The sequence below is a fragment of the Accipiter gentilis genome, chromosome 7 (genome assembly GCF_929443795.1).
Source record: "Accipiter gentilis chromosome 7, bAccGen1.1, whole genome shotgun sequence".
Classification (NCBI taxonomy): domain Eukaryota; kingdom Metazoa; phylum Chordata; class Aves; order Accipitriformes; family Accipitridae; genus Astur; species Astur gentilis.
This window is the reverse complement of record NC_064886.1, coordinates 16,036,610-16,138,925: the sequence shown is the minus strand read 5'-3', so window position 1 is coordinate 16,138,925 and position 102,316 is coordinate 16,036,610. Positions and strand designations below refer to the sequence as shown.

Sequence of the window (102,316 nt, the reverse complement as noted above, 5' to 3'; positions counted from 1 at the left end):
TCCAAGGATGGGCTGGGGAGGACCCTTCCCCAGCCAGCAGCAGGATGGAATAGATTCTCCACCTGCCCTATGGGGAAAGCTCTCCTGGCATATTTCATACTGGGCTCCAGAAGTCAGAGAAACCAAAGGACACAAAGAAATTCAGAAAAAAAAGCAGAGGACCATGTAGGACCTGGTTGACTTCCAGTCCTGGGTGTGTGTCGTCTTCTGCCAGCTTGGATTCGTGCCTTGACCTGTTGGGATGGATAAGGAGGTGTTTTGTCCCACGGCGCAAGACTCAACGCTGGCTGGTTGGTGTTCTGCATGTCTGATTTATTTCACTGCAAAGGCACATAATGATGCAGATAAAAGTTATTGATCTGTCGGTGCTGGCAGCAGCTGCTGAGCTCAGCCGTGCCACTCAGTCCTGCCTGTCCCCTGTGCCACCCCAGGGTGCTGGGACACGGTGATAGGAAGTGGCGCAGGGTGCTGGGGCCCCACTGAGCCCTCAGGAGAGGACAAGGAAAAGCGATGCTGCCAAAGCAAAGGTTGAATTCATCAAGACACCCAGATCCGATCCTCTGAACTGCAAATCATGGTCAGATTTTGCATGGAAATTCAGGTGAGGTTTTGTAAGTACATTTGCGGGTGCAGTCCCATGGACTCAGGCTGTAGTGGGGGGTGTCCGGGGGCATAAGCTCATCCTGGGTTATTTTAAGGTCTATTTTCCTGCTGTCTTAAAAGGAGGCAGCTCTGGGACAGGCTGGTTCTGTTCATGTGTGGTCTCTGCCCAAGGGATGCTGGCTGGAGCTGTGAGCCCGGCGGCATTGTGGCATGTGCCACGGTGATGCGGTTACGGTCACCCTTCCTACCCTCACTTGGACCTCGGGGGCAGCCAGGCACGGGCACAGGACCTGGCACCAGGGACGCTTTTGCCAAAGCTCCGAGGCTCTGGGGAATGTGTGTGTCCTCAATTGGGTCACCTCCTGCCCACGGCCAGGGATATGCTGGAGCCAGAGGAGGACGTGGCGAGAGATTTAGGCCACTCATCAGGATGCACCGTCCACCGTGTGTCAAAGCTGTGGCTGAGCTGTCCCTGAGATGTCATTGGGACACCAGGGCTGCGGTACGGCCACAGATTTACCGCTTTTGGCTGAAGACAGATTAAGGAGGATATGTAACTCCCTTTGCTTCCTAAGCGGGGAAGAGGCCGCTCAGCTCTTGCTCTGGTGATTGCAGGCAAGAGGTGGCCGCATCCAGCTATAACCAGGAATCCCGCTCTTCCTTCTGCCAATGCTTTCAGACCGGCTGTGGGGACAAGCAGAGGAGAGGAGGGGGCTGCAGGGCAGCAGGACATGGCCAGCAGTGGCTGAGCAGACCACAGTTGTGTGGACGAGGAGCTCAGGAAATAATTAATAGCAGAGTCCGTTCCATGGATGCAGGTGTGTCTGAGCAGTCTTGGAAATCAGGTCACTTTAATCTGTTCCTGGAAGAAAAAATAGATTTAACAAATGTTTCTGAGATTAGTAGCTGTGAGGGCACTCGGAGCAGCCAGAGGCAGCTCCCGGCTGGCACCCAAGGGAGCTGAAGCTGCAGATGTAGACAGGCCCTATTTTGGGTGGGCTTTGCAGGAGGATGGGACAAATGATGGAGCATGTTGCAATGTGCACATTTGCCTCTGTTAATTTAGTGCGGGGCTGGTCCTGATTGTCACTTCTCCGGTGGCGGTGTGGGGAGGCACCTCAGAAGAGCCTCCTGGCCTTGGCGATGCTTCTGGGGGTAGTCCGGGCATGGGGACTGGGGCCAGCCAGCCCCACAGCTGCATCCAGCTCCCCTGCCCCACTTCCTGAGCTCTCAGCAGTGCTGGCCAGATGGCCAGTTCCTGACCAGTGGAGATGCCTTCTCCATCCTGCTCCGTGCAAGCCTGGATGGTATCTTGCTGTGCTCAAGGCTGACTTTCTGTAAGGAGAAAATAATCAGGATGGAGGTAGTTTTTCTTGCAATAAGCCCAATCCATGCCATCCTTTCACTGGTGCCAACCTTTGGTGTGTTGGCACCGAGGTTCTCGCTGGAAGTGCTGCATGCTAAACCCCAGGCAGCTGCTCCTCACAGCTGAATTTCTTCCTTCCTGCCCTATCTCCCACTTCCCATGCAGGGATGTAGAGATGGGTCAGCTTCTTACCTGGAAGCACTGATTTGTGAATGTCCACTGACCTCCGTGGATGTGTGGATATTTATAGCCACAGGGCTCTGGGCTGTCATTCCTAATCTGTCAGCCAGCGCGGTGCTGGCACTAACAGGGTGCCTCCTCCCAGCTCCAGGGACCTTGTGCTGTCTCTGGCCAAATCTCTGTGGCTGGATGTGGGCTGTAGCTATTGCCAAGTCACTTGCTCTTCTTTAGTTATCTCTTGGTCCAAATAGAATGTATTTATTTTATCTTAAAATTTCCCAATGCAATAGTTTGAGGGAAGCATCCGTCTCTGACTTTGGCTGCATCTGCTGAAGAAAGTTCAAATACACCCAAACACCCAGATCTAATCCTCCGGGAAAGAACTGGAAATTGCGGTCAGGTTTTGCATGGAAATTCAGGTCAGGCTTTGCAGGTGCATTTGTGGGCCCATTGGAGCGTAGGGTGGAAAGGTGCTGCCCGTGACCCTGAGGCCAATGGCCAGCCCAGCACCAGTGGCATCATCCTGGAGCATCCTTTGGGGACTGGGATCGAATGAGATCTGTCAAACCAAGCACTCAGCTCAAGCTGTCTGTGTCCTGCCTTAACCCTTTTGCCTGCAATCGTCCCCACTGCCGGGGAGCCTGGAAAATCTGCGTTTGCAGCATTATAGCAGGAGCAGCCACTCGGTCGAGGAGATGCTGCCCAGAGTCAGGGCGAAGCCTGAAAATCCCCACATGGGAGGTGGTTCTTGGGCAGCAATGCAAAAATTAATCACTTCCTGTTATGTCCAGGAGCGATGTTGACTGTGTGTGTCTGTCCATCAGGCAAACGCCCAGCAATACATTTTATGATGTGGCTTCTATGCTGCACACCTTTCTTGGGTCACAAGTCCAGTCACAGCATTTTATCTTCAGCAGGAAACCTCAGAGCTATAGATCTCCACTAACTGACTGCAGTTTGCCCAGCGATGGGTAACTTGTATTTATTGGTCTCATCTGGGTGACTTTCTCTGACCTTCTGCACGTTTCTCCTGGAAGAAGAATCGTACAAGTACCCTCCTGTGAGGATGCTCAGGTCGGACCTGGGTTTTTTCACTAGGGCCCTCTTTATCCAGGTTAACGGAATTGAGCATGAATACATGTTAACTACTAAGGAGCAGTTTCTCAGCCTGCTGTTTTCTCCAAGTGTTTGTGTATTCAAGAATATCAAAGCACTCAGAGGCTGTTTTTCCTTTAAACAGCAGCAGTAAGACTCCACAGCACTAAAGATCAAAGCACCTAGCTCTGGCATATCTCAAAAACTCTCCTCTCCCTTACATGCAGATGAGATGCAGGTGTTGGTGAGAATATTCATGCAAAGATATTCCAGGTTTAACCCTTCCCAGGTGCTGGGAGATTTGCAGAGGCTCCAGCTTGCTCTGAGGCCGGCTATGAGGAGCTCCTTGTCCTCGCTGGGTGAGTGGAGCATCTCAGCAGGCTGCTCTTAGCACAGTTTGCTGTCTGGCTTGTGCATGGGATGAGGGATATCTCCTGGGTTTCCTCCCAAAGCAAGGCATGCTGGTGGCAAGGGCAGCTGTAAATACACCATCCGCACGTCCTGGGAGCTCCAACCAGCCAGTTTTCAGCTCTGGAATTAAAGCCTTGAGCTACCGGCCAAGAAAGCTTTCCATTTGCAGCCTCGTCTCCCAGTCGCGTGAGAAACTCAGCTGCTGCTGCTTTAATTTTTCAAAGCAAATCGTTACCCTCAAGGCAGCGGCCTGAGCAGCAATCGATATCCTGCAGGTTTTGCTGGGAAATAAAACAAGCTGGAAATCAGCCCTTTGTATAAGACGGTTGCTGGTGGCTTTGTGCTGAGCGTGGCCCGTGGGCGCGAGGGGATGCTGAGCTGGTGCTCCCCGGGGACCCAAATTGCAACCCCTGCACCCTCCGCCTCCCACGGGGCTGCCTGTCTGGGCTGGGATTTGCCCCTGGGATCGGCCCCAGCAAATCATTCCATGCAGGGAAGACTCAACAGCCAAATCCCTTTGCAGCGGTGTCTCGCTCATGCTGTCGTTTGGGTAGGACTTGACGACAGTATTGATTTCTAAGCTTGTTAAACAAGCTGCACGTGCTGGAAAATGTCCCCTCTTGCTCAGTCCCCATGTGAGTAGAACGCGTGCTGATTTAACCTCTTGATCACCATGTGAAGAATAGAGATTTTTGGGGCAATCAGACTGGTCAAGACTTTTGCTGTGGATTCATATGGAAAAGGGAGCATGTGTGGCACGGAGACGGGTCCCCACAAAAACCTGCTGTCCTACAGCCCTGCACAGCCACGTCCCCAGTGCCAGTGCCGGGAAGGGACCTCAGCCCCCGGACACGGCGGGTCCGGTGGGGCAGGGGCTGATGCTCAGTCCCGGAGCATTACAGGAATGTCTCCCTGAGGCTCCTTGTGGGTTTTAAATATTATTGGTTTCCTTTCCTGTAAGAGGGAACCTTCTGCCTGCATTGACATCTTGAATCAAGGGGCAGAGCAGCATACCCAGGGTGCAGGAAAAGGATCCCGCTAAAAATGAGAGAGAGGAGAAATAATAACAAATGAACGCAAAAGGGTAAGACCCATCGTGCCCTGCGAGAGAGTCCTTGGACAGGATAACGACCAGTGGTCGTGGTCACCGCTACTTGAAAAGACCAAGAAATTATTTTGTCGGTCTGGCTCAGGGACAGCCATGGCGTCTCCGGTGTCTCGGTGAGAAGTGCCGTGGTGACCCAGCGCTGCCATCCCTGCCACCTGAGCAGCCTTTCTACTTCCATCCTGCGGGTCTGTGTGCGATTCCCGGGCTGGGGAGGGATGGGGGAGCCGCCAGCTGAAATCTGCCTGCGTATTTTGGCAGAATGGGAAGATATTCTGGGAGTTGGGCTGGGGAGTGAGCGGACACCTGCATGCTGCCGCTTGCTGCTGGGCTGGGCTTTTCTCTCCCGGTGTAAAATTTCCATTTGGAAGCTGCTGGAGAGTGAGATAAGAGCGGGGTGATGCTTCTCTGCTTCAAAGTGGAGCAGCCCACCTCTCTACGGGAGAGTGTTTCCAGGTTTCTGTGCCTGGCTGGGAATGTGGCCGCCTGCCTGGATGTCGCTATTCGCTGTGAGTTAATGATTGCAGATTGAACAAAAATCGCTGCTGGAGGCTGCACCTCCCAGGCTGAGCTGGGGTTTGGTGTCTGTTATCTCTTCATATAAAATCTGGTGTGGGGCCGTTATCCTCAGTCACCAGCTGGAGGTAAGACCCAGTGCCACTGAGCTGGGCCAGGCACCGCGTCCCTGTTGGTCCCTGTTCAGGCTTCCCGACCCATGCACGGGCACATTTTGCTGCACCCACCCCAAATGCCCTTGGAGTTGCTTATTTTGGGGGTGCAGGATTGCCTCCCCCAGCCCGCCCCGTGCATTGCTGTGGGTGCCCGAAGGAGCGAGTACGGGGCATGCACAGACCCCGGGGTTTGCAGGCACCCTCTCGCACCTCTTCCCCTTTGGCTGGCAGCTGCGACAGCCCAGGCATCTCAGCCTACGGCCGTGGGAAATGGGAAGTGGAGAGACTCTATTTTAATACGCCGCTGTGGGTTGGTGACCTAGAAAAGCAGCTCGGAGAGCAAGAGTGTGAAGTCCAACCTCCCCCGCTGCAAGCGTGGCTGCTGTGCCGCTGAGCACAGGGTGACCTATATAAAGCGATGGAAAAGGTGTCGGGGGGTACTTGTCCCCCAGCCCCGGGGCTGCAGCTCGGGACCCTTCTGTGGGCACTCCGAGCACCATTGCCCTGGGCTTCAGAGGGGATGAGAGACGGATAAATGAATAAAACCCCTAGTTTGGCAAGGATGCGGCATAGCCAGGCATGCAGGGATGCAGCGGGTGGGATGCAGGCAGGTCCCTCCGACTGCCGTGAGATGGAGTGGGTCCGTCCCAGCACTGGAGGGTGTTACCAGCAGTGACAACTGTTGTTATCGAATATATATTGGCAGTGGTGTAGTACAGCTGAAGCTCCGCGTTCATGGTTGGAAGGGGAGATAAAGCTCCTTCCTGCCCTCTTTTTAATGCATCCTATCGGAAATAATTTAAATAATTTAAAGCTTACAGGCACATGCTCTTTGCAGTCTCTAAAATAAAATGAAGCCCAGTCATTTTCAGTCCAAACCAGTAAGTTTCTGAAACGCTGTATTCAGCTGAGTGGAAGACATGCCAATTAATTAAATCAGTAAATAAGTTACACTAATCCCATTAACAAAAGACGAGCTGGAGATTAAATCTTTTATGGCACTTACTGAAAAATTAATGCAGGCAGTCTTTTAGGAAATATATTCTTTCCCTCACCTCTCCAAGGATAATAGTGCAGTTATATAGGACAGAATGTTATCAGAAATGAAAAATGAATGTAAAACTAGCACATATCATATTAAAAGAGTGTAATGAGCTGCCTACAAGATTGAGCTAGGCCTGCTGAGCTTGGAGCTGTGCATCGCTGCTGGGACCACGGGCTGAGCCCCCAGGCTGGGCTGGGGGTCTGTGTCCTGCCCGTGCCACCGCGGGGGCTGCAGGAAGGGGAGATGAGGGTGCTGGCAAGGGATTTGGGGTCCCTGTGGTTTTCCTTGGGACTTGGTGGTTCCGGGGTGAGGTGGTAAGCAGGCTGGGGAGGGGGATTTTTCTCCTGGGGTTGCCAGCACCTGGGATAGGTGGGCTGCTGAAGTCCCCTCACTACAGACACTTTCCTGTGTTCCCAGTAGGGATGGGGCCGGCGAGGGCTGGTGTGCTGCGGAGATGCGCGGGGGATGGTAAAGGGCATGCCAGCATCCGCACAAGGTGCTTTTCCTCCTCTGTTTCTCCAGCCACTGCTTCTGCAGAAGATGAGAATCCCTTGTTACCAGTTCTCAGTGCAGCTGGGTGTCCCTGTGACACCCTGGCATCCAAATCAAGCGGCAAGGGGGAAAACTTGCTTTCCTTTCCCTTTTAATTTTTATTTATTTTTATTATGGCACTTTAATCAAGGGGAAGAGCATCCCCAGGGGCTTGGCAGACCCAAAAACTCTGCTTTCTCAGGCTGCCCCAGACCAGCTTTTGGGAGCCCTAAAACACATCCTCTCCTCCCCAACAGAGACTTGGTGGGAGCGTGACCCATGGAGGTGTCATCACTGTGGCACAATGATCCCCTCCTGAGGGATTTGGTGCTCCTGGAGCTGCCTGAAGGTTTTATAACGTTGTCACAATGCGTTGATGGTGTTAGGGGTGGCGATGCCCTTCCCTGGGTCTGCGGCATGTGGCTGTAACAACCGTCACCTCTCTGCATGGAAAGCTGCTGAGAACCGGGATGCACCCATGGGTGCATGGGGAGAGGGGCTTGGCTGTGGCACACACTGTTCTTTGAAAGCTGAGCCTGCACCTCCCGGATGCCTTGACCTGCTGTTACGGTTGTTTTTTGTGTTTATGTATTTAGCGTAAACATCCCACCCAGTGCTGAGTTTAATGAGAAGAGAAGCTGCCCCATGCTTTGTTTGGTGGGATTTTATCTCCTCTGGCTTGTGCCTTGCTCGTTATTTTCTGAGCCAGCAGGAGCTTGGGCTGGAGGGGGACAAAGTTGTTAATTAAATAGTGCGGATCCGACTGCATACTGTGGAGGTCCCAAGGGAGGATCTGATGACTGGTTTTCTCCTGCTCTGGCCTAAGTCTTGGCTTGGCATTTTGTCCTCTTGAAAAAGTAGGTGCAAACTCTCTGGTCTGCAAAGTGCCGGGCACAACTGCCCCGGTTTTGGCTGCCAGGGTCTGTCCTGCTGCTCAGAGAGCTCGAGCTGGTACCCATCGCCCTCTTCTCCATCCTCCTCTCCCTCTTTTCTCCTCCACCTCTTTTTCCAAAACATAATTTACCAGTGAGGAGCTGTGCCGGGCAGCTGGTTGTGGATTTCAGGTGTCGGGCAGTGGGTCCTTTCCCATCTCTCTTGCATGTCAAATAATTAAGTCAGCACTAAAGCACTTGGGTTGAGTGCGGTGGAGAGCACGTGCTAAGGTGGTTGGCGGTGAGTTACGATGCAGCCGGCACGTGTTTCTTGCTGTCATGTCCCAGGGAGCTCCTGGGGGCATCCTTTGGGATCTGCGGCCAGGCAGGCTTGCGGGGGGAGTAGTTCGGCTTTTAGTGATTTACAGAAGCGAAAAATGCTCTCTTGGGCACCCGAGCTGCCATCAATCATTTTAATTTAACTCATGCAACCGTGCTTGGAGCTGTGGCTGCGAGGGGAGGGCTTGACGTGCTCCTGGTTTATTTTTCCTGGTATTAGAGTCAGCAACAGCAGCTGTTACTCAGCCCTGAGCTTTCGAGTGCTTGAGCTCTGAGAGTTTATAGATTTCCACTGGAATGCTTTTAATCCCAATTAAAAATGTTGAAGAAAAATTGTTTTATAAAGCTCATATTCCTTTTTCCATGGTACTGCCTGACTATGCAGATACCAGAGGGATAACCCTGGTGCTGGCTCATCGCTGCCTATCTTCTGTCCAGCACTTCAATTACGTGCAACTAATTGGGCTATAAAACAAGGGGAGAGGTTTCCTCCCAGAACAAGCAGTGGTGCAAGGGTGGCAACAGCTGAGTCAGCAGTATGGCACGTGCAGTGCTTTTGATGCTTTAATTTGCCTTTTGCAGCCGTGTTTTCAGTGCACTGCCATCAGGCTGTGCTTGTGTGGCCACGCTGCCCTGGGGGAAAGCGATCCATCCCCAGCTCCATCCCAGGCTCCATCCCTGGCACCGGCTGCAGCCAAGGACAGGAGACAGCTGAGGTGAAGCTTCTCCACCACCTCCAGGTCTGGTTCTGGTGCTGATTTGATGCCTGGAGCTGTCTGTAGCCATGAACTTGGTTTTATTCCTCAATTATTCCCATTGAAATCAGTGGGGCTGCCGATGGTAATAAACCCAAGACTGTAGATAGTGCAGGATGGAGGCTCGCTTGATGCAGCGGTGCCCCGGATGCATCCAGCCTGAGCTTCTCTGACCTTGAGCAGGGAAACGCTGCGCTACCCTAATAACCTCTGGGATTTTTGCCTCTGCACTTGAACTTGAGAGTGTGGGCAGGAGCTGCCGGTGCATGGTGCTGCAGCCGAGCGCTGTGGCCGGGCTCCATCCGAGCCTCTGGGCAGGATGGCTCTGGGGTTGAACCAAGCATTTTGCTGCATGCTGAGTTGGATCACAAGGGGAAATATAACAAATCCTTGAGAATTAGAGGGCTGGCAAATGTAAAAATAAACCTGAGAGGAAATAAATAAATAAAACTCCTGTGCTTTGATCTGCTGCAGATGTCAGACAGCCAAAATGTATTTATAATTCAACAAAAATCAAACTGCCTCTTTTATTTTAGAAGATGGGGTAAAAAAGGGGAGTGAGTACCAGGTATTCAGAACAGAGAATTGCAGGTATTGCTTTTTTTCTTTCTGGAAAGCAAGTTTTAGATCTGATTTTCAAATTTCTGCACATGCTGCTTCTTTTTGTGAATCTCCAAGGAAGGTGTCAAGACATATCAGCTTGAAAGTACTGTGCTCATCTCTCCAACTACTTTGCATAAGCGAGGCATTCTTTCACTAAATAAAAATACATAGTTGAGCCTGGAAGAGAAGATGTCCATCAAGCATCTAGATGAATGCCAATCAACATTCAACCTTGAGTGGTGGAATACTTTCGTTGCTGAAGGCAGGAACACATTCCATCCTTCAAGGATTCCTGTCTCTTCAGGGATTTCTTTTTAAATCAGAAAAAAAAGAGTAGGATTTTCATGAAAGGCTTACTTGCAACTGGTTAAAAATCTTTTATATAAAGAAATCCAGCTACAGGATTGAGAAACTTTCCTTCCCCCCTGACTCAGGCATCACATCCTTGGCTATGGCTGAGTGTTGCTCAAAGCCTGTTGGTCTCCTCCTGCTCGCAGAGGCAGCCCAGAGCCATGTCTCACCCCCTGGGCTTCATCTCGCAGCATCCTTTTTTCAAACTTTTTAATTAACTTTCTCTCCTCGGCCGCTTGTGCCAAGGTGTCAGGCCAGCTCTGATTTCCGTCCCTTCCATCCACCTCACTTCACCTGGAGAGAGATGAGGCAGGAGCAGCCGGTAGGAGAACTTCTGGAAAGTCACGAAAGCCCGAGGGTGCTGTGGTTTCCCACTGGAATATCGAGAGTAGGTAAAACCGGGCTGCTGGACCTGAGGAACTTGGCATGAAAGCACGTTGGTGAGCTGGGCTCCATCCCAGCCTGGCTCTAGCTCGCTCCCGGCTGTGAGCTGAGTACCCCACCCTCCACACGGTCCCTGCCGCAGGGGAAGGGAGGTCGGAGATGTCCGGCCAGGGGGTGGGTTCAGGCTCCTGCTCCTTTCAGTTTATGAAGCCATGGGTTCCTCAGCTCAGGAACGGGGTTCCCCCTGTGCTCTAAATCACCTGCTTTCCCAATTCCCTGCAGTAAGAGACCTGTGCTGAGCTGTGCTAAAGTCACTGTAGAGCTTGGCCGGAGGCAGCACGTTCCCCGCTTGTGCACGGGCCTCAGGTTGGTCTTGAGGCTTAATCTGGGCAAGAGCTAGCAGGTTGTAGGATCCCCTGTGCTGCTTAAACCCGAGTACAGGGTGCTGAAACCCCAGTGATGGGGAGCCCGGATGGGCAGGCAGCTCCCACAGCTTTTGGCTGATGCTGCAGGCGCTGCGTGGGGGAAGCGCCTGCCCCACTTTGGCCCCCCAAGCCGAAGGTGGGGAGATACTGGTGCAGGCAGCTGGGGGGGGGGGGGGTGGAGGGGGGCTGCGGGCAGGGCTAGGGGAGATGTCCAAAGCCCAGTATCACCCAGGTGATGTGTGTGTGTGTGTGTACAAAAACCTGTGTCCCCCAGGGCTGGGGTGGGAGAGGGTTTGGGGAGGACAAGGGATGGGACAGGGGAGAGGATGGGCAGAGGGGGAGTGCCGCTGCCTCTAACCGCCCCCCTCCCAGAAGCTCCCTGCGGGACCCGGGGGGAACCCGCCCCCCTTTGCAAAGGGGCTGCGCCCCGGGGCGGGGGCGGCTCCCCGGGGCGGGCAAGGGAGCGGGGCCGGTCCCGGCCGTGTCCCCTCCCCGCGCCGCCCCCGCACCGCTCCGCAGTGCTGCCGGCGGAGCCGCGCTGCGCCGAGCCCAGCCCAGCCCAGCCCAGCCCAGCTGAGCCCAGCCTAGCCCGCGGGGAGAGGCTGGCGGTGCCGTGGCCCCCGGCCCGGCGGGACCTCGGCCCAGGTAAGGGCGGGCGGGGGGTGTCGGGGTCTCCCACGGGGCTGGAGCCGGGCGTGGGAGCGGGGAGAGCGGCAGCCGGGGGGTGGGTGGTGATGGTGATGGTGGGGGTGTCTCGTCGCTCGTCTCCCCCGGGCTGGAGCTCCGGGGTGGGCTGGGGGGGAGTGGGGGCTGCGCTGGGGGTCCCCGCTCCGGGGGTCCCCGCTCCGGGTGGGCAAGGGTCGGGGCGGAGATCCGGGGATGCTCGGCTCAGCCAAAGGTAATTCCCCTGCTCGCCTTCCTGCGGGGAGAAGCCGGCCGGGAAAAGTTGCAGCGTCCTGGAGCTGTGCGGGTGGTGGGTGACCTCCCCACGGCCGCGTGTCCCGTGGGAAGCCAGTGGCAGTGGCCGGAGTTGGTTCCCGAGTGGCTCGGGTATGGAGCTGGCATCGCCCCATCGGCGCGTTGTGGTGGGCGGAAGGTTGCTCTGGTCGTTGCTTTTGGACTTTGCCACGTACGGGCAACTTTGGAGCGTGTTGGGCATTTTGGGGGGGGGGGGGGGGTGCTGAACCCCTAAAATTGGCTCTTGACCCTTTTCCCAGAGTGTGAACAGGGAGAGCTGCGATAGCAGCGGGAGCTGAGCCCCTTCCCTGGGCATCTGGCAGAGGTGGGATGCAGAGACCGTCCTGGCCCCGGAGTGAAAAGCGTGCTGCGAGGGTGCTTTGGGTTTTCTGCTCCCTGTTAGGGCTCTGAAAGAGCATCGCTGCCCAGCTCAGGGGCTTGAGCAGGTGTCTTCTCCGCTCCTTTTCCAGGACAGACTAAAGTGTTGCAAAAAGCATTTAAAGCTATTCAGAATCATAGCCTGAAACCTCCTGGAAGCAAAACCAGCCACCTCGGAAAATAGGCTGAGGCTGCTAATGCTGCTGTTCCCAGGGACAGGTTGTTTCAGAGAGGGGACCTGATTATCTTTCTTGCTGGTGTCTTTCTATTAATTCTGATTTTGGGTATAAACTGGAGCAGCAATTTGTCTTTGAGTGATTAACGCTTCTTCATCTCGCTGCTAAAAAGCTTTAAGCAAGGCGGCTGCCCTGAACATGGCTCTGCTTTGGGCTTGGTCTATGCTACATGGCTCCTGGGATCTAAAAAGTGTGTGTCGATCAGCCTGATACTCCCCCCTTCTCAGGAGGCTGCAATAAAAAAAAGATAATACAGGGCTTCAAAACATGGACAGTTGGCTCCAGGGATGCAAAGATGATAACAGATGAACCATTTGCTTTAATTACTGGTATCAAAAGCCCAGGCTGCATCTTAGCCTGAAAATAAATATTGTTAATGTTGTGATACTGGGCTTTATTTGATGATGCATCATTCGTGTGGTAGGGATTTAGTGAGCTGCTCGCTTTTGCTGTAGGGGCTGACTCAGGAGATCTGCATTCAACCCTTCCATGGGGATCAGCCTGGGGTCCGTGGAGCCATGGGTCTGAGCCCTGCATGCTGAACTGGGGATTGCCCTAGAATCCTGTGGACACTTTACTGGGTATCCCCCTGGAGAGTAGTGTTGGGTGGGCGATGCTTGACCGCAGGAGCCCTGCAGCCGAGCGGGCGCCAGCCGCCTCTGGCAGAACTGTGCTGTATCCAGGCGATGCGGTGGGAGCTGTTTGCCATCACCTGTGTGCATGGTTTGCGGGATGGGCTTCCAGTGAAGCCCCCCCTGCATCAGACCCACCAACCCTGTTAGGAGCAACCCACCTGGGTGCAAATACCATCCCCTGCTTGGCCCTGGCTCCAGCCTGCTGATCTTCTTTCTCCTTCTTCATGGTCTTGCTTTTGCACTGCCCTGACTCCCAAGGAGAGTCAAAAAGCATGCTGAATGTAGAAAAAGCATATTTTTTGTGTGTGGAGCACTCCTTGCAGTGAGAGTGAAACCCGGGAGCGCATTGTGGGACTATGTTGTATCTCCGTGGCCGCGTGGGTACGTGTGTGCTGGTGTTAAATGCTCCCTGGTATCGGAAAGGGCAAGGGGAGGAAAACTGCTGAGGAAGGGTGAGGGGACTTGCAGCTCCGGAGTCTCTCTTTGTGCTTAAGTTTTGAGGGGCTTTCTCTGGAATCTGAAAACAAGGTGGCCCTCTTTATCTGCCACAGGTCTTGGGGGCTGTGCTGGCAGTGGTGACCCCCTCTGCCTGCTTGCCAGAGCTCTGGTGGCCCTGGCCCCATGCCCTCCTCCTGCCTGCAGACAGGTGACCATGTCACTGCAGTCATTGCCAATTAGTGATAATGAATCACTCCAGGTGGTCCCAGGTGAGCACTCAAGGTCTGGGTAGGGTGGAAGGCTCTGCTCCCCAAGGCGGTGACCTCAAGGCCAGCCTGATTAATTCCCCCATCCTCATTAAGCTGGAGACTGGGGAGTGGCTGAGGGTAACGACCGTGATGATTTATAACATTCATGTGCTGGAAGATGCCCTGGCTCTGTCCCTGTCCGTACCTGCACAGGTCTGAGCAGCATCGCTCTCCTCTGGCCCCGGGACGTGGGTATGGGCTCTCCTGTTTGGGTCTGATGTGTTGGTGATGTGGGGGCAGGTCCAGCTGCATGAAACCAGACGCTTAATGTGGGGGTGTGGGAAGAGAAAGGAGCTGCATATGGTGACTGGGGAAGCTAGGAGCCCAGCATCTCCCAGGGTGGTGCAGATGCCGAGCTGGGCGGCTGCGTGCTCCTCTCTGCTGGTGGCTGGGCTCCCCGTGGCTCTCAGGCTGCGGTGCCGGGGGGACCCCCTCTGCACAGACCTGTCATGGGGTCCCTGGCTCCGTGTGGCTCCTCTGCCCCAGCCTGTCCGTGGCTGGGCATCCCTGCTGCCCCGAGGAGGGCGGATTTGCAGCCCTGAGCATCCTTCACCCAGGGTCGTGGTCTGGGGATGGGGTGTGTGTCACCTCCAGCTATCGCTCCCACGGCACAGCGCAACACTGTGGTCCTTGACCACCACTGGCACATCTTGTGGGGACTGCCTTTGGGAAACCACCCCCGGACAGCGAGCAGGACCTGCACCCCTGAGCATGCTTTCCATCGCTGGGCCGGCAGCTACTTCCCAGCCTTTTCACATCGCTAAACTTCCCTCAGCTATTGCCGCTCTTGTTGTGTGGGGGTCCCTGCGCTGGCATCCCTGATGAGGCTGGTTCATCCTGGCATCTCCAGCCATGTGCCCCATCCCTGGCAGTGCCCGCATCGAGGGTGGCGTGCCGGATCGGTGTGCCAGAGCGGTGCAGCGATCTGTTGCTAAGCAGCCTTTGGAGCAGCTCTGCCGCGGCAAGAGGAGTGATGGCAACGCCGCCGCTGCATTTAATAGCACTGGGTAGGTTTGGGGTGTGCTTGGGCATCACCTGGCTGGAGACCCCCAGCTCCAGCAGCCATGGGTAAGTCATATAAACCCAGAAGTGATTTTTCTTTTTTCCACCATTGTCTTTCTGGCAATTAATCAATGGGAGTAAATCCTCATGACAGCATCGTAACAGTGTTTGGTTTGTGAAGGAACTGCTGGAGGAAATGTCAAGGTGCTGCTTAAATAAAATTGACTGTGCGCTGCTGCTCAGCTGCCTTGGGATGGATCTTTGTCTGGAGGAGGACAATGAGCTGGGAATTAAGGGGAAGGGGGAAAAAAGGCATCTCTTGACACCTTATGTGAATTTAAAGGCAGCAGAGGCATTGGCCAAACCAAAGGCATTGGCATTCAGGAGCTCTGCTGGCCCTCTTGCTCTGGACTGGGCTGTGGTGGGGTCCTGCATGCCGCATGGGTGAATGCCCCATGCCGTCAAGCAGCGTGCCAGGTCGTGGCAGTCCCGTCCTGGTGTGCCGTGGGGCTGGGGCTGGGTGGATGGATGCTGCGGGCAGGTTGCTGCTGGGTGGGCTCATTGGGGCACCAGAGGATAGCCGGGACTTTCATTGCATTTCTTGTACGCCTCTGATCTGTGGATCACTGTCACCCATGGACTGCAGCAATGACCATCGGTTACCTGCGGGGCCACGTTTAGCCTTAATTAACATGTGCCAAGCTGGCCCAGGAAGTGGTGGGGCCTCGCTTCCCTGTAAGGGTCTTGCGTGGGGCCAAAGGATGCAATGACCCCGGTTTTAGGACTCACTGGTTCTGGGTCTTTCCCGAAAGCTGAATTTCCAGGACTCCTGGCCCTCACTTTGCTTCAGCATGGGTCAGAGGGCTCTGCACCTCACGGTCTGATCCCATCTCACACCGGAGCAGCGTTGCCAGGTGGTTGGGTTGCGGGGGTCCCCATGGGAGCACAGGCAGCTCATGCTGCTGCGGCTGTGGGTCGCTCGGTGCTTTGCCTGGAGTCACAGGGTGACTGTCCTGCTGTCCTGTGCCCCAGTGCCAGACCTGTCCAGGTTTCCGTGGGCGGCTCCAGGCCAAGCAGCTTCAGTTTGCCACTTACACGTGTTTCTGCCAGCTGAGATCTGCCTCTCTTCCTTCTTTTTTTAAAGGAAGGTCTCAAACATAGGCTGTTTCCTGAAGCGCCATCCATAAAGCAGCTTGCTCAATTTTGCCTGAACTTTCTAAACCGATTTGTATCCGAGATGAGACAAAGCGCGGATGCTGGCTGCCCGGGGATGATGGGATTTGAGGGAGTTTCGGTCCGTGGGACCCTACGGGGCTGGGCTGCCCTCCTGCCCCTCCATCTGGTCTGCTGATTATTTTGCAGCATTGTACAGCTGGTTCAGCAGCTGTTTTGGGGCTATTTACACCTTTTTCCCCCCCTCTGCAGGTAAATCCAGTAGTACCAAATCCTGCCTAACCCTGGGAGAGTAGTGAGCACACCGCTGCCTACTCAGGTGGCTCTCTGTGGCCCCTATAGCTGTGCACATATGCCATAGGGGATGCCGTGGGGTGTGCATGGCTCCTGCATTGGGCAAACTCTTTTTCCTGGGAGAGGAAGAGCCCAGGTGTTGCGAGATGCTCGGGGCACAGCCGGATTCAGGGTGCACAGTGTCTGTACCAGGTCTCCGGTTGGGATCTGGGATCCCCTGTGGTTTGCACAGCTCTTCTGGGTGCCAGGCACTGGCCCTGGTACTGGGGCATGGAGAAGGGCAGGATCTGGCCCTGATGGACTTGTAGGATGGCGACAAATGTCACTGCTAACTGGGAGAGAGCTCCAGCTAAAAACAGTGTTTGGGGACACATGTGCAAGCTGAGCAATGGGGAGGCACGATTCCTGTCCTGGGGCTGCTGGTGCATTTCAGCTTCTGCATTTTCTCTTCTGACCGCTCAGCTTGGGGGGTTCCTAGTGGGTCCTTGTCACCCAAAAATGCTCACCCCTTCTACTTGGGCATGGGGCTGGGGAGCCCCATCAGGGAATTGCATGTCATACACTATTTTTCCCTCCCAATGCCCAGCTCCACCATCCAGCTGGGGAGCATAAATCAGCTCCTGTACCTGGGCTCGCCTCAGAGTTGGCATGAAAACCCTGTCAGCCTGACGGAGGACGGTGTTTGGATCCGTTTTAGTTCAAAACCTCCTGTTTGGTGATGACACGCAGAAATAATCTCTCACTTGGCATCCGGGCAGCAGTTTGGGTTATTCGTTTGGGGTCTGGCTGCTGGCGGTGAATAACAAGCCGCTGCCGATGCTCTGTCTGCAAGTGTGTTTCACCGAGTGAATGGACTGGCTCTAAAACCTGCCCTTTCAAACCAGATTAATCGCATTAGGCTTTGTCAATGCAAAAATTACCTCATCATTGGCACTGGCAGGTGGTGTAGAGCAGCAGACTTATTCAATATTTAAGAAAGCTGCATTGCAGAGCTGAGAAGGCTGGAGAAATAGGTTGCCTGTGTCAGTGTCTTTGCTGGTGGAGATGATCGCTGCAGGCACTGCCAAGTGTGAAATGTTGAGCTCACTGTAAAAACCTGATTATTGCACTGGGAGTCTTTAAAATACCGAATTTTCTGTGTTCTACCCCAGTACGTTATTTCCAGATGGCTAAACCAGTGTGTTTGGGCAGCCCTGTAATGGTCTCTCTTTGCAGATGCCCAGTTGGTGGTGGCAGTGTGGGTACCTCCGCTGGCTTCGGGTCCTGCCCAGGGCACCAGCAGCCCCGTGTCCCTCCTGGTGCCCACGGAGCACCCATGGGGCTCTTGCTGCCTTTCCCTGCCTACCCAGGGCTGCTGGAGGGTGAGGGGGACCTGCCGGTTGCTGACACTGCATCTGCTGGATTTTGGGTGCTGGCGGTGGGCCCATGAACGGGCACCTCTTGGCTCAGAGTGACCAGCGTCTGCGCGCGGGATGACAGCGCCAGCGGCTTGAGGAGAGGCAGAGTGATTCACGGAAGGCGTTCAATCCCTTTTTATTAAGGCATGATCAAATTCATGGGCTCCATCATACAGAAGTAATGGAGCGGCGTGATTAGAGTCATGTGGCTCTTCCTTAAGGCCAGAAATTAAGACCTCGCTTCTATTCCTGGCTCTGCCTAGGACGTGCCACGTTTGTGCCGGCGGGCGCTGCCGCCTCGCTCCTCCCGACCTCTGCTTGCAATCGGGGAATCTCGAGCAGCTGGCGCCACGCGGGGACGAGGGGGCTCCTCCCATCCCCCTTGATGGCAGACCCGGGGGGAGCAGGTCCCAGGACCCTTTGGGGACAGCCAAACCCTGGAAGGTCTTGGCATCATCCTAGGATGGGATATTTCCATTTCATTAACTAAATGCTGCTGCATCCTATTGATCATGACTTGGATTGCCACATCCTTTTGTTTGTGAGCAAGGATTTGGTGGGGGGAAAAAACCACCGTAAGCTGTTATTTTGTTCTTTACTGCGCACTAAAAATGCAGAACCAAGCGTTAGGACAAGCAAGAGTAGTTGCTGGAAGTAATGCAAAGTAGATCTTCAAAATCTATTATTTATAGGCAGAGGGAAAGGCTTGTGTATTCCTCCAGGAGCTGTCCCCTGGCTCTTCTCCATCCTCAACAAAGCGAAACACCCGTGGCCTCTCTATTATTAGCAGAAAGTTCTAGTTGGGGGAAGGAGTTCTCCCTCCCTGCCAATTGAAGTGCTGGTTCTTGCTCTACCCTCTTTGCTAGGAAAAAACAGATTTTCCCCTATTCTTTGTGGGGCCGGGGCAGCCGCTCCTGCTCCGTGTGACCTTGGGCAAATCCCTTACCCACCCACCTCTCCCCCAGAATGGGTGCCAGCAGCACGGTGCTGTCCTTCCTCCTGTGGCACCCCATTAAATCTGTGTCCAGCCCTGCGAGAACCCCCACCCCGCTCCCGGCTGTGATGGGACCCTACATCCCTGGCAGGAGTTTGCTGCTGCAGTGCAGATTGTGGAGCTGGCAGTGGGGACTTAAATGAACAATTTGCTTATTTAACTGACCTTGTCAATCAGAGCCTTCTGGTTTGGCACAGGAATGGTCGCTGTATGAAACCAGTGGAGCACTAATTACCCCATGTGCTTAATTTCTTTTTTTTTTTTTTTTTTTTTTTATGTTTGTGTGTATTTTTGGAAGGTATCAGTGAAGCAAAGGTGAGCCTCAAATCTCTGCTGACTCTTCAGGGAGTGAGGGAGAAATGCCTGTAATATTGCAGAGCGGAAAGTGGAGGATAGGAATTATGTTTGTCCCCCTTTCTGGGAAAGTTGCACATTTTTTCATGGCTCAGAGTTTGTGATTTTTAGTAGGGTAGTTTTGCAAGCTCCTGTTTTCCATCTTCTCCTTGGGACAATCTCCCCAGTGCCTCTGTCGGAGTTTGGCTGAGAGCTGGAGTTGCTTTGTGCCCTGCAAAAGTGCATTTGCTGGGTTTGGGCTGAGTTCTGGTCCTGCTGGGGCCCCCTGGCAGCTCTGGGATGCTGGCTTCCGTGCTGGGACCCTGCAGGATGTGGGTGGTTGAACGGTCCCTTCCAGCCAGGGAGGAATCTGGGACAGTATCTTCCCAGGGCAGCAGGTTTGGGAGGATGAACAGTCCACGGACTGGGAGTAGTCTCGTTGCCCGTGGGCCGGGCTCTGCAAAGGGGTTTGGGGTTTTGTGGAGGGTTTTTTTTTTTTTTTTTTTTTTTTTTTTTTTTTTTTTTTTTTGTTGGTCTGCTGCAGACAGGAGGAAGCAAATTCAAATGCAGGTGCTGCGAGCAATGCAGGTGGGAGGCTGCTGCCGTGGGGGGATCCCAGTGGGTACTCCATGCCGGCTCTGCTTCCAGAGAGGAGATGGGCAGGGGAGAAAAACCTGCGGATAGGAAAAAGTTGAGCTAACAGAAACTTTCCCCATTGGCAGGGGGTCCTAACAAAGTGGGGATTTGTATCCTTGGTGCCTTGCGCTTTCATTAGCGCTGCAGCAAAGCCAAGCCCTTCGTGGATGGATTGCCTTCTCTTTTATTTCCACCTTAGTGACTGTAAAGGGAGGCTCAACCCGAGTTTTTCCCTTTGCAAGCGATATCTCGTGGGCGATGCCATCCACAGACCCATGAGCTGCACCCTTTGCTCTTGGGGACCATCCCAAGAGTGGTCCAGGTGTGGTAGTGGCTCCCAGCGTAATCACAGCATCCCACAGGCTGGGCAGGGGGATGGATCCTGCCCTGCCCTTGGCTGGGGGACACTGCTCTGCCTGTGGTGTTCATCCTGTGTAAAAGCACTGTTTTTCCCCCAGAAGAGACAATGGGATGGATGGGTCTGTCCCTGTGCCGTGGATGATGTGGGTTGGTGTCAGCTTGGGCTTTGCCATCCGGTCCCTGTCACCACGCAGTGAGTAGGGGCAGTGGGTGGAGGGTAAAACACTCCCAGAAAATGGCAATAAACTAGCACTCAGGCTCTGAATTTTACATCAAATTGTTTTTTGATAAAAGCTGTCAGTTTTGCTGAAAGGAGAAAGGTTTGAAGAGGTCCCTTTCATGATGAATCTTTTGGAGATGAGTAGACAGAATATTGTGTTCGGGTCCTGCTGCCACATCCTCCTTCAGTGCCTCTCCCAGTTTCATTTGGCAAAAAACTTTAGTAAATAAAAATGCAAAAGGAGGAGTTTTGTCCAGGGGGAATGTGGTTTGGGGGAGGACAGCGAGACATGCTGAGGATTGGGGAGAAAATTTCCTAGTTTGTAGATTTTTCTCTGAAACGGAAACATCCCCTTCCCTCCCGGCTCTGAAGCCTCATAATTAATGTGAGGTCGGGTATCTCATTAATTACATCCGCGCCGAGCGTGGCTGCATTGCCCTCCTGGGAGGGTGGTGGTTATAGGCTCCTGCATCTCGTGCGTGATATTGAGGCAGTGACTGAAGTGACATTCCTGTTCCTCTCCCTGCTCTCACTCCTTCCTCTTAATGCCAAAAATAAAGCCCTGCCTGGTGTGATTTTGTGGGTTTTTTTTTTTTTTTTGGTGTTTCTCTCCCCCCCCCCCCCCCCCTCCCCCCCCCGCAGCCTGGCTGAAAGCACCGGGTTACCTTTGTTGACATCGCTGCTACCTGAGAGCACAGGCAGACGAGCAAAGTGATTGAATTCCCCGGCGTGCCGCGTCGGCGCTCATCGGCGGAGCACTGGTGTGCCCAAACTCGCTCCGCTTGTCCTCGCGTCCTCTCGGCAGCCAGCAATGACTGACGCGGTGGTGGGTGGCAGCTCTGACCGGTGGATGTGCCCCGGCGACAGGACCATGTCTCTCCGGGCCAGGTATGAGAAGGGGTCTGGGGTCCCTGGGGGGTGGGAGGCGATGCGGGTGCAGTCGCCCCAGTTCTTTCTCTGGGGGGCATTGGGAATTGGGTTTGCGCCGGTTGGCTGGGAATGTTTTGCCACGTTGCCTCCTAAACCCCCTGAGAAAGGTGGTGGGGACAGACCCATGGGTGTGCACTCACCCCGGTGCCCATGAGGAGCCCTGTCTGTCTGTCCTGATGCCCTCCAATGCTACTGCCGTGTAGGGTGATGCTGCATCCCACCGCATGGCAGATCTCCATCCCGGCTGGATGGTTGGTGGCAGCACCCATGGATGGGTGCTGGTTTTGGGTGCCCGGACGATGTAGGGGCTGGGCAAAGCTTGTGTTTGGAGCTGCTCCGCATTGCTTTGGAGGAGCAGCAGGGGTCCATGGAGAGAGACAAGCTGTCAGGGACCGTCACCCCCAAGGCAGGGAGAGTGCTGGCTGTGCCTGGGCTGAGCTGTCCTCATCCCTTCTCTCACCTAATCCTTGTTCCCTCTCTTTCTCTGTCCCTCCTAGCAGCGAGAAGGAGCAGTAAGTATTTCACTTGCTTTTTTTGGCCTGTTGCTCTTTACCTGCTACTCTGATGGTCTTGAGAGAACAGGAAGAACCTTGGTCTGGATGCAAGAAAAAAGGCAAATAATTTTGGGAAGCACTGCAGATGATTTTAATGAATTTAAGGTTTAAGACTGTGCGGGTCTGCTCAGCCCAGGGGCAAAAGACCCAAGATGAGCAGGAAGATGAGGGGAGGAGGGACATTTGCCTTTTGCATCCTTCGTTAGTGTTACCCCTCTGCCACCTGCTAATTTGCAAGGCTGAGTGGCAGATGTTACTGTGTCATCAGGTTAGAGCTGCCTGATGCCCAGGCTATGCTTGCTGTGCGAAAGGATCTTTGGAAATGAGGTTAGGAGAGGAGAAACTCCCATATCTGATAAAATGTACCCAAAACCCACCTACTCCTGCAGCCATCACACCGGTACCACAACTCGCTGGCAAACCTGGTGTTACATGGCGGAGGGTGCAAAATTAACTGTGTCGGTTGATGCTTAACGTGGAAATAATATTTTTGAAAAGGCAATCAGTTTTCTCCCTAGGAAACAAGTGTTTCCATATGACCCCTGCCCCCCCCCCCCCAAATGGAAATAAGAGCTTCCACCTGGAGGGTGGGGGCTATTTGCAGGCTTCCTGCTAGAAGAGAGCTTGGAGGATGGGGAGGTCTCGTACTCCTCCTTCCTGTGCTTGGGAATTGGTGCCTGGCTGTTGCCTCCACACACGTGTGGTTGCACGCACGCATGTGCACGCACATGCATGATCTCTGGACGAAGCCCTGGCCTGCCCCTCTCCCCACAGGCTCCCCGCTGGCTGGGCAGCACGGGGCGGCCAGCCTGACCGGCAGCGCAAGAGCGAGGAACTGACAGACGAGGAGAAGGAGATCATCAACCGAGTCATCGCCCGGGCCGAGAAGATGGAGGAGATGGAGCAGGAGCGCATCGGGTAAGGCGGTGGTGGCGGCGGCGGCATGGGCACCACCGCGCCAGCGGGATGGGAGGGACCCCGAGCCTTGCCAGTGCCCGTGGTGGGAAAGCGCTCGCTTGGCTGCTTTCCTGGCCAGCAGCTACTGCACTGCAGTGTTTCTCCTGAAAGGGAGCCTGTGGGGGATCTTTTTGAGCTGGCGTTGGTCCTTGGCCAGGAGGAACCTGTAAGCAGGGGAGGGAGCTGCTTGGTGTGCTGTTGTCGCTCAGCGTGCTGCTGCGTTCTGGACCAAGACTTTATAGTCTCATCAATTTTATTTTATTTCTTTTTTTCCTTCCAGAAGGGATTATTAATAACATCTCATTTTGGGGGAGTGAAGCTGCTGCTGCTGCTCGCCCAGTCCCGAGCACCCGTGAGCGCGGGCAGAGCCATGGCTCACCAAAAGGTGTTTTGTCTTGTTTCGGGAACACGGATGGATCCATCATCCCCTCCAGCTGCGTGTCCCGGTGGTTAATCCCTCCTGCTACCCAGAAATGAGATGTCTGTGAAGCTGAATAGGTCTGAGTGATGCCCAGCCATGGGGCTGGCCATGTGTTGGGACCAGCTCCTGGGGGGACTGGGGTGACTGGCGCTGCCCTGACTGAATCTGTGGTGGGGTCCCCACAATCGCTGGTGGGTGCTGGGAGCATCCCTGGTGCCAGTGCACCCGGTGTGGAGCAGAGGGCCAGAAGTGCCTGTGTTGGCTTTTACTGCATCTCTACCCTGCCTGGGCAAAGGTGCCAGGCGAAATAATTCTTATAATTAGGTATTGACTTCCTCGCCTGGGGATGGTTTTCCAGAGGGGATCTCCAAAATTCCGTTTGTCAGGCGTCATGCCTTTTTTCATTACAGAGGAGCATTTTATTCTTGCTGAGCTTAAGCATCGACTGTCCTTTTTTTTTTTTTTTTACTTTTTTTTTTTTTTTTTTTTCCTTGCAGGGAACGTACTCAGGCCCAGGCAGGAACTGTGCTCTCCGCTGCCTCGGAGAGTGTCGAAGCCCCACTCGTAGCTCGGGGACAGCTTTGCTCAGCAAACAGGCGCATGGCTCTGCGGGGCAGCTGCTTGGTGAAATGCGGAGAGGACCTGTCTGTGCCCGCAGAGACTCATGTTGCAACCGGAGCTTTAATCCATCACCCCAGCTGCTTAATAATGCTTAAATATTGAGTGTTCATTTGCAATGCAGTCATGGGGGCTCCGGCTGCAGCACGCAGCCTTCCTCAGTGGTTGCAGCCCGTGGCCTCCGAAGTGGTGGATTTATTTACTTGTTTTTAGAAATACTTTGTTAGGAATGGGTCTGTGAACAGTTTAGGCAGGTGTTGCCTCTCCCTGGCTGGTGTTGCCTGGCGTTACAGTGTGCAACACTTTCCTCTCCCTGCTTTCTGGCAGAAACCAGGTGAAAGTAGCTATGAATGGTGGGGGATTCATTCCCCCAAATTGCTGGCAAACAGCATTTCCCCAGCTTTGCCCATTTGCAGCCTAGTAAGAATTACCCCCAAACATGATGCTCTTCGCTTTGTGCTTAAATCAACTTTAGCAGTGGGGGAGGTGTGGGGTTTGTTTTTGGTTTGTTTTTTTTTTTTCAATCGTGCATTCCTGCAGCTGTTTGCAACCCTGCAGAAACTCTCCCTTTTAGCTTCGTTAGTCGAGCCAGAGGAGGTTTTCTCATCCTCATTCATGAAAAAAGCCGGGCAGAGGACTTTGTGCCGTACTCGGAGTAGAGCAGGAGAAGGCTGGCGGATGTGCAGTCACAGCTGATTTGCCTCCTGCGTGTAGGCGTAGCAGGAGCCTTGCCAGCTCCTTTGTGTTTGTTGGCTTGCACAACAAGAGCTGTAGGATGTGCAGCTACAGAAATATGGGACAGTGTCTATATCAGTCTTGTACACAATCACCCGTTCAGGAGCTGCTCGGACGTTATCCAGAATAGCTCCTTATATTACAAAATAATCCGGGTTTGCCAGGCTGGCCTTTGGCAGGGATGCAGCAGTTGTGACTGTGTCCCTTGGTGGGACAAGCTGCTCTAGGGAGATGCCTCTGGAAAGCCTGATTTTCCGTGGTTTTCTGGGATTTTCTATTCCTGGAAGGGGCAAAAAAAAGGAAGATCCATTAGAAACCTGGCTTTGGTTAAGTAAGGAATAGCTTACATGAATGAATGTGCCTTCCAAAGAGGAAACATGTAGTAAATACTTGGAGCTGTCTTCATGAGCAGATGTGTTTGAGGGTGTGCGTTTGAATTTATATATAATACCTGAGCAATCATGACATCTACGGCTGGGTGCTGGCTGCAAACGAACATCCTTGTGCCTTAAGTCCCTCCTGATTTAGTGCCATCCATCTCCTCCATCTCCTGCTCTCTTGTGTCCCTTCTCCTGTATCTGCCAACCCATGAGCCCCTTACCTTGGCCAGCCAGGGCAGGGTGGGAACAAATCGATGCTGCTTGTTGAGAAGATGTTTGTGGAATTGGACTTCATGTCAAACCCAGCTCAAATTAATCTAGTGAAAGAGTATTTTTAGCACCGGGGGTGGATAGAGGCCCACAAGATATGTGATCTGGATGCTGATGAGGATTGTAGGACAGGGACACTTTGGTGTGTGGCTTTTTTTGGCTGGGTCATTGTCTCATAGCACAGAGAAGGACAATAGGAGCTGAAATCACCTTAAACAGCTATACAGTGAGAGCGCATCAAGCGTGAGTTGATGAAGGACTTTACAACTGCCTGGGGATTAGGATAATCCTTTGGGCCAGTTTAGGGGCACAGGGGCTGAAAGCCAGTGGGGCAGAGGGATCAGAGGGCAAAGTGGACCTGTGGCAGGGACAGATCTGTTCTGATCCCTTCTCCCTCCCTGCTTGGTCTGGGCTCATGCTTGGGGGGTCCCTGCAGTGGCTCTGTGCCGCGGTGGTGGTGGTGGTGGTGGTGGTGATGCTCCAGCTGCAGTTCATGAGGAGCCTGTTCCTCCTAGCTGATGTGGGAGCACCTGCAGGCACTAATTGGCTCTGTTATGCACCTATAATTGGGTGCCATCAATAACCCACCGAGTCTGCTCCGCTGCTTAATGAGGTCCGTCATGCTCTCAGCATCGAAGAAAATATCTTAAACTGTACAAAGTTAGAAACTGCTGTTTCTGGAGAGCACCTCACAGCATGGAGCCAGTTCTCCTAGGGGTGATGTGACACACTGCTCCTGGATTTGGCTGTGCCCCTGCCTGGGAGCAGCTATTCCCTTCCCTCTAAAAGTGCGATGGTTTGACTCTCTTGCTGTGGGTCACAGCCTCTCACCTTCCCTCTGAGAGAACCAGCTATCAAGCAGAATTGCATTTTAATTTGGCTGCTTATTGCTGGCATAACACATGCATAACACTGGAGCAGATGGCTGAAGTCACAGGGGATTAAGTCATTAACCACGGTGACCAGCAGCAGAGATGCTCTCTGGGGACCACAGTCTCGTATTTTCTTCCTCGTGTTCAGACAACACAAAAATAAAAATAGGGGCCAGGAAGGGCAGGGTAGTTGCTGGAGGCACACAGAAATGTCTCCTGAGATGCCAGCTTCTAGAAGAGATGAGGTTAATTCGTGGCCAGAAGACAGCTCACATGCTTCTTGAATTTTTGTTCGGGTTATTTCTGAGACTGGGATGAGCCTGCAAAATAACAACCCTTCTGTAACACATCGCAGGAGGCAGCAAGCACCTGGAGTGGTGCACTAGCATGAAATGGGACCCTCTGAGATGCATGAATTCCCCTGGCCTCCTTGGGCATCTTCCCTCCGTAGTGAGGGCTCTCAGCACACGATGAGCTTTGAAAGTCGACCTGTAAAAGCTCAAATGATGATTTACCTTTAGTTACCTGTGCGCTTGTAAGGGAAGAAAATTGCTTCTAATTTTTTATCCTGATTTTAATTATGTTTTCTTTAATTTGTAGCTTGGCTTCTTTTCTTGTCTCTCTTATACCATTAAAATTAGCCTTAATTTAATATTCAGCCCTTTAAGGCACATGATTTCCCCATGGAGGAAAGTCAGTGCTTAATTCTGGAGGCACTTTGTGACCTCCTTTGTGTTTTACTTGAATTTCTTTTTGCCACATAAGTGGTGACTAAGTCAGGCCCTGCACGGGGCTGGGGAGCACCCAGCTCGTGGTGCCCTGGATCAGGTCCTTCCTCGCAGGTCTGGTCCTTCTCCCACCCCTATGCAGCAATTTGTTGTCTGCTGCATTAAGTGTCCTCCCTGACATGATTTAAAACCCATTAGACACGTCTTTAGCCATTCATTTCTGCAGAGTGGCAATGAATATTTAAACGCAACAAACTCTTGCGTGCCTGCCCCGCTGTTAAGCCTTGTTTCCCGAGATCATCAGCACTTAATGCCAGAGACTCTCTGTCCCTCTCCGGATCGCTTTGGTCCTAGCGCAAGAGATGAAACCCGCACTGCTACGGCGTTTTATCCTATCTAGGATTCAGCCTAGCCTGAGATGGTCCCTCAGCCCAGTGAGCAGCCTTTGCTGCATCCCTGTGGGACCCTTCATCCGCCTGAAAACGGTGGGAGATGTTTGAAGGTCTTGCTGAGAATGCAAGCCCTTCACCTGCCTGCGCTGGGGCTCCGTGGTCTCTCCTGGGCAGGGGAGGTCTCCCACCAGCCCTTGCTGCCCCGGATCTGCTCACCTTTCTCTTCCAAACCGGATTTATGGGGCCAGGCAACTATTTTATTGTCAGGGGACTGTTCTATTGCTGTTGTCATCTCAGGTGCATGTTAAGCATTTCAGATATAGCCCGGTTCTTATATCTTGCTCCCATCAGTGACTAATATGTATTTCTTTAGCAGATGACGGATGCTCTCCCTCTCTGCAGGGCTGTCTCCCGGTGAGGTGAGGCTCCTGGGTGCCGGCCTTAGCCAGCTGCCCCATTTCAGCAATTTGAAGCATATTTTCTCCTCTTTGAAGTTAGTCTTACAGAGGCCAGAGGGATGGGCACTTTGAAGTGTGTATAATGGTAAGGAAGATGTTGCTGTAGTCTTAGAGACATGCAAGGGAAGGTGATGATCTGGATGGCTGTTTTACGTGCAATAAAAATAAGAAACAAATGATATCTAGGGGAGAGGGAGAGAAAAACTTTGGGAAGGCAGAAAGCTTGTTCCTAGCTGCTGCTGGGGCAAGAGCAGAGCATCCCTCCAGTTATCAGTGGGAGAACAGCATGTGCATGGGGCTCTGGCATGCGTGTAGGGTGGTGCTGGATGGAGTCGAAGAGAAACTTGGGCTTTTTCTTCCCAGTTATCACCTTAACCAGGAGCTTCTCTGGTCTCAGTGCAATACCCCCTTTCCCAGGTCCTGCCCTCTTTCTGCCAGGTTCATGCCAGGACTTAAATTTTAACTTTTTCTACAGTCCTCTTATGGCCATGTTTGAACTGGGGGAAAAAAAAGCCTAATTTCTCTGGCTTGAATGGATGTTTTAATTAGGCAAATGTGCTTCATTTGAAAGCAGTGCCACAGGTGTGTGTACTGGCTGTTGAAGCTCTTTCACTGGTTAAAAAACCCCCAACGTCTTAAAGAGCTGCTTCTGGTAAATGAGAGACTGGGAAAGATTTTACAGCTAAATAATGAATCTCTTGAAATGCAAAGGCTTGCTTTTTTTTTTTTTCTTTTCTTCTTTGATTGTGCCATTTGTTCTAGTTTCTATAATAAGTTTGTTTGGGCTTGCAGATTTCCAACTGGAAGCTGCTTCTCTTGGAGCAGAGCTCCTGCAGCACAGCGGGGGGAGTGGTGGGGGGGTGTGGAATTGCAGAAGATACGGGGCTTGTACATGTGATTTGCTGCTAGGAAGAGAAAGGTTTTGCCCCAGCAATGTTTCCCCTGTCGAGGTGGGAGCAATGTGCTGTGACAGAAGCTGAATGTTGTTGGTTATTTGCTGTTTGGGGGCTCTTCATGGGGACCCTGCGTTACATAGGGTGGGTTGTGGGCTGGGAACAACTGTGGTGTGATTAATTTCATTTAAATGTTTGGGGGAACAGCCAGTTTCTAGGTTTTAATTAGAAATACCGCTCGTCGCTGGCCGGGTGTTTTATGGGATGATGTAGCTCTCTTGAAATCACTGGGACCTCCGTGTTTGCAGCAGGGTGTATCAGCCGCGGAGCTTGGGAGGGCGCCAAGGGTGGACGGTGGCTGTAGGAGCTGACTTGTTCTGGAGGAAGAAATCACCTACGGATCATCTGCAAAGCAGATACTGAAGGACAGGGATAGAGAGCCGCATCTCTTGGGAAGAACACCGGAGCAGGGAGTTAGGCTAGCAGATAGCTTTCACGTTAAGAGCAAAGTGGAAAGACATTAAAGCACCTTGCTGCGGTCTGAGGATGTTATTTTTTTTAACAAAAGGATGAGAAGCAGAATTGCTCTATTTAGAGATCCCGCGGTCATGTCGCTGCCGAAACTTGAGGCGAAGAAGACTGAAGGAACTTGCAAGCTCGCCCATCTGCTGTCTGGTGACACCGTAGCTCTGAAAATAGCGATTTCTCCTGACTGCTGGCTCCGTCTGGCTCCACTGGCTGCCCAGACGAGCTTTCCTGTCTCCTCGCTGGGAGTGGGCTGCAGATTCATTAATAACTGTCAGGAGGCACCTCCACATCAGCAGCCCTGAGCGCACTTGCGTCCAGGGAGATCAGCCCCTGCGTGGGGAGGAGTGGGAAATCCTCCAGTGGGTTTTAGCATAGCCGATGTCTTCCATCTAAATGAGATGTCGTAATAACCTGGCTTTGATCGGATAATGTGCGCTGAGTCACAGAGTCGCGTCCCTGCTTTGGGCTTGACTCAGTGGCTGATGCTTCAAGATGCTCCCGTTGACTGCAGTGAGATTCCATCGGGGCATTTTACGAACTGTAATAGGTTGTGCGTTCCATGATGCTTTATTTTTTCCCTTCTTGCTGCTATTCCTTTATTAAGCACCCATGTACAATAATGCTATTCCTTTTCTATGTGCAGTCCACAGGATGCTGGCTGTCCTGTGAGCAGCTGGAGACCAACCGCAGAAGCGCCCGATGTAAAGGGCAGATCATATATTGTTTATGAGCGATTCAGAGGTGTTGGCAGACGAGCTGCCATAAATCTGAAGCTGTCATCAGATATGTGGGAAAATGTCTTTTAAACATTGAGTGTTTTACATGGCATGCTGTGTTAGTGGCTTTGTCAGATTTGGGTCAGGCTGCCATGGGAGAGGATGGCAGCCCGCAGGCAAGGGGGCCTGCTGCTTTCTCTGGTGGGCTTGGGTCTCCTCCTCCCATTCTTCATTCCTTCTCTTTCCTTGTTGAATGGCATAAATAACGCATCCTTTTTCCCTTCTAGTGCTATTTTTAGGGCCAGGATTCTGGGTTAACTGAGCGTACAACTCGCCGCCAGCTCTCGGGTGCTCGGCAGGCAGCTCATTCCTGCTCCTGTGTTGCAAACTGCTTTTGCCAGTGCTGGGTTTTTTGGGGTTTTTTTTGGTTTTTTTTTTTTTTTTTTTTTTTTTTTCAGAAGTTGCTTAACTAGTTTTTTTTACCTTTGCAGTAAACAGATGTGTTTTTATAGCCTGTTCTCCAGTGGGCTTTTTACATTTTACTCAAAGGGCTAAGAATTTCCATAAAGTAAATCACACGCAATTTTTTCCTTAGAAAATGAGAAAGCTAATTCAATCATTCAGTCCTCCTGCCAGAGCCCTTCCAAGATCTCCTCTTGCATCTCTTCTGTGGGCAGTCACTGGGACTGGGTGGAGAGGTTTCCATTTGGGGGAAGATGCTGCTTCACTGATGCCAAACCGCTTTGTGCAAAGGTGCTGATTGGGATGGATTTTATGCACGTGTGTGTATGTGGGAGCTGGGGCCGGTATCTGCTTTCTGGCAGTGTCAATGGAAGTTAACAGTCATGCAATATAAAGCTGTAGGGGAATATAATACTCCGACATGTCCCCTGGGGTGTGTCTTTTCCCCCGGTTGCATTCCTGTAGCTGGAAGAGGAGAGGCTCTGCTGGAACCAGCACCAGGAAAAGGAGCAGCTGGACCAAAGGCAGCAGCCGCCCCTTGGGAGCGGGACTCCCGCATCCCGGCCGCGTGGTTCCTTTCCCGACAGTCCCTGTCCCCTTTCTGCCAGGCGACTCATGACCCGGCTGGAGGACATGCGCCGGAGCGTGCTGGGGGACGGGGTGAACCGCTGCATCCTCTGCGGGGAGCAGCTGGGGCCGCGGGGATCCGCCTGCGTTGTCTGCGAGGACTGCAAGAAGGTGAGGTATCTCCCTGCACCCTGCTGCTGGCTGCGGCCCTCCAGAACCAAACAGCACCCACCACCCTCCCCTGGTGCAAAAATGGGCCCCTCTGTCTTTCAGTGCACGTTTCGATTGCCCAGCATCTCTCCGCACATGGCACAAGGGGACATCCCCAGGGGTTTCTGCAATCACTGGTGTTCGGGCTGGGAGAGCTTTCGTTTAACCATCTCTCGTAAACCTCACGCTTCCGAGGGGTGGTGCTGGTGCGGTGGGACCTTTGGGTGGCCGCGGCGTCCCCGCTGCCACCCGGTGCTTTGCTTTCTCTGCAGAATGTCTGCACCAAGTGCGGGGTGGAGACCACCAACAGCCGGCCCCATGCCATCTGGCTCTGCAAGATCTGCAGTGAGCAGCGGGAGGTGAGCATGGCAGCCCAGGTGCTTCCCCTGCTCCGGGTGTTTTCACCACAGTGGGGACACGGTCTTTGCCCTTGGTTTCATCCTGTGCTCTGTTCCCACCCCAAACCTCCGAGACGGCACCAGCTCCAGACTGGGGGATGCTCCCAGGGACCTTCAGCCTGTTGCCCAGCACCACTAAACCTTGCCAAGCTACTTGAGTCTGGTTCTTATAGGATGATCTTGTTCTCTCTATAAAATGCCATTTCTTTTTTTTGAAAACAAAGTCTTGGGGCTGAAGAGGCTATTGTGGCCAGAGATCGGCTCCCTGCCACCTACAGTGTGCAAAAGCTGAAGACTTAATTAGCAGGAGGGGATGCGGGATCGCTGCAGGGTACTGGGGTGCGTGTCCTCGGTGTTGCCTGCTGGAGGCAAGACCCTGGTGATGCAGGGGGTTGAAGACTGCCAGGTCCGCACCCAGTATCCCCCTGAGACGTGGGTGCCACCTCGCTGCCTGCACCCCCCAGGTGTGGAAGCGCTCCGGTGCCTGGTTCTTCAAGGGTTTGCCCAAGCAAGTGCTGCCCCAGCCGATGCCCGTCAGCAAGAACAAGGGACCCCAAGCCCCGAGTGAGCCCAGCCCGTTGGAGCCACCCACCCAGGACCCAAAGCTCCTCTCCCGTGCACCCACCCGAGGTAGGTGACAGCGGGTGCTGACTCCTTCCCTCATTGCAAGGGGCAGGGGTCCTGCCAGCAAGGTGTTGGGTGTCCCCCCCTGTCGTTTGCAAGGGTGAGCCCTAGCAAAAAGCATCCAGAGCAGTTGCATAGCTGCTGCCTGTTTTCAAAAGGGTGCAGAAATTGCCCTGCTGCCCTCCCTGCCTGCTGAGGCTTTCTCCGGGCTGTCCAAGTTGGGATGGCTGGGTTTGCAGGGACATCCTCAAGCCAAGCAGCCCTCGGTGGGGATCTGGGGTGCCCGGCTGGGGGTTTGTGCATCACCTGGGTATGAATATGGCAATGCAGAAGCCTAGAAAAAATAAGAATAAAAGAGGAAAAGTGGGAAAGAGTGACAGAACATCCCGGGTTGGTGTTGGCGGGGCGGGCAGGCTGCAGCTTCACCGCTTCTTGCTCTGTTTGTGCTCTCAAGGCCAGGCAGACGCCAGGCCCCCGGCCGAGCAGGACTCCGATGGTAAGCACCGGCGTTTGCACCCTCCCCTGTGCCGTGCCGCCTGTGCTGAGCCCCCTCTTTCCCTCCCTCCTTGCCCTGTGGTGTTTTCCTGCAGGGTTTCCCGTGGGAGGCTGCAGCGGCAGCAGCAGGACCTCTCCTTGCTGCTGCCACCCACCGCACAGGGACTGAGTTATTCTGGGGCTTTCCCCACCTACTGCACACGCCTGGGCTGAAACACTGCATCTGAAAGCGCTGAGCAGAATTGCCTCTGTAGGTGTCGTTTCCTGCTGCTGATTGGCAGGTGTTTTTCTGGTTATTTAATGACAGTCCTTAGAAAACCTCCTGTGGAAACTTTAGGAGGCTTGTGGGGGGCTTGTGCATGTCTGCGAGGGATGGAGCAGCCGAGCTGCTCTGCTCTGGCCACACCAGGTTTCCTCCACCAAAGCTCTTGGAGCTGGTGCCTTGCGCTCAGGCTTGTGCTGTGCATGGGTACCCAAGCAAGGTGAGGATGCAGCCGTCTTTTTCTTATGGTTATACATTGCTCCCTCCAGCACTCACAGCCCCCCAAGGCTCTGCCTGCATCATTGTGTTTAATAGCGATGCCAGCTGAGGGCGTTGCGTTAAGCGGCCGCAATCAGTGCCTCCTGCTTACAGGCATGAAGCCATGTTCCTCGCCAGGGCTCACCAATTTCTAACCTCGTATATGCCCTGTGCTGCTGCGGACCCGCATCCCCCAGATGCTGCTGCTGGCACTGGCAGGAGCTGGGGTCAGGGGTCCTGCTGCTCCCTGGCTGGTCGTGCTGCTGGGAGACAATTTTGAATGAACAGCCCCCCATTTTCAGAGTTTGGCATTGGAGTGCCAAGGTGATGAGATTACCTGACCCTTCCTCCAGCCCCGGCTGCTCCTGGATGGGCAATGATTAGGCTGGAAACAGCCCAGTGGCTGCAAACCCTCCTCTTCCTCTCCCCTTCCTCAGCTGCGTGGAGGAGGCAGCAGCGGGGGGCTGAGGGGACAACCCCCCACCGGAGTGGTCCCCTCCATCCCACCCTTCCTTTAGCCCACGGTCTGTTTTGGCAGCCATAACCCAGCTGGCAGATGGCCTTCGACGTGCAGGAGGTTTTAACGGCTGGTTCCCGGGGCCGTGTTGCGTTTCCCAGTTGTGGCTGCCTGCGGCTTTGCTCCGTGTTGGGTGGGCTGTGGGCAGGCACCATCTCAGCGGGCAGGGTGGGTGGCACAGCCTTGTGCCGAGACGTGCTCCCTCCACCCTGCAGCATTGCTTGCAATGGGGACGTGTCCTGCGTGTCTGGGTGGTGGTCTCGGGGCGAGCTCTAGGTAAGGGGTACCAATGGAGGGGTACCCGTGCTCAGCCGCAGCCCGCGCTATCCCTCCCAGTACCGGCGGGAGGCTCCAGCTAAGCCTCGGCATGGCTGTGCCCAGCCTGGTTGTGCCGAGTGATGATCTTCATCTTCCCACGCAGCAGCAGTTGGGGAAACCACTTAATTAAGGCTATTTAATTGCGATGGTAACTAGTGCTGTTAAGCTTCCCGGCCCAACAACAGGCTGCTTTTATTAAGCCGCTGGCTTGCCTGCTAGTCGGGGAGGGTTTGTCAGGCTCTGTAGCTCCCTCCTGATGATCAGCATGCTCATGACATGCCCATGATTTTCCTAAAGCTCCCTGGGAAAATTATTTATCGCACTGCTATTTCTGCACTGTGGGGCTCCTGATTGTGGATGCTCATTTCCCCTCCTCCCTCCTCTTCAGCATCACAGCAGTTTTACTCCCCCCCCCCCCCCCCCCCCCGCAATCTGTTGCGTTTTGCTTTCTCCTTGTGCCTGGCGACCCTGACAGCCCAGCCAAGGATAAACATCCCATTTATGTCACAGCAAAGATTTATACCTGGCATCTGCAGCACAAGCCAGGTGAGCACCAAGAACTTTTCCATCACATCCGTGGGTTGCAATTTATCACCACAAAGAGGTCTCGGCACCCTGGCACATGCGGCTGGGATTTATCCACTGGGACGGCTGCTGCTGGGTGGATGGAAGTGGGAGGCAAAGGCAGCTGTCACCTTTGTCTTGCTAATAAATGGAAGATGATCAGCAAAAAGAAAATATGATCCCCCTGTCCTGGGGACCGTGGACCTGTAACGCCATTAGGAGTTTGATGGGTGCTGAGGACCAGCTGATGGATGCCTCTGGTCTTGTTTTCCCATGGGGCTCTCACCCCGTGGTGTCCCCGTGGTTTGCTGTGTCCCAACCACTGTGTGCCAGTTTGATGGTGCAGAGCCCTCCTGCCACCCCACAGGTTCTGGATGGCTGGCAGTCCCCGATGCTCTGGGGATGATGCTGCAGCAACCATACCCATCCTCCTCCTCCTCCTGCTTGTGCCCAGGCTGGGCATCACCCAAGCGGCTCCTCTCAGGGCTGGCTTTGAGGATGGATGGGTGGTTGGGGCGCGAGTCTCACTGCTGCCTTGATCCCTCTCCCTGCAGGCAGTGATCCGACGGCGGCTGCCCGGGGGAACTACATGGCGCCTGGCCGCAAGCCAGCCGAGGGCAGGCTGGGCCCGGGTGGCAGTGAGTACGCCGGCGGGGACACCGACGGCCGTGACCATGCTGCTGAGAGTGGAGTCAGCAGGAGCCCTGGTGAGAGCTGCGCTTCCACATGCTCATGCACGCTTCTGCATGCGTGGAAGGAGAGGGTTGGGGGGCACAAAGCCGGCAGCCGTACGAGGGTTATCTCTGCGTGGTGTGCAGTGCTAAACGATGCTGAGGGATTTCATGCCGCAGAGCACCGGTGCCTGCTTCCTGTGCCGCTCGTCTGCTGTTTTATACTGCTTTGTGGGGTTTGCTGATAGGGAGGTCCAGGGTGTTAGTGGGATCCCTGGAGGGGGATCCCTGTCCCTTCCCTTGCGTGCAGGGAGGGGAGGCAGGACCTGCCGTGCTTTTCCCTGCAAAGGGGCATCTTATGGCTCATGGAAGGACGTGAATTTGAAAAGCCCCATGCATGATGCAAGGGCTGGAAGTGAAGAAAGGAGTGGGCTTGGTGCTTACCAGGCTAATTTTAAGCAGAGATGCAATTCAGCTGAGTTGGGATCCTAAGCAGAAGCATTTTTCATGTTGCTGTGCCCCCTGCCAGTGCCAGGGCAGGCACATGCCCTGCAAGGTGTTGCTGAAAGGAGCAGGCATGGGCCAGCCCTGCCTGCGGGAGCCTGTGTTTCGCTGGCAGGGGATATCGTTTCTTGTTTCACAAAAATCTGATGTGCTCCAAGCTATTGTAAATGGCCATGATACAAATGGGTGGCTGACAGTGTTCGGTGGGGCCTGGATATTCCCTAGGTGTCTCCAGAAGGGGAAAGGTACTTGCAGACACCACTTTTCATCTAGGAGCTGAGCTTGCGAATTTAACTGGTGAAGCTTAAAAATGGCTGGAAAATGTCCAAATCCTTTGTAATTCCTTGGGAAAGAAAGGAATATTGAATGGCAGGATAGTCGGGTAGTAACTAGAGAGAGGGCTGCCTGTGCTTCTGCTGTAGGGAGCCGATGTTTTAATTCATTTTTGGGTAGATAACCCTTGTGAGGGTGTACCTGTGCCCCATCACTGCCTCTGGATGTGCGTGCACCCCTGGGGGGACACTGTGCAGTGGTGGTCCTGGGGCGTTGCTGCCGGTCGGGCATGCGGGGGGATGGGGCTGTGATGGGCATCGCAGCGATCCACCTTCCAGCTCAGAACAGTGCCTGGCTGCAACCACATCCATCCTCCTTGTTCCACCTTTCCTGCATGTCCCTCTTCTCCAGATGGATCGGTACAGCACGGGGTCCCCACTAGTGAAGTGCTCCCTGCTCCAGTCCAGGCTGCACCTGCTCCCCACAGCACTGGCCCCAAAATTGTGTGGGGCTGAGCCGTTATCCCAACACCTCCGTCCATCAGCCAAACCTCTCTCTTCTCTACTGACTCTGGCTGCCCTTCCCTGGCCAATTCCAGCTGTAACCCCCTCTGCAACACAGGCAAAACCCCTGGGGCCTGAAACGCCGTTGTTGATCCTCCCCTCTCCTTGCAGGTGTGAAGCGGACCAACTCCCTGCAAGCCCCACGGCCACCTCCGCCAGCTGCTGCTGGCCCCACTCCTGCTCCTGGTCCAGCAGCACCCCCAGGTAGGATGTGATGGGGATACAGCCAGGATGCTCCGTCCCTGGGGGGAGTTGCCCAATGCCCTGCCATGGGGTGGGACCCTCCTCCTTGGGCCAGCGCTGGGGTGGGAGAGGGATGGAGAGCATCACCCAGGTGAACGCCCCAGTAATGGTGCATCTGTCCCCAGCGCCGCCAGCAGCGGGAAGACCGGGTCCTGGGGCGGCTGGCCGGTTCCCAGAGAGACAAGGTAAAATTCGGCTGCCTGAGAGGGACTGGGGGGCAGAGCATGCCAGGGGATAACAGGGTCCCTCCCACAGAGAGCCCACCACTGGGACCCCCGGAGCCAGCCCGTCCTGCCACCAGGGAGGAGCGAGGAGGGGGCTACACCGTGCCCCCCGCCAGAGAGGAGAGGCCAGCCCGTCAGCCCCCCACCTTCCCACAGCCCCCTGCCATCCCCCCGGTGCCTGCTGCACCGCTGCGGCAGCCGCCCCAGGAGGAGGAGGAGGAGGATGCCAACAGCTACGACTCTGATGAAGGCAGTACGTACATGGGGTGCCCGGGCAGAGGGGAGGGAGCGATTTCTTTGGGAAACCTGGGATTTTGAGGAGGTGGTTGCTGTAGGACTGGGACTCACACTGTAAGGTCATTGGCCTCTGGCAGGGAGAATCCTTGGGGAACGCTGCTTCCCCGTGGGGCTCGGAGCTGGGGCAGGGTCTCACAGGCTCTCCCTGCTTGGTTAGTTCAGCACACCTTGTGGGATCTTCAGTTGGTTTTGCACCAAATTACTTGAGCCCTGATGAGTGCTGGTTTAGGCTCTGTGCTTACATGACCTTCCCATTTCCAAAGTTGAGCCCTGAAGGCAGCTGCCTCTTTCCACCAGAGCATCCTTTGCTGTGAGAAATGCCACTGGACCTGTCTGTAGGAAAGACTTGGTGGCCTTTATGCCATGAGATCTCAGTGTTCAGTCATTTGGTCCCCTAAAAGAGGATTTGCTGCATGAGGGTGAGTATCTGTGGCAGGGCAGTGCTTTGCCTGTCCAGCCTGTTCCCACCCAGGATGGGAAGAGCTGCTCTGGATATCTATGCTGGGATAGGAGCAGATGGACCCAGCGGAGGTTCTGCGCTAACCCTTCCTCTCTGTGACCTTCTCCCAGTGAGCATGTGAAGATGAGCATGAGCTGGTTTCCAACAAGTCAAAACAGGGGCCAAACGCCGAGCCCCAAGCCTTAGGAGGACATGCTGGCCACCTGAGCTGAAACACCTTCTCAGGGTGGTCCTGGGGTGGCATTGTCCTGAGAAGGGTTACACTGTCCTTTGCTTGGTGAATATTAAAGATGGCTCAAAAGCTTCAAACCGCCTTCTCTGGGCAGTTCCAGCTTTGTAAAGCTTTGATGACCAGAGCTCATGAATCTGGCTGGATTTGTGTGTGGCAGTTTGGCTGATGCCAGCGGAGTCTCACATGCATTAATTGGCTTTTACATTTGAGCCACAAACCTTTCTAATTATTACTAATCAGGGCTGATTAAACACAGTTATTGGCTAGGGTTTTAACGAGGTTCTGTTTCCAACTCCTCTCTCTTGCTGTCAGCTACGCTGGGAGCGCTGGAGTTCAGCCTGCTCTACGACCAGGAGAACAGCTCCCTGCACTGCACCCTCATCAAGGCCAAAGTAAGTGGTCCCCTTCTTTCACCAATTTAAGCCTGTCTGGCTCCCAGCTCCCCCAGTGCGACGGGATGGAAGCAGCGTGACTGCTGGCTAGGTCTGTTTCCCTGGGAGAGCCAGCCCAGCCCTGCTGGCACTGCTGCTCCTGGCTGGGAAGGAGAGGTCTGTAGGGCTTTTCCTTGGATGGATCCAAGATGTTTGTGGGGCTTTTCCTTGAGTGGGTCTAATTTTCAGCACATCGTGGCACCCACACCTACTCGGGGCAGAGAATGAGGCTCTTGGCTTGCTGAAAACATTTTCTCTGTACTGAGTTGCTTGATGGGTAGCTTTTTCTCTTCTCTGGCTGTGCTTAAGGAGGATTCATGCACCATGTTTTCTTTATTATCTTTTAGGGTTTAAAACCAATGGACTCAAATGGCCTGGCAGATCCCTATGTCAAACTGCACCTCTTGCCTGGAGCCAGCAAGGTGAGGCTTTGCCTGGTTTGGGTGTGGTTTTGGTCTGGCGATGGAGCAGAGGTTTCTCAAAGCCCCCTGAAGTCCCTTCCTCGCATCTGACATCCTCCCCTTGATTTCTCCGTGCAGTTGCTCACTGCTGCTATTTTACCCTGGAGGTATCTCTGAAAAGTGATGATGCTTGCAGATGCTCTCCCATACCCAAGGAACAGCTCATCCTGTAGACAGGGTTCTTCTTAGGGATGGAGGGGAGCTCCAGAGGAGGTGACACTCTTAATGCACCACAAAACATCTGACACAAAATCTAATTATTACCTGAGTTTGAAAAATCCATTTGCTTTGAAGCTGCAGCATGTTCTCGTTAAAGCTGTGAAGAAATAACCATTGAGTAAACTCTGACTCTGTCCCATCAAAGAGAGTCCTGGAAATCTCACTCTCTAGCCCAGCTAAGCTGATCTTGGTGGGGAAACTTTTGAGGAAGGGATGACTACCGCTGACCCAGTGCCCAAGGGGTGCTGGAGCCTTGCCTGAGGGCTGCAAAGCTTTTTCCTGCAGCTGAATTTTGCTCAGAAGAAGCTAAGTGTAAAACAAGGGGGAATACTGATAATAAAACCATTGGATTGATATTTACAGGTTTATTTTATGTGTGGGGACTTTCTGGTCTTGTGCAGAGTAAATCAAGGTGTTGTGATTGGGAATTGCTTTGATTTCTATTGCTCTCTTGTTTGCTGATCTTTATTTTATTTTTTATTTATTTTGCATGTCTGTTTGTGAAAGACCCATGAAAAAGTGACAGGGCTCCTTGTTTCCCAAGCTGTCATGTCCTTTAGACCACAAGAGCCCCAAGCCCCACGCAGCCTGCCCTGCGCAACTTTTTCTTGTACAAGGGTTCTTGAGGGAGTAGACCCCAGACAATGAAAAAACCTGGGCAGTGAATGCTGCCCTGGCCACTACGGGCAACTGGGTCCCTGGTGCTGGCATAAAGGTCCACCTTGTAAGGTTGGTGATGCTCACCTGGAGTTGATGGCTCACCGGTGCGACAGCCTCAGCAGGCAGTGATGACATCCTGCAGAGCCCGGTCAAACCACCTCTTGTGAACCAGAGGTGATGGAGCATCTAATTTACACTCCTCTGCCAGGAGCTGAAATTTAGGTGGGGAGGACTTCAGGGGTGTCATTGTGCCGTGTTTTGTTTTGATGCTGTAGTCAAATAAGCTGAGGACGAAGACGCTGCGCAACACCCGTAACCCTGTGTGGAATGAGACCCTGGTGTACCACGGCATCACAGATGAGGACATGCAAAGGAAAACCCTCAGGCAAGCAGAGGAGCTGGGGCATCCTGGGGTGTGGTGGGATGGGGACTGTGGGTCTCCTTGCATGGAGCATTGCAAGCCAGCCTTCCTTAGGGTAGTGAAGTGCAGGTGTTGATAGAGCACGTGGAAATCCAGAGGTTTTGGTCAAAATCGACATGCTTCACATGAACATGCTGATTTAGATGGTCCTTTTTTAAAAGAGAAAGGAAGGCATTTTGACCCTGTCATTTAATATTAAATTATTGGCATTACTATTATTTTTACCAGCATAGAGATTGCTATATTGCATATCTGTGTGTGATTTGACAGTGTCCCAGCAAAATATTTAGATGTCTCTAAAAATTTTTGGCATTTCCTTCCTACAGGAAACTTCCACCTTTTGATTTCTTGCCCCATCGCAGAGCACATATTAAAAATGTTGATTTTTCTGGCAGAACAGAAGTTTGGTTTTCTAACTGCTTTTGGTCAGAGGAGAACCCAGATGGGTGGAGGCTTTGGTGGTGCTTTGCTTTGTCCACCCCCGAGCAGTGCCCTTGCAGGAGTGGTTTTGTGCTTCAGAGTCCGTTTCTGCTTCAGCCTGGTTGATGTTCACCTTTCCTCTTCCCTTCAGGATCTCTGTGTGTGATGAAGACAAATTTGGCCACAATGAGTTTATTGGAGAAACTAGAGTTTCCTTGAAAAAACTCAAAGCCAATCAGAAAAAGAACTTCAACATCTGCTTGGAGAGAGTAATACCAGTGAGTTTCTGGGAAATGTCTTTCTGCTACCGTTAATGTTGAGGTTGCTAATAAATGGCATTTGAGGGAGTTAGTGGTGAGCTTGGAGCTGGAACCAGCCAAGAGCTGTAGGTGCCTGACTTCACTGGCATCTTTAGGAGTTGGATTCCCACCCATGTCTGGGCTGATGTGACACATCAAGGCCAGGAGATAAGAGCATGGTGGGAATCCAGGGGAAGTGACTCCAGGGACCTCTCCAGTGGCCACAGATCTGCTGGCGTTGCCAGCCTATGCTGTTGTATGTCACTGTGAAGGAGAGGGCAGGTTGCTTCATCCCCAAGCTCTGCTACCCAGAGCTGTGTCTGCTGAGGTGGAGTTTGATGGAGCAGGTCATAGAATCATTTAGGTTGGAAAAGACCTTTAAGGTCATCAAGTCCAACCATTAACCTAACACTGCCAAGTCTACCACTAAACCATGTCCCTAAAATGCACGTACCTGAGCTCTCTTCCACTTCTGATGCCAGCAAAAGGGCTGGGCTGGGCTTCTGGGGATGTGTTTGCTGTAGGACGGTGCCTCTCCCAGCTGCGGTCCCTCATGGCAGTCTCTCTTTTTCCCTTCCCCATCCAAGATGAAGCGTGCTGGAACGACTGGCTCATCCCGTGGGATGGCACTGTATGAAGAGGAGGTAAGAGTCCTTGGAGGACAACATGCCTTGTGCATGTTTCACCCATTGTCTTTCATGTACGGGCCCCTTTTTTCCACTTCTCCCCCACCCACACCCCCCCATGGGGATACAAGTTTCCCTTGTGTCCATCTTGTCTCATCTGCTCTGCAGTTGACCGGCTTCCTCGCTCAGCCCCTGTGTCCCCATCTCTGGTTGCTTCCTTTTGCAGGTAGATCGTGGCGGGGATGTGGAGGAGCGTGGGAAGATCCTCGTTTCCCTTATGTACAGCACCCAGCAGGGCGGCCTGATTGTCGGCATCGTACGCTGCGTGCATTTAGCAGCCATGGACGCCAACGGATACTCAGACCCTTTTGTTAAACTGTAAGTGGGAGCTGGGGCTGCTGTAGTGCGGTAACACGTGGTCATGGAGCCATTCGCTGTCCTTGGGCAGTAGCTGATGGGCTGAGAGCTCCTTCCAAAACCACTGGAGAGAGGAAAGTGTTTCCCGAGCACTTTGAGACCTCATGCAGGAGTAAGCTGCCCACCAGCGATGCCTATAGAAGGTGGTAATGCCCCCGCCATGGCTGAAGCTAGGTGAGACTGACCCAGCCTTTAGGTCCATCCACTCCCTGTAGGTTCCCAAACTCACAGACCCAACGGCCACCTCATAGCTGCAAAGATGGAGGACAAGAGGTCCTTCTACCCAGCTCTGACCCACCAGGCCTGCAGGGCACGGGTGGCTTGACTTCCCTCTGTGCACGATGAGAAGCACGTGCCCCACTTGCTGCCCCATAAGCCCACATGCTCGTTGTAGCCGGGAGTCCAGGGATTGCCCTGCCATGGCTGTCTCTCTCCTGTGCCATGTCTCTGCTGCGAACAAATTGGCTTAATTCATACAGAGAGTGGCGTTCGCTGCGGTTGATGCTGGCGATGCCTTGCTGTGACACGGAGCAGGTCTCCTTGAGCAGCAGTGCACCCATCAGTGCTCTCGGCTGCGGAGGCAGGTGATGGGGGAGCAGTGCTTGTCGAGTGGCTCCTGCGAACATGGGGGAATAATGTAACTTTAACTCAAACCTCATAAACTGCAACACAGAGAGGACCCTGCAGTCATTCCTGCCTGCGGTTTTCATTGCTGTTTTCTCTTTGCCTTCAGAAAAAACCTCTGTTCTCCCTAAAACTCATTCAATAACTCTCGTGTTGAACATTTTGCACATCTTTTTGTAGCTGAGTTGAACTGAGTAGTTTTCCTTCTTAGCCTGACTCTTGTTTTTTTTATATTTTCCATTCCCATAAACAGAAGATGGTACCTTTCCATTTTTAAATCAACTTCCAACACAGGTCTAATTAACGCCAACTCTACAATTTAATTCTGGGTCTGCAGCCAGGCTGCAAAGCCCAAACCCTGCTTTTCCTCTGCATTCTCTAGGCAAACCTACCTTGGCTGAGTATACCAGCCTGAGTGGTATTAAACACTGATGGACTATTTTTAGCCTCCCCCCCCCCCGCCCCCCATATTTCTTCCCACCTTTATATGTCTTCACACTTCTCCAGTGGTCAGGCTCAGTGACCGGCCATGCGATTGTCCTTGTCTGCTGGTGACCAGCCTGGCTGCTCATTTTCCATGTTCCCTGACTGTTTCAGCCACTCCCTCGTCGGTCTCGGCAGGTTCCTCCCCAGTGAAATGCAGAGTTCATCCACTTTTGCTCCATAAAACACCTACAAGCATTTCTTTTAGCATGGCTTGGAGGAAAAAAAGACTTGGGACCAATGTGTGGTTTGGAAGGACATCAAGAGTGTGTGTGCAGGCTCACTGCTTTCTAGTGTCTGAATGTTACCCAGCTGCTCTGAGCAAGAGATGCTCCCCCAGAAAGGTTTCTGCTGAGCTCTGTGCAAAGCAGGTCTTTATGGTTTCCCATGTCTCATCTGGCAATCTGGGGGGGGGGAGTAATTGTGATTTTACTCATCTTACATTTATTTTAGAATATTTTAGAAGGTGGGAAGGGAGACCTATTTCTTTGCCTTAAATAAATATCTTCAGCTGCTTTTTTTTTCTAGCCCCAAAACTCACTTTTTTTAGCTTATGGGCTCACACTGTTCTTGCACTGTTTTCTGTTGCCCCCAGTTGGCTGAAACCTGACATGGGAAAAAAGGCCAAGCACAAGACACAGATTAAGAAGAAGACATTGAATCCTGAGTTTAATGAGGTAAGGAAAGATGTGATTTTTTTTATATTATTAAATCAACTTAGATAATTACTACGTTGTGCGGAGGAAGTAGAAGACAAGCTCACCGAGGTTTGGTTCCTCGCCTGGGCTCCTTTCCCCTTTCTGCACCCAGGAGTATTTTAGGAAGGACTTTGCCACTGGAGATCTCACCAGTTCAGTGCTGGGCAGCACTGGTACACTGAAACCTCCCTGCTGCCAGCACTGCTGATTCTGTGTCACCCTGGCTGGGGGTGTGGGTGGGACGAGCATCCCTGGGGGTCCTGTGGCTGGTGCTGCTTTGATGGGACACCTGCAAAGTGCTCACTTAGATACGCGGGGTCAGCTCAGCTTCTGGGTTTGTGCGGCATGTTGTGATCCTGGGAGGAGAGATGCCACAGGGAAGGAACGTTTGCTCTTCATTAGTGTATTCTAAATACTCTCTCGCTGGATTTTGAATTCAGGCTGTACAGAGAGATCACTTGCAATTCCTTAACTGCAGTTTACTGGGTGTGTTTTCCTGGGATGCTTGGGGTGACGTGGCTGTTCTCCTTCCCTTCTGCAGGAGTTCTTCTATGATATAAAACACAGCGATCTGGCCAAGAAGTCACTGGACATTTCTGTCTGGGATTATGACATTGGAAAATCAAATGATTACATTGGTGAGCTGCAAGTCTCTGTGCTCTGGGGTGTGGTTTTGAAGCCTGATATACTGCTAGCTGTACAGGAGGGATGCATAGGTCATCTGAGGGCTGAGCTTTGAGGTGGGACCATGCAGGTTGGTTGGGCACTTGTATCAGGCCATCAGATACAACATATAGGATCATAGGATCATCTAGGTTGGAAAAGACCTTCAGGATCATCAAGTCCTACCATCATCCATGCCCACTAAACCATGTTCTGGAGTGCCTTGTCTAAGTGCTTTTTGGATATCTCCAGGGATGGTCACTCCACCACTTCCCTGGGCAGCCTATTCCAATGTCTGACAACCCTCTCAGTAACGAATTTTTTCCTAATATCCAACCTAAACCTCCCTTGCTGCAACTTGAGGCCATTTCCTCTCGTCCTATCACCAGCCACCTGACAGAAGAGACCAGCACCCACCTCACTACAACCCCCCTTCAGGTAGTTGTAGAGAGTGATAAGGTCTCCCCTCAGCCTCCTCTTCTCCAGACTAAACAGCCCCAGCTCCCTCAGCCGCTCCTCGTAACACTTGGGCTGCAGGCCCCTCACCAGCTTGGTGCCCTTCTCTGGACACGCTCAAGCACCTCAATGTCCACTGTACTGCCCCATCTCCAGCATCCCACGGGGTCTTCTGCACAGGCAGAGCATCTCTAGTTTTTCCATGAGATTTGAAATCCAGAAGGTGGAAAGAAATGCTGCAAACGTGGGCTCTGTCCTCATGCAAGTGATATACTGGAACATCAGCATCATCTCTGAATATGATGTCTCTTCTCCTTCCTTTCTTCCAGGAGGCTGTCAGCTCGGCATTACAGCTAAGGGGGAGCGCTTGAAACACTGGTATGAGTGTTTGAAGAATAAGGACAAGAAGATTGAACGCTGGCACACCCTCCAAAATGAGAATCACGTTGCCAGTGATTAAAGGGAGCTGCTGCCCAAACCTCCCCAAACGGCCCATCCTCTGCCAAGCCCCCTGTAGATCTCTGATGTCCGTCTTCCAGCACAGTCATGCCTTGCTACACGCCTCTGGTCCCAGGGCAACAACACTCTTCTGCCTCCTCCAAGCATCCTCTGTGCCCTGTCCTCACTTCCACCTGAAAACTAACCCAGATCTTTTATATTCACTCCTTTTTTTTTCTTTTTTTTTTTTTTTGGGGGTGGGGTGGGGTGCTGGTTGTGTCATTGAGGTATCCTGGTGTGTAATTTTGTCAAGCAATAGTTACCCTCTGACTGTTCCTCTTTCTCACTAGTCTCACGCACACCGTGATTGCGTTCCTGTTGTGTGTGTGATGCTCTGTGTTCCTCCAACCTCCGCTCGCGTGCCTCGTCCCATCGCCACCAGCTCGTGGCTCCTTTATCTCTGTGGGATGTGTGGCCACCAGGCCGGCCGTGCTCTCCTCCGGTGTGGTGGTGGGGGGCTGAGCGCTGGTGTCGGAGCATCGGCCTGTTCCGCTTGTGTGATATCGATACCTCAGTTGCAATAATGAAAAAGCTGTTTGGCTTTGGTGTGGGTTGTAACTGTAGCCTGGTATTTGTGTTGTGATTAGGCTAAAGCCTGTGTCACTGATGTAATCCTACGAGTCCTGCTTGAGCTTTAGTTCTGATTTGGTACACTTGAGTAATATTGTGGTACATCCTTTGCTGAGAAGATCCACCAGTAAAACAGTAACAATAACCAGAAATAAGGAGCCACTCTGTGCTCGCAGGGAAACAGAGATTTGGGTTGGTTTGTGTTTGTTTCCAGCCTCCATGTGCGGTTCCTTTTACCTGAGGAACTCGCATGCTCCGTTGCTGTAGGAGCACACCCGTGTTTCAAGCTTGTGACTACCTCCTCTTCCCGTTCTACCTGTGTAGTAGTGACTAGCTGACCCCCAAGGGCAGTCCCTGGGCCTTCCTCAGACTATCCCTTCTGTTGCCAACTGTTTGCCATGCCACATGCAGGAGGGAAGCCGAGGGAGAAGATACTTCCCACCAACTAGCTGATGTGTGTAAGGATTATTGCTTTAAAATACCACAAATACTGAGATTAGCTGGAACAGTTAGAGGTCTTCCAAACTTTGGGTTTGGTGGCTTTTTTGGTGTTTTTTTTTTGTTTTGGGTTTTTTTGTTTTGGGGTTTTTTTGTTTGTTTTTGTTTGTTTGTTTGGTTTTGGTTTGTTTGGTTTTTTTAGGAATCTGCACAAGAACCACTGGTTTCAGCCTGAGCTTTAATGATTGTCTGGAGGTGTTTGATTTGTCCTCAATAGCAGGAGAGTCAAGATGCTCTCAGACTGATGCTGATCGGGTTTGGTACCATTTTCTGTCTCTGGACAACCTCAAGCATAGCAATGTCGATAGCAGCACACTAAGCACTACTGGAATATATTATCAGTCAGCTACACACTGTGCATGTTGTATGAAACCTGAACCCCAGCCCCTTCGGTTCACACTGTCGTCCCATGACTTCCCTTGCAACCCACTGCCGTAGTCTGCTGGCGTGCTGTCTTGTGGCGTGTTCTCAATTCAGCTGTACCGCAGAGCTGTTTCTTTTGAATTGGATGAGTTATTTTCCTGTTCTTGATTATTTATTTATTTATTTATTTCCCCAACCTTCCCCCAGCAGAATTTGCTCTGAGTGCTGACTTGCAACGAGCATCGCTGCAGGACTGACTTCTGCAGCTGGTGGGGGCTGCGTGCTGAGCGATGCCAACGTCGCTGCGTGATGCTAACCTCTCTGCATGCTGAGCGATGGTGCTGGTGTGGAGCAGACCTTCCCCAGCTCAGGGCTTGCATGTTGGAAGAGGTCTGCTTCCCCCCCACCCACCCCCCCCCCTCCAGCCCTGGCTGCGTGCTGCCAGCTCCTTGTAGCCAGTTCTCCACCAGGAGACACCCTTGGACCACAGATGGGGAAAGCAAACCTAAACCAGTGTGGGCATCCTCTGTGCTGTTGAGCCAGAGCTGGGGTATGTCTCCATCACCCCAGCCTCTGTCCAGTGGCATGGCCACTGAGATGGGAGCTGCTTGGGGCATGATGCACAGAAGAGCGCAATGGGAAGAGGGCACTCTGAAAATGGCTTTCCTCTCCCTTTCATGAAGTTCTTGACTCTGCACCAGTAAGTGCAACGTCCTGGAGCCTCTGAGCCACACTGCCCTCGGTGCAGGCTGTACAGAAGACCTAGAATGAAGCAACCTGGTTCTTTTGGATTGTTTCCCTCTGTGTCCCATGCTGCCCTGTGCAACCATGACTGAAAACTTGCTGCTCGGGGCAGAGGTGGTTTGGCTCTAGGATGTTGCCGTGATCCCTGCCAGAGTGATGGACCGGCCCAAAACCTTTGCACGGCCCTTGCCTATACCTCTCAGAGCAGTAGATGGGCACAGTGTACTTCTGAGCTGTGCTGGGGAAGTAAGTGTCTGGGTATGCAATTACGTTCAAGAGAAAAAAAAATATCTGAGCAATTCCTTAATTTATTCCAGACCTGTAGCAGTCCAGCCTCCTTTGTGTGTGCAGAACAATTAAATTACAGTTGCCTTTACCCATGTCCTCTATTGACATTCTCTGCTCAGCCTGCTTTCCCTTCAGACAAATGATACTTAAATAATCTCTTTGCACCCATAAAAATAAAGTGCAACTTGCCAATCTCCCTTTTGCTATTGTGCAAACCACAGTCCTGTCTCTGTTTGCTACCCTCTTCTCAGTTTTTCTGATGGTAATTTCTGCCCTGAATGACTTCTTTTTGTTGTAAATAAAGCATGCACATATGGATTGGGAATGGTGGAAAAAAAAAAGCCTCTTCTACTGCTGTTTGCATTCAAACTTGCATGCAGTGATTTTACAGCAAAATATCAGTTTACAACTATTAAGAGAAAAAGAAAATGTTACACAGGAACTAGAAATACTCCAGTCTTCCGCTGCATGCAGCACAACATCCTCTCTTGATGTGGTATCTAATAAAGTGAGACTATTGGAAAAGAAAAAACCCAACAAAACAAAACATGATGTTTTTTGGCTTCTTTCATTCCCTGTGGGAATATGAACCCTGGTGTGGGCAGTTGTCCTGGTTGTGGGAATTTGCGGTGCCTCAGGGGTGCTGGAAGATTATGTTGGGTGGGAGGTGTTGAGGAATTTGGGATGGTAGCCTGCAGCCCCTTCCCTGTGGGGAGAGGTCCCAGCTCTGCAGAGCTTGGCTTGGCTCTTGTGCACCTCTGGGGGTAATGGGGGTGACATGAGTATTGGGGAACAGTCTGGGTTAAAATCCTTCATGCACAAGCAAGACATCCATGGGGTTCCCCTCACTTCATGCCTTGCCGAGTGCAGACACAATGGGCGCACGCCGCTGGGGAAGGCTGTAGCACATGCGGAGGTAGTTGCTGCTTTTCTCTGGTGCTTCTGTGTAACCCCTTGAAAAGCAAACCTAACCTATGAGAAATGACCCTCCTGGTGCCCTTCATGCCCTGGCCCTTTTCCCCAGGTTGGGGGAGAAGGAGCTGTTCCCCCGTGTAGCTGCAGCTCCTGTTGCACTGCTGCAGGAAAACACCCCCTCCAGCTGCTGCATCACCCAAGCCAAATTATTCTCCCCCCCCCCTTTTTTTTTTTTTTCAATTTTGGCATTTTTAGGCTCCATTTCCAGCATATCAAGTGCAGGCCCCAGGGTGGGGCACGCCAGGATGGGGAGGGCCCCTGGGATGGCAGCGGGTGGTGGGTCCGTGGGAGCCGTGCCCCAGCCCTGGGCAGGGGGACACGGGTTGTGGGGTGGCCTGGCCTCTCCGGGGCCACCCGCCCCCCCCCCCCCCCCGGTGTATCCAGAAAGGGCCCGTGGGGACGGAGCTGAGCCGTGGAGCCGGTCCAGCGCCGATGCCCAGAGACAGCAGCAGATGTCAGTGATGCTCCAGGTATGGCATGGGAAGGACGGGCAGGAGGTGCCGGAAGGCTGCCCAAAAGCAGGCCTGGTGTCCCCTCAGCACCCTCCGTCCTGGGAGTGGGATCCCCTCGTTATCACCCACTCTGGTGGTGGGATCCCCTCAGTGTCACCCATCCTGGTGGTGGGACACCTCACCACTTCAGCAGCACCCATTGTGGTGGTGGCCCCCCCAAAATGCAGTTTTCGTGCAAGCTGTTGCTGAGCCTTGAGAGATGATGGCCGTGGGGGGTGTGTGTGTGTGTGTGTGGAGCTGCCCCATCCCCATGGCTGCTCCCACACACCACAGGTTTAACCCATGGTTTCCCTGAGGCCTGGCCAGTGGCAGTTCTTCAAGAGAGGGCAGTTAAAGCCTCTTGAGGTGTCTCCGGTGATGAGATGCCATCACAGTACATTGCAGTTGGCTTGGGAATAATTGCCCAGGAGAGACCAGGGACTACCTTCCCCAGAACCACTCACTGGTGGTCAGCTGGACTCATCTTGGAGCAAAAAGGTCAAAATGGCAAGTTAGATACCACTTTGGTGTCATCAGGGAGTTTGTGTAAGAGCCAGCAGCAATGACTGGTATTGAAAATCTCCAAGATATTTAAAATTGTCATGTAGTGCCGTCTGTATGTACTGCTCTTAATGAGGACCCTGAGCTGTCCCACCAGTCAGGAGAAGACCTTATGTTCTCACGCACAGTGGCAGGAAAACAAACAGAGGTTAAACATACACAGAAGTGACTGAACTCTCCGAGGTGATCTCCTCTTTGGGGGCAAACTCCAAGGAAAAAGGGAAAAATCAGGCTCACTCCTAGTGAGCTGCAGCATGCATTGGCTCCAGAGGACAAGGAGAGGGATGGCTTGTGAGGACAATGAGCATGAAGAAGCTCTTTGACCATGTCATGCTGTATGCCAAGACGTTTGAGCAGAGAAAACGGGTCATTTTCCAGAAAGGGTGGAGCTGTATACATGCTTGCTCCCAGTGGTAGTATTTTAGGTGGGGTGAGTGGAAGAAAGAGCAACCGACCATCCCCGTAATTACCAGGTGTGCTGAGAACAGCGGGGCAAATTGCATCCCCCTTTTTCTGCTGATAAAGCTTGCTCTCTTCCAAACCTTTCATGGCAGGAAATAGTTAGGTCTTTGTCCTCTGAAAAAATAGTTCCCAGAGACGTCTAGCAGCCTTAAAATTGAGCTTTAACTTCCTTTTATTAGTGTTTTTCAGCATGAGAGCGTCCCACTGATTTTTCCTCTCTGCTGCTGCCTGGTATTGGTGTGGCAAGTGGGCAGCAGAGGGGTCCCAGCAGAGGGGGCCCAGCCAAGAGGTCCCAACGGATTGGCCACCCAGCTCCAGCCAAGCACCAGAGTGAGCATACCCGATGCCCCCTGTGATTAAGATGAAGTCTTGATTAATTGCAGGCGAGGCAGCGCCAGCTGTGGTTGGCTATGAAGTCCTGAAAGGAAAGTGCTTCAAAAGAGAGAAAGAGGCATTTTGAGTGAACCCATGCGGATAAGAGAGGGTCCTTTGTTCCCCTGATTGATATTTCTGCTCCTATTTTCTTCTCAGTCTTTCTGAAAAGGAAGGCCTTGGATTGCAAATTGCGCTTGATCAGGACCATTATTTGCATGTTCTGCTTTTGTAGGTAGCTTTACAGTTTTAATTACATCTCAGAACATCTGAATCGTTCTGCTGTGCCAACCAGTTTCCTCTCGAGCTAATTAGATTTAGACCTTCCAACCAGTTTCCTCCCATGCTAATTAGATTTAGACCTTCGGTGCAATCAATAGATTCTTATCTCAGTACTGACCAAGCCAGTCATGACCAGTAATTTACAGCTCTAGTTGTTCTGAAATCAATACAGATTTGCTCTTCATTGAGAGGGCTGTAAAACATGGGTGACATCAGGCACCCATTGACATGGGAGCAGGTCTCTTGCTGGTCTTGGAGAGTGGCCAGTACAATCAGAGAGGAAAAGCTACAGGACCAGTGAGTGGAGCAGACCTCTCCCACTGAACGAGCACTGGGCTGAAGATGTTGATGAAGAGTTGGGCTCTTGCTCCGGTCCTGGAGCGGGAGATACAAAATGTGGCCAAACAGCTCCTCTCCAAGATGCACATTGCTCCAGCAGGTCATGGCAGCACCCAATGACCAATTCATGCCAGCATCCTATAGTGCTCTCTTCTAAACTATCTCCTTGGGGTATAATTCATAAAAAGAACATGTTATGGAGCTCTCATAATGTCTGATGTGATCCTGGGGCATCAGGAGGGCACTGAGGCTCTCTTGCTGCACTGAGCAGAAGAGAAACCTTCCATGGCTTTCCATCTTCTGGGGAAAAAAAGAAAATAAATACAAGCAAACTTTTACTATTTAACATTTAACTTAAAAAATAGAGAAGCTCAACTAAATAAATCCCTTTTCTATCCGCTTTGAAGCCCAGCTTTTCAAAAAGCCTGCAGCTAGAAATCTCTTTATCTCGTAGGGCACAGATAACGATGTAATTATGAGCTCAGATCAATGGCTTTCATCTGTCGGTGCTCAGCCTAAAAATAAACTGTTATTCTTTCACTCAGATGCACAGAGCTCGGGCTAGCATCTCCTGTGGACTACTGGCCCACTGCAGAGACATGTAAGAGTGGCTATGGGGCTGAAGACAGTCTGCGGTGGGGTCTGGAGAGTCCACAAAGCCTTTCCCTGGGGGAAACTGAGGTTTTGGGTTGTCTCATTTCTGCAGGGTGGCATTGGGTCCCTAGCCAGAAAGGCCAGCGAAGACACCTGGGTGATGGTCACCTCCTCCTAACCACCTTATGAAGCCATCCCCACATCCCTGCTGTGCCGGTGGCTGCAGTAACATCACCTGTGAAATACAGAGCCACATTTTAGTGGTTGTGTGAGTTTCAGTGACTTTCTTGGGAAAGAAGAATCCAAAGAATAAATATCAGCCTTTTTTATTATGTACTGCATAATAGGAATATAACTTATTGACGCTGGAGAGCGGAGTGGTTGGCAGCTACCATAAATCCCCAATTCCAATAGACTCTGCTTGCACTTAAACAAAACTAACAACGGATGTACAGGCAAACAGTGAGCATAATTGGAACAGGGAGTGGAGTATTTTGATTAATCACAGCTTGAATGTTAACTGGGCATAATGCTGATTTTCTTGTATAGGCAGAGGCCCCAGAAAGCATACCTGTCTCCAGCTGACAGCGTCGGAACAACGAATGTACTAAATGTTGTGGTATTTCTGCTAGTCTGGGATGGGGTAGTCTGACACGGCACCCATACCACCCCCGGCACATGGGAACTGGATTGATGCCAGGCTCAACCGTAATCAAATTGTGTACCTGCTAATTGCACACCCCACCTGCCTGCCCACACCGGCCAACGGCATCCAGTTGAGAGGGGAAAGCGGTATTTCATTAGAAACACGCAGGTCTGATCTTCACTGCACTCCTGCCGTCCCATGGCTTCAGGTCAACGGCTTTGCAGTTTTCCAACCAGCACTATTTGATCAAAGCTTGATTGTCACACCGAGCTCATCCCAGCTACTGGGAGCCACAGCTTTCCCCTGGGGACTGCATTTCTAATGAGCAGTGTTTGCTGTGTGCTCACACAGGTGTTTGGGATGGATCTCCTCCAGGTGGGATGCAGCCCGGTGTGACAGCCAGGCATTGGAGGGGGGGCGGTGCTGGGTACCTGTACCAGGCTGTAACAGCCCCTGCAGTGATGCTGGAAATGAGACAACTGCTTGCAGCTCGTATTTCCTAAAAACATCTGTCTGCAAAGGTTGAGGTGGGCTGTCCTCACTCTGTCTTTTCCTTGGCGACACCTTCATTAATCTAATTGGTCCAGATTAAATTATATGACAGCTCAGATTAAAAAAACCTCAAAACTGGGACCAGATTTGGGGTAAAACATACAGCTGCAAGTAGGCATGGCTTGGCAGAAAGCAGGCAAGCAAAGAAGGGAAAATTTTAACTGAGCACCTTTTGCAAGACTAAAATCGATGCTGTGGCACTGGAGCAGCCCACGGTCCCCATAGGGGTGGGAAGGGGCTCACCCCCACCCGTTGGTCCCTGCTGTGCTGATACAGCCCCTTGCATCATGCTGCCGCACTGAGTCAGAGGTGGAAAATTGTATTTTAGTGTAATCCAGGTGGAGTTAATATTAGCTGGGAACAGTTTATTGCAGAATGTGAGCCCAGCAGGAAAGGTGATGGGAGCTAAGAAGCAGCGGGATGTCATGGAGGCTTTGCCAAGGTGTCGCTGCTATGGAGAGTCATGCAAACCCATTTTTGCATCCTCACCCCACAACATAGGTAGCATGCAGAGGGCACCTTTTGGGTATGTTTCGGGGATGTTAGGCAATGAATCAATGACGTAAGGTCATGGGCAGAGCTGGCTGCCCACGGTGCTGCCCTCTCCTCCAGCAGCAGCCAGGCAGGGAATGGGCAGGCTGCTGTGCTGCCCTGGGCAGGTCAGACGGTGGGACCCTGGTGTCTGCCTTTGGACCTGAATTAAGTAGCTGGAGTCAAGATGGAAACTGAAGTTATCTGCTTTTAGAGAGGGGAGCAGGTTCTCTGAATCCATTAGTGTTGCAGAGATAACTGATTTCTCAGGTTTTCTGGCAGAGCTGTGAAAAAACCAAACTAGCTCCTTCCAAAAACTGTCAAAGCAAAAAAGACTCATCTTGAGCAGGTCAAAACCGGAAAATAAAAGCGCTGGCACATGAAAAGGAAAAAAAAAAGATTTACTGTTTGGTCAAAGGGAATTGCCGTTGAGAAGCTTTCAGGGTGTTTGTAACCAGGATGGGCTGAATTTGAGAGAGAAGGAGTCTAAGAAATTCATGGGTGTCTCTATCACTCCTCTTTGTTCCCAGACTGAGGGTCAGCATTATTAATTAAGGGCCGGATAGGTAGAGCTGAATAGCTGATTGTTATCTACCTGATAAGAGCCTTGCCATGGAAACCCTGAGTGGTACAGCCAAGATCTCAAGAGCCACAGCAAATCAGGGTTTTATTCAGCCTGCTAACAAAGAGTATTTTCCTTTTAAAATCCAAATTATTCAGATATGCATGACTCCTACTCAGTTGTGAAAAGCAGGTGGGATCTCCAGGGGCTGAATTCAGCATATCTCGGCTATGTGCCTTATCTCCAAAGCTTTGCCCATCCCCAAGGACAGGGTGTTAATGAATGCCCAGCTCTGCCCTCACCTTGCTGGAGTTCATGCGCAGGCATTGCTTTCATCCCCAGCTGTGCTCTGCACTCCGTGTGTATTTAATGGCCTGCCTTTGCAGACTTGCTGTGATGGAGTAGCTGGAAAGTTTTCAGAGAAATAAGCCTTTTGAGACAGCTAAGCAGAAAAACTAGACTGGAAAACCTGCCTAAGTGAAAGCTATTCTGCCAGTCCAGAGGAAAGTAGATCAAAACATGCTATATATATTGTATATATAGTACTTATACCTGAGGCCCCTGAATCCAGCCTGCTCCATGCAGCAGTTTCTAGCAAGTCCTGGACCACCAGCCTTTTTTCCACCCATATCCATACTTGCAGCAGTTTTAATGTATGAGATGCTGCATCCCGGAAGGAGGCTCAGGGTTACCCCAAAGTAATCCTTTCCTCACGAGCTATTGGGAAACATCCTGCCACCCTGCCGCAAAGGTTCTGCTCCCCAAATACATCACTTCTTGGTGGAGATACTATGCTGAGTGACACGGGAGTGGGGGATGCTCAGCAAAGCATGGGCAGCAGAGGGAGCAGGGGCTCCTCTCAGGAGGGGGGTCCTCTCCTCTCAGGGTGGGGAGAAGCTGGGACCCCTGGCTTGTGTCTTCCCTTCCCAGGAAACCTGGGAGGCTGGACTCTTGGCCTTGCTGTCTTCCCAAAGACCAGGATTTCTCTCCAGGCTTGGCCTGTAGACAGGCTTGAAATGATTCCAGGATCTGGGGACCTTATTCCTGCTCCCCGCCCCATTTTGCATGACAAGACCTGGATCCATCTTCCTTTTAAGGCTGGCCTGGAGGGCAGGTTTTGCAAGGCTGAGGTTGCAGGGTGATGCTCTTGCTCACCGGACCTGCTGTGTTGGTCAGTGCTGTGGGGTTCTGGTGTACCCCGAGCTGGTCCTCACCTCCCCCCTATGCCAACCAGGAGAGAAGACCTGTTGGTCAGGACAAAGACAAGTGATGGAGGTGGCAGTGGCCCAGGACACACTTCCCATGCAGTGGACCTGCGCTGTCCATCGTGTGTGTGACCTGCATGCACAAGGAGAAAGGGCTTGCCATGCCCTGGGCTCCCTTCCTTAGCCCTCCTTTTCCTCTCCCCCTCCCTTTTTGCTGCTTGGACATGGAGAACAGAAATACTGAGCCCCAGCTTGCTCTTCGATGAAGGGCTTGAGCAGAACCATCTGGAACAATGTCTGGGAAAAAAAGGAACAACGTTTCCCACAACAGCAGCTTTTTAATATTAGCGAAAACAGAGCCAAGTGTGAATAATTCAGAGAGAGACATGAGCTCAGTTTTTGTATGCAATGGGAAAACAGTTCCATTTTTATGGCTGTGTTTGCTCAAAGCAGCAAGAGGGTGTGATGCAGGCTTGCACAGGTCCCAAGTGCCTGGCACGGGCTCACCTCTGCTTGCTGTTGGCTGGACCACCCAAATGATGGCTTCTCCTCCCTGCCTAGGGAAATACCTTTCCTCCTGGCCACAGAAACACGTGCAAACTTCTAAACACCCAGTGGGCTCCCTATCATTAATCATCTTGACCCATGGACTGCTCTGGGCTGCAGCCATGCTGGGTGCAGCTCTCATTAGAAAGCAGAAGCACGAAGCAAAGCACAGTAACTGTCTGCCAAATTAAAAGACCAGCAAAAGGGAAAACAAAACCCAGAAGGTCCCTGCTGCAGGGGTGCACAGCAAAGCTCCGGTGCTGCGACGGCAGGCACAGGTAGCTTGTCCCAGTGCACGTGAAGCTAATCCTGTGCTGGAGTGGCTCTCCTAGATATATAACGTTATCGATTGCTTTTGTTTTACAAGCAGCGTCGACATGATAATATTTGGCAGCAACATTAACACTGAAATATGAGCTGCACTTGAGTCTTTTTATATTTAATCGTTTGAAAAATGACACGGGGAATGTATTTGTGCCCTGGCAATCTGCATACCTGTCTGATGGTGCTGCCGGTGGTGCAGAGAGATGCTGATCAACAGGCTGCGGACCTTCACGGTGCTGCAGGGACACTGCTGGCACCGCAGAGCCCGTGTGCCGTGGGGGATGGTGTGGGGGAAGGCCACCCCACGCCTTCCCAGTCCTGGGCATATCATGGTCCTGCAGCAGCCATGGAGTGAACAAGGGTGCTGCAAAGTTTCCTGGGCTCGTGGAAGTGGTCGCTGGCCGATGGGGCTTTGGCTGCCGTCCCTGGGGCAGAGCGTGACAGGGACGATGTGTGGAGGTGGGGGGCAGCGGGTGCATTGGGGCCACCCATCGGTAGGAATAGCCGCTGGCAGTGGCGGTGCAAAGTTTATTCATCCCAGTTTATCTCCTGTGTTCTCTTTTCCTAATCAACTTGAAACACTTGTCAATGTCCTACGCAAGGAGCTCGGGAGAAAGGCAGCGTGCAGAGGGAGGTGGAGTGTGCTGACATTTAATTCAGACAAGGACTTATGCCAAAATAGAGTTAAAAATTACTGTCCTGGTGTCAATGAGCTGCAGTCAAGAGCATGGGAGAGTTGCGGTCGGGGGGATGCTGGTCTGTCCCTGGGGTGGGACATTCACCCCGGAGGTATGGTATGCCCATCCTTCCCCTGACTGAACTGAAATGGCCCATCTTGCACCATCTTTGCTTTCTCCACTGCTTGCCTCCAGCTTTGCCCCAGCAGTGCGGGGAGGATGCCACCATCACCCCTACTTATACCCCCCAACCTGACAGCTCTCCTTAGCCTCAGCTGCTGCCAGCACTTGAAGAGCAGCGCTCTCCCTCCACTTCATCCTTTTTTTTTTTTTGACCCTGAGACATCCAATTCACAGTGGTTTTATTACACTTGTTCGAAAAAGCCTTGCGGCGTAAATCAGAAACCACTGGTTGCTTTACTGCTCCCTGCTGACCTCCCTGTGCTCACTCAGCCCTGTCCGGATAGCAGGAGGTCTGCAAAGGTGAAGACTAAAACCAGCAAGTGCAGTTGGTGCCCCCTGAGTTTTGGCAGATATTTGGAGGTGCAGTTTCCCTGGCATCGCCTGTGGTTTGGGGAGCAGCCCTGGCAGGCTGTCCCCATCTGCATATTGTCCCCAGGGGAGGGGACGGCATCCCCAGCATGACAGCAGAGGTGACAACAGCTGAACCACAAACTTGGACCCTCCACAAGTGCAAACCCAGGAGCTCTCAACCCAATTTCCAGAGTAAATCAAGGTGAGCCAAGAGCATTGCTGTGGGCTTCTCCTGGGAACAACGGGAAAGGCCTGGGGACACGTCCTTGCACAGAGGGACTGTCTTCATCAGCAAGCCAGGGCTCACCAGCCACCTCTAGGGATTTGGGAACCATCATGTGCCCTGATGGAGAGCACCAGCAGACAGGGCTGGGCTCGGCCGCTGCTGTCCCTTCCCTTCCCTGGCACCTTAATAGCATTAGGCTGACAAAAATGGTTTTAAAAACTGCTCTTCCCAGCTACAGCATTTCCAGCTCCATCAGGCCAGAGTGACATTCGCCTGGCACTTAAGCAATTGGGTGAATTAGCAGCTCAGGCTGGATGCTGGCAGATGCCTGGATTGATTTTCAGCCCTGTCGTGCCATCCGTCATGGGCACATCCCAACAAATCCCAGGGGATGGCTGAGAGCGTCTCTAGCAGTGTTGGGGCTTGGCAACCTGGTACGTGCCAAGATGCCACCAAGGCCACCTTGAACTTCATGGTTGCCACTTGAAATGTCACAGCGGTGGCAGGGAGCCAGCACTGGTCCCTCTCCTCTGGGGAGCAGCAGGTCTGGGCTGTTGGGATGAAGATGCTTGGCGTGGGGTTTGGTTCGTGGCTGCTGCTTATTCCCCTGGGGACCCAGGCACGGGGCCTTGTGTCAGTCCCTGGATGCTGCAACCCTGGGACTGGTCAGTGATGCTGCTGTCAGCAGCGCTGGTGACAGACCCACACCTTGTCTGGAGGCTGGGTGAGACACAAGACCTCTTAGACCCCCTCCCAGATGCAGAGGACAGAGGTTTTCTAGAGATCAAGGGGCAAGACCTATGGTGGGGTGGAAACCCCTCACTCTGCTTTAGCTCATGAAAGGTCAGTTCTTGCCTGATTGGGAATGTGATGACCTAAATCTGCACCTCCTTAAACGCTGATGAATTTGTGAACGGGAAGAAGGCACATATCTGCACCAGTGTAGGGGGAGGGAACACTTTTAAAAAGTGCTTAAAGCATTAGCGTGGAAAGGGGTATTTTTAAACGTGGCAACTTATTTATGCCCTTTTTCCTCAGCATGGAAAGGGACATTTTTAAACAGCAATTTATTTATGTTTTTTTTTTCCCCCAGCTTTTTATTTATATTTTTTAGGCAGATACAAGGTGTCACTGGTGCCCTGGATCTATTGCTGCTGAGATCACGACAGCAGCATCCAGCCAGGGTTTCTCCCACATCGTGCCAGTGCCACAGACCAGCTCAGAGGCCAGGGACTGGGATGTGTGCCAGTCCAGCACGGCACAGGGACGGAGGGAGGCAGGGCACTGCTGCAGGAGCTCGCCCAAGGAACAGCTTCCCGACACAGCCGAGCACTCGGTCCTGCTCACAAGTCCTCGCTTGCTCCATCAGCAAATGGGCCTTGCTTGAGCTGAATAATTCAGGTTCTGCAGCGGCTGCTGGTCCCGCCAGGCAGGCAGCACCACCGGAGAATGCCAACGAGGCTGGTGCTGCAGAGCAGCAACAGCAGCCGCCATTTGGGCCCAGAAAGCTGAACAATGAATCCTTCTCCCCTGCCCAGTTGATGACACCCCAACCCCCAGGGCACGTCCTCCTCCCAGAAGAACCAAACTGCATTTTGAAGCCCTAGGAGCCAAGTTGCACGGTCCAGGATGCGGTGCTGGCACAGCAAATCCGCTCCTGGCTGCCTACTATGAGATGCAATCGATGTTGTGGCCTTGGTGACATGAGTGATGACACAAGGTGGTTTCAGGACAAGGAGCACCCAGGGACCTGGTGGGCAAATAGACCTTGTCCCCAGGTCCTGGTCACTGCGGTGCCTCATATGCTGAAGGAGAGCTGAGCCGCCCTGGGTTGTCCTTGCAGCATTCCTGCCCTTCACCTCCTCCTGCTCTCCCTGGGCTCCTCCCAGGCCAGGGCTTTGCCAGGGGGATGCTCCTGTCCCACATATTGCCTTGCCCCCCTGCCCCCCCCAATGTTGCAATGCTCCTATGAAGCTGCAGGGGTGGGGGGGTTCACAAACCCCTGCAGTCAGCTCCAGCCATCCCTGCGGCATCAATCAGAGCCGGATGCTTCCGAGCCTGATGAATAAGCCTTGTGCCAGAATAAAATGCCCAGTGCCAGACTGGGATGGAGGGAGACAGAAACCATCCCTGCTCCTCGGTGGGTCTGTTTCTGCAGGGCAAAGATGTGCTGATGGGGCCGGGATCGGGGTCCTGAGCAGCACCGGGCACGTTGGACATCGCAGGGTATCAAATGGGGGTGTAATGGTGCCGAGCACCCCACGGCTCAGGCAGCTGTCCCTCCTGCAGCTGATCGAGCTGTCAACATTGCTGCTCCATTTTCTGGATGAACCAGGCTGTGTATGAAATAATTTGCTGAGAAACATTAACCTAATGACGTAGGCTTTCAATAAACGGCTTAGCCTGGCTGTGGGGAAAATGGGCTTCATAATAGCTCTGGAGAGAGACACAAAAAAAGAAGGTGGAAGGAGTGGTGGTGGGCTTGGGGGACACACCGAGGGCAGTGTGGGGGTCTGCTACCAGCCCGCCGAGCCCAGTGGCTCTCACTCCCATCCCACCCCTCTCCTTCATCCCGGTGCCAGGAGAGGAACAGGAACGGGATGTGAGCACCAGAATCCTGCCCAGCCAAGGGGTTCATGGATAAAACCCCAGGACCATGTCCCAGCACTGCTCTGGGACAAAAGGGGAAACTAAAAAGCAGCTTTGGGACTACAAATATTGGAGTTTGGGGAAAACATTGTACCAAAGAAAATGCAGAAGGTGTTTTTGGCAGGGCTGAGTGGTTTTTACCAGGCAAGCTTCATCTTGCCCTGAAAGAAAGGCTTGCGTGCTCCTGGGATGGAGCAGCTCCAAAAAGACTGAATCACCCCAAAAAACAGTGCTGGGGTTTGGGTCAGGCCCTTCTTCTTCCATTGGGTAAATGGATGTTGAAAGCAGGGCCATAGAGAACCCCTCGATGGCACTGGTAGGTGTGCTGAATCCCAGCCCTGTGGGTCCTGCGAGTGCCGGTTTGCTGGGAAACAGCGATATTTCAGAAATTTGCTTCCTTTCCGATTTGCAGTGAAAACCCATAAAAGCCCTCCTGTGGAAGAGCAGCGGTGGCAATAGCGGTTTGCTTGGAGCCACCCCACCACCCCGGGAGCACGTCCCAGAACACAGCAGATGCCACTGGGCACCCTCACCACCTCCCTGGCCCTGGAGTGACAGCAGCGATGCTGTACAGGGTGTGTAATCGCATCCACACCCCCCGTGTTCCTCTGCCCCCCTTCGAGGGAAAGCTTTGATAAATGACCTGGCAGCCCCGCTCCTATCAGGGGACCAGAATCGAGCCCTCCATCCCCCGGGGATGTGCAGCACCACAGCTTTGCATGGTCAGGCACATTTTGGGGCTGCATCTCCCTGGGGCAGGGAAACCCTTGGGGATGTGGATGCCCCTGGGTGCGGGCTAGCACCCAAATGGAGACCCAGGCCAAGGCAGGACCTCGGCAGACAGCTGCCCGCAGCCCCGGTACTGACCCTGCCGTCTGCTTTCCATCCCCGCTGGCACTAATGGCTCCGTATTGAATTGCTCTCAGGGTTGGTACAGGGAGGGTGCAGCAAATGCTGGCGGCTCCCGTCTCACCTCACCAGTGCACGTGGGGAGCTGGGGGGGGGAAAGAAAGTGGAGCTGGACCCCCAGAGATGCTTGGCAATGGGAGCCCCACAGCCTCAGCCCGCTCTCGCAAGGCTGTGGGATGCACAGAGATGCCGCAGGGAATCTGAATCACTTCACAGTGGGAATCAGCACTGGGCAGAAGGAAGTTTGGGGAGAAATATTGCCATTTATGTACAGAAATTGTGCCAGACAAGCAGGTTTTGACAAGAAGCTATGAACAGGCAGAGGAAAGAGAAATGCCACCGGCTTTCATCTTTATGTCTTTTTGCAGTTTTTATGTCTGAATCGGAATTAACTTTTGAGCTGGAACAGCACTAACCGCTGATAATTAAGCCCAAAATGCATTGGTCTCAACATTAGATGTCACCCGCACACCCCCGTTCAGTCCCCGGCCCTATTATTTTAAATTGATGCAATTATTCATCTTGCAGAGTAATATATTTTTTGTACTCTGGTGCCCAGTAGACCTTAAAGCAGAACAAATGCTTTAATAAAATCGAGATGGTGCTTCCTGGAAGCCAGAGCACCAGGTTATTAAGAACAGGAGCAGGTTTGGGAATCTTTAATAAATTATTGCCTAATATTTTTTTCTTGCCACATATCTGTATGATTAGTAAATGTTTTCTGTTCACTGATTAACTTTGTTTATTTCTTAATTAGGTTTAGCACCGTCTGTCTCGTGGTTACAAAATAATTGTTTGATTAATGTGCCTGAATTTACAATTTCATTAAGCCCCCCAAATCAGTTCTGTACCAATTAGCCATGCTGTAACATGCAGATCTGGGACATTAGAATGACAATTTTAGCCCATTAAGTAATAACTGTTATATTGATTGGTGATAATGAAGCAGAGGCAGTGAATCCACATTTGGCTGAGTTACAGCACCCTGGGGGGGTGATGTTGGGGGGACGATGGCTACACCATGGTAGCACCCACCGCTCCCCGCCAGTCTTGCTCCCTTTTGCCACCAGTGGGTGATTAAATGGCTTTAATTGCTTCTTTCAACTTGGGTGTCCAGGTGAGGACGTTAGATTTAGCCACTACAGTACATTTTTGGTTGATTCTTCCAGCTGGGGCAGGCAATCTGGATGAGATGTGCCAAAATTAGACCGCAGCCAACCTGCGCCTTCCCGGGCACCTCTGCTCCGAGTGGGATAGGACTCTCAATTAGTAATTAATAATGAGGGTGAAATTAACACTTGCCTTTCAATGGCAATGAGCTGTGCCTTATGGGATGGGGATGGGGATGGGATGGGATCACGATGGGGATGGGAAAATGGATTAGATGGGATGGGGAAGGGAAGGGGATGGGGTGGAGAAGGGAATGGGATGGAGATGGGGAAGGGAAGGGGAAGGCGAAGGGATGGGATAAGGATGGGGAAGAGGATGGGATGGGGACAAGGACAGGAGAACAAATGGGGATGGAGACAGGAACAAGAACGGGAATGGGAACAGGGAATGAGGACAGGAAGGGGCACAGGGACAGAGAGGGGACACTGCCAAGGAAGTGGCTTGGCTGCTGACCCTGAAGGAGGTGAGATGACTGCTTCGTTGTGTCAGACACAGCCAGAAATATGTCTGGAGATGCTTTTCCACTGGGTATAAGGGGAATGTGGGGGACAAACAAACCGTTTTCCTAGGGGACATGCCAGCCTGTGAGGATGTGACCCTGGTACAGCTTTACAGCTAGTAACACTCCAGAAGAGCGGTGTGAGCGTGAGTTACTATATTTGCTCTCACCACAACTGTGGCTTTTTTTTTTTTTTTTTTTTTATGCTGGGTTCTGCTCTCAAAAACTAGGACACCGCCATTACACGTGTCTGCTCCAAAGCTACAGTAATCTCCTGCCATCGGTCAGGGCTGGGGAAGCTGCATGCCGGCAGCCCTCTGGCCAGGGAGCAGCAGGCGCAGGTTTCCCGGGTGTCCGAGTGCTCTGGATCCGGCACTGCCGGCAGCTCAGCCACAGCGAGGGGAGGTTGGAGGGCATGGCCACCCCTGGGGACCCCCTCGAAGCTCATCCCGGTCGTAGAACTGGGGCTTTGCGGGACCCCACAGCAATGTCACCCGTGCCTGGGGATCGCCGGGCAGTGTCCCTTCCTCCCTCCCAGCCGTAATGCCATGGCTCTGGCCACAGCCAGCTGGCTCAGCAGAGGGGCAGGAGGCTCAAAACCAGGGTTTTTTTTCCTGAAAATAGGTGTGTAGGAAGGAAAGCAAGGCTGTGGTGTGAGTCCCGCCCTTCCTAGACATTGGGGAGTCACTGGGTGCCATCACTATGGAGCTTCTGGCTCTCACACATCTCTCTATATACATATATATAGAATATATACATACTTAGATCTAGGTGTATCTTTCCCTTACAAGCCCTGTTTCCACTGGTTGGTGGGCACTGCTTTGCCTGGGAAGTCCTTTCTCTTTTTCTTCCTTTCTTTTTTAAACCAGCAATTAATTCCCTCTTTCCAGCAGGGAGAAGCATGCCCAGATGACGGTGTGTGCTAGGCTTATCTGTAACACACCAACGAGGAAAAGAGAACAGCAGAAAGGGATGATAGCGGCAGATGATGCTGGGGGAGCTCAGGCTGTGATGAGCACTGAAGGACGGTTCGTGTAAAAATGAGGAGGTGAGCGGCTCCGAGCTGTGCCATGCATCACTGAAAAAAACATTCCAGCCCTAAACCCACAGCGTTTTAGCTGCCCTTGGTGTCCCCATCCCCAGGCTGTACATCTTTCATGGGGATGAGGGTTTTTTTCCATATGTCCAATGGGAATTTCCTGCTGCAATGCCTAGAGCTACTTTCCATGTCAGCTCCAGGGTGGGAGACCTGTGGGATTGGGATCAGGACCAGGACCAGGACAAGGACTGGGACTAGGACCAGGACTGGGACCAGGACTGGGATCGGGATCAGGGCTGTGGCCGTGCTGGGTCTCAGGCAGGACTGAGCAGTCTGCAGCAGACAGCCCGGGGGCACCGCTGGTTTGGGGATGGAAGCAGAGCCAGGACAGCACCACTGGAGGCAGATTGTGACTCTGTCAGAGCCAGGCTGGCTGCCCAGCCCGGGGCAGGACGTGGCCCTGCAGTGGTGCTGTGTGTGTGTGGGCTACCCCATGCTGTCCCTTGCCCCTGTGCTAGTCTTCAACCCCAGCACACACCGAGTGGCCAGCCTGGCCACCCTCGAAAGCTACCTCGCTCTCCAGCATCAGATTTTACTGATGGTTAATTTGCAATGTACTGTTGGCCTTTGTCATGCTGGGGAATGGCTGAAATAGTCATTCTCTTTCATACGGGAACAAGCAGACCTGGACTTTATAGGCTTTATTCTCCCTTCAATGCACTAACATTGGCAGGAATTATCTGCAGAAGTCTCCCAGGTGTCATCTGGAGGAGGGCAGCCCTCGCCAAGCTCTGCTCCCAGCCAGGTGCATAGTAGTAGTAATGGCAGTAGCAGCAACAGCAGTAGTAGTACTAATACTAATACTAAATACAATGGCCACCTTCAAGATAAGGGGAACGGCTCCAGACAGCACAGGCAAGGATTGTTTCTTTTGCAAGAAAGGAGAGGAGAGCTGCGCTTCTGCCGAGCAGCTGCTCCATCCCTGTGCCAGCCCTAATTCCCCAAATGGGGCTGGGTGAAGCCCCGCGGGAGCCATCCCCCTGCCCTCATCCCAGTCCTCGGAAGCTCCTCACCAGCGAGGAGGTCAGAGCAAATCACTCTGCCAGCAGCAATCACTGACCTTCGCCATGCAGGAGCTGCCAGGGGAGGATGGTGGAACAGGGTGAAAAATGGGGATTTTTGAAGGTTTTAATGAGTTTCCCTATTCCAAGCAGGAATAAGGCTAGGCTCGCCTTGCTGTGCCCCATCTTTTCCCCATCCAGCAGCATCTTGAGTGCAAACCAGACCTAGGGAGGGCAAGGAGCATCTCCAGCTTCTACTGCTCGCCGCAGCAGTGCTCGGCACCACCTGGCACAGCACGGGGGAGCAACCGGCTCATTTATCAGCCAGCACTAAATGAAGATGCCGAAATCCCGTAGCAAAGCCACGGGAAGCAATTTCGCCTCCGGATCCACTCCTCTGTTGAAGCATCAGGATGAACCCTCGCGAGCAGATGGTTTCTCCGTTCCTCCCCCGGCAAAACACCTGCACTGACTTCCTTGCAGCGGCCCCCGCACCGCCTCACCTGCCATGAGGATTTGGGGACCCATTCAGGTTGGGGATGCCCTGACCACCCTGGGGATGGATCAAAACCACCCCCAGGGCCACAGCCAGGAGCAGCCACAGCCACAGGCTGAGCCCCAACACTTCTCGAGGCGGGGGGCAAAGTGGTCACCAGCAAATTTACAGCCCTGCCGTACACCCTCTCCATCCATGACTGAAGACCTGTGGAGCTGCCCTCTGCCCGGGCCAGGGCCGGCTGCTGCTGTGGGGCGGAGGGCAAAGCATCGCCTGTGCCCTTGCCCCAGCCCTTCCCCACAACCATCACTGTCCCCCCGGGCATTTAATCACACATGACCCATGCCTGAGACCCACGGTGCCCCAGGACTTGCTGCAGGCATGGTTTGGCCCCGATGATTTATTTCCCTGCATCCCAGCCACTCGAATCCTGGGTGTGCTGCTGCGCTGAGCGGGTTCCCCGGGGTGGGTGATGCTGGGGGACCCAGGGCAGGTCCATGCAGACCCTCCAATGGGCATGAAAATTCCTTCCCTCAAACACTTTTTCCCCAAAGGCGAGAAGTTTGCAGGGCAGGAAGAAAATCTTACCATGGAAAAGCTGCTTACCGGGAGCTGTGAGAAAGGGTTTGGTGATGCCGGCTATTGCAGCCTTCTGGCACCACCGCGGCACTGCCGCAGCCTGGCACCCGCACCTGGTGCCCACTGCACTCCAATGGGCAGTGTGTAAGCTACAAAACACATGAAAGACAAAACCAGAGCCATCAATTAGTGGAAAGAAATTAAAATGAAATCTCTTTTTGAACTTTAACGGGTGGTGCTGCGCTGGGCTGTGCCATCACGGAGGCTGCGGGGACATGGACTGCAGCGCAAGACGTCTCTCCGATACTCATTAAGCCTCAGGACACCCCTGGGAGGTATTTTCATCTGCATTTTAGACTGCATTAGCCCAGAACAATTAAGTGCTGGGCCCAAGGTTGCCCCGTGGCAGTCCCATCGATTGCAAAATGCCCATTCCTGGTGAATTCCTGCACTGCTTCTTGCTTCGTATTTAGGGGGCAAATGGCTTTCACTGAGAATGCTTCGGGTTTGAGCTGCATGGGGATTGTGCTGCCCTGCGGGATCCCTGTCCGGGGTTCCCCCGTGGGGTCTGTTAGCTGAGCCTGCTCCTGAATGCAGACAGGGGGGCTGGTGTTGGCTCCCATCTCGTCGCACACAGCTAGAGATCCCAGATCCCCACGTTTCCTCTCCTCCCCGGCGGCAGAGCCCCCTGGGACCATCAATGCTGGCTCCCATCTGCCCGGCACCTGTGCTGGTGAGGCGGAGCCAGTGCCCCATGGCTTCCCCAGCTCAGTCCCCACGCTGGGGGGCACGGGCCACCCCCACCCCTGCACCCGTACCAGTGCTTGGGGCAGCATCTCCCACCCCATGCAGCCCCCCACCTCCTCCCACCCACATCACCCCATTAAGCCCTTCTGGGGCTGTGGCGCTGTCAGCCCCCTTCCCTTTTGCACGGCAGGTGTGGTGGGGGGCATGGCCGGATCCAGCCAGAAATGCATGCTCACTCTCTTGTGCCCCTCCTGCCCCAAACCATCCCTTTCTGCCCCAAAGCCATCCCCTCCTGCCCTGAACCATCCCCTCCAGCCTCAAAATGTCCCCTCCTGCCCCAGGCCAGCATGGAAGCAGAGTTGCAGAGTGTTGGCTTTTTATAATTTATTAGCAGGGCAATCTGATTTATGCCCTGCTCCCCCAGGACCTGCTGACAAATGAGATGTTGTATTTCAGGAGTTTATCCTGGGGAACAAATAAATAAACAGAGAAATGGAAACCTCATGAATTTTTTAAAGAGCTTATCGAAATCTTTTTCTTTCCCCTTTTTCTGAAGGCAGAATGGCTGAAAGGGGAAATGTCCCCTCCATCTGCATTCTCTGCACTTCTTTTCCCTTCAATCTCTTAATCTTCCTCCTTCCAGCTTTAATCCACATGGTTGCCTCTTTCTTGTTTGTTTTTTGTTTGTTTTTTTTTTATTAATTCCCCCCCCCCCCCCCCCCCTCCAAATAATCACAAAACCAATGCCAAGACACCAGAGGCCCGTGTCCATCCTCCCGGCCCTGAGGCTCCGGCGAGCGTTCGCAAAAGCCTGTCTCAGCACTACAACATGCCCCTTCCTTTTTTTAGCTTCTCTTACCCTAAAATGACCCCCTCGATTTGCAGCCACGGGGCGTTTCTTGAGCTTGCAGGCAGCAGGGCTTGGGCAGCCGTCGCTGCCTGCAGTGCCTACACCAGGAGAGCAGGTCCCTCCCAGGAGACTCACATCACTGTCACTGGCATCCTAATGAGTTAATTAAGAAAAATCAGGGCAAGAGAGGTGCGAGCTCTCAGGGGATGGTTACTGGGAGATGCAGTCTCCAGGAGATGTTTGCTTTGGTCCCAGGGGACTGTGGCCGTGCAGCTGCCTCCCTGGGGGGGGCTGGGGAAATGCTGGCATTAGGGAGGACCCTCAAGCATCTCGTGGCTGCTGGATGGGGACCGCTTCACAATATTCCCCCCTCCAGCTGCCAAAGGCTGGCCTGTCCTTTCCAGTGGCCAGGATGGTGCCGTGGATGTGAGCGATGCTCAGGGTACTGCAGCTCACGCACAACTCCTGTGCCCGCCACCCCCCACCCCCCCCCCCGACCCCAAAACTCGCCTCTGCAAGCAAATAGAAAGCATCAGGGGAACCCCATTTCAGCTACTTTGGTTTGCTCCTGCCAAAGGTATAATGACAGAAAATGTAAATGAAAAAGAAGAGGAGGAAAGGCATCCGCATTGCCTGTAGAAGCTCATTAGTTTGCAGCGTTCATTATTTCTGGGCTCACTCTCTCTATTTTCTGCCCCACATCGCTCAGGTTGGCCAAAGCAGAGGCAATCACCAAGAGGACAAGATTTGCTGAATATTGACTTTTAATCAGTTGCTCCCCGATAACCCGGCCCAGCTCCCCCAGGCACTGAAACCTCCAGTAAAGCCAGGATTGTGGACACATTTCCCATCCCCTGGAAGGTGAGAGCCCCGGAGAAGCACACTGGGGGCTCAGCAGTGGTATAAATAAGTAAATTACTCAAATGAGGCTCTGCCATTCCTTGGATGCCACCCCCTTAGTAACCCAGTGCCTGGCAACGGCTGCAAGCACCGGCCTCATCCTCGGGAGGAAGGCAGAGCCTCGCGCCATGGCCCTGGCACTGGGAGCCGAAGACCCCCGGGGCTGGGATGTTGCTGCGGCATCACCTGCCTGTAAAGGCCTTGGGCTTGAGCACCCCTGTCCCTGCTGGTCCCCTCCCGTTGCTGCCATGGGGATGCTGGTGACCAGTGGGAGGGAAACCCTTTTCAGCTGCACCCCTGCACACACCCCACCCTGCCCCAGGTAAAAAAATCACTGCTGAAAAGTTGGCATTTCAAATCACAAAATGCCCAAAATGTGGCTTCAAAACCAATCTTGTTTTTCTACATCCTGGCTCATTAGTGGCACAAAGCAAGAAAGCAACAAGCGACCCATTTAAATTGTAGATTCTGACCTTTATGCTTAAGATCTTTTCAGACATCCTGTTTACAGCTTTTTTTGGGCTGGCACTTCATAATCCTCAAAATGAGATTTTATGCAGCCTTTTTTACTATTATAATGCACTGCATCCTCTTTTTTTCCCTGATGATGTGCCCTTCTGAGATAGCCTGGGTAATTAGAAGTTTCTGAAAATACCTGTAAATGAGGGCTGCAGCCTGCTGCCTTGGTAGGGAGGAAGGGATGATGGCCGCTCCACTGTCCCCCCCACAGCAGGGACCCAGTGTTTGTCCCAAGCCCTTATGCAATGAAAGTCGCCCTGGGTGCCAGGGCACAGAGTGTTGTAGGCTCCACTCCCCTCAATAAGGCTGTCTGCAGGAACTTCAGCAGTCACTTTTGACTCAAAACCCAGTTTCCCTGATGTAAGGATTTATTTGGTGACATTAGTACTTGGGGACACTTAGGGCCAATGTCAAAAGTGCCCTGGCAATAACCTTGAGGCCTTTGGGGTGAAAAACACCCTTAAAGCTGTGCAGAACTGGATCCTTCTGGTGCAGCATCGCCAGGAGCAGCTCAGGGTGCTGAGTGCGATTTGGAATCACTTTGTTTACATCATGGTCAATAAGGGAAATATAGTTGATGGTTCAGGTGGATCCCTGATTGCTCTTGCGGTAAACGTAGCCCAGAAAAAAAGCAAAATAAAACAGTCTTTGAAAGTTATTTTTGTGAGTGCTATTTTAAACCAATGACTCTAAATTTTCCCTTGCACCCATCAAAATGACTGTTGAGCAGCTAATCTGCCAGAGCCAGCCAAATTCTTGTTCCTCTGGCCTGTGCATGCTGCAAAACCCCTGCAGGAGAGGGTTTAAAGAGAAGCCGACAAGGTATTTGCAGGAAGCAAACTTTGTTCTGGTTGATGCTCGTCCGTGGAGAAGGCACCGTGCATCCCATCAGGAGACCTGGAATTGCAAACATCCTGTTGGGGAGCTGCAGGGAAGACATCCTTGTTTTCAGAAAATTCAGGACAGAATTACTGGTTTTGTGGGGAAAATGGGACCGTTTGGAAGCATGGAAAACCCTTGGGTGGTGGGACCCACTGACACAGAGGGGGGCTCCCTGGACAGGGGACCAGGGGGGACCCTGGATGCCTGGCCACTGCTGCTGTCCCCAGCTGATGGATGGCAGGTCTCATCTCATCCCAGTCCCCTCCCAGTTCCCCCCGCAGCCTTGGCCGGAGGAAGGGAGTGCTGCCAGGGTGTTTGCATGGCCAAACCCAAGAAACCTAGTACCGGGAGGATAAAAATAGTACAAACAGCTCTTCAGCCCCCAGCCTGGAGCTGAGGCAGTGCTTGCCAGCCTGGTTTCCTATGGAAACCAGCCGCCGTGGTCCATGCGCCTGCCTGCGCCTGCCTGGGGCAGTTTCGGCTGGCTCTCTCACACATGGATGCTCTCGCATCCAGCATGGACTGAGCTGAGGCCGCAGTTTCCTTCAGCAGGGAGAGTAGCAGGATCCGTCCCTCCCCTCAACGGCTGCTTTCCCAAAACTCCCAGTCTCCCCATCTTTGGCTGTGGGAGCGGGGACTGCCAGCGGGATGCTGGGATGCACAAACCCCAGCAAATGGCAGCCACAAGCAGCCTCCCTACTGAAGGCACATTGCTTGGGGTCCCCCCAAACAGCCGGTACCAGCTGGGCACATCACCCAGAAAAATGCCGCCCTCTGAGCCTTTACCCCTGTCTGCAGCAATGATGCCTGTGGGAGAAGGGAGAAGGGTCCATGGCCACTGAAGGTTGCTGCCTTAATCACGTTAAGGCAGGGCTATTTCCTCTAGATCCTTTTTTAATTATCTCCTGACCCGGAGGGACTTGGTGTGTGCCACGGCCTGGCGTGCCGGTGGAGCGGGAGGCAGCCCGCCATGCTGCCACCACCGGGCAGGCGATGGAGCTTCCAGCTGCCACCAGCACATCCTAAAAATCCCTCCCAATGCTTAAAGTTGCCAATAAAGGGGGGGGGGGGGGGGGGGGGGGGCAATCCCCTCTCACCATAATCACTTTAAAATCGTTATTTTTCCTACTCCCAGAGTTGGGAAGTTTTCAGATTCATCTGACACATATGTATTTATTGATTGATTGATTTTTAGTTGCTAGCCCCATTCAGTAAATCTCTGGCTGGACCCGAGTGCCGGGGCCAGGTCCCCGCGGGGTGGGGACACACACAACACCCCAGCATCGCCCTCCGCACCCTCAGCATCCCTTGCCCTTGAGCGCACCGGCGGGGCCGGGGCTGGCCGGGAACCGCGTTTCATCACTAACCTCATTCCTAAAGAAGAGAGGAGAGAAAAAAAAAAAAGAAATAAAATAAAGCGGGGGCGGGGGGGTGGGGGTGGGTTCGGAGGCCGGAGCGGCGGGAGGGAAGGGGTTAAGCGGCAGGCAGCGCTGCAGGCCGGCGGATGGAGCGGAGCCGCAGCGGAGCTGGATGGAGCCGTTAAGTAACGGCGACCGGCAGCGGCTCCGGGCAGAGCGGAGCGGCAGCCGCCGGGCCGGGCCCCCCCCGCGGCCGGCATGAACGGAGCCCCGGTCCCGGTCCCGGTCCCGGTCCCGGCCCCGGTAGCGCGGAGGCACGGCGGGGACCGAACCGCAACGAGCGCCCGGCGGCCACCCCCGGCCCCGCCGCTCCCGGGGGCGGCCGGTTTATGGAGCGGCGGCGGCGGCGGCGGCGGCGGCGGCGGCCGGGCCGGTCTGGGAGAGCGGCCGGTGCGGGTAAGAGGAGGCGGCGGTGGGGAGGGGGATGGGGGGGGGGTCGGGGAGGGGGTGGGGGGGGCCGCCGCGAAGTTGGGCTGCAGGGAAGGGGCATCCATGCTGCTAGGCGGGGGGGAACGCGTTAAAACCGGGGGCAGTAAAGGGAAAAGGAGGGGAAAAAAAAAAGGCGAAAAGCGCAACACATTGGGGGGGGGGGGGGGGGGGCGAGGGGCAGGAGGGTCGGCTCGGTAGGAAGATGCGGGCTGCGTGTGCGGGGAAGTTAAGGAGGAGGTGGGAGAGGTTGCCGGCTCCCCAAGGGTTAAGGATGCTTTGCAGGAGTTGTTAATAATTCTCGCCTTGGCAGGGATTTTTCGCTCTGTATCCTGCTGCTTTTGAAAGGGTTTCTTGCTTCGGAGAGGAGCGGGAGACAGGCAGGGAGAGAGCTCTCCTCCTCCTCCTCCTCTTCTTCCTCCTCCCGAGACTTTGTGCAGGAAGATCTCGGCAAGGGAAATGGGGAGAGATGGTAATCCTTCCCAATACACCTCCCCTGTTTGTTTTCTTCTTTCCATATCCATGCTGACAACTTATTGGAATATTTTAATATAAAGTTAAAAAATACGTGTGCAGGAAAAGCGGAGGCAGTTGGAGAACCACGTGAAGGTTACCTTGAGCTGAGCATTATAAACCGTTTCTTCTGTGAAGACAGGATTAAATAAAGTTTCCCGACAATCCGGAGCTGGGAAGCACAGTCCAGCAGAGGGGACCAAGCCCCCAGCCCTGGGGTGCCCCCACCCAGCCTGTCCCTGGCCCACCTGCACCTTCCCACCCTGTGAATGCCATAATCTTCCCCTCTCTGGGGACTTGAACTGAGTTATCCTTTATTACGGGCTTCCCTTTCCCTGGGCTCGGGAAACCGCTCGCCTGGCTGGGTGCCGTTAAGCACGAGGGGCTCCTCTGAGCTCGGGTTCATTAGCAGTTATTATTCTTTATTGTACGCATTGCTTGCCTGCAAGAGGAGGGGGTTGCATAGGCCTGGCAGGGAGAGCGGTGTGCGACCCGGGAGAATTCCCCGTGGGGTTTTGCTCAGCTTTTGGATGGCTTTCCCAGAGCCCTGTGCCCATGGAGATGAGTCCAGCCTGTGGCAGCAGGGCTGCAGGTGCTTGGGTCCGGCTCCCCCCTGACCAAATCTCTCCCCCTGCCTTTAGGGTCCCTGATGCATGGGGTCCCAGCTCTGCTCCTTTGCAGCCTGGCTAGGCAGACAGGGAAGCCCCCCCCCAGTGCCCTCATCCCCTGGCAGCCCAGCCAGGGCATGCGGCTGCTTTTCCTCTCCCAGAGATGAAAGCCTCGTCCTTCCCGGGGGATCGTTTCCCCAGCCCTGGCAGCAGACTGGGATGCCACCAGCCCCGCAGCACCACAGCAAGCTGCCCTCGCTCTCACCCTGGCCACCAGCCCACAGGCTCTGGCTAGCCTGGGACAGGATTACCCCATCCGTGGCTTCCAGCTGCACCACGCTTGGAGGTTTCCTTTGCCACTATTTCCTTTTTGTGCTCACTGCAGCTTCATGCTGGAGCTAAACCTCTGCCTGGCACCGTCTCCCCACACAGCCCCATGCAAGGCTGGGCTTGATCCCCAAGGCCACCCCCCTGGCACCCCCAGCCCTCCAGGCTCCTACCCAAAGTCACACTTTCCAGGGCTGAGGCAGGATCCCCTTCTCCCAGCTTCACCCCATGGGGAATACAGCTTCCCTAGGGGTTTAGCATCTCTCCCAGCTCAGTCCAGGCTGGGCAGCAGACCCTGGAAAGACTTTTACGTCTTCTAACTGCCCCCCCCCCAAGTCCTCAATCAACCCAAGCTGTGCAGGGCGCTGGCTCTGCTCCAGGATAGATATCTCCATGCTTTGGTACCCCCTTCATGATGTGCTGGTCCCCTCTGGAGCCTGGAGCTCAGCCTGGGACAGGGGAACAAGCATGGGGCAAGGGGATGAGCGTGGGGCAGAGGAACGTGCAGTTCAGCGCTGCTCAGTGGGGAGTGAGACGTCCACCCTGCTGCTGGGGACATCCATTGCCCCAGATGGAACGGGGATCTCGGGGCGCCGGGGTGGGAGCAGGGGCTGGCTCTCGCTAGCATGATCCTAGGCAATGTGGGGGCACCCAGGGGAATAAATCAGAGGGTTGGGATGTGATCTGCTGAGCTGATTGCTCTCTCGGTGGATTTGCAACAATCTCTGGGCTCATCCTCCGCTGGGCAGTGCCCACTGCTCCCCCCCCTGGGCTGGGGGGAATGTTGCTCCTGAAGTGGGTCTGGGGGTTTCCATCTCAGCTGGGTTATTTTGGGAACTGCTCCAGTGTGACACTCCAAGAAAGAGCCCATCGATGTACTGGGTTTTCTGCGGTGAGCTGTGATGCGCAGGGGCCCAGCAGCACTGCCGTGGGAGCAATACATACAGCAGCATAAATCCCATATAGACCATGATGAGGTCCATGGGGGCCATCAGTTGGGAGCCAGGAGGTGTGACCCCTGCCAAGGGGGTTGGCTGAGCCCCACCGAAACATCTTCCACAGACCTCCCAGGTGGGGAAAAGCCTGCATCCCATGGGGACAAGCCAGAGCAGTTACTGTCCCCTGCCCCAGCCACCCGGTCCCAGCCCGGTCTGTCCCCTGTGCCACGCTGGGCACAGGGTAACCCTGGTCCCTCCTGGAGCCTGCAGTCTTCATGGGAAAGGCAGATTTCTTCCCAAACTGGCCCTCCATCTCCTGTGTGCAGCAGGATGCAATGCTGCTGGGTGAGCAGGAAAAGAAAGAAATCAGCCCTCCAGGGAAAGGAGGCTTTAAACCAAGGGCTGCAAGAAATAATCTTTCTCACTATATTAATTTAAATAGGCTGCAGAAAGCATTGTCTGCTGCTTGAAAAGCTGTTTTTCTTAATTGCCCCAGTGCTGCATATAATCCCAGATTACCAAGGGCTGAGTGAAGTTTCCGTGGCAGAGACCTGCAGGAGCTGAGCATGGGCTTTACAGGCAAATTAGTTTTGGCTCTTTCCTGCCTGGGAGGCCCGTGGGGATTAGTCGTGGACTGAACGTGCCGGGCCTTCCCATAGCGCCCATGGAAGATATTTTGGGGGGGGCTGAGCCACCCCCCCTCGGGGGTGTGTGTCATGCCTCCCAGCTCCCAACTGGTGGCTCCCATGGACCTCATCATGGTCTATATGGGATTTATGCTGCTATATGTACCATGCGGGGGTGGTCCTGTAGGTGCTGCTGGTGAGGTGCATCTGGGTTTCCCCTGGGGGATCCCCCTTTGGTGTGTGGCACCTGAGTCCTGTCACCTCCTGTGAATCCAGAAGCCAGGACTGGCTCTGGTGCTCAAAACCTCGGGATAAAGGTGTGCCACTTGGCTGCTCCGGTTTGGCTGCTGGGTTTGTTCCTTATTGTTAAGCTCAAGAGAGAAAAATAGCAGCATCACAGCTTTCTCTGAAATAAGGAGCCTGTGGGCTCTGGATGTGTCGGTGCCTGTGGTTTGGGGTTTCTTTGCCACCGTAGCGGGGCTGGTGCAGGTATCCTCGCACACCGAGATGACTGGGATGCTCGTATGGCCAGTGGGTGCCCGCACTCTGCCCGCGCTGTCCCGTCTGCCTGCGCCAGGATACAGCCCAGCCAGCTACAGGAGCAGCCAAAGGCTTCGGGGACAATGAGCAGTGTCTCCTCCAGAGCCGCAGTCCTGCACGGACATGGATGGGCACAGGGGGCTGTGCACCCACCGGGGGCTGGCTGCCCACTGCCTTCCCCACTGCAGGACGGTGGCTGACCCTGCCTGCTGCAGTGCAGCCAGCGGTGCTCTGCCTGCCTTGGCCAGCCCTGGCCGTGCATCTGAAATAGGCCAGCCCTTATATCTTAAACCTCATCCTCCCGGGCTGCTGGAGGCAGCTGCAGGCAGTGCTTGGTCTGGGGGTGGTGGTGGTTTGCTGAGCCAGCAGCTGGCTGGGATGCAGTTGTGTCTCTGTGGGGACAGCCCCTGCCTTCCTCCTGCCCTCCTCCTCCTCCTTGCCCAGTTCAGAGCAGCCCCATGTGAGCGTGCATCCCCTCCAGTGCACGTCTCGGCTTGCTAAGTCTTATTGAAAACCATAACTGGATTTTGCAGACTGGGCATAAAATACCGAGAACATAATACGTATTAAAACTCATTAGGTTAAGCCCATTTACACACACAGAGTGTCATCTGAATGAAATTAAATCACCTTTTTCAGAGGGCTTAAGCGTCGAAAGGGTGCCACGGGCAAGGATGGCAAGAAGGGGGAGAGGGAGTGCAGACCCTGTGGCAGGCCAGGGAGCATCCCTTAGTGTCACCAAGACCTCCCCAGCGTGACCTCTCCCAAATGCTGTTGTGTGTCACCACTGACACAGGCCTGACACTGTTCACATCCAAATGGAGCTCCCATTCTGCCCTCACAAGGAAAAACATGGAAATAATGAGGAAACAGAGGTTTCTCAGCATTGCACATGGGGATGGGGCTGATGCTGGCAGCAGGGGTGCTCGGGCAGGGATGCCGGGGGACGGCAGGGTTGTGGCAGGCGAGGGCTGTGCTGGGTTATTTGTTTCTATTGCTGAAAGCAAAGATGAGATCCTGCCCGCTCCCCAGCACCTGCCCTGTGCGTGGCTTACCAAATGCAATTAGCCACAGTAGCAAACGAGGGAGCTCCCCGCTCCTTCCACAAACCTGCTCCGGCCCTACCAAAGGAAGCTGAGGTACCGGCAGATGGGATAACTCTGATGGAGAGAGTCAGATAACACATGTGCTTTGGGTCGTTGCAGATTAATTAAAATAATAATAATAATAATAATGCTGTAACATAGGGTTCATTTCAGCAGCTGGGATGGTGATACCGGGTACAACGGCTGCAGCATCTCTGCTGTGCCGGCTCATTTAAGTCATCCCACCGATTTCCCGGTATCCTCTGCCTGCCTAAATCTCTGGAATACACCGCTATTTCCTTCTCTGCCTTTGGCATTGTGGTGTCTGCTTTTTAAATGATTTGTGGCTTAAAACATTTTTCTTTATGAGCTGCTTTCACACTCGCAAGGGGAACTCATCCTACAAGAGGCTGAAACAGGGTTTGATTTAACTGTATGTGGAGAAACAGAGCATGAGCAAAAAACCTTTTTGGCTCCACTTGGGCCATTGTAAAGCAAAATACATGGGGAAGTGAGTGGAGCCCCGCAAGCTTCTGCACGCTATGGAGGTGGTGGGATTACCTGGAAATCGTGGCCTGCAGGCAACTGTGTTTCTTTGCTTTCAGGGTCTGGACAACCCTGCTGCACCCCAGCTTGGATTTTCTGGGGGAGCCCCTCACCTGCTCTGTAGCAAATCCCCGCTCCATGCCATCTGATGGCTGCAGGGTCTGAATGGGGATTGGCATCCCTTGGGCAGGGGTCTGGGGCGGTCATGGGAATTTGCAATCCCAGGTAGCTCAACAGCAAATGTAATACTTAAAGATGGGGTTAAAGTTGCTTAAATCAGCTGACTTAAATAAAATAGCCCTTCTGGGATGTGCTGCAGGCCCTGGGCTTCTCTGCGTAGCGCTGGCCAGTCATTCTCAGTGCATCGAAATAACCCAGGGCAGGATCCAGCCCATCGCCCCAGGATTTATTTATAACTCAGCCCTTGGCGGGTTTTCATCCTCCAGAGAGCGGAGGGAAAGCTAATAGGAGGCTGTGCAATTAGCACGGCCCCGTTTCTGTGGATCTTGAGGGCTTTTACACATGTTAATCAATTAGTGTGGGACAGACTTGTCCCTCCAGATGAAAGGATCTGCAATACCTTCTGAGCTCAGTGCCTCCTGCCCAGCTGGGCTTGTGGCTGTGGGTTCCCCTCACCATGGGCAAGTGCTGAGACCATCAATAAATTTTCTCCAGAATATTTAAAAATCAGGGTTTGCCCATAAGCAAGAAAGTCAGCCACCTAATTTCAGTTTAAACCCCTCCATTGATTCCCAGTGAGGAGGAAGATTTACAAACCCTCCAACACGCTTGGAAATCCTGCACAGAAATCTATCAGCAGATGGGCAAGTCCTGCTCTGTTACAAATCAGGCCAATAAATCCCAAATAAGAGGTTTTTCCTTTGCATATCTTGGTAGTTTGGCCTACAGAAGGAATTTAAAAGCTCCCCAGGGAAGCACGTACCTGGGGACCATCTCGCCACCGAGGAAGAGGTGCCGACCCTGGTGCAGCTCCCTCGGGCAAGCTGCTTCCCCGGGTAGGGACGGAGCAGCCACCGCTGGCTGTGACATCCAAAAGCTGCCGAGTCAGCTGTTTTTAAGTGCACACGAACCTTTTCTGCACACCCCTCCCTATGGAGGGGATGCACAAACATGTTTCTCAGCAAAAATTAAGGCAGGGAGCAGCTGAATAAATAAACTTTTCTTTGATTTAAAGGCAGCTGACTGCTCAGTGCGCTCGGCTTGCCCCTGGAAGAGGCAGTCAGTGGGTGCTGGGTGCTCAAGGGGAGATATATCAGATGGCCTGGACGTGCCCCGCTGCAATGGAAACCTCAGTTTTCCACATCCCAGCTTCATTCCCAGCAGTAATGGTATTTAAATTCAGCCCAATGCATCTCATTTGCTGCTTGTTTTAAAGAGTGAGAAAGGGTGAAAATCCATTTTCATGGGGCTGAAGAAGATGGCAGGTTTACCTGGGAGCTTGAGTTGCCCAACTGCTGCCCGGGCAGCAATGCCCCGCAGTACACTCCTAGGGATGGAAGCTGAAAGGCTTGAGGGATGCCAGCACCGAGGGATGCCAGCACCAAGGGTGCCCAGCGTCCCTGGGTCTTCATGCTGGTGTCACTGGTTGGTGCCGTCACCTGCTGCCTGCACCGGGGAAGCACGAGGGTGTGAAGCTGCAGGACCTGCTCTGCGGTGGCAGCCATCACCTGTTGCCGGCATTCTGTGGAGCTGAGGGCAGGGATGGAGGGACACGGGGCTTTCTGAGAAGGCATGTGGTCCCCACACCAAAGCGGGTGGCTTTTGGATAACAGCAGGTCCAGGGAGCACGCCGTGCGCTGGGTCCTTGCACGCCACGCGCTGGGTCCTGCACACTGCCGCATTTCCAGGTCTTCAACAGAAGCATTTTGGGGGGTGGGAAAAGCTGTGCTGTGCACCAAAGGATGCTCAGCAGGGTGCAGCACCGTGCTCTCCCCCATGGGAGCGAGGTTAGTGCCTGCCCCGCAGCTCTCCGGCAGGACAGGGGCCCCCAGGCACGTCGCCCTGTTGTCGTCATTAGACTCCATCCCATCCCTCCCTATTTTAAAGCCCTATTCTTTCCCTGTCCCTCTGATAAGAAATGCTAATGATGTGATGAAATTGGATAGGTCGGTCGCCTTCTCCTCCTAATGGAACTCTTGTGTTCGTTAATTTGCTGTTTTTAATGGGCTGATTGTTCTCCTGTGCTGGGGGAACCACGTGAGCCCTTCAGTGTGTTTTGCCGTGGTCAGATGTGAGGTGGTGCTTGAAGGCAACTGAACCTTGGTGCTCAATAATTGCAGAGCAATTTGGAGACAAGACCCAAATGTATAATTTATCGGTGCTTCATTCATCCCCAACAGGAGCGGTCGCAGAGATGCTCATGCCGCTCGGCAGAGCCCCCTCGGGACCCGTGCCCACCCTCCCCACACGCCGACTCTGCTTGAGGTGGGGGAAGATAAATCCTTGCAAATTAATGAGGATTTCCTTGGCCCCACAGCAAGTAATTGCAGAGCCCCAAACCTGCGGGCAGAGCTCGCTTGCTTTCTGCCGGCCTCGATACTCCTGTCACCATAGAGGGAGGTGGGTTGGGTGCAGAGCGATGCTCAGCCAGGCTTCCCACTGCCGGGATGAGGATTTTAGCTCTTCGCAGGAGCGTGGTGATGGAGGTAGGCGAGGAACCAGGCCTTCCCTATCCCCTCCATCCCAGCTGGACCCGCTGCCTGCTTGTAATGGTGCAAAGTGCCTGGGAAATGCCCCCACTTGACTCTGTCGTGCTTTGGCTCTGGGTGCCAAGGGGGTTCGGGGGAGCAAGGAGGGATGCCCCAGCCCTGGTGCTGCTGGCCGGGGGGAGCTTTCCAGCCACGTAATTCCCTGGGACTGGATCCATCCCCAGGGACCCAAGCAGAGCCCTGCTGACAGCCATGGCTGGGAGCAGCTGGGCACAGCAGGTATTAACCAAGCGAGGCCTGGGGAATAAATCCCCTCCATGCCCTCGCTGTCCCAGCACCGAGGCAGCAGAGGTGGCTCCCAGCCCGCAGCGGTTTTTCTAACAGCCTTTGTACCCAGCTGCCCGCAGCAGCCAACGACAGCCCGGTCTTACAATGCTGCCCGCTGCACCGCGCTGGCTGATTAATGTCCCAGTTAGCTTCATTAGTTTGGCTGGTAAAATGTGTCACTGCTGTCCTCAAGCCGTGCCGCAGGCTGGGCTGGCACCAGCTCTGCTCCTGAATGGCAGCACCGGCAAGAGCTGCCCCACAGCCCGAGCCCAGTTGGGCAGCGTGGGCTGCAGGCAGCACAGGGTGCAGGCAGCGGAGGGGGCAGGATACAACCCCTGGGGGACATTCACCTTTGCAGGCTGCTGTGGGGACGGGGATCTGCGGGGTCCAGCCGAGGTGGCTGGTGCTTCCACCCCAATGCTGCTGCACTGCGGGGTGTGGATCCATCCTTACACCATGGGGAGGGTTGGTGGGGTGCATGGAGCAGCATTGTGGGGTGCTGCCAGCATCCCCCATCTTGGATGGCCACCAGCAGGTTGGGGTCCCCCCATCAGCCTCCCGACGTCCCAAGCCCCCGCTGATATGGTGTGAGCATCGGTGCTGCCTCTATTTGCCACACTTGCTGTTTGTAAACCATAGGCAGCGAGGGAGCCGTAAGACGAGCACATTATCTCCTCCAGACAATTAGCAGAAGCATTAATGGAATATATGCAAATGTGCAGTAATTGACCTGCGACTCCACAGTTCATGATGGAGAAGGATGAGCTCCAGATGGCTTAATGATAGTAATTTAAGCCCCTTCTTTATATGCCATGCTTCCTTGCCATAGCCCAGCAGGACCAAGCCCAGGCAGGGAGGAGGGCAGGCGGCAGCGGGGACGCTGGGTACCGGGACAGCACTGGGGCCGTCCCATTTGCACCCCAGCAGCATCCCAAACTTCCCTGTATTTAGTGCCTGTATAAAGCCCCGGGAAGGTGGGTTGAAGTGCAGAACAGCTGGTTGTGCTGGCACAGGAGGGGAAGCCATGAGTTCCCACGGAGCAGCCCTTCCCCGCTGGCCATCGGCCAGGGACCGCAGGAGAGAGGCCAAGCACTGACAGGTCCATGGGACCACTGGGCTGGGGGATGTTTGCCCACTGTGGTGGGGGCTGGGTCACCTGCCCTGGCTGTGCCAGGGTGCTGTCTGTGCCTTCATCCTGCCACAGAAGTGCCTGCAGCCCAAATAGCAAACAGTCTCCTTGCTTGGCTCCTACTCTGAGTTTCCTCAGCCTTTACTCAGACTGTGTTGGCCCCAGGCATGGCTGGGGAGGGGGCAGTTTGGGGGAGCCTGAGGGGCTCGTGGCCCACCAGGGATCTGCCCCACGCAGCCTGCCCAGCCCTGAGCTCCATAAAAGTTCAGCCAACAGAGCCAGAGGTATTTGAATAACCACTCTGGGAACCCAAATTAAAATATTTATGTATAATTCATGCCATATGTTCCACCAATATTTTTTATTTAATCAACTGAAGACAGATGGCAGGAACACAGAGGCCATTAAACTAATGGCACTTTGTCTTTCCATTTATTTTCGTCTCCTTTCCTAAAATAAGATGAGTCCGTGACAGGCAGCACACCCCAGGCATGGGGCCGTCCCCACACAACCCATATGCTGGCAGGGTATGGTGGCTGTGGCATTTCCCACCGTGAAGCCAGCCCCACCATGTAACTCAGCGTGGCGTTGTCCTGGGCAGGGCTGGAGTGAATCCTCCATAGCTGGGGGGTTTGGAGGAGAGAAATCCCCCCAGGCGAAAAGCCCTGTGGGGGGTGCTGCAACAGACTGTCCCTTCCCCGGGCTCAGATTCTCTCCCTGTGCCGACAGCCGCCAGGGATGACCTTGGGTAGCCCCAACCATGGTGTTCCCGGGGCAGCACCATGTTGATCCCGGCTGGCGGAGCGTAGATGGGGATGGTCAGCCCTTCGGTCCTGGCTGGAGAACAGATGATGCCCTGGCCTCAACATCTGCAAAAGCCTCACTGGGGGCATGATGGGCTGAAACGCAGCCACAGGGCTATGTGGGAGAGCCACGCTGCGTACGTCATGTTCCCGTGGGGCCTCCTGTCCCACTGCCCACCCAGCTCCTAGGGCAGGCACTTGCTTGCTGGGGGCTTCGCCTGGGGCCGGCTGGTGCATGGACACATTCAGTTCGAGGGGTGAAACGCGTGTGCAGGAGTGTGCGTGCATGTGCGTACGCGAATGCGTGGGTGTGTGCATGCATGTGTGCGTGCACAGCTCATCCTCTTGTGGGTGAAATCAGGTGAAATCAGAAATCCTCCACGTGTCCCAGAGCCATGCTGTAGCACCTCTCCTGCATGACGAAGCAGAGACGTGTGGGCTCTGGAGTCGGGACTCATGCCCGCATCTCTGTCCCCCTGTCCCTAACCCTGGGCTGCTGGCAGCCAGCATCGCTCCTGCTGCGCTGACGTCTCCCACCTGTCCTGCATCCTTGTGCCTGGGTGGGGGGGGAGGTTGAACTGCCCTGGGGACTGTGATCCTCTCCGCATCCTGGGATGCTTTCCTAAGTGTGCCTTTCTCTTTGACTTGCAGGTGGAGATTTCTTGCCCTGGGAGTGAGATGAATGGCGCTTCGTTAGACAAAGGGTCCCAGTCAGCATTTCAGGCCCCGAGACTCGTCCAGGGACTTTCCATTCTTTGTCTGAAAGGGCGACGGTGCTGTTTCCATTAGAGAGATGCTTGCGAGAGCCGGTGCCGCCGAGCGGAAAGGCGAGTGAGAAGAGCTGCGTCAGCTGATCGGCTTTCAAATCACCTTCAAACCCTCGATTTCCTTAACATGATCCCTCCATCAGCCGAGTCTCGGGGGCACGGCTGGGGGGCTTTGCCGGGAGGAGAATAAACCGGGGACGGCGGTGACAGCCAGCGCTGGAGAAATCTCCCGTGCACAGTGGGGGAGCCTCAAAATCCACCCCCGCTGCCTTCCCCAGCCTTCCTGGACTTTTTAGGGTCAGGCAATAGCTTTGCACAGCCTCACCCTGCAGCCCCTGCTGTGCTTTCGGGGCACCCATCTGCTTCCCTGGTACATCCCTGGGAACCACCTCCACCCCGGGGGGGGGCATCCCCCCCCCCTCGGAGCATCCCAGGGGCCGGAGAGCAGCTCCCCTGCGGCGCCGGCTGCCGGGGAAGGGATGAAGACGCTATGGCCAAATTATTGGTAAAACTCCAGCGGTACTTTCGGCGAAAACCCGTGCGTTTCTTCACGCTGCTGGCTCTCTACCTGGCGGCTGGCAGCTTGGTTTTCCTGCATTCTGGCTTTGCCGGGGAGCCCACGGTGACCGGGAGCCAGCGCAGCCCTGGGGCCGGCGAGGGGCCAGGGCTGCCCTACCTGGGGGTGATGCAGCTGAGCCGTGGTTTCAAGGCAGCGGCGATGATGCCGGAGGGAGGACGGCGACACGGACCCTGGTTCAAAAGCACCTCCAAGGAACCGGCAGAGAGGGCCAAAGCCGGAGACTACAGCAGCACCCGGAGCCGGGCACTCAGGGGCAGGAGTGGCCGCGAGAAGGAGGAGGACAGAGGTAAGGGCTGGGGACATGCGTGTCCAGGCAGGGGTCCCTCCTTTTGATGTCTCCCAGGGAAACCCTTGTGCACCACCGAGGCAGTGGTCTCCGAGCTGGTTTGGTTGTGTACCCCCACCAGGAACAAATTTCTGAGCACACCCTCCCCATTGAATGTGTATTTATTTACTTACAAACCATATGCATGTGCTACCCAAGCACTAAGATTTTCTTCCCGTGCCCCAGAGGAGTGTCCTGCGCATCCCCTGGGGCGCAGCACCCCACTTTGGAGTCCACTGCTCCAGAGGATGTTCCTAGAAAGTTCTTCTCCTCCCTTCTTCCCCTCCTTCCTCCCTCCACAAGTGCCAATAACCCATTTTCCTTTTTCCATTTGCACTTTTCCCACTTGTGCATCACCAAGCTCCAAGGTACACTTTGCTGGGACAGGTGCTTTTGGAAGTGCCAATGGGGAGAGGCTGCACCCCATCTTCATCCCATCCTTCGGTTGTGCCACTGCCCAAATTCAGTTTTAATTCTGTTAGCCCCAATGAACACAAAAACCAGGTTTGTGGCCTGTTGTTTGCATTGCTGGGGTGTTCAGGCAGGGGCCGGCTGCGATTGCCTTGCAGGCACTGAAGTGCAGGCAGACACGGGTGCAGGCAGGGCTGGGGTTTTGCCTTTCAAGCAGCCTGGCTGCTGCCTGGGGTTCGTGGCGTATTGTCAAGTGGGACTGTTATTAACGAACAAGGATAAGTGAATGTAGTAGTTCTCATTGATTTTTAAAATGGCAACTATTTATCCTGAAGGCAGCTGTATGCAGAGTCGCATGGTCTCTCTGAATTTGGGTGGCTGAAAGCTGCCCATCAGGGCTTTTGCATCCCAGTGGTTCTTCAGCTTGTCGCCGCCCTCACTGGCACCCACAAGTACCCAGTGCCAGCAAACCTCACCCAAAGACACCCCGCGTCCCCTCTCTGCCAGCTCTGCAGCCCCCCCAGTGAAGGAGCATCTTGCACCTTCAGCTGCTGTGAAAGCTGCTACAATTTCTTGTCGTTAATAAAGTGGGATGGCGAGAAGGAGCAATCCAGCTTATTGCTCCAGTGCTGTGCAGCTGCAGCAGCGGCATGCTGGATGCCTCGGCATTCAGGGCAGGAGCTGCAGCATCAGCTGGTCGAGGAAAGTCGGAAGGGAATCGGGAGCGAGAACTGCTGGAGAGGTGTCGGGATGCTGCTGGGCTCTTCTCTGCCTGTTGTTGCTCGCTCCCCTCTCCTGACCCCCAGGGTGGGTGAAATCTGGGGGGGGGGGGGAAGCACACCCGTGAGGAGCCCCGGAGCCTGTGAAGGCTGCTTTGCTTAAGCAACCCTGTGCCCCAAAGCTGGGCTTGCTCAGGAGCTACGCCATGGGGCTTGGCGCGTGTGATTCCCCAGGCATCCCAGGATGGGAGCCTCATCTACCCGACCCTTGGTAGATCAGGGACTGTGTGGCTCAGAGAGAAGCAGGAGTCCCCAACCCTGTGGTAAATTGAGGGTTTCAAAGGTGTCACTGTGCTGAGCCAGGCTTGGTCCCCCCTAATGCAGGCTGTTCCCAGGACAGGGGGGGCTCCTCCTCGGCCAGCGGCCCCGCAGCAGGTCTGTGCTCGTGTTGACTCTGGGCAAGATGCACGGTCCAGGCTTGGAAGCAGGAAGAAAAATGGCTTGTGGTGCTTAAGGGATCTTCTCATGCTAAAACGAGATGAAAGGGGGTTTCCCCATCATGCCCCTGCACAGAGGGGTCTCCGGGAGCGTTTCCGAGGCGCGTGCGACTGCATTGCTCCATTAATGCGAATTGACGTTTAGCGAATCCTCACCAGATGGTTCGTGAGCCCAAGCTGTCAGTCACCATAAAAACCCCAAGCAGCGCTCCTGTCCCTGGCCATATGCAACATGTCCACCGCGATTAACGTCCGCCGGTGCCACCGCCTCCCCATGCCCAGCCATGGCGGGGGCTGCGGGGGACAAGGAAGGGAATGCTGGGCTCAGGCATCACTGGCTTTAGCTGCTCGTAGGTGGCCTGGGAATATCATCTTTCCCCTTTGTAATCTCACACGGGAAGTCTCGGCGTGGGCAGCAGCTAATGGGAGCCAGCACAGACCCGGCAGCTGGAGGGGATGCAATGCCGCCACACGAGCATCTCGGCAACTCCTGAGCATGATACTGAGGAGAAATTCTCCAGCTTGAGAAATCCCCTGAGCCCAGCGTGCCCGACTTTCCTGTGGGGGTGGCGGAGCCTCAGGGGATGGGCACTGAGCACCCACCTCACTCCCCTGCTCCTCTCCGAAGTGCCTGCCGCTTCCCTGGGCCGTCTGGCAGGAGCAGGCAGATTTTAACGGTGGTGGTAATTAAGCAGGGGACAGCTTAAGAAGGCAGCTGTGGAAGCTCTGCCATGTGAAATTGTTCCAGAGGGAATACTGGTCCTAAAATCAGCTGTGGTTTAGCTAGCGTGATATGCAGCTCTGGTGCTGTGCCTCCCTCCTCCTCCTCCTCCTCCTCCTTCCTCTCCTGCCGCGCTGGTGAAGCCCCAGGGCCAGGCCAAGGTGCCGGTCGAGGGCAGTCCCATCTGCCAGGGAACGGCTCCAGCTCATCTGCATCCCCGTGTGAAGGGGGTCCATCCTGCATCCTGCCTCAAATCTGGGGACGTTTGTGGATGGTGAAGCCAGAGAGGGCAGCAAGCCCCAGCCCCAGCCTGGCAATGCCCAGCATCGCTTCCTCTCTGCCGCATCCATCTCCGGTTCCTTGCTGGATATCTCCAGCCATTCCCAGCCGGGGCTGGGCTCCCCCATGACACATGAACAAGCAATGCCATGAAGAAAGGGGGACTGGTCACCCCAGACACGCAGCCGAAGACGTCCCTATACCTTCTGACACCAGCGCAGTTGCCCCAGGGTTGATTAGCACGGGCCACCCTTCCTGAAGCTGCTGCCACCAATATCCACCCGTTCTTTCCCTCCATGCTGACATGGAGCATTTCCCTTCTCGCATGCCGGACTTGTATTCATACAGCCGGGGAGAGCCCCCAGCCCATCGCTGGCGAGCCAACATTGCTGTGCGGAGGGCAGAGACAGCGGCAGAGGGAGCGTCGGGGGGAGCTGGGAGGGCTCAGTGCCCAGCGTGAGGCTTTTGATCAACCAGCTGGAAAATCAAGGGCACATATATTTGTTTCAAGCATCACCCTGCAGTACAGCCCTGTGAAAACACTTCTATTCTGCATTTAGCTTGCTAAACGGTGGTGGTGGGTGCTGGGAGAGCCTGGCGAGGGGCTGGGGCTACTCGAGCAGAGAGGGAGGATGGACAGACAGAGGTGTTGCCCCTCGACAGACCAACTCCTGGCATGAGAGCTGGGTCCCGGTGGAACCCTCTGGAGAACGTGGCTGGGGATTTGCTGCGATGCTCCCCAGGGGGGTCATCAGTGACCCAAAGTGATTGCTGCCAGGGCAGGGCAGCAGCCCTGAGTGCACCCCACAAGTTGGGGCGGCGTTGAAGGGCTACAACTCGCTTCCCCACGCAAGCGGGGTCACCAGCTGGCCTCAAGCACGGGTGCATCGCCCAGGGTGTCCCTGCTTGCACCCCCTGCCCGCAGCCGACAGGGACCCCAGCGCTGAAGCGGTTTGTGCTGCACCACGGCCAAGAGCTGCGGTGCTCTCTGGGAGACCAAGCTTTACATTAAGCTTTACACTAAGATGTTAAACGTGAATTTGCAATGCCAACAGCCCCAGTGGCCAGCCTAGCTCCTGGAAGAGTGAGACATTTGGGGAGTTTAATGACTATCGGCTGGATCTGTATGTCTGTTCACACATGTGTTTCCAATGTGTTCCAAAATTCCTCTTGGCCCCATGAGAGCTGTGTGCCAGGGCAGGTCCCCCTCTTGGTGCTCAGCACCCTCCAGCAAGCTCTGCCTAACCCGACCATGCACCTTTCAGCATCTCCCCTGCTCACTCCTCCTTCACTTATTGTCCTCGTATCCCCCTAATTATTCCAGTTGCTTTCCTAATAAATTGCAGCACGTATACGTCAAGAGCAAAGGATGAAAGGTAATGCACAGCAGTCACCAGCTCTGTACAAATGACTGGAGTAATCCTGCTCCGGTTAGATCTGTCACGACCAAAATGAGCTGACCTCCTGAAACCTGCTCAGCACTGCGGAAATGCCACGTTATGCTGAGAGTAATTGGGAGCAATTGAGTTATGGCTTTTTGGTGATTAAAGTTATCAGACACATTTCTCTCAATCTTTCTCCTCCACCTTCCTCCAGGCTGGCTTGGGGAAGCTGGTTTGCAGCGCCGTGTGGAGGGGTGGTGTGTGTGGGGGGAGTATATGTGTGGGGCATTCCACTGGTGGGGTGTACACATGGAGTTGGTTCAGGGATCCCCCAACAGATGCAAAATGCAAGCAGGAGGTGAGAAGTATTATCCCATAGTGTGGTTTGGTATTGGAGGGGCACATGTGGAGATGCTCTGCTATTAGAGGGATAATTTGGTGTGTGATGGAGATGGAAGGAGAGACACAGGGTGGTTATCATGTATGGGAAGATGCACCTTGCTTGCCTAGAGCCATGGCTTCACTCTTGACCAGAGCAGGTGAGCCCTCACCTCTGCTCCTGCCCAGTCCTGTGCTGCCAGATATCCCAGTGCTTTCCCAAAGCCCCTTGGCCGGGGTGCTGGGGCCAGAGCCCTCGGTGGCACAGCTGGAGGGGTGTTTGGTGCTGTGAAAAACAAATCCTTGGCTTGGGGTCCGGTGGCCCTGAATGGACAGAAGCCTCAGGAGCCTCTCCTTTTGTGGCCCCACGTTGGGACTCCGCAGCAGCAGCTCAAAGTCAGAGGCCAGTGGCCACCACATGGGCTCCAGGATTTCTCCAGGACAGGGCTGCCCTGTGCCAGCATCCTGCAGAAGGCGGTCTGAGAGTGGAGCAGATATTTCAGGATAATAAAAAGCAAAAGATTGCCATTATATTCATCGAGGATGTGTACCTGAAACAGGGAGTGAGGTGAACCAGACTGGTATGGGATTCCAAGCCAGTTCTGCCATTGCCCCCGGGCTGGTAAGACCTGGCCACTGTTCCCCAGGGCCACCCTCCCCTCTCCCTGGGTGGCCAACCTGCACGTCCTCTGCCAGAACATGTTAATGGACACCTTGTTAGCTGATTGCTGGGTGGCTAATTCCACTGGCTTCCAAAACCCCTGTCCTCCTTGGGCAGCAGTGGCAGCAAGGATGCTGAGCATCCCTGCACCAGTGCTGCACCCCTGCATCGGCGGCAATACATCTTCCCCACGGCAAATGCTCAGATGGGAGCAGAAGCAGGGCACTAATGAGGGCACTAACGAAAGCACTAATGAGGGCACCTAACAAGGAGATTGACTGCGGACAGGGTGGGTGCTGGCAGTACAGGGCTGCCCAGGGATGGCTCGTGGACTGGCTTGCCCCTAACAAGAGCCCACAGCCAACACAGAGTGTCGCAACAGGCATAGAGGCAAGGAGATGGCTGTTTGTTTTCAGATTATTGGGAAAGGCTACGTTTGTCAAATAAATGATTTCATCGTAACTATTTATTCAGCTCTATTCCCTGTCTACCAGTATCTTCATTTGCTCTCAGCACAGGCATCAGCCTTTGTTAGTGCTGGGCAAATATCCTCCACATTGATGTCTGGGACTGGGGAAAATGAGCTGCTGGCTGAGGAAAAATTGTTTTAAACCATATTTCTCCATTCTGCCCATCCCTGTGTTCCTGGCAGGGCAGAGTGGAGGGGATGGGTTATTTTACCATGTAACTCATCTCTTTTTGGAGCTGCTTTGCTCAGTTTTAAGGCCAGTGGAAAGGAAGAGGACAGAGAGGAGAAGCCTCAGAGCAGAGACGCAGCATCCTTTCAATCCGTAGAAGGTGTTTCTGGACTTTACCTACCTTTCCTTGCAGCATTTACAGGGGCATGTTGTACCCAGAGCACGTGTTTCTAAAGCAAACGAACAGGGTGCATTGCTGCACATCCCTATTTAGGGAAAAATTAAAAGAGGGGGGTGGGAATTGGTGGGCTCAGCCTCGGCTGGTTCTTACCCCCTTCTCCTCTACCCTCCCCCCAGCAAGATACATCGGCTGCTACGTGGACAACACTCGCCGGCGAACGCTGCGCGGCGTGTCCTTCTTCGACTACAAGAAGATGACAGTCTTCCGTTGCCAGGACAACTGTGCCGAACGGTAGGGCGGGAGATGGGCACCGCATCTTCATCAATTCCCGCACACCGCCAGCGTTTCTCTGTTGTCACAGTTCCCTGCTCCGGCTGCTCTCCTCCCCTTCCTCCCACCTTCCTTCTTTTTTCTTTAGATTTACTTATTTTGATTTTTTTTTTTTAATTCACTGGTGTTTTCGAGGACCCCAGTTTCCTCCCTCTGAAAAAGGGTGGGCAGGATGATGGGCTCCATCTTCTTATGGGGCAGGGGGATGTAAGGGCTCCAATTTGCTGCTGGAGGAGCTTTGAGCACTTCCATCCATGCAGGGCTGGCCCCACCAAAATGCCGTCCCCACCAAAACACCCTCCCCAGACCTTCCGAGCTGTCGAAGAGTGTCTGTGAGCAGCTGGAGAGACATGTGGATCCCTTGCTGCCAAAGTTTTCTCCTTTCCCAGCATTACATAAAGGATGTGCCCTAAATGTGGTCTGTGCCAGCAGGGCAGGTGGCATTGCAGGCAGTTTGCTGCCTCCAAACTTCCCCGGAGCTGAAGCCCATCTGTGCGGGATCCCACAGCACCTGGGGACATTGCTGCAAAGGGCCATCGCTGATCACTGGGACAGTGGCACATCCCCTGCATAGGGCTCATCAACCTCAGCAGGATGCTCACCGTGACAGACGCATGCCATGAGCCGAACCGAGTGCTGCAGCGCATCCTCAATGGTGCTGATGCAGGGCTGCTCCACACCAGACCCCCTCCCCGCAGCACCAGCAGCCCCATGGTGGGACTTACTGGTTTGGCACTGCCCCTCTGGAGCAGGTTTCCAGCTCCGCTGGCACTTGGCAAGCACCAGCCTGTGCTGGAATCCTCCCCCCTTTCAAATCCAATCTGTATCGATCAGCACAGCTCTCCTGCTTTGAAGCCCAGCAAAGTCCCCGTCACTTACTCCTGCCCCACCACCACCCGTTACATCCTCCCTGCCTGTAAGAAATGTTGCCGTCTCCTGCTTTATGATCTCTGTGGTCCATGGAGACCTTTCCCTAGAATAGAATAGAATAGAATAGAATAGAATAGAATATTTTTAGTTGGAAGGTACCTACAATGATCTTCTTGTCCAACAATGCATCCTTGGGATGCAGTGATGCTTCCAGCGCTGTGTGGGAGCTGGCTGCAGCAGGGATGCTTCTGCAAAACCCCACAGAGCTGGAGGGATGCCTGGGGACATGCTGACCCTCCCCATCTCCCTCTCCCCAGGGGCTACCTCTATGCAGGGCTGGAATTCGGTGCTGAGTGCTACTGCGGGCACAAGGTCCAGGCATCGAACGCCAGCGAATCTGAGTGCAACATGGAGTGCAAGGGAGAGAGGAGCAACATCTGTGGCGGGGTCAACCGCCTCTCCATCTACCGCCTGGAGCTGGCCCAGGAGTCTGCCAGGAGATGTAAGTCGGCAGCATGGATGCGCCTCCCGCCTTGGACCCGAAATGGGGGAACCCCTTGTGGTGCCGGTGGGGGCGAGCCCCGGCATCCCCATGCTGTGTAAGCTGGGTCACGGCTCAGGAGAGGGGGTTTGAAAGTGGTTCAGGTCTGTGGCTAGGGCAGTTTTGCTCCTGCAAACTGTGGGGATCCCCCTGGGGGATGGCTGCTGGCCGGGGCCGGGTGGAGTGGGGAGCCCCAAGGACCTCACTGGGAATTCAGGGCATTCTGGGGGACTTTGGATGAAGACCTCTTTCCTGATGGCCAAACAGGACCATTATCATATTCAATGTGTGCTCCTGGTGGAGCTGGCTGCGGGATGAAGGACATGAGGGAGCTCCAGAAAGAGTCACGGGTGCTCCCTGTCAGAAGTGCTCATTTGGCTCCCAATTAGGCAGCGCTATAATTATCCACATTTGCTGCTTTTCTTTCCTCGTCCCCGAGCAATGGGAAAGAGAGTGGTGGCGTTCAGGGCTCCCGTCACCAGGCACCCAGTGGAGTGATCACCCTGGAGAGGGGCCAAGGGTGCCTAGTACGTGCAGCAGTGGGCGAGGACCCAGCACAGGACCCCTCAGGGTACCAATGCCAGGGGGGACCAGGCCTGCCCTCCTCGCTGGCTCCATCCCTCATACAGCCTGGGAGCAACTGAGTTGATAAAAATAGGGACAAAAAAATAAACCTGACTTTGCTGTCAGGGCTTTTGCTCTGATTTTGCACCGTGAGTGGCCAGGTAAGCTCGTTAGCAAATGTGGCTTCACAGCTGGTGGGTGACAAGAGCTGGAGAAAACCAGCCGCTGTGCCGACGGGTGGCTGGAGAGGAGCAATGGGGAACAGCGATGGGGACGCCGGGGCACACAGAGGCTCCTGCTCCCACGCCTGGGGTGCAAACGGTGGCAGTGACATCATTTTTGCGGTGCAGCCCCTGCTCCTTGGGCCTGGGCCAGCATCACTCTCAGCACCACTGTGGCCCCTCTCCCTTGCAGATGGCAGTGCGATATTTCGGGGGTGCTTCCGCCGGCCGGACAATGTCTCCATCGCCCTGCCTGTCAGCCAGCTCATGCTGAACATGTCGGTGGACAAGTGCGTGGACTTCTGCACCGAGAAGGTACTGGGGGGGTGCAGGTCAAAAGCTTAATCATCTAAATCATCATCAGAAAGGGTCACATGGGGTAAATTTTAATCTGCTTTAGTGTCATAATTATGTGTATCCAAACTACAAAGGATCATATTGATTGACTGTGTCTTTGCTGTGGGGAGGGACTGGACCACAGCTGCCCACAGGAGCAGCACCCGCTGCCTGCCCTGTCTGCTCCCCACAGCTCTGCGCCCCCCCAGCAGGCAGCGGTCCCCCGCTGGGGGGGTTTGGGCAGGGGTATCACAGGGTCCTGCTCTGGTCCAGGGATGCTGCAGTGCAGTTTGCTCCTGGGGCACGATGCCTATAAGCAGGCAGGGGAAAGGCTGACAGGGGGCATTGGCAGAGTATTTATTAATTAAAATTAGGTAAATTATCAGGCAGAGGAAGAGAAAGACATGCAGGTGGGGACAGTTGTGTCCTCCCTTCATGGCCTCCTCAGCAGGGGACGGTGGGGAATAAACCATCACACCAGTTAAATACAAGTGGCTGCTCCATTGCTGGCTCCACTTTCCCATGGCTGCTGGGAGACCTTGGGGCTGGGAGGTGTAAATAACTGGAGCCCCTCGATTAACCTGGCACTGCCACAGCCTGGTGGTAAATTGCCTGTCAGCCACTGAATGGATCTCATAACTCCGGGCTTGGAAACACCGGCGAGGCTGCCATGGGGGCTGTCTGATGGCTTTTAGTAACCTCGGTGCGGGTGACAAACTCACAAATGACGTGCCACGGCTCTGCCGGGAGCACCAGCACCCGATGCATTGCTATCCATGCCAATAGGCAGCTCGGCTGTGCCCAGGAAAGTTGGGGCTCGGGTGGTTTTGGGTGTCTGCAATGAGCTGCTTGTGCAACTGCCTTGAGGGATGCTGCAGCCAGCTGGAAGGATGCTGCAAACAGCCCTGCGCTGCACAGCAGGGCTGGGGCAGCGAGGACAGGTGTGGGGGGCAAAGGAAGGGTCTGCTACGGGGGACAGGGACAGTGCAGCTGGCTGCCCCCCCTCCACCCGTCCCCACAGGAGTACCCGCTGTCAGCGCTGGCCGGGATCACCTGCCGCTGCGGCTTCCCCACTACGCTCTTCACTCTGCACGAGCGCGAGGACGAGCAGCTCTGCGCCCAGAAATGTGCCGGTGAGGAGTTTGAGAGCTGCGGCACCGCTGAATATCTCCTCGTCTACCAGACCCAAGTGCAAGGTGAGCTGGCACCGGACTCACCCTGACTGCTGCTGGGCAGGGGGACAGGCAGGCAGGGACCCCTTGGGCGTGGGTACCGGCACCAGTTTCCCAAGCCCTTCCCAGGGACACTGGCAGAAAGTGAGCATGAGCTTGCAGCATCTATTTGGCTTTCATTAAAAATTACCATTTATTTTCATTTCCTGGGAAATCAATCTTCCCCTGAACAAACAGCTTTAATAGCTGCCTGATTCAGCTGCAGGAGAGAGCAGTTTGCCATCTGCCTCTGGCAGGATCCCTCCTTGCTGCTGCTTGTCCCTCCTTGTCACTGGCAGTACCGGTGAGCTGGAGCCTGCAGCCAGCTGGTGAACCCGCTGGGGCTTTGCTAGCCAGAGCGGACAGACTCCAGGGAAAAATATGGGGGAAAAAAGCTGTGACCAGGCAGAAAGTCCCCAGGAGGCTGCACAGAGAGGGCTCCCGCCCCCCACTGCCCTGCAGGTCCCAGCAGTGGGACCAATCGGGACAGGGTGAGGGGAAACATGTTACTGGGAGAGGAAAGAGCTGAATGGAGCAAGTGAGGACCCAAATTTAGGTGGTTTGCTTCAGAGCATCTCAGTCTTGACACGATCCCTGCTTTGGTGTTTGAGGCCATGCTGGAAACGCTTGTGCATTTGTTGATATAAAAAGCGGGAGCATCACTTGGCAAATACACCCGTGTTATTCCCTCTCCTCTAATCACACAGGCAGCAAGCAGCCGGTAATGGCAGAGCACCTCCTGCCCTCTTTGTAGGACTTTTTGGGATATTTAGAATTTTTGGGGGTGTTTAGGACTCTTTGGGGTGTCCCTATGTGCTTTGGGCAGGGTGCAAAGGTGCCTTTCCCTATAGTGGCCACCTCCTCGCATCCTGCCCTAGCATCTTCCCAGGAGACAGCAGCACGCTGGAAGGAAGTAGAATATCTCTGTAGGAAAAGCACATTACCATGCCCTGATGTGCCTTGGCTGGTTCTCACTGCAGACAACCGCTGCATGGACAGGAGGTTTCTCCCCACTCGTGCCAAGCAGCTGGTGGCCCTGGCCAGCTTCCCTGGTGCTGGCAACACTTGGGCACGCCACCTGATCGAGTTGGCCACCGGCTTCTACACCGGCAGCTACTACTTCGATGGGTCTCTCTACAACAAAGGTGAGACTGCGGGGGTGGGTCGCTGCCAGGGGTGCACCAGTCCCAGCTGAGCTGGGCAAAAGTCCTGGTGACATCCCTTGGGTCTGCACGAAGGGGAGGGCAGAACTGGGTACCACCGATGCTGCTCCAAATGGTATCGGAGGGATCTGACGTCGTGTGTGCCCTGCCCGTAACCTCCCTGTGCTGCCCACTAACCTTGGCAAGGACCGGTTTGGGGTAGAACTGGGGTTTCTCCATCACGCTGGTGGTTTTTAACCTGCTGTGGGGGTTAGAACTTTCTAGAGGAGGAATCGGAGCAGCTCCGACCCTGGCAAACAAGGAAATTCCTGTGAGTTTTGCCCCAAGAAAAGGCCAGTGGAGTTTTTTGATCAGATTTCTCCAGGAGCTGGTGTTTGCGGGCTTGGCACTCTCATCCCAGGATGCATAAAGTGAGAAGCAAATGAAAGTTATGGCTGCAGGGTGAGAAGGATTTGTGCAGCCTTCCAGCTTCAGGATTTGGGAGTGGGTGGTGCTGGAGGCACCAGTATCCTGGAGGACAAAAGTTCCCATGCACTTCCTGAGTAGCTGCAGATAAAAATAATGATGTGTCAGGGCACCTGGGGAACACCAACATCCAAATTAATGAATATTCACCATGCAAAAAAGTGCTGATGAGCTTACGGGGCGATGGAGGAGGGAACTGATCTCATTTGCCTGCTCTCCTTGGGATGAAGGATTTGGTGGAGATCCATCTTCCCATCCTGGGTGACACAGATATTTGCCCAGTAAATATTTAACGGAGGAGGGATGTTGTTGCTCCCACCTCTTGTGCCTTCCGGGGAAAAGCAGCAGCACTGTCCCCACTGTATTGGTGCCAGGGCTGATAGCATGTGGGCTTTGGGGACTCCAAATTAGGCAGCAAGGATAAGTTTCAAGCCAAAAAAACCCTTGAGGTGGGCATGAAGCTTTTTCAGGCAGAAGCCAGCTCCTCCCAGTAACCCACCGTATTGCAAGGGGGAGCAAAAAGACCAGTTCCCCCATTTTATAGCCATTTACAATAGTTTTATTTGTAGACCTTGAAGGTTTCTCCTGCTTTTCCTTCTTCTTTTGTGGCTTTGAGAGGAAATCCTCCTTCCATCCTTGGCCCTGGTGGAGCTGGGATCTGTATCGGGGTACCCATGTAGCTGGTGGGGTCTGTACCCATGCAGCCAGCTGGGGTTTGTACCCAGGGTACCTCCTAAAGCCCCATTTGCCTGACACGGTAGGCAGCGATGCACATTTCTTTGAGATTTGCCAAATGCAGCCTTTCAGAGATGGAGATGCTCTGCGTTGAGTGATGGAGCCTGGACTATATCAGCGCCTGGCACTGGCACCCATCTCAGGGCGCAGCCGGCTTCGTGCATCCCACGGAGGGGAGCATCACTGGGTGAAAGCCTTGGTGATGTTTTGCTCAACCAACCGAGCACGGGTTTCACGTTTATTCTAGGCTGAGCGCATCGGAGGGCCTGGAGGTATCCAAGCAACTAGCAGATTAGCCATCATGTCCCTGTGTCACACGGCATGGCTGCCGAAAGCAAATTACACATCTATAATTGATGTAATACAGCTACTTACAGCTTATCTCCCCCCTTGGCTCAAGTCTGCCGCCACCACGTTGTTCCCGGGTAGTTTGGGTTGTGCTTTGCAGGAGTTGGGGGTGCAAAGGGGCTGGGAGTGATGCTGGGCTCAGCCCCGATACTCCGTGCGGGGGCACAGGGGATGGTGGTCCCCTCCCTGGACCCCCCCATAGCATCACCGTGGCCCTGGGCTTATCTGCAGCCCCATGAGCATGGTTTTTTTACCCTTCTTAATTTATGGAGAGAGCTTAAATGCTGTGGTCAGGGAGATTATAGCTATAAGAATACATTCTTGACCCCCCAATAAAGGCATAAGGTACATTAATGAAGTATGCCGTTATTTAATGCCAGCGTGTTCTGCCCTGGAGGAAAGCCGGGCTGTGCCATATCAGGCTGTTGCAGAGTGTCTCACTGAGAAGAGCTGAGCACGGCTGGGGAGGAGGCAGCCCTGCTCGGTCCCCATGCCCGCTACCCGCCCTCTCATACATAAATTTTACATGACTCATAACTTGGGCAAATAAATGATTGCCATCTGGGAGAGGGATGCAAATTCTACTTCAAGCTCCAGCTGCTTTTATCCAACTGTATATTGCAATCTGATATCCCCCCATCGTTCCCTTTCCCCAGCTCACTTTTATTATTTTTATTAACATCGGCACCGGCCGCTTCTGAGGCGCCTACTTGCTCTGTCCTGGCAGGGTTCAAGGGCGAGAGAGACCACTGGCGAAGCGGGAGGACGATTTGCATCAAAACCCACGAGAGCGGCCAGAAGGAGATCGAATCCTTCGATTCGGCCATCCTGCTCATCCGAAACCCCTACAAGGCTCTGATGGCAGAGTTCAACCGCAAATACGGGGGGCACATCGGCTTCGCGGCTCACGCCCACTGGAAGGGCAAAGGTAGGCTGGTGGGCTCCCACAGGACCTGGGTGGGCAGGCTCCAGCCTGACTGCTGGAGCTATAAAGCTGTTGTTAAAGCCCAGTAGAGCCCGAGTCTGGTCCCTGTGGGGGAAGCCTGGGCTGTGCCACCCCTTTGGGGTCCCCGTGTTGGAGGGACATCTCCTGGGCTTGCAACCGGCACAACATGCAGCACCCACCTGGGCATGGCCGAGGGTTCCCATGTGGGCGGGATGGGATGGGATGGGGAAGCGGACATGCTCGGCTGTTTGGTGCTGTGTTGGGTCACAAGGGCAGGAGCAGAGAGGTGGCACTGCCTGGGGACACGAGGCTGACAGCAGCCTGGTGCCAGCAGGGAGGGAATGGGTCGGGTGGGCAGGAGCCCAAGGTCCCAAATTCTGCCCTTTCTTTGGAGCAGCTCTTCGAGGACAAGCTGGCCTGAGTGCTTGGCTGGACAGGTGGAGAGCAAGGAAAGGTTAAAAAAATAACAGGATCCATCAGACATCTCCATCCATCACTTGGTGGGCACATATGTTGGTGTGGGGCTGCAGCATCTCCATGCTGCCACTGAAGCTGGATCCCAGCAGGATCACCCTGCCCTGCTCCCCAGCAGAGCCAGCCCTGGCACGGGCAGCACTGGGGGGGTGGAAAAAAGCCCCATAACTCGCTAAGGCAATAGTACTTGCAATGGGTCCTGACCGCCACTGCCAGGTCACTCGCCTGCCTCGTCCTGCCTGTCCAGTGCGATCTCACAAGCACCCGAGTTTCTAATTAACAGGATGAAGGCGATCTCCTCCAAGCCCCCATTAGCTGTCCTTCCCCAAGGCAGAGGCGCGGGAGAATGGACCCAGCCCCAGAGGCTGCGAAGTTCCCGGCTGGGGGGAACCGGCTGCCCCTTTGCTGGGCTCTCCCTCTCGCCGGTGCCGGCAGCAGGAGCGGTGGCAGCCACCAGCCCATCCCTATTGACATTAGCAGTGGCAGAGTATTATTTCTGTGTGCCCAGCTGCTCCAGAGACACTACCTTTCCCATGCACAGGCATATTGTGGAAGCTTGTTAATTATAGCAATTTGCAAATTGCTGTTGTGGAATTGACTTCATTGGAAAGAGTTAAAATATTTAGCTTGATTGAACATCTGCTACCCTTAATTCAGAGTTTATTTAAGGGGAGCTTTTGCTGTTGTTGCTGTTATGTGCCTGGATTTCGTTATCACAATGTGCTTGCAGCGCCGGAGATGGCCCAGCCCTGCTCTCCCCACTGCCCCATCCTGTAAAACCAGGGAAAAGAAATGTCCCACTGCTTTCTCGTTGGCTTTTCTCCCTGAGCAGGTCCCTGGGCTAGCATCACCCTTGCTGTCATGGGGTACGAGCTTCTTGCTAGTTTTTATCCCCATCTGCTGCACCCCAAAGTACAACAGCAAATTGCACATACAGCCAGGACAGGGGATGCAGGATAGAGCCCCAGCACTATGGGAACCCTCCTGAGCCTTCCTGGTCCCAACCCCCCCACCCCTGTCCCACACCTCGTGCCCCTGTGGGGAGGGGGGGGCAGGCAGAAGGGACTCTTTCCTCCATCCCAGCACAGTCCGATTTGGACATGCATTAAAATACATCACCAAATTATTTCCAGAGGATGTATGGTGTAATTAGCTGATGGGTTAATTGTCAGGTTAATTAACCATTGGAACAACTTGCCTAGAAAGATGGAGATTTTCCATCACTTGAGGACTTTAATCGGACTGGGATGGTTGCTGAGAGCTGTAGTGCAGCACCGGGAATGGGTCGGAGACCCCAGTTTCCCTGACCCTGTGTGTGGGCTCAGCCCAGAGAGGAGCCCAGCCGTGGAGCCCAGGGGGTCCCTGTGGGACCATCAGCGCCCACCCTGCCCTCCCACCAGCAGCAAACTCTCCACGGGGACAGTTAGTTTGTGCCAGGCTTGCAATTAATGCTCTGGTGCGCGGTTAAATAAATAATCCAGAGGACAAAAAAAGAAAGTGATTAAAGGTAAGTAATTAAGACAGGGCATGGGGCTCCCATCCCCAGCCTTCCCTGTGGACAGCCCCTTGCTCCCTGCAGCCCGGCTCTCCAAACCATTTCCTTCTCCCAGGAGCTACTTTGGGGGCAATTTTGGAAAAAAAGCCATGCCCTCTCCCCAGCCTCAACTGTGGCTGCTGGTGCTGGGGGGGATTTTCCTTCCCCCCGCATCATTCTCAGCCCTGCGTGGAGCCTGCGGTGGCCGCGGGCGCTGTGAAACCCCTGTTTGGTTCCATGACATTAATTTTACGATATCCCTGGAGCAGTTCCAAAGCAAAGTTTTATGTGATATGATTACACAAGGTGAATTGTCCTGTATCTGTTTAATGAAACAGATACTGTGTTTAATGATTCTTCGGGGAATTAAATACAGTTAAGCTATTAATCAGGCATTGGTTTCTGGGGGAGGACAAAAGGAAGAGGCAGGTACCCAAAGCTTTTATGCATCGTGAGATAGATGTATATGGCACTGCCAGGAGAGTTGCGGTTTATTATTGATGTTTCATTATCCCTTTTATCACCTGATTTTTATGGGAGGATCAATTAGCGAGAATTGAAAGATTTCAGCGGCAAGTACAGGCAGTAGCCCTGGGATGGGGGATACAGGGGGTGTGGGAGGACCCGGGGCGACACCCACTAACCGTGTCCTCTGCTCCTTCCAGAGTGGCCAGAGTTCGTGGCGAACTATGCGCCGTGGTGGGCGACGCACACCCTTGACTGGCTGCGCTACGGCAAGAGGGTGCTGGTGGTCCACTTCGAGGACCTGAAGCGGGATCTCTTCGTCCAGCTGCAGAGAATGGTGGGGCTGCTGGGCATCGCCGCCTGCGAGGACAGGCTGCTCTGCGTCGAGGGGCAGAAGGACGGCAACTTTAAGCGATCCGGCTTGAGAAAATTGGAGTATGACCCTTACACCCCTGAGATGAGGAAGATGATCAGCGGCTACATCAAAACGGTGGACACGGCTCTGAAACTCCGAAATCTGTCGGGGGTCCCGGATGACTACTACCCGAGATGATGGTGACAATGGCGGGGGGACCTGACCCTGCGTGGCAAGGAAAGGCTCGGTCTTCCCGGCCTCTGCCTACTTCCACCCAGTGGGTGGCTTTTCTTTTAATTCTCCATCTGCTGCTATTAGCTGTTAATCAACTCCCTGCATGAGCAACGAATGGTCCCCAGCCATCGCTGAGCTTGCTTGGCCGATGCCGACGCTGATGCGGACCCGGGCACGGTGGCACCGCTGAGGGCATGCACGGTGCCTTCCCGCCACAGGGTTCCTGCTCCATCCCACTCCTGTTTTGGCTGCTGCAGCCCTCCTTGGCAATGCAATGGGTTATTTGTGTCCGTCCCTTCGGGCTGGCTGGAGGGGACACTGCATTGCTCGTGATGTGCCTGACGCACCCTCCCGGTGCCAGCACACTGCCGTGGTGCCACAGGAGCTGAGCTCCCCTGGGCTGGGTATCCCCAAACTCCCCTCGCTCCTTGGCCAGCCCTGGAAGGCTGCTGCCCATCCCTGGATGGAGCCCATCAGCCTTCCCAAGGGAGGAGAGACCAGGGGGGGTTGGCACCGCTTGGGTGATGCTCCCGTGGATCCCGGTCAGAGGCTGCGCTGGGGAGAGCGATGCCTCCAAATGAGGTGGCCGTGTGTCCCCTGTGCACTGTCCCTTGGCTCTGCAGGGACCCTCCCCGAGCCTGGGGACAGGCGGTCCCTGGGGCGAAGCTGGCATCCCCAGCCACAGCACCGGGCAATGTTGCTGCTCCAGCCCCGGTGCCCTGGGGGAGCCCCTGGCCCCCCCCAGGGGGCTGCAGCAACCTCAGCCCTAGGCTGCGGGTGGGAGCCAGCCCCACGCATGTGGGCGATGCTTGAGAGGGGGACATTGGCCCTGGACAGAAGAGCTTACGGGACCCACAAGCTCGTCAGTGCATCATTTCAAAAGCTCACGAGCCAGAACAGCCCCCCAGAAGCAGTTTTGAGTGCCACATGCTGCAGCCCAGCCACATCAAACCCATGAGGCAGCAGGGAGCAAATCCTGGGGCTGAGCTTTTTGGTGTCGCTCTGGCCAAATCCAGTCCCACAATGGGTCGTCCCCCCCCGATGCCCACACCCTCGCCCGCTGCCTGCTGACAAGCAAGCGAAACCAAAGGATCTCCGTGCGCATTGGGAAGAAGCCGTTCACCAGGCTGGCTTTGTGCAGAGCTGCATGCCGTCCCCAGCTGTCCCCCTGCCCCGCGCCACCCTCCCAGCCCGACCCTGTCCTGACTTTTGCCGTAAACGAGCTCCCTCCCCTCCTTCCAGCCCGCAAGTCCCCTTTGGATGTAGGTGCAAAAGCCATATATTGTACGCAGCCTTTTCTAGAATTAGGTATTTAACGATTGTCTTTTAACTCTTGATCTTGATAGAAATACATGCACAGATTGAAATCTAGAGACACCGCTCAATCTATATTCAAAGAGAGAGAAGAAAACTCCACGGAGAAAAAGGAGAATTTAAATAAAATATATTTTTCTAACGTGCATGCAGAGCGGACATGGGCAGCGATGCCAGGGCTGGGGGGCTCCCGGTCCCCGTTTCTTTGCACGGAGGTGGGCGAATGTGTTTATAGGGAGCAGCTGCCCTGTTTTTAACTATTCCCTTGACAAATGGCTGGAGGTTTTCTAGGAGAGTGGGTGAGTCCTGTCCCAGCAGTGGGAATCGAGCTGACCCCATGCTCCTCCACTCCTGGTGGCCCCTGGGGCTGCCTACCTCGGTCAGAACAAATCCTCAGGTCAATCCAGCTATTAAAGGAGAGTTTTTGTTGTTATTCTGCCTTCCTGTGTATTTGTGGGGCTGTCCGAGGACTCCGGCACCCCCCACCCGTCCCAGAGCAGGGGCTGGATGTCCCCCGGGACATGGGAGCGACTGGCGGACGGCTCCTCTGCCCCAGTCTTTAATCACATTAATGTTATTCCTGCATCTAAAGTACTGACAATGCAACCAAAGTGGCTCGTTCTTGGGAGTTTTATTACCTTTATAGTGTCCTTAAAGACAGGTTTATTCGGGTGCGTGGTGGGAGCAGGGAGATTTACTGCGGGCTTTATTCCCGTTGCATCCCATCCTTCCTCGGCTCTGGAGCAAGAGCAGGCTCAGTGCAATTTATTCCTTTTCTCTTGGCCGATTGCCCTCTTATCTGGAGTTCGTGAAGTCCCTTTTTTCTTTTATAGTGCTGGGTTTGCAGCGATCAAGACGCAAGCCAGGCGTGATTTGTTCTGACAGGCATTGTCTGAGGGAGGGGCAGTGTTCCCTTCCACCCCTCAGAAGTAATTAAACCCCCAAAGCCAATTAATCTCCAAGATAAAACAATTAAGAGATGACATCACGTGCAGCCAACACGCTCA

General features: G+C 54.0%; 2 protein-coding genes across 6 annotated transcripts; both read left to right on the top strand.

Annotated features, from left to right (window-relative positions):
• Window positions 1-530: 530 nt before the first annotated feature.
• Window positions 531-46,232, top strand: RPH3A (rabphilin 3A). 4 transcript variants are annotated; one of them, XM_049806198.1, is made up of 21 exons: window positions 531-601; window positions 20,740-20,985; window positions 21,525-21,539; window positions 22,356-22,499; window positions 30,620-30,749; window positions 31,061-31,147; window positions 31,651-31,816; window positions 32,265-32,306; window positions 34,779-34,931; window positions 36,347-36,439; window positions 36,604-36,663; window positions 36,734-36,955; window positions 38,004-38,083; window positions 38,470-38,544; window positions 39,738-39,847; window positions 40,455-40,581; window positions 41,190-41,246; window positions 41,455-41,606; window positions 43,348-43,429; window positions 43,992-44,088; window positions 44,899-46,232. In XM_049806198.1, the coding sequence occupies exons 2-21, from the start codon at window positions 20,909-20,911 to the stop codon at window positions 45,027-45,029; spliced, it is 2,100 nt and encodes a 699-aa protein (XP_049662155.1). In that variant the 5' UTR covers window positions 531-601; window positions 20,740-20,908; the 3' UTR covers window positions 45,030-46,232. The 4 variants fall into 4 exon arrangements, with proteins under 4 accessions (XP_049662155.1, XP_049662154.1, XP_049662157.1 ...); XM_049806197.1 differs by lacking the exon at window positions 531-601 and adding an exon at window positions 11,183-11,381; XM_049806200.1 differs by lacking the exons at window positions 531-601; window positions 32,265-32,306 and adding an exon at window positions 11,183-11,381.
• Window positions 23,167-100,548, top strand: WSCD2 (WSC domain containing 2). Of its 2 annotated transcripts, XM_049806206.1 has the most exons (9): window positions 23,167-23,172; window positions 82,866-83,297; window positions 89,380-89,494; window positions 90,721-90,905; window positions 91,923-92,044; window positions 93,087-93,261; window positions 94,257-94,421; window positions 96,715-96,915; window positions 99,607-100,548. In XM_049806206.1, exons 2-9 carry the CDS (start codon window positions 82,922-82,924, stop codon window positions 99,957-99,959), a joined length of 1,692 nt encoding a protein of 563 aa, XP_049662163.1. In that variant the 5' UTR covers window positions 23,167-23,172; window positions 82,866-82,921; the 3' UTR covers window positions 99,960-100,548. The 2 variants fall into 2 exon arrangements, with proteins under 2 accessions (XP_049662163.1, XP_049662164.1); XM_049806207.1 differs by lacking the exon at window positions 23,167-23,172 and having other exon boundaries at window positions 82,622-83,297.
• Window positions 100,549-102,316: the final 1,768 nt, after the last annotated feature.

What these genes read in the sequence shown, in the direction of transcription:
- RPH3A (XM_049806198.1), top strand. Translation starts at nt 20,909, where the DNA reads ATGACTGACGCGGTGGTGGGTGGCAGCTCTGACCGGTGGATGTGCCCC. An exon ending in GCACCCTCATCAAGGCCAAA is followed by an intron (nt 38,084 to 38,469) that starts GTAAGTGGTCCC and finishes ATTATCTTTTAG; the next exon opens with GGTTTAAAACCAATGGACTC. An exon ending in TCTTGCCTGGAGCCAGCAAG is followed by an intron (nt 38,545 to 39,737) that starts GTGAGGCTTTGC and finishes TTGATGCTGTAG; the next exon opens with TCAAATAAGCTGAGGACGAA.
- WSCD2 (XM_049806206.1), top strand. Translation starts at nt 82,922, where the DNA reads ATGGCCAAATTATTGGTAAAACTCCAGCGGTACTTTCGGCGAAAACCC. An exon ending in TGGACTTCTGCACCGAGAAG is followed by an intron (nt 92,045 to 93,086) that starts GTACTGGGGGGG and finishes CCGTCCCCACAG; the next exon opens with GAGTACCCGCTGTCAGCGCT. An exon ending in CTACCAGACCCAAGTGCAAG is followed by an intron (nt 93,262 to 94,256) that starts GTGAGCTGGCAC and finishes TTCTCACTGCAG; the next exon opens with ACAACCGCTGCATGGACAGG.